We start from the raw sequence: 144,179 nt of genomic DNA, 5'->3' as shown, positions 1-144,179 counted from the left end.
GGTTTAAATACTTTTCACCCTGTATACGACTCTAACAGTCTGTCATTATTGACAAAAATTGAGACTCAAAATGCAGTATTATGGTGTTAAATTGTTCCTTTTTAAGATATTATAGAGAAATACTTATTTTTTCCAAAAATGTACTTAATTAGGAGACAAAAATTACGTAAGTTATTACTTTAGTTAAAATTCAAAGTGTAGTATCTTAAGAAACCAAAACTCAAACATAAAGGTGCATAAGATTTTATATAAATGCAGCTAGTGTCACTTCGCTTGTCATGTTTTGCACATGCAATGCACCTTCTCTGGTCGATCTTCTTCTTTTATGTTGCTAGGTTAGCGAGATATAGTGGCGTTCTGTTATGCGTTAAGGGGTTATCACCATCAGCCCATCTCCTTCGCCGACCGCCCTTTGTTTGAGGTCGGTGGTGGAGGATCTCCTTGATCAGTTTCTGCTGAAAATCAGATGTTGAAATATTTCTTCCCGTTTGAGTTATATATAACGCATTCGTGTACAGCAGAGGCAGATACACCAAATGACAAAATACTTATTTATACCATTTTACAGTTTCTCGAATACTTTCTACTGAACTTAGCATCATGTCGCCCCCGTCGACGGCCCCAGTATTTTCAGGGTAGCTTGCGCTGTCAGGAGGTTCTCTTTTCGCTTCATTTGTGTTTTATCTGTTGACATAAACTCGATACCAACTGTTTTAAGCCTTTTTGAAACAGATGGGATCTAGTGACAGGTGGGATCGAGTGCCTTTACGGTTTATCCTTACAGTTCTACACGCATCAGTCACTGCCATGCAGATAAGAGAATAAGGCTGGGCTAGCGTTAACAGGTTTCAACATACAGTGCGTGACCTTCACCAAGGTAGCGTTCCAATAAAGTTCGAACAATGCTTCCAGGTATTCCAACATTTACACCAAAATCACTTTCTGTTTCTACGTTCATTGCTGCACGCACATGAACAATAAAGTCAAGAATATATCCAATTTCACACTCGTACAACACAAAAAAACTTTACGCAAAATCTATGGCGTTTGGGTGGAATGTACTGTTTGAGGCGGCCACGACATTTATAGAGAACTACACTTTCGTCAGTAAGCAAAAAAGGATGGAAATGATTTTCTCAGGTGATCCACAATTCACCTACTATTCCACGTTTTGTCATCTCCGCGGCCCTCAATGTTATCAACACAAAGCGTAACATTCTTAAATACTACCGTTGCCACATCTCGCTAGGACCTCGTGGGGACGCTGAGATGAGGGTGTAGAAATAAAGCAAAAAATTTATCTAAAGTAATTAGTTTTTTAGAACACAATTACATGGATCTTGTTGCGGCAGAAGTAGTTAGTACATCATATTTTTCGGAAGATTTCACCTTTTTCAGCAAGTCGTTTACGTATTTATTAAACTCCATGGATGCTAGTTTGTAGTTAAACTGACACCGTAAGATTGATTCCACAGTCTCTGGGAGCAGTCGATTTCTTTCATCAGTTCACTGGACCAACGTCAGCGAAAATACTCTTTCCACAGAGCGTTGTGCGCGGAAATAGAAAACAAATACTCGCATAATTTTAACTGTTGGCATTTGCGATCAGGATTTTCGGTTTCCTTAAGAAAGTAAATCCACCTTAATTCCACGGAGTGTCTAGACTTCTATTTTTCCGATTCATGCCTAGTTTCTCCGGATACATATAGCTCTCAAAACCACTGCCGCCAAAAATCTTCACATCATTTCTAATCAGGTATATAACAGTGTTTTTAATCATCACCCAATCAAATGCTTGATATTTATTAAAAGAAGTAGCCCATTCTCCTATGTAATCAAATGCAGTGGTATAGAAAGCCATTGTTTCTTCCTCATATTTCGAAATAAAATCAATTATTTCGTGGTTATGGTTGTCATTCTTTAATTTGTTCAAATTCATCTTGGTTTGCAAGTCAATAAAACTGGCAGACTTCCTTTCATTCAGACATCTTTGAGTGTCAATTATTTCAGTTATTTCAGTTATCGAAACTTTATTCTTCTCCAAGTTTTTATTATTATTTTTTCAACAGAGCCAAGTTTGACTGCAGAAACACGAAGTAAATTTCCTTGACGGACTACTGAAAAAATCTGAAATTACACACATCAAAAAAGTTTGGCATCACCTCATTTCCGAGAGTTCCGAGACCTGTAGAGAAAATTGGATTAGAGATCAACATAAACATCATTTCCGCCCTTGTTATTGTTCATAAATACCACACATTGCATGTTGTACCACCACACAGCGAGACCTTCAGAGATGGTGGTCCAGATTACTTTACACATCAGTACCTCTAATACTCAGTATCACGTTCTCTTGCATTGATGCATGCCTATATTCGTCGTGACTACTATCCTCAAGTTCATCAAGGCACTGTTGGTCCAGATTGTTTCACTCCTCAACGGCGATTCGGCGTAGATCCCGCAGAGTGGTTGGCGGGTCACGTCGTCCATAAACAGCCGTTTTCAATCCGTCCCAGGCGTGTTCGATAGGGTTCATGTCTGGAGAATATGCTGGCCACTCTAGTCGACCGAAGTCGTTATCCGGAAGGAAGTCATTCACAAGACGTACACGATGGGTGTGCGAATTGTCGTCCATGAAGACGATGCCTTGCCAACATGCTGCCGATATGGTTGCACTGTCGGTCGGAGGATGGCATTCACATATCGTACAGCCGTTACGGCGCCTTCCATGACCACCAGCGGCGTATGTCGGCGCCACATAATCCCACCCCAAAACAGCATGGAACCTCTACCTTGCTGCACTCGCTGGACAGTGTGTCTAAGGCGTTCAGTCTACCCAGTTTGCCTCCAAACACGTCTCCGACGATTGTCTGGTTGCAGTCATATACGACACTCACCGGTGAAGAGAACATGATGCCAATCCTGAGCGGTCTATTCGGCATGTTGTTGGGCCCATCTGTACGGCGCTGCATGGTGTCGTGGTTGCAAAGATGGATCTCGCCATGGACGTTGGGAGTGAAGTTGTGCATCATGCGGCTTATTGCGCACAGTTTGAGTCGTAACACGACATCCTGCGGCTGCATGAAAAGCATTATTCAACATGGTGGCTTTGCTGTCAGGGTTCCTCCGAGCCATAATCCGTAGGTAGCGTTCATCCACTGCAGTAGTAGCCCTTGGGCGGCCTGAGCGAGGCATGTCATCGACAGTTCCTGTCTCTCTGTATCTCCTCCATGTCTGAACAACATCGCTTTGGTTCACTCCGAGACACCTGGACACTTCCCTTGTTGAGAGCCCTTACTGTCACAAACAATGCGGACGCGATCGAACAGCGGTATTGACCGTTTAGGCATGGATGAACTACAGACAACACGAGCAGTGTACTTCCTTCCTGGTGGAATGACTGGAACTGTTCGGCTGTCAGACCCCCTCCGTCTAATAGGCGCTGCTCATTGTATGGTTGTTTACATCTTTGGGCGGGTTTAGTGACATCTCTGAACAGTCAAAGGGACTGTGTCTGTGATACAATATCCACAGTCAACGTCTATCTTCCACAGTCCCTATTCCGAACCCTGCGACTGTTTAAATTTTGAATAAAATCATTAGCAGTGGCGGCCGAAGACTTCTGGCATAAGAAGTCGCCCCTCATCCTGCCAACGGCCGTGTCAAAGAGGACGGAGGAGCAGGCAGAGGTTCAGGGTACTCTCTTGCCCCTGGAGGTGGGAAATTGTCCCTAAAGACAGTAGGATCAGCAGTGATCAACGGGATGAGGATCCAGAAGGCTATGGAAACCACCACATTAAAGACATATAATGTGTATCTACAGAAAATTTGACCTATAATGGCCTGTAATTGCAAAGTGTCTACATCTACATTCACATCTACATCTATACTCAGCGATCCCCAATCAGGTGCAAGGCATAGGGTGCGTCCCATTGTACCAGTTTTTAGGGTTTTCTTCTGTCCATTCACATATGAAGCGCGAGAAGACTGATTGTCTGAATGTCTCCGTGCATTCTATAGTTAACCTAATCTTGTCCTAATGATACCTATGAGGGTGATTTGTAGGGGATTGTAGTACATTCCTCGAATCACTATTTAAAGTCGTTTCTTGAAACATTGTAAGTAGCCTTTCTCAGTATATTTTACGTCTGTCTTCAATAGTCCGCCAGTTCAGTTCCTCCAACATGTCTGTGACACTCTCCCACGGATTAAACAAACCTGTGACCATTCGTGCTACCCTTCTCTGTATACGATCAATATCCTCTGTTAGTACTATCTGGTATGAGTCCCACACAGTTGAGCAATATTCTAGAACCGATCGCTCAAGTGCTTTGTAAGCAGTCTCCTTTGTAGACTGATTACATTTCGCAGCATTCTACCAATAAACCAAAGTCTACCACCTGCTTCAACGAGTGAGCCTATGTAATCATTCAATTTCATATCCCCACAAAACATTACACCCAGGTATTTGTATGAGTTCACAGATTCCAACAGTGACTCTTGATGTTGTAGTCATGGGATACTACGATTTTTTTCGTTTTGTGAAATGCAAAATTTTACATTTCCGAACATTCACAGCAAGCTGCCAATCTCTGCACCGCGTTGAAATCTTGTCAAGATCTGAACAAATATACAGGGTGATTCAAAAAGAATACCACAACTTTAAAAATGTGTATTTAATGAAAGAAACATAATATAACCTTCTGTTATACATCATTACAAAGAGTATTTAAAAAGTTTTTTTTTCACTCAAAAACAAGTTCAGAGATGTTCAATATGGCCCCCTCCAGACACTCGAGCAATATCAACCCGATACTCCAACTCGTTCCACACTCTCTGTAGCATATCAGGCGTAACAGTTTGGATATCTGCTGTTATTTCTCGTTTCAAATCATCAATGGTGGCTGGGAGAGGTGGCCCAAACACCATATCCTTAACATACCCCCATAAGAAAAAATCGCAGGGGGTAAGATCAGGGCTTCTTGGAGGCCAGTGATGAAGTGCTCTGTCACGGGCTGCCTGGCGGCCGATCCATCGTCTCAGGCAGTTGACGTTCAGGTAGTTACGAACAGATAAGTGCCAATGTGGTGGCGCTCCATCCTGCTGAAATATGAATTGTTGTGCTTCTTGTTCGAGCTGAGAGAACAGCCAATTCTCTAACATCTCCAGATACTGTAGTCCAGTTACAGTAGCACCTTAGAAGAAAAAGGGACCAAAAACTTTATTGGCTGAAATGGCACAGAAAACGTTCACCTTAGGCGAGTCACGTTCATACTGAGTTGTTTCCCGCGGTTTCTCAGTGCCCCATATACAGACATTGTGACGGTTGACTTTCTCGTTAGTGTGGAAAGTTGCTTCATCACTAAACACAATCTTTGAAACGAAAGATTCATCTGTTTCCATTTGAGCAAGGATAAAATCACAGAAATCGATTCTTTTAATCTTATCAGCTGCAGACAGTGCTTGAACCAATTTCAGACGATAAAGTTTCATAACTAACCTTTTTCGTAGGACTCTCCATACAGTTGATTGTGGAATTTGTAGCTCTCTGCTAGCTCTGCGAGTCGATTTTCCTGGGCTGCGAACAAATTCTTGCTGGATGCGTGCTACATTTTCATCACTCGTTCTCGGCCGTCCAGAACTTTTCCCTTTGCACAAACACCCATTCTCTGTAAACTGTTTATACCAACGTTTAATACACCACCTATCAGGAGGTTTAACACCATACTTCGTTCGAAATGCACGCTGAACAACTGTCGTCGATTCACTTCTGCCGTACTCAATAACACAAAAAGCTTTCTGTTGAGCGGTCGCCATCTTAGCATCAACTGTCGCTGACGCCTAGTCAACAGCGCCTCAAGCAAACAAATAAATGAAATTTTATAGCTCCCTTAATTCGCCGACAGATAGTGCTTAGCTCTGCCTTTTGTCGTTGCAGAGTTTTAAATTCCTAAAGTTATGGTATTCTTTTTGAATCACCCAGTATATTCAGCTTCTTTCAGGTAGTACTTCGTTATAGATAACCGCATGATCTTCAAAAAGCTTGTTTTGCTATTAATATTGTCTGCAAGGTCATTAACGTACAACATGAACAGCAAGGCTCCCAACACACTTCCCTGGGGCACACCCGACGTTACTTCTACATCTGACAACGACTCGCCATCCACATTAACATGCTGTGTCCTCCCTACCAAAAAATCCTCGATCCAGTCATAAATTTCACTTGATGCCCCATATGATCGTACTTCTGACAGTTCTCAGTCATAAGCTTTTCGAAAATCAAGAAAGTGCATCTACCTGGGTGCCTTGATCCAAAGCTTTCAGTGTGGCACGTGAGAAAAGTGCGAGTTGGGTTTCACATGACCGAAGTTTTCTTAATCCATGCTGGTTGTCATGGAGGAGGTCATTCTGTCCAAGAGACCTCATTATGTTTGGGCTCAGAATATGTTTTAAGATTTACAACAAATCGATGTCAAGGATATGGAACGGTAGTTTTGTGAATCACTTCTACTACTTTTGTTGTAGACGGATGTGATCTGCGCCTTTTCCCGAGAACTAAGCACGGTGTTTTGTTCGAGAGATCTACTATAGATTATAGTAACAAAAGCGAATAACTCAGCCGTATTTCTGTATAGAATCCGACAGGGATTCCATCGGGGCTTAGAGCTTTGTTCTATTTTAACGACCTGAGCTGTTTCTTAACACCACTGCCACATACTTATTTCATTCATATTTTCAATGGTACGAGGATTAAATTGGGGCAGTTCTCCTGGGTTTTCCTTTCTGGAGGAGCATTTGAAAACGGAGTTCAGAATTTCAGCTTTTGCTTTGCTACCGTCTGTCGTTAGGGACTGGACACTGTCTTTGGTGCCACTAACAGTCTTTACATACAACCAGAATTTCTTTGGGTTCTGTGAAAGATCACTCGACAGTGTGCTGCTACGATAGACATTGAAGGCATCAAGCATTGTTCTCTTGACAGCCAAACGCGTTTACTTTAGCATCTATCTATCTATAGCCCTGCGCTTTGCTTTACACCTATTATCCAGTAATCTCTGTTTCTTTAAAAGTTTCTTTACAGTGACGGTATGCCAAGGAGGTTCCCTCCCATTATGAAGTGTTCTACTGGGTACTTAACTATCTGTTCTAGGTAGCTTTCAGAGAAGGCGTTTAGTAAAGTTTCACAGGATGTCCTATCACGCCCACCATTAACACAACTGTAGTTTTCCCATTTGATTGTTGGATGATTAAAGTCTCCACAGATGATTACAGTATGACTGTGGAACTTACTTACAAGTGAACTCAAGTTTTCTCTAAAGTTTTCGGTCATATCAGGAGATGAGTCTGGTGGGCGATAGAAGGATCCAGTTATCATTTTATTCCCACCTCTAACACTGAGTCTTGTCCAAACAATCTCGCATACAGTTTCTGAGCTTCTTGTCTACTGTGACAACTACACCACTGAAATTTCCCATTTGCCTATCCTTTCGATATACACTTAAATTTTCCCCAAAAATCTCACTGCTTTCAATTTCAGGCTTCATCCAGCTTTCTGTACCTCGTAGTACGTACGCTTCACTGCTTTTCATGAGCGTTTCGAACTCTGGCGCTTTGTTGCAATTGCTTCGGCAGTTTACCATTAAGATATTTATACTCTCACCCGTGGGAGGCATTTCTGCCGATCTTACACTGATAGATTTGGGTTTCCTACAGCTATCGTTATCTGGGTTGGATTGAGAGACGAATAACCTAAAAAAAAAAAAAAAAAGCTTTTGTGTGCAGCCCACAAACAGTCAGCCACATGAGCTCTGATGTGTAACGCACGCCTCACCCATTTAGGGTGACACTACAGTTCACAACCCTAATGCGCAAGTCCAGGGAGTCGCAGCATAGCTCGTCATAGAACTTTCGAAGTCTGTGGTTCCACTCGACACAGAACCATAGGGCCGCGATTAGTTTTGTGGACAATGCTGCAAACTGTGAGTTTCGTTGAAACACCAAGCGCAAGGCTGGCCTTCTCAACTTTCTCTCCCAGTCGCTGTAAAGACTGAAGAATGACCTCAGAGCCCAGACGACAGGCATCATTTGTTCTAACGTGCGCCACAATTTGCGGTTGCTCCCTGTTCCCTCAATGGCTACCGGAATATCCTCTACAACATGGTGAATGACGCCCCCAGGCATACACACTGAGTGCACCTGGTGCCCTTTCCTGTCCTTGTTGCTATTTCCCTAAGGGTACCATCATTCGCTGTGCGCCTGAACTTCCGACGATTACTAGATCCCTATCCTTTTCCATTTGCCTCCTCCTGATACTGGACAAAACAGGTTCTCCCAAAACAGGTGAAGTGAGTCCCACTGGCTCAGTTTCAGTTATGAGAAAGACAGAACTTCAGACTTGTTGGTTAGAGGGATCGATACAACATGCTGATTTCTCCCTGGTCCCCTGTACAGAGCGCCTAGATCTACCACTGACACGCCAAAGGCAGACAAGCGGACGGGTAATGATAGATCTTGTACTTTCTGCAGAGGAGACAGGATCCACAGGAGAGGATAGTACTTGAAGTACCTCTGGTATAGGTATCACAGGTACACGACTCTCAGGAGCTCTTCCAGCTCAGCGTTCCACAGCAGCTGCCAGTAGTCAGGGCGATTTCCAGCTGCTTCCGAACGTCAACTAATTCATCGCATTTTTGGGAACAGCATTCACAGTGGGGCTGCATTTTGGCTGGTGCAGTGTATTACAAGTCAGTGAACAAATAACTTTAAATTAATCCCAGTGACTATCTTTTAATGGGCTAAAAAATTGCTAATTCCCTTTAAGATTTGAAGCAAATACACAAAACGAAATTTCTGTTAAGGCAACACAAAAACCTGTGGTAAAAATTACTTGTTTTCTAAAACGTTTTGCTGTTAATTATATTCGTTATCAAACTCTAAAACAGTTAATTTACGATAAATGCAGGTAATATAGAGGGCTACTCCTCTTTAAGGGAAAACTAGATGTAACACAATATGATAGTCAAAATATTTGCTACAGTAACTAAATCACAAACGTAGATTTGCTACAAATTGCTTGTACATTATGCAAAGCAGAATGGTAGCTTTAGACAATTCTCAAAAAACGCACGTTTAATTGCACTGTTGTACAATGAAATTCAGAGGTGATGTATTCTTTGGCTGAACTGTGAACCACAATCGCTGATTTTCTACGAAATAAATTACGTATTCAAAACACTAGTACCGACAACTTATAAAAATATAGTTTTGTAAGCGTCTGAAAATTGTTAAACCAACCTACTTGTCAAGTAATTGTACATTTAAGTTAGAGAACAATTGTTTTGAACGAGGATAGGCCTACTGTTTCCAAAAATTCTAAAAAGAGTACAATTTAGTTTGAGAGTACAACTGACGATGGCAGTACTAGTTTATCGCGGCACTCGCGAATCTTCGAAATTTCACAATAAATCACAATACATACGGGTACTGATATAACTGATGAAAGATTACGCACAAGACGCGACACGAACAGGTAAATATGCGAATCTAGAACTTTAAATCGGCGTACGATCTTGTACACACTGTCTCACACAAGGGAAAATTACTAAGTCGGTTTTTATATATAAATAAACGAGCGTATTGGACAGAGTTTTCACTTAGCTGATTCTGCGCACACTTCTACACAGCTGAAGAAGAACACTGCTGCGTGAACTTATCTAGGTCAAAGTCGCTAAAATGTACAGCACCAACAAAGTACGTCTTCTTCCTATTGCAGCTAACAATCCATGATCATCTGTCCATTAGCAAAAGATTTCTGACTAGTCCACCATTCGAATCTCCGGGAGGGAACCGCCAAGGGGGAGGTGACCATGAGAAAAAGATTGAATAACCAACGAAAGGATAACGTTCTACGATTCGGGGCATGGAATGGCAGAAGTTTCAAAGTGGTAGGGAAGGTAGAAAATGTGAAAGAGGAAATGCTAAGGCTCCAACTAGATATAGTGGGGGTCAGTGAAGTGAAGTGGAAAGAGGATAAGATTTTCTGGCCAGAAGTGCAGGATAATATCAGCAGCAGCGGAAAATCGTATGACGGGAGTGGGATTCGATGAGCAGGAAGGTAGGGCAGGGAGTGAGTTATAGTGAACATAACAGTGATATGGTGGTTCTCAGAATCGACAGCAAACCAACACCGACAACGGTAGTTCAGATACATATGCCAACATCGCGAGCCGAAGGTGAAGAGACAGAGAAGGTGTTGAGGATATTGAACGGGTAATTCAATACGTAAAGGGGGATTGGAATGTGATTGTAGGCGGAAGAAAGGGTTACGTGGGAATGTGGGCTTTGCACTAGGAATGAGAGAGGAGAAAGACTAAATTGATTTCTGCAACAAATTTCAGCTAGTAATGCCGAATACTCTGTTGAAGAATCACGAGAGGAGGAGATATTCTTGGAAAAGGCCGGGAGATACGGGATTTCAGTTAGATTACCTTATTACCTCACGGTCAGGCAGAGATTCCGAAATCAGATACTGGTTGTAAGGCTTAGCCAGGTGAAGATATAGACTCAAATCACAATTTAGTAGTGATGAGAGTAAGCTGAAGTTTAACATAGTAGTCAGGAAAATCAATGCGCAAAAAAATGGGATATGGAAGTGCTAAGGAACGAAGTGGTACGCTTTTACGTCTCTGAGGCTATAGATACTATAGTAAGGAATAGCTCAGTAGGCAGTTCAGTTGAAGAGTAATGGGCATCTGTAAAAACAGCAATCACAGAAGTTTGAAAAAAACCGTCGGTACAAAGAAGATGCTGCGGGGCGGGTTAAAATATATTTGTCCCGAACATTCGTCGTACTGTTCATATTAAATGTCCATCCTAACTCAGTACGGCTTCCGCTCGACGTCCCTTCACTCTGCAATCGCAGCTACATACTAGACGGCGAAAAAGCAGCGTCGAAGAAAACGTCGCCTAACACCTACCCAACAGGGTCCGCATAACTCTAGTGGTGGAAACAGTTCCTGAAAGTTCTTATTTATCATGATTTCGGGTGGTAATATGGTGTATTTTGACTGAAATAAGCGTCCTAAATTTTCAAGACCAGTAATATTTATTGCTTAATAACACACGTTTATGTCTATCAAGTCTACATTTAGTGAGGTACTATTCATCATTCTCAGTTCCCAGTCGAACAACAAATTTCACACGCAAAGCAGCCAGAAATCAACACAAGTCCGACCAGTTCATCTCACAGTCTCTAATTCACCACTACTTGCGAGTTCTGCATTCTGTCTCAGTCAATGGTCTTACATAAAAGACGTGCTCGCCAAATTCTCCATAAATGAATACAGAATGTGCCTCGCGGAATTTTCACTAAGGTCGAAAGTTCACACGCTAGTAACATTCCAACAAAACAGTCCAGAAACTTCAAACTTTCATCAAAATGTTCGTAACTGCGACAGCTTTAGTCACGACTCGTACTAAACGCGAGAACTCAATATTTCTTCATTTTACACATAATGAGGACCGTGACATTTACCATGACCTTTCGCGTCCGATAGCTGGCGATCGACTCTCTCGATGCCTCCGCACTCTCTGCATATCTAAGTTTCTGCACATGGGAACAGCTTAATCCTGATTGGCTGATCAGTCTGACTGACCAATCAGAATGATCCTTCGAGATCATCCTCGCGCTAAAAATTGCCTTAGCCAATCACTAAACAGAAAGTCATTTGGATCATTCTAAAATGCAAATATTAATATAATGTCTAATAAAAAGACCGAAAAGAAAAATAATCTTGAAATTAATTTAGAAACCGATTACAGTTCAGACTGATATTCTGGCTTCCTTCTTACAAAAGCAATCACACCTTGATATACGTTATCAGCAATGTGGGTACAATACAGCTTTCCCACGATCCGATTGCGTAATGTTTTACAGAAAGTAATGTCAAATTTTACGTATGTCTCACATACACACTCTCATTCATTCCCATTTATTCCCACTACAACATAATAAACAAATATTAATTTTTCATGAATTTCATACCACAAAATGCGAAATAATTAAAGTTTTTGAAAATAAAAATCCTGAGATGATTCTACACATTGAGAACTTTGGATATGATTTCAATTGATAACAAAAAAACAAACGGTTATTGTTCCTAACTGAATTTTATACCCTAAGTGTCGGTTGTATGGTTTTTAAGTAATTTTCTCAGTCTCCGAAACTATAATAGTTAGAAAGCTGTAATTTTCACGAGCTCTTCTACTGAATAACAAAAAGTCGTATACCGAGTTTGAAAACAATTGGTTAATATTTGCTATGATTTATTTAGATTCGTAGCGGCCACGAATTTGCGTTCCTACTAGGCGTTACTTGCGATCGATCTCACGGACGCAAGCGTCTGCTGCGCGTGATTCATAGCTGAGGCGTCTGTCTTCCTGCAGCCTCCTCACAGCCACCGCCTCCACATCTACTTATCTTACTGCAATAAATGTTACCCAGTAATAACTTGCGACGTCACAAAGGCAACTGCGAAAAAATCATGGGTAACAGAAGAAACACTCCAGTTGATTGATGAAAGGAGGATGTACAAAAATGTTCAAGGGATACAGAAATACAAATCACTTAGGAATAAAATAAATAGGAAATGCAGGGAAGCTAAGGCGGAATGGCTGCATGAAAAAGGCGAAGAGATCGAAAAGGAAATGATTCAAATGGCTCTGAGCAATATGGGACTAAACATCTGAGGTCATCAGTCCCCTAGAACTTAGAACTACTTAAACCGAACTAACCTAAGGTCAACACACACATCCATGCCCGAGGCAGGATTCGAACCTGCGACCGTAGCGGTCGCGCGGTTCCAGACTTAAGCGCCTAGAACCACTCGGTCACACCGGCCGGCCGGAAATGATTGCTAGAAGGCCTGACTTAGCATATGGGGAAGTCAAAACAGCCTTCGCTGAAACTAAAAGCAAGGGCAGTAACGTTAAGTGCACTATGGGGACTCTATTGCTAAATGCAGAGGAGATAGCGGATAGGTGGAGAGAATACATTGATGGCCTCTATGAGGGGGAGGACTTGTCTAATGATGTGACAGAAGAAAAAACAGAACTCGATATCGAAGAGATAGGGTATTCAGTGTTAGAATCACAATTTAAAAGAGCTCTAAAAGACTTAAAATCAAATAAGACAGAAGAGACAGATAACATTCAATCATAATTTCTCAAATAATTGAGGAGAGTGACAACAAAACGACTATTCACCTTGGTTTGTAGAATGTATGAGTCTGGCGATATACCGTCCGATTTTCGGAAAAACGTCATCCACATAAAACCGAAGATTACAAGAGCCGACAAGTGCGAGAATTACCGCACAATCAGCTTAACAGCTAATGCATCCAAGTTACTGACAAGAATAATACACAGAATAATGGAAAAGTAGAGTGAGGATGTGTTAAACGACGATCAGTTTCGCCTTAGGAAAAATAATGGCACCAGAGAGCAACTCGGATTCTGCGGTTGGTAATGGCAACAAGACTAAATAAAAATCAAGACACGTTCATGCGATTTGTCGACCTGGAAAAAGCATTCGACAATGTAAAATGGTAGGTGTTCGAAATTCTGAGAAGAACAGGGGTAAGTTATAGGGAAAGGCGGGTAACATACAATATGTACAAGAAACAAGAGGGAATACTCAGTGAAAGTGAAGAAGAATTACAGGATCTGCTGAATGAAATGAACGATCTAATGAGTACACAATATGGACTGAGAATAAATGGAAGAAAGACGAACGTAATGAGAAGTAGCAGAAATGAGAACAGTGGGAACAGGATTGGTGATCAAGAAGTAGACGAAGTTAAGCAATTTTGCTACCTAGGCAGAAAAAGAGCCCATGACGGATGGAGCAAAGAGGACATCAAAAGCAGACTAGCACAGATAAAGAGGACATTCCTGGCCAAGAGATGTCAACTAGTATCAAACATAGACCTTAATTTGAGAAAGAAATTTCAGAGACTTTACGTTTGGAGCACGGCACTGTATGGCAGTGAAACAAGGACTGTGGGAAAACCGGAGCAGAAGAGAATCAAAGCATTTGAGAACAATGTTAAAAATTAGGTTTACTGATAAGATAAGGAATGAGGAGGTACTCCTAATAACAAACGCATGTTGTGTTACAAACCATTTAAACAAGTATTTTGTCTCTGTTACTGATAACATGGGGTTGTCAGGTTCAGTAGATAACGCAATGGAATATCTGAGACCAGTGCACACAAGCAATCTCAGTAAAATGGAATTGACACTTACTTCACCCAAAGAAATAGAATCCATCATAAAGTCCTTGAAATCAAAGAATTCTAGTGGTTACGATAACTTATCAACAAAGTTAATAAAAGAGTGTTATTTGTGTAAGCAATCACTTATCACACGGACATTCCCGGACTGCCTTAAATATACTGTAGTTATACCTCTCCACAAGAAAGGGGACAAAGAAATGCTGTCAGGTTTCCGACTGATCTCACTTTTGCTAGCTTTTTCAAAAATCTTTGAAAAGGTTATGTTCAATTATCTACTTAAACACCTTAGTGAAAATAACATACTGTCAAAGTCACAGTTTTGGCTTTCTTAAGGGTTCTGATATTGAGAAGGCTATTTACACTTACAGTGAAAATGTCCTTAATTCATTAGACAATAAATTAGAGGCAACTGGCATATTCTGTGACCTGTCAAAGCCTTTTGACAGAGTGAATTGCAGCATTCTTTTAAGTAAATTAAAATATTATGGCATCACTGGTAGTGCTTCAAAGTGGTTTCAGTCATATCTTACTAATAGAAAACAAAGGGTGTCATTATGTAACACTTCAGAAGTAGGCAACCAGATATCATCTGACTGGGAATAAATTAAATGTGGTGTTCCCCAAGGTTCCATACTAGGTCCACTACTTCTTGTGTATATTAATGACCTGTCATCTGTTACATTACAAGACGACAAGTTTGTCTTATTTGCAGATGATACAAACATGGCAATAAATAGTAAATCAAATATAAATTAAGAAAGGGCAGCTAATCAAATTTATACTGACATTAATAAGTGGTTCATAGCCATTCCACTGTCATTAAACTTTGAAAAGACCTACTATATACAGTTCAGAACTTCTAAGAGATTTCCTGCTAGTGTGTGTATAAAATATAATGATATGGAAATAGGAGAAGTTGAGAGTGTAAAATTCTTGGGATTACAACTTGATAATAAATGCAGTTGGGAGCAACATTCTAACGAACTGCTAAAGTGTCTAAACAAGTGTGTGTTTGCAATGGGAATGATGTTAGACATAGGAGATATAAATATAAAAAAACTGGCATATTTTGCTTATTTCTACTCCATTATGTCATATGGTATAATATTTTGGGGTAACTCCACAAACTGAGAAAAAAGTTTTAGAGTACAGAAGTGATAATAAGAGTAATGGGTAGTGTAAATCCAAGAACATCATGTCGAAACCTATTCAAGGAATTGGGCATATTAACCTCAGCTTCTCAGTATATTTACACCTTAATGAAGTTTGTTGTAAATAATGCATCTCTTTTCCCAACTAACTGCTTAGTACCCAATATCAATATTAGGAATAAGAACAATATACATAAAGATTTAAAATCACCTACTCTTGCCCAGAAAGGAGTCCAGTATTCAGCAATGCGTATTTTCAATAAGTTATCTTCAGGAGGACGACGGTTCAATCCCGCGTCCGGCCATCCTGATTTAGGTTTTCCGTGATTTCCCTAAATCACTCCAGGCAAATGCCAGGATGGTTCCTCTGAAAGGGCACGGCCGACTTCCTTCCCAATCCTTCCCTAATCTGACGAGACCGATGACCATGCTGTCTGGTCTCCTTCCCCAAACCAACCAACCAACCAATAAGTTATCAGCAACTATTAAGAGCTTAGTATCAGACAAGGCACAATTTAAACTTATTTTTTAAAAGAATTTTTGGTGACCAACTTATTCTATTCCATCCATGAATTTCTCAACAAGTGCAGTAGGTCATTTTAATGAAAATTTATTATACTTTAATTTTTTGACACTACTTGGTTGTAACAGCCAAGTAACTACATACTGTGTGAATGATGGAAGTATGGAAAACAGATGTAAGTCTTAAGTCTGTAAATAGTGGAAGTTTAATTTTAAAACTTGTACATAATTTGACTGTTCTTAACTGAGGATCATTGAAATGAATAATTTACTTTAATCTTTGACAATACTTGGTTGTAATAGCCAAGTAACTATCTACTGTGTGAATGATGAATTTAATTAAAGCAGATGTAAGTATTAAACCTGTAAATATTAGAAGTTTAATTTTAATTCATGTACATAATTGTACTGTTCATTGAATGAGGATCATTAAAATTAATGGAACTCAAGTTTTTCTAATTACATTTTTGTAATGTGTTTATCTGACATGCTCCATACCCAGGAGGATCCCCTCTTTTGTGGGTCTATGTAATGAATAATTAATCTAATCTAAGAATCGATGAAGAAAGGAATATATGGCAAACACTGACATGAAGAAGGGACAGAATGATAGGACATCAGTTAAGACATCAGGGAATAACTACCATGCTACTAGACGAAGCTGTAGATGGTAAAAACTGTAGAGGAAGACAGATATTGGAATATATCCAGTAAATAATTGAGGACATAGGCTACAAGTACTACTCCGAGTGAAGAGGTTGGCACAGGAGAGGAATTCGTGGCGGACCGCTCACACCAGTCAGAAGAGGGGAAAAAATAAAAAGAAAATTGAACAACTAAAGAAAACATGTTTTCACCCTTGTGGTTCAATGCGTCGGTGCCTAGGCCATAAAATGAAGGCTCTTGCAATTGTTTTATGCATTCGGACAAGGATTGTGTTGGAGAATATTTTCAACAATCGCAGTAGCTTTGGTCCTGGCTGTAGACTGCTTTGCGCCGACTTTGGAGTCGGGATACATTGCGGCATTCAGTGTTACGTTACAGTCATGAGAACTGAAGGAATGATGATGATTGACAACTCTATTATGCTGTTGTTAGTTCTGCAGCAACAACATCAATTCTCCTGGGAATCTTCTTTAATCATGAATGTAGAAATTAGTTTTCATGTCGATGCTGCCACGAAACTATTTTTATGATTCTTCATAGAAATGTGATCCCTCAAATCTGTCTTACCTCCGTGAATTACTGAGATGAAACAGCTTCAAATCTCATACAACATTCCCTGATCTATACGTCCTTTCCGAAAATTGACACTTTCTCTTTCAATATTTAGGAATTTTCGTAAGCTACGAAAAGTTAATTAGACGGTGAACAGTCGACAATAACACTTTAGTCATCGAAGTACACGTCACTAAACACTTCACCCCCTATGTATCCACAGCAAACACTTAAACTTAGTAATTTGTACTCATTGTTCGTATAACGTTTAGCAAGAATCGCCTTATCAGATCTATACTGAAATGGAAACTGCCCGAATCTTCCACGTTGCACTGCTTAAATGGTTCCAGCCCCATACTACTGGCAAACTTTGGTACTTTCTCGAACGATGGCGCTAGATCTAAAAGAAGCTTGCATCGTCGATATGGGATATGCAATATGAACGCCATCTGTGAGTCGACGTTGTCAACATAAACTTGTTGACATAAACAAAGTTGAGGCTGCATTTAGATGTTGGGCTAAAATATGGCGTTACTTCAGTACCTGAGCCAAGCTCGTAACAGTATTTCGTCGGGACAAAATTGGGTCATGTTGGGATGTCGGGACAAGAACGTTCACAACGGTGGTGGTCCCGATATATCGAGACGGCTGGCAACGCGATTAGCAACAGAAGATACTTGTCTCTTGGCATGATTTGCACAAACATTGGAATAGACAGTAACGGATCGTTAATCCAACAACTGTTTGTTTCGTTTTTTCTCACTTGAACTATCAGAAAATTTATGGCAAGAGACCAGTAAATTCCACCACTGTTTGTGTTTTTTTCAACTCCGCAGTCTACTTTCCACGGGCGGTGTTGCAAAGGTGCTTGTGATATTAATTTCATTGCTCAGCACCGAGCGAGGTGGCGCAGTGGCTAGCACACTGGACTCGCATTCGGGAGGACGACGGTTCAATCCCGCGGGCGGTCATAGATGAATCACCTACATTGACAATTTTCCAACCGGAATGAGTATTCTCGAAATTATATAGACTTTGTGGTTCAAATCAGAGACAGCGAATCTAAAGTCATCTCTTTTGTCTTTTGACAGATTTGTCAGCCGCATACACAGGCTCTTCTTCGGAATCGGAGGAAGAAGCGATGGTAACACCAAAATCAGGATATGTATTTACTGGTTCAGCGTTTGCTGATTCACTAATATTTTGAATATCTGCGGTGGCTGGTTCACCTACAGGCTCACTGGCATCACTATCTGCCTTACCTGACAAAGTCTTCATCGTCACGTTGATTTAGAAGATTCAACAGCTCATCTTCTGTAAACGGACATAACTTCGTTCCATTTTGTTAGATAAATGCGGGAAACGCAGCACACAATAAATCGTCCCGGTAATGCCCAGTTTTCCGACAATTAGACCGCATACATGTGCAACAATCATCGCCGACTCGCTGGGCGTGTGGGACCATTATACTAGATTGCCATCCGTCCCAGTCTTGCGTCCCAGTGTATTGGGGCCACCACCGTTATGGACCTTCTTGTCTCGACATGATCCAGATTTGTCCCGATTTTGCAAAATACTATTATGAGCTCGGCTCAGCTGCTGGTGTAACATTTTCCGTAAGCACAACACGCAAATGCAGCCTCAATTAGTTTCATTTGTGTCTCACAGGTGTGGAAATGCTACTCCGTAGAAATCAGTCCAATTTAGGTAATTAAGAACCTTCATGAACCAAAAAGTTTCGAAATTTACGCAGAAATCTAATCACATGGAAAATAAGTAAAAACATTTTGATTTTCAGTCCTAGCTTACAACATTACTATGAGTATGCCGTTGAATAAAATAATAATTCAAGACAAAACGTTCTACAGAAATAAGGACCATACCCTTGGATGCATAGTAAGGCGAGTTGTCACGATGTCGCAAACTTACATCCGATGTCCGCCGTGTTAGTTGCCCCAACACTAGCTTCTGGTGGAAGCGTTTTGACCGAAATTGCCAGCTTACGTCATTTACGGGTGTCCTAATCACTCAGTGTAAAGGAATCACATTTCAGTTGTAAGTGGAATCGTTCAAGCGATATTTTCTTTCATATAGCTGAATTATGGTTGCGCTGTCTACTTTTACTGTAGTGGTTTTATTTGTGTCATTTCGCTTTAGATTTCCCGTAAATACAACTCGAAGACCTCTCTGAGTGAACGCTGTAAGAAGCAAAGATTGGAAATCGACAAGACGTAGCAGAATCTTTCCTCAGCATTTTCGGGAGAAGGACATGACCGAACATCAGTTTCGTCAAACTGTATTAAGGAAAGTGCTGGATTATGCAAGCAGCGTTTTCACATCGTATACTTCTTTTCTTGGTTATTCGAACCGTATAACAAAAAGGAAGTTACATTAACAAGACAAAATGTGTCGTATTACTTGATCAAATACTCATTTACGACCAGAAAAACGTCTGAAAATGCCTTCCTGTTCTGTGTTATTTTCGAAAGCACTGTAACATTTTCTGTTTAAAACAACAGTTGTGTGTGAAAATGAAAACAAGAAGCAATAGTAAACAGTAGTCTGATAGTCAAGCATCGAACATGGCGGTGCAAACTTCAGAGCAACGTGCAGCTTAAAAGTCTGCAGCGGCATCTCCCCTTATTATATCTCCATGAATATGTCGCTGGTGAATCTTTGGTTATTTTTATATAGGGCAAATGTCTCGTAATAGAATATCTATGAATTGTTTATAGGAGACTTTTGACAAGGATACATAGAAAGCATGTGAACTACACACAAATTTTTGAGAGTGTATACAAGTTCTTTATTTTGTAGCATTTTTACAAGGCATTTATGCTATGATTCAGTCAGTCATAGAAAAGAGCATAGGCGAGATTTTTGGATATGATATAGCTGAAAAAGCCAAACAAGACGCAGTTTGTACGTTCAATTCTCGCCCCCTGTACACCGTGGGAAAAACTTCCTTACGGGTAAGAGACACTCATACTTTTGTTGATTGCTTGTATGTAGGTACAAGAATATTCTTGTGTTTTGTTTAAGGACGCTCCAAAGACAGCCGATGTTACCACACGGAGGGTTTCTTGTATTTCATACCGCATAATCACGTTAGTGTCTATAATGGTGTAATATAATAAATCCTTTAGCGTGTTACAAATATGTCATCTTGGTTAGAAAGATTTGCCTAATAACACTGCTTTTAGAAAAGAGCAATGATGAGTACAGTAGGCCTCAACGGTCTTGACAAACGATCAGAGTACAGTGGATCATGTAAGTGTTTACAGCTTCGCAGCAAACAAGCAGTGTAAAGCACGACTAGAGACAGTTAGTACTATTTAGGTGTTTCTAAAGCTTTCGACGTCTCCTAGAAGAAATACTTTCTTACGGGATACGTAGTCAGTTCGATCCAGAACGAATATTTCCTGAACGCAACGTTTGGCTCTGAACGAAGAGTGATAGCGTAATTATACAGAATCCATTCTAAGATGAGTGATACTATGTTAGGAAAATGTACGCCTCAGCACGTATTTCCTATCGATTACTGCCATGGATGTAGTGTATAGGAATGACATCATAGAACAGAATGTACACCTTTCTCGTAGTCTCTATGAATCTGGGTTGCAACTGATGCTTGACGCTGCCTGACTACACAGGACGAGCACGTTGAATGAGTACCTGCAGTTTGAGAGCTTCACAAATCTAGTGTGGCAGGTTCACAGCAGAGACTTGAAATCCGGTTGAACGTGCATGGATCGCTTTAAACAAGGATTGTAGACTAAGATCACAAATATACTCGTCAGATTCCGGTATATCTTGTATTAAGATCATAATGTAACCAAGTAAATTTGTCTCAGACGAGATCTCGAATCTGGAGTTCCTGTTAAACGCGGGCTGCCGCCTTAATCATCAGACTGTGTGAGTGCGTCGCTAGGCCCGATTCAAACTTTCATTTCACTAAAGTTTCCCCCTATTACACCCAAACAAGCGAAGATGGCTAACCGTTTCATAATAGGGTAATTTCAAAAATGATTGCCTATCGAAGTCGCGGGATCCAAAGGATAAATATCGAACGTGCGATCCTAAATCGATCAAGCAAGCGACTCGGATGGCGGGCGATATGAGTATGTTTACGGTCGTCACTACAGCGATGTCAAAAGAAAACCGTTACAAAAATACTTGTAATTACAAAGGAGATAACTTACCTTACTCGTCGTCGGTGTTGTCGTCATGTGAAAGTCCATGTGATATGTACGCTACGGGAACAATTCACTTTTTGCCATTAATTCGCGGAGGTATGTAACTTAGAGCAACTAAGGGAACGACGGAAAACAGATAAAAATGACAATCACAAATAACTGATCATAACGCCCGCCACCCGAGTCACGCGATCGATTTAGAATCGCACGTTCGATATTTATCGTTTGGACCCCGCGACTTCGATAGGCAATCATTCTTGGAAATTACCCAGAATAGGCTACAAGGTGAACGGATGTGATGGGGGACCGCGATTTACTCTGTCAGAAAAGATACAGGCGTATAACTATTGAATTAAATTCACTGACGATGAATGGAGGTTACGGGGATGAAGTCAATGAAGACACAGTGAAATGAAATGAAATCTGAGAAGTAGAGCACAGAAATACTAAATTCCCGTGTAGTGAACACGTTGTGACTAAAGTAATTCTGTGACTCGAATCCGGACTCCCTGCTTGTCTTGACACCTGCCTTAACTTGCATTAGGCTTTCTGAACGCGCCTGCAGGCTCCAGTCAAACTTGGGATTAGCGTACGGTCCGATTCTGCTCGTCTTGACTCTTGACGTCATATCTGGTATAAACAGTGTAGTTTACACCATTTACTAAGAAAACCACAGATAACATTTACTAAGAGGCCTCTTACACCCTTCAAGATGACCAATACAAGATAGTTCCTTTCAGCAGCAAACAAATACAAATACACGAAATATTTGAGCCACCTAGTGAAATGAAACAAACAAGGCAACCGCGGGAATTAGGTGGTTTTGGTCGAGGGCAAAATAAAAATGCAACAATAAGACTAACAAACATCATTCCAAGACAAACACACGATCGGAAAATAACGAAAAATTCCTCCTGTACAAACCGAACAGAAAAATACAAGAAACACACGACTGGAATCGAATATTGCACTAGACCTATATAGCTCCTATGAAGACAGCTAATCCACCTACTCACCTGACGCAGCCATAAAAATCGGTGTCGTAAATTTCCCTTAACCTATATAGGTGAAATGAAGACAGCTACACCAGACAACTGTCTTCTCCCCTCCCCCCCCCCCTCCCAAACACAAACACATACATAATAATCGGCGCTTCACACATTCGGTAATGAGCCCATTCAGTTACAAAAATATTTTAGTACTAGGCCTATCTTCGCACATCGCAGCATCACGTGCCCTAGAATTTCACTGTCTGGTCCATAGTTACAAACAAAACAATCATAAAATTCAGTCTAAAAAAACTAACATATCGATAACAGAAACGATTACAACAAACCATATCACAAATACAAACATCCGCCACAAGATTGCACCACCACTAAAAACAACACACCACCTACAAAAACGATCCACTTCAGATACACCACCTCTCCACCTAGCCGCACTCGAGAAAAGACAGCCAAATGTTTGCAAGAAACCAAGATAATAAATATGACCACTAGTTGTTTCACTAGCAACAATTTGAGCTGTGCTCTTCTGTTCCTGCCTAACTTCACCCTCGAAATGCATACCATATTCGAAGAACGGCCAAATATTTGTGAAAAAGAAGATTATAAATATAATCACTAATCGTTTCACCTACAGCGAGAAACAGCCAAATATTTGTGTGAAACAAATGTGGCCGCTACTTGTTTCTCTAGAGCTATTTAAGCTTTGCTCTCAGCATCCTATCTAACCACACACTCATAAATAGTGTCATATCTGCAATAAACAGCATACTTTATACCAAGATCTACCAAAACAGGCGCGACACCCGCCTCGTTTTTGTTGGTAGCGTTACCGCTTACCAAACAAGGGGGCCCTGGTTCGATTCCCGGTAGAGGACTGGGTGATGTGTGTCCTTCATCATCAATTTCATCATCATTGACACGCAAGTCGCTGAAGTGGGGTCAACTAAAAAGACTTGCAATACGGCGGCCGAACCCCGAAGGGGATATCCCGCCCTAAAAATGCCATACGATCATTTCATTTCATATCCCGTCAACGCTAGCAGCGCCCCAAGCGGCCAGCAAGCGATACTTCTGAATACGGTGTCGGATGAGTGGGAATACTTACGATTATACAGATTTGTAATGTATTTTTTACGATAGGGACCGTACGTAGTGCCACAGAAATCGACAATAACAAAAATATTACACCTCATTTGTGATTATTTAGTTTCCTAAGAATCCTGGGACATAGGAAACGGCGCATTACAAGACCGTTTATTTCCGATTATCTTGTAAAGTACCGACATTTGCTGAATAATGTCATTTTCCTTTAATAACAAAAATTTCTAGTAAACACCAGAAGACCTGACACTAAGTAAATTTGAGTAACGCAAGATATGACCATAGACTCGACCTAACCTGCCGTCAGTACATTCCTCAAGAAATTAAGCTTTGAACAAACATATAATATTAGTCGACACACGTGTTTTCTGATACCGTGGAAGCTGACAACAACACAAATTGTTTGTCTTCTTGTAGAAATAGTAAACAGCCAATCAGTCGCAAAATGGAAGGTTTTTTAAACCCCTTTGCCATGGTTACAACGTTTATAAAAAACGTCTTCTTCAGAAGGAAATATAGACAACTGGATTACATGTTATGGCAGAAGTACATTAAAATATAGCCGAAAGGCGCCAGTCAAATATAAAATTTCACCTCCATAATAATTAAAACACAGACAACATGGTTATTGTCATTTGGTATTTCCTCACCAGTGTACAGTTATTGTTATCTTGTTATATTTGACTGCCGCCTTTCGGCTATATTTCATCGTACCTCTGCCACAACATGCAATCCATTTATCAGTATTTCCTTCTGAAGAATATGTTTTTATAAACGTTGAAACCGTGGCAAAGGGGTTTAATAAAAATTCCATTTTGACACTGATTGACTGTTTACTATTTCTACAAGAATATTTTATCCTACGATTGCTGCTTTAGCCATGTACAAAATAAAAAAAAAATGTAAACAAATTCCAGAACGAGATTTTCACTCTGCAGCGTAGTGTGCGCTGATATAAAACTTCCTGGCAGATTAAAACTGTGTGCCAGACCGAGACTCGAACTCGGGACCTTTGCCTTTCGCAGGCAAGTGCTCTATCATTTTTTTTTTTTATTTTTTTGTTGATAGTTGTGAACGTCACATGACATCCGTTCAAGTTCGTTGTTGATCCTTTCACTGTTTTTTTTTATTACAGAGGCCAACCAGCTCTCTGACCGCACACGCTGAGCTACCGTGCCGGCTACCATCTGAGCTACCCATGCACGAGTCACACCCCCTCCTCACAGCTTTACTTCTGCCAGTACCTCGTCTCCTACCATCCAAACTTTACAGAAGCTCTCCTGCGAACCTTGCAGAACTAGCACTCCTGAAAGGGTGCAGTTGCACTTGCAGTTCCTGCACTTGCACTTCTCCTTGCAGTTCTGCAAGGTTCGCAGGAGAGCTTCTGTAAAGTTTGGAAGGTAGGAGAGGAGGTACTGGCAGAAGTAAAGCTGTGAGGACGAGGTGTGAGTCGTGCTTGGATAGCTCAGATAGTAGAGCACTTGCCCCCGAGAGGCAAAGGTCCTGAGTTCGAGTCACGGTCTGGCACACAGTTTTAATCTGCCAGGAAGTTTCATGTAAACAAATTGTTTGCATTTCTGAGAACGAGACGACGTGTGAATTGATAGTTTTCGGTCGGTGTCAACATATAAACTAGTGGAAAATTAATAGTAAGTCTGAGGCAGTGCCATAGGAATTAAGTTTTCTTTCACATATTGGTATTTGACTGTCCTCCCGTGTGCATTACGTGCGGGAAAGTGCTGAATACTGACTCTGTAACTTGTGTTTACATTTCTGGAGGGAATTTTATTAGTGTTCAAACAAATTTCGGACTTGCAGCGGGTCGTCGTATAATTCAGTGCACGGCATGTTTGTTTGTAAATAAAACCACATTTTCTTGCTGCACTGCAATTCATTTTTCCCAGGCGCGTTTCGCTTTTTCTTTTTTTTCTTTTTTTCTTTTTTTTCTTTTATTTTTTTTTTTATTCTAAGGATCTACGGTGGGATCTAGAACGATACAGTTTTGTTTTAATATGTGTTATTTTTAGATTATCAAACAGTTCACGTCGCGTTTTTTTATATTAACAGGTAATTACTGAGAGCTTTTTGGCATCTGCATTTCCTGTCTGGTCTGGAGGTCACACTATCACTTCATTTTCGAAACATAAGCACATTTTTATATTCCAAACTTATTATTCACACTGTTCACAATGTCTATTTTTGCGGTGCACTATTACTATAAATTACTGTACTTTACTATAAAAATGGCTAAATGCGTCTCGGAAAAATAAACTGCAGTGCAGCAAGAAAAGGCGGTTGTACTTACAATTATTTGTATGCTGTGGAAAATGACGACGCAAACAAACTTGTCATTGCACGATATTTCGATGGCTCACCTGTAGATGACTGCCAGGTGCCCAGTCGAAATATGTGTAATGAATTAAACGACGATCGGGCACGTGCAAGCCCGAAGTTTGTTTGAACATTCAGTTCGTAGGGAATATTTTAAAATTCTCAATTTTGTTAGTGTTAATCAGCTTACAAAGGAACAAATAGATTTCTGTAAATAGGTGGATTCTTGTTAGTATTCAGTTGGTGTTAAACACTGGCTTCAAATTACTTCCGACACGAAACGCATCAGTGTTGAAACACAGGGGGGAAAATGTTTTGCTTAATATGGCCGCTAGCTTTAAAATTCTTTCCTTTCAAGCCAAGGGTCCAGACTTTCCAGAGTACATCAGCAATGGGAAAACTAATCAGTCTGATACCATAAAGAGTTCGCAGCAGTAATAGAAAAAGAAAGATCATGCAGTTATTATTTCATAAATTTTTGCAAGATGTGACTAAATACGTAATATATATACACCAATAACGACTCTCAAACAGTAGGCTATTCGCATCCGATCGTTTAAGACATCACTCCTTAGCTTCAGACCAGAATTCATTCACTTTAACTCGAAAAGTGTATTTGCAAATTTTTTTAAGTATTATTATAAAACAACCTTACTTTTGGTATGAAATATTATTTCTTATTGCTTATTTTTCAGTATTATCAGACGTTGCATATGGCTTCACAATTGTCTCTGAGAAAGTCTTTATTGAATGTGTTGTAGTAAAGAAAAATAATATTTGTTCCAAAGGCCTCCAGCAAACGGAATCCCCCCCCCCCCCTCCCACTCCCAACCAGCTGCTCTCTCTCACCTTTTTTTGTCCTACATATGATTTGTTTAATCACATTCTCGTCGGCGCTTCCGCACCATACAAGATATATGTATTGTCCTACGTAATAAAAGGAACAGACACGGTCGTCTGTTGCTGCCGTCTTTTGGATGAGAAAATGGCATCTGTCGCAGTAAAGGATGTCGGCAACCAGTTTGAAACTACTCCATTAAAATGTGCTATACTACAATAATTCCTCTGGAGAAACGGTTAACCTCTTGCTCATATTTCATAACGATCATTCGTTGACTGCCATTTGTTTAGTCCACTTAATCTATAGAAAACAAAGATGGAGTCATACGTTAATGAGTTGGACATCACGCAAATTGCTCAATACATCTAGCATCCCGTGGATGCTGCTAACCATGGTGAGTGCATTACAGCCTCCTAGAGATTTTTCAACTCGTAAGAAGTATCCTTTGGTCTTTTGTTTTGAAGTCATTAATTTAAAGAAATGAGTACGACCAATCAGCCTTTTCTCTCTCGCTTTTCGCTGTCGTCAGTTGACTGATAGGATTTACAAATATGTGAAAAATCACACGGGAAATTACAGTAACGAATTACGTCGACATTTACGTCTGTACTCTGCAGACCACTATAAAGTGTGTGGCAAAAGGGAACCTTCTGTCTTCCACTATATCAAGTTTTCTTCCCGACACAGTCACGAATGACAAATGGAACATGGAAGAATGACTGCCCTTATGTCTCTATGTTTGCTGTTAGTACTCTCAGCCTATCTTCATAAACCCTGAAAGCCGATTCTTCATACTTTCTAAACTGACACCTCAGTGTATCTGATTATTCAGCATTCCTTCACAAGTCAAATAAGCCTGTGACATTTATTTTAATCTTTATTACCTTCGCTCGATAATTCCTGTTAGTCATCCTCTTTAGGCCCCCGCGCACTTGAGGAGTATTCTAGTATGTAGTATTGGCTGTTCAATGTTGTGTAAACCACCTCTATTATGTGAGAACTGTAATTTTTCTATATATCGTACTAATAAGTAGAAGCATCGTATTTGCAAAACTTTGAAACTTTTTCGAGAACGTCTTAGGAGGAATAACATTAATAATACCTTGTGCTTGCACCTGTAAGGATCAACGTCTAGGAATAATCTGCAGTTTCGTACTGTTTAATGAAGGCGGTACAGGAGCAACATCGTAGATGATTCGCTGTATCCAGATTTTACACGGTCGTGTGATTTTTAAAACAGAGATAAAAAACATTGCAGTTTCTGCACTCTCTTATGAAACATCTCTATGTGGTTTTCGTTCGTATCATCACATGACGTAACTTACGACATTAACTGAGATGTCGTGCTTCCCAGCTTACGAATCATTGCGTACGGAGTCTCAATCTTATTTTTATATCATGTTTCTTCGCCTCATTTTTCCTCATCTGTTACCTGAATGCAGCTGTAACAGACATAATTGAAATATTGTGTTTTCCGTAAATAAGGAGAAATAAAATAAACAGCAAAAATTCGGTGGAATAAATTGGCACATAAGCGGCATATGTTCTTATCACATTTATGCTATACAACACTGCCACATGAAGCTAGTGACATTTTCATTCTCTTACGTTATCTATACGTGAAAAACTGGCAAAGAGACGCATATTTAAGAGCATGACGGGTGCTATAAGTGGTATACAAATAACAGTACTAGAGAGGGATTGAGAATATTTCGCTGTATCGACAGTTTATTTTGTTTCTGTCCCACACTTAATGTTCCAGCTGTTTTCTCTCCACAGAATTAACAAAACTAGTCTTGTACGCGTGAAACACCGTCTCTCTCTCTCATATATTATGTAATATTTGTTGGGTTCGGTTTATGTCACCAATGACGAACATAGCAGTGGCAAAATAGCCGTCGCCAAATGTGCACTACGCGAAAATCAACGTTAAATGAGTAATACACGCCTTAGAATGCTAATCACAGACTAACACGCTATAAGCTTGTGCGTTTCAGCTTATGCAGTCCAGAATCATAACTGAATATAAGACCAAAATATGGTAAGAGAGGAAATATCTCATAAGTAGATTTACAGTCTATCACCTAAAATTCAGCCATCTTACCGCAAAAATGATTATTCTCAACAAACCTTAAGGACATTGGTACTTTATACTTTTTATTTGAAGCATGAACAAGAACAGTAGGAACATAAATAAGAATGCTTATTCGTACTGAATTAGGTCAACCAGGATCTCTAATTGGGGACGACCAAATTTATAATGTTATTCTTACAGCCCATGCATTTGTAATAATTTTCTTCATAGTAATGCCTATTATAATTGATGTATTTGGTAATTGACTTGTACCATTAATAATTGGTACACCAGATATAGCATTCCCACGAATAAATAATATAAGTTTTGATTATTACCGCACTTATTAACCCTTCTTCTTTCATCTTCACGGTATTAAGAGCCAGTAAGTAGATAGACTGCATTTCAACCAGAGTCTTCTTCGCTGTATCCGCCGGATGGGTGATTGCATCATAGAGTATTGTGCACCGAATGCTTCATGAAAGTGGCAAGTATGCGAGGCGATCGGCAACGTTTCTTCCACCCACAATCAAAATTCGTCAATTGGCATGCTAACATACACACTGGGCTATAGGTCCAAACAGACAGTCCTCTTTACAGATGAGTCGCAGTTTAGCTTGCAGAGAGATATTGGTCGTTTCTGACTGATTACTTAGTATTTCGCTAGAAACCTCCATCATATAGTGACCTGCACGTAACAAAGTGGGTAACTGGGCGATGCGCAATTGCAAGGACCGTGTTCCACGTGACGCTCCAGCCAATAGCGTCATCCTATCACGTCTACGTGTAGCATGCGCTAAAGGCTCTGCGAAGAGCATTTAGCGTTCAGTTTAATGTTGGTTTAGGTATAATTATAATTATAATAATTTCATGTAGCTCAATTGCCTGGTGCGAGTCTTGCAGTTAGATATCACTTCAGCGACTTGCGTCTCCAAAACCTACCCCTGTTACTAGGCAGGGGAAAAGACCTACAGTTTAACATGGAATCCGAACCATGTGTCGTTTCCAGCGGACCTCCTCATCACTGAGAGGTGAATGCTAGGTTAAAGCGCAGACTGTAAAACCCATGGTCACGTTTTTTTTTTGTTCTTTCGATGTGTTCCACCGTTGTCGTTTCTTGTCAGTGATTCAGTGCAGATGTCTACATCTACATGCATACTTCGAAAACCACCATGTGATGTGTGGCAGAACATTACAGGTTTGTTTTTCCTACTCATCCAAATTAATTTAAATTGTTGTACATTTAGATTAGAGCTAGCTGCCATTTGTCACATAGTCTAGAAATTTTGTCCAAGTTACCTTGTATCCTCCCACAGTCACTCAACTCTGACACCTTCCCGTACACCTCAGCATCATTAGCAAAGAACTGTTGATGTCGCACGACGTCTTTCAAATTCTGTCGATGACAATTTCACTCAGTCTTTTTTATTGCAGAGGGTGACCCCTTTCCTGACCGAACATGCTGAGCCACTGTGCCGACTGGATTCAATCGTACGACCTTTCAGTTTTCCAGCCATGTGCTTGTAGATAGAACAGCTGGCCCGATAGGTTGGGTACAGTGGAGGTACACAGCCGCTGTAATCTTCATTACAGATGGCAAAAAAGAAACACGACAAATTTTGTGTTAAGAAGAACCAGAAAAAAATTTCTGAACGTATAAAGTTTTTTAAGGCAGACAGAAGCAGAGACGGTGGTTTGGCGTGGTTCTTACCCCAGCATTACCCGTTTAGGCAATACGTGGGCTGTCTGATGTGGGACGGAGACTTACAACACTTTGGCGACCTCACAGAATACTCACAATCTCTGTTTGTACAGAAAGCATCATGCCCCAGCCTTCTCGAAGGTTTCACACAAAAGCAGTGAATCACTGGTAATATTGCCAGTGATACCACCTGCAATCAGCTGGTCACTTTGATACCATCATATCTGCATCTGGGGACTAATGACCTCAGCAGTTGAGTCCCATAGCGCTCAGAGCCAGCCATTTATCTGCATCTACAGCTCACCCTGCAAACGACTAGAAAGTTGTACCATTTATTAAGGTTTCTTCCCTTGCTATTCCCGTATGGTGTGTGGGAAAGATTACTGGCTGCATAGGATAGCCTTTGGGTCTGGGCACCTTGCCACAGTTCGCGAGGCTCCCCCGTAGGAGGTTCAAGTTCTCCCTTGGTCATGGGTATGTGTATGTTGTCCTTAAAGGCTGTGTGTGTGCTACAATTAATCTAATTTTATCCTCATTTTCCATATGGGAGCGATTACAGGGGTTCTTATAATATTCCTAGAATCATCATTTAAAGCTGTTTCTTGAAACTTCGTTAGTAGACTTTCTCGGGATAGTTTCCATTTGTTTTCAAGGATCTGCCAGTCCAGTTCTTTTAACATCTCTGTGACACTCTCCTGCACGTCAAACAACCATGTAAGGTTCGCAGGAGAGCATCTGTTAAGTTTGGAAGGTAGGAGACAAGGTACTGGCAGAAGTGAAGCTGTGAGGACGGGGCATGAGTCGTGCTTGGGTAGCTCAGTTGCTAGAGCACTTGCCTGCGAAAGGCAAAGGTCCCGAGTTCGAGTCTCGTCCAGCACACAGTTTTAATCTGCCAGGAAGTTTCATATCAGCGCACAATCCGCTGCAGAGTGAAAATCTCATTCTGGAACCATGTAACTGTTTGTGCTGCCATTCTCTGTATACATCCAATATCCCCTCTTAGATCTGTTTGGTATGGGTCCCACAAGCTTGAGCATTATTGTAGGATCAATCACAGGATTGATTAGTAAGCCATCTCCTTTGTACACTGATTGCATTTCCCAAGTATTCTACAAATAAACCGAAATCTGTTACTTGCTTTAGCTGCCACTGAGCCTATGTGATCATTCTATTTCATATCCCTATGAAGTGTTACACCTAGGTATTTGTATGAGCTGGCAGACTCCAATAGTGACTCATTGACACTACAGTCACATGATATTACGTTTTTTTGTTTTGTGAAGTGCAAAATTTTACATTTCATAACATTTAGAGCAAGCTGCCGATCTCTGACCACGTTGAAATCTTAACAAGATCTGACTGAATGCAGCTTCATTCACAAAGTACTTAATTGTAGATAACTGCATTATCTACGAAAAGTCTGAGGTTACTGTTAATATTATCCGCAAGATTGTTAACATACAACATGAACAGCAAGGATCCCTGGGGGACACCTGGAGATACTTCTACACCTGATAATGACTCCCCATCCAAGACATCCTGGGTCATCCCTCCCAAAAAGTCCTCAATCCAATAACAAAATTCGTTTGATAGCCAATATAATCACTCTTTTGATAGTAATCATAGCTGTGGTACTGGGTCAAATAAATCTCGGAAATTGAAAAATAGGCGCTGTGACTATCTGATTTCCTCCATCCATGACCCTCAGGATGTCATGTGAGAAAAGTGTGACTTGCGTTTCACATGATCGACGTTTTCGGAATCCGTGCTGGTTGGCATGTAGATACTTTTACGTTAAAGCCCGACAGCTACTGTTGCAAATTTCGATTACTTTCTCTGTATACTGCTTTTCTAAAAGTACCTATAAATCAGTGTAATATAACTAAAGAGGGAATTGTAAGGGATTCTCACATGTGGCTGTAGGCACCGATTTATATAATTATTACATTATAGATGATTTAGGTGATAACTGAGTCATATATTAGCCTATCCACACCATACATCCTGCTGCTACCTTGAACCATTACTGGGTCCACTCTTTTTGATATGCTTTTACTAGATTAAAACGGTGTTTCTTAACCCCATGGAAGACCTATATCAGCAAATGGTGGCACTGTGCAGGCTCTTGTTTAATAATTTAACATTTTGGCACTAAAATCATGGTTCTTTAATGTTGGCTTCTTTTTTCAGAGGAAATGTACAGATCACATTGTAATGCAGCAGTATATCCAGGACAAGATATTTAGAAATTACGATACTTGCATTGTTCATTGTGTATGTTTATTACAGCCATTTATCTGTTCTATATATCAGTGTCCCTACTTAAAATAAATACTTCACAGTATAGTTAGCTGATTTCCATTATAATTTGGATGCATACTATGTGTATGTTAAAGATCATAAGAAGAACTGAAGTGTAAAGTGACGCATACGTTTTGACTTCTCGAATTTTGAGGCACACAAGCATTTAACGTAATATTACAAAAAGATATATCATTAGTATATGACAGTTGTCGGTAGCAGCCGTTTTGATAACCCTTTGACTTTCTGGCATCATGGATCTGCCATCTTAGATTATGATATCTTAGTGTCAAGACAAACATGTCAAGCATGCAGGCTGTGCTAGCCCTCTCAACCAATGGGATAATGCCCCATCCCACACCCGTTTTAATTTCCCACCATTTATACTTCACCCAAGAACGCTAAAATGGCAGGGAAAGACGGGGGTATGGGGAGGCGGGATGGTCGTATCTGAGGTAGGTAAACAGTATGACACTGTGCCAGCTTCCACACTGAATCTCTACTTCTGCAAGCAATCCTACAGTTTTTGACGGAGGCTAACAAAGTATAGGGCTAGAGATAAGGAGATGTAATGTGTGAAGTTTTCAGCAACTGCCATAGCACAATATTATTGAAAGACCTCTGACAAAGCTTTAAGAAATTCTAGTGATATATAATGGCTGATAGTGGTATGGGTGTTAGTGGGCAGACACTCATGGATGAAACACAGACTGAAATTGAGAGCAGCATAGCAAAAACAGTAATTGTGAACTAAGTTTTAAATTGTTCCTTTACAAATGGAAGTTCAGGGGCATTACCCAACTTAGTTTTCTCACCACTACACTAATGACTGATACAGATAGTGTCAGTGGTATTGAGAAACAGTTGAAATCACTAAAATTAAACAAAGCTCTGGGGCCCAATACAATCCCTATCAGATTCTATACCGAATTTGCGAGTGTGTTAGTCCCTCTTTTAAACATAATCTACTGCAGATTCCTCAAACAAAAAACAATGTCCAGTAGTTGAAAGGAAGCACAGGTCACATCCATCAACAAGAAGGATAGCAGAAGTGATCCACAAAATTGTCTTGCAATATGCTTGGTATCCATTTCTTGTAGACTCCTAGAATATATTCTAAGTTCAAACATGATAAAGCTTGCACTTTTCTTACATGACACCATGAAAATCATGGGTCAAAGCAGTCAGGCAGATACAGTAGCTAGTTTATCGATTTCCAAAAAGTATTTGACTGAGTACAACAGATGCCCTTATTATCAGAATAATATCAGTGGATTATCAACCAAAATTTGTGACTGGATTAATGATTTTTGGTAGGGACAATGCATCATTTTATCTTGAATGAAGAGTCATCAATAAATGTATAAGTAACTACGGGTGTGCCCCAACTGAGAGTGTTGATGTCCTTGCTGTTCATGCTGCATATGAATGACCTTGCAGACTTTTTGCAGATGATGTTATCTGAAATGAAGTACGGTCTCAAAGAATCCAGTTAGTTAGTTAGTTAGTTAGTTTCGTAGTCTAAGGATAATTTGTGTGATAAAATGTAATGATGCAGAATTCACCTCACAAATTATTTTGTAACTGTGCCTACATACAGATGTGAGTTAGAAATTCCTACCCAACACCTTTTACATAGCACAATAATAGAAATTCATCTACTGAATAGAAGGAGATCTCAATGAGAAAATTTTTCAGTTTATTTTCAAATTTTTCTTTGATGCCTATCAGACATTTTACACCACTGGGTTATTATTTAATGAGATTTTCTTCTATAGAAAGGTTTCCCTCCAACACAACAAATACCCAGGTTTTTTTTACATCTTTTACATAAGATCTTAATTTATCTCCTCAGGATGCCCCTCCAGGTGTTTTGATCTTCTATATCTTCTTCCTCTACACGAAGTCTTCTCATTGCTAAGCGTACATTTTGGAGCCTGGTGGTCATAGGGCATCCTCTTCTCTTTCTTCCCTCTGGTTCCCATTCAGGATTATTTTCGGAATTCTGGCTTCCTACAATCTTCTTACATGCCCGTACCAATGTAACTTTTTCTGTCCATCATGTCATGTATTCTTTCTCTTACTTCCATTCTCTTTATTATTTCATTGTTTCTTTCTTTCTCTTTTCTAGAAATTCTTGTTGATCTTCTCCAGAAGTCCATTTATACTACTTGCAATTTTTTTAGGTGTTTCAGGTTTGTAGTCCAAGTTTCCACTCCATACATAACTATGTTCTCTAGTATCGATTAACATATGATTTTTTTGGTTTGGTTTATTACTTTCCTGCTCCACAAGATTGAGTTGAGCATCACAATGACCTTCCTTCCACTGCTAATTCTTTCCTTAATTTCTGTCTCTGATTTTCCTTGGAGCTCTAAAATGGAGCCAAAATAATAAAAAGTATTGACCTTCTTAATTTTCTTTCCCTCTATGTATAATTCATCTGGCTCATTAGTGAGATATTCTGTTTTCTGGTAGTTAATTTTCAATCCCCACTTTCTATACTCAAAAAAATTGTTCAAATGGCTCTGAGCACTATGCTGCCCAAGGCAGGATTCGAACCTGCGACCGTAGGGGTCGCTCGGCTCCAGACTGTAGCGCCTAGAACCGCACAGCCACTCCGGCTAGCTTTCTATATTCCATTGTTAATTTGGTACACATACGATTTGCATCCTCCCCATCTTGTGCTATAACTACTTGATCGTCAGCAAATAGCAGATGATGTAAATGAAGGTCATCTTTAATTTCTAGCCCCATCCTATTGCATTTACGAGACCATGTCTTAAGACTGACAGATTTTAAATAATGTTGGTGACATGGGGCAGCCTTGAAACAGACCCTTGCTTGTTCTAAATTTCTGTGAAATTTAACTACCAATTTTCACTTGACATATGTCATATTTATACATATCCTGTATTATTTTAATTAAAGGACCCTTTATGCTTGCCAAATGCAATGCTCTCCAAAGTAATTTTATTAGGACAGTATCATATGCTTTTTCTAAATGTATAAAAATTAATCCTACGTTTTTTGATTTTTCCCTATGATTCTCTAAGATCTGTCGTAATGTGAAAATAAGCTCTACGCACGATCTACCAGCTGTGAAGCAATGTTGTTCTCCCCAGGTTTTAAAATTTATTTGCAGCTTATTTTTAATTATTTTCCCAAAAATTTACATTAATGTGTTTACAACACAAATTCCTCGGTAGTTCAAGCAGCTTTTGCGATCTCTTTAATAAATATAGTATTAATATAGCCCAGCTTCATTTCCTTGGTATCTAATCTCCATGTTAACATTTTATTGAATAATCGTGTTATTAGCTTCACAATTTTGTCACCACCATATTTTAAGAGCTCCAGATTGCTATTGTCTGATCCAAGTGAGTTACCATTCTTCCCTGTTCTTATACCTTGCTCACCTTGCTTTCTAAACCTTGGATCTCCTCCCCTTCCTGCTCCTTTTCTTCTACTGTTCATTCCTCAATATACTCTTCTCTATCCTCATTTGATACTTTCTGGAAATTCTTCCCATTCTTTTGGTGTTATCAGTTGAAGATTGATTTTGGCTTTTGTCTCTTGTTGAAGTCCTTTTAATACTGACCATGCTTGTTTCGGTCGCCAAAATCCTAGTTTGCTATTGACACTGGCACATGTCGTTTCCCACTTTTCATTCTTTGTTATTCTTCTTTTTTTATCTCTTCATTCTTCTTTTCCTTATAGATTGTGCTTGTTAATTCCGATTTATCATTGAGCCACTACTCCGACCACCATTCTGCTGTATGGCTGTGGTTGTTTCCCCTTATGCCCAGCACCTCTATTGCTATACTTATAACATTGGATTTTATATAATCGTACCTATCCTCTGTAATTCCTTCAAATGATTCTTACAATGTTTTCTCCATTCTGACAGCAAAGAATGTTCATATACTTTTGTCTTGTAGGCTGTAAGTACTGAAGTATATAGTTTTAGCTTTCTCAGCAAAATTCGTTTTAATGTAGTTAGAACCATTCTTTGCATTCTTCCATGGCCAAAAACTCTTCATTTTTACTAAATAATGATCTGATCCACACTGGGTTCCTGTATGAGATCTAACAACTGCTGCCTCGAAATTGCTTGTTTGTCTAATGATAATATAATATATTATAGAATGAAGTTTTGTAGTATTCTGTTGTCAAGAATATTTATGAATATCCTTGTGTTTAAAAAATGTGCTGGTAATTTTCAGATCACACTGTTCACAAATTTCAATCAGTCGTTCTCCATTGTCATTACATTCTGTCTCTCCATGTTTTCCCACTATTGGGCAAGATTCTCTAATTCCTACTCTTCCATTCATATCCCCCATGATAACCAGTTCCTTCCTCCTTGGGATTTTTTCAATAGTTTCCCTAAGGATTGTCCAGAAAGTATCTTTCTCTTGGTCTCTTGAATCATTTGTGGGTGCATATACACCAATAATTACAACTTCTCTGGTAAATAGAGTCATTTCTACTATAATAATACGTTCATTATTAAATTTCCAATTTGTAATTCTCTTTTTCCATGCTTTCTTTATCATAATGGAGACTGCTGCTTTGGCTATCCCACTCCAAATATGTAGATAATTACCAAGTTCTTCTTCTCCTTTGCCTTTCCTCTTGGCCACAGAGAGTATGACAACACCCATTTTGAAACTGTCAAGTTCTGTTGGTCATTCATTCAGTTTTGTGGAGATACCTTGCACATTCCAGCATCCAAATGTCATTTTCCTCTTTTCTTCGCCAGTTAATCACCCAAGATTCCAGTTTTTCTGAGACATATTATTAGGTTTCTTAGCATTTTAAGTTTTTCACGTGAGTGACGAGCTGGCCCACTGCACAACCCCCAGCCTGGGGGACCAGGTAATTTATTCTCAAGGTTTTCTTCCTTTAGCCTGTGATAAGCCAATGTCACGCTTCAAGGCAGCCGCCACTACTTTTGACCACCCTGGGTATTTTATTTCCCCAATACCCATCATATCTGGCGAGAATTTCCTTATCGGCCACCTGGGGAGGCACCCGATGGGAGTCTAGCAACTCCACATGGGACATCACTGGGGAAGTAGTCAAAAACTTTTTTTGCTGCGTTGTCCACCCCTTTTTGTGCTGAAGATAACCTTAATGTGGTATAATGAATGTCATTCTTTCTTCTCGGTTGATAATTACCTACATCATAGTTTCTTTTGAACTGCAGTGGATTACTTACAACAAACCTCATGAGGGAATAAATGTACTCTGAAGCAGTCAAACTGCCTAACTGCTTACACAGATGTTTACAAGATGACCATGGTCGAGCGCCACCTATTAGTCACGTTGCTCTGTTTTGAGCAATGGAGACTTTCTTTCTTAAAAATGAGTACCCCAAAACATTACTTCATATGACGTTATTGAATGAAAATATGCAAAATATGACAACTTGCTGATTTGTTTCTTATATTTATTAAAAATATCACAGATTGTCCTTGGATCTCCTATTAATTTTCTCTCATACAATATGCTTATTTCTTCCATATTCACATTTGCTTTCCAGTACGATTAATGAGCTTCCAAGATGCTTTATTCACATTGTCAGGTTTAATGATTGAACCACTGTGAAAGTTTTTTCCTGAAATTCGAAAGCTCTGTCTTAAACATTTTAGTAAGAAGACTTTATGAACAATCTGCTTGAGTTTAATCAGATTACTGGTTAGTTTCAGCTTTGGATCCTTTCTATGTATTAGAGTCCTTTTAACATCTTTAACTGGGCAACAACGATTATAATATTTCAAAATTGTTTCATAGAATTCATCGCTGTCACATCTCCTAGCAACTCCCATGCACCAGATCGAATAGATTTCATTACTTCACTTAGCACTTTGCGGTATCCCGTTTCCAATCAATCTTTTATTTTTAAAATTATGTATAATTTATCTGCTAGCCGTAAGACAAACTGCTCCTGATTTAAAAATTATAAGCAGCTGCCTTCATCTCCGTATAGTTGTATTCGCTGCTTGTAATTTTTCACTAACTTGTATGGCTCCCATACATTTCGATGAATTCAGAAATGAACTATCTAGACGATTGATCGGTATCTTTCATTTTAAAATTCACTCTGCGTAAGCAGACGAGAAACACCTGAATGAACAACCAGCTGTCTCAAACACGCTTTAGTGTCAGATTTGCGGCGATATCCTGTCCACATGCCCCAACTTGTCTGCACAGATGTGATTTGAACCCACAGATTTGAGCAAATTCACTCAAACTTCCAACTCCAAATTCTGCGAACATCTAACATCTGCGCAGATATTCTGTTCACACGCAACGATCTGTCTGCTCAGATCACGGTTACATCGAGTGTAGCCGATATCCTAATATCGATTGTAGAATTTCGCGGCGTATGTAGTAACTTCATCGCTCACAACTTTGTATGGAGTGAGAGAACAGAGAAGTGGTCGTAGTGAAGTTGTAAACAGTGGTAGGGAATGATTCGATTTCAGGTACAAAGAGAAATTTAACATCCAAATCTTCATAATGTTTGCTGTGATTACTTTTCCTTTCCGAATCAATGCTGGGGATTCATAAAACTGGTTTATTGCATTTATACCACTCTATTGTACGACGAGAACGTTAGTTGCAGACGATATTTTGTCGTGAGAATATCATTTCGTTTGAAATTTGCGTCAACACTCATAAAGTGGAAGGAATGCGCCTGGGATGTAAATCATCCCAGCGTGGATATATTGTGTGGGTTGTTGCTAGACGAGTATCTGTAGATATTCCGTTCAAAATTAAAAATGTGGACCAAAATTCTCAAAACAAAAGTTAAATGCTACTAAGCTAATCCATAAAATGAGCTCGAGACGACTTGAACAAACACAAAATTTAAGGCATCCCAAAAGTAGCAAACATTATCTTTCAGAAAATATCTATGCCTCTGAGAATAGTCCTTTGTATGTAAACTAAAGGATGTCACCGAATTCTTCAGTTTCGTCTTTTAAAAACATTCCCTTCAGTTGCACAGGAGAGCCACTTTTTTGACATTGATCTTGCTGTGAACTTTATTTATGAAAATCGTTCCTGTGCGAAAATTAGAGAGATGAGAATTCGTGTAAATGTAATCCACACGAGAGAGTATAAAAAATTCTGTGAAGGAGGCCCGGTGTGATTTCTCTGATATTTACCCACGGCCAGAGTCATGTATTATTTTATATACTTCAACGATCTTGTTCCTTGGTATTATATTCTGAGCATAATGTTGATAAAAACATTGTACAAAAAAACTGTTCTATGAAACACACATTTGAAAACTAGAAAAAGACACGTGAAACGTCTTTGAAGTGTTCTAGTAACTTCCCATAATATTTGCTTTTTAATCATGTTTGGCTAATGACCATTTTCAGTGTAGTAGTAACTTTACACAATCGCCAAAAATGACAAATGATTGTAGATTTTGCTTTCCCCTTTGTGTTCGATGTGTTGTGCATTGTGGTGCAAAAATCTGTAAAAAGCTACCAAGAAGCATGCTATAAAACTGATGTGTAGCATAGCTCAAAGTCTAGGTTAGTTGAAAGGCGATAATTGGTTTGTGAGGTCAAACGAATGTGAATGCCAAATATAGATTGTGGCAATACCTGGACCTGTAGTGTAGCTTGATGTTAACATTCAGGGTATTTTTAAGGCACTTAGTTATAAAAACTAAAACCGCAAAGCAAATTCAGAAAATTTTGCATTAGAGTATCTTGACAGATGTTAAATACATCTATCAATAATTATATAAATTATGAAAAATACAAAAGGGGCCACTTAGTAACTTTCACTGAAAACTGAATAAATTTTTATTAATGACCTCAATAAATGATCTGACTGTCTAGATTCAAGAATGAAAACGCTATTAGCTGCATGTGACAACTTACATCCTTTATATATGAAGAAAAATTCAGTTTATGAAATTGTTAAAATCAAATTGCTGTATCTTAGAGATTTTATTTTATATCTTTGACAGTTAATAATGCACTCAGTGATATATTAAGCAAGTGGCTCATCCTTGTGAACTATATCTACTGAACACAGCTAATGAGCAGATGTTTCATCATCATTTTGCACACTTTCATGTTCCATAGATTGTTTTGTATGATAAATCATAATGATGTAGACAGTCATTTTATGTTCACATCACAAATTAATTTGTAAATATGCTGAAAGCTCTAAGTGCTTTTTATAAAAGAAACATAAATGTGAGTTTGTATAGCATAGATGTGAGCACTACCCACTACCTCTTACACATTACAATAATAGAAACTCTTCTACGGAATAAAAGTTGTCAAGGAGAAACTTTTTCAGTTTATCAGTTTTATGTTGCTGCCTGTCAGGCATTTTATTTCACTGGGTAAGTGATAAAATTTTTTGTTGCAGCATTGTGCACCCCTTTTGTGCCAAACAAACTTTAATGTGGAGTAGTGGATGCCATTTCTTGTTCTGGTATTATAATTATATAGTGTATGTCATTGTTCCTTTATACCTGCAGTGGGTTATTTACAACAAACTTCATTATAGAGTAAATAAACTGTGAAGCAGTACTCAAATTGCCTAACTGCTACACAGGTTTCTACAAGATGATCATCGTTGAGCACCACCTATTATTCGTACAGAACTGTTTTTAGCAATGAAGACATTCTTTATTGTAAATGAGTACCCCAAAACATTATTCCGTATGACATTATTGAGTGAAAATATGCAAAATATGACAGCTTGCTGATTTGCCTCTTCCCAAGATTTGCAATATTTCTAAATGCAAATGTGTCTTAACTAAGGTGCTTTAGGTATTCCAAAATACATTTTTTCCAGTTTAAATTCTCATCAGTATTAAAACCCAATAATTTTGAAGATTCCCCGCTGTTCTTTATTTCCTCACCATGTGTTACACTTATCATTGGAGGAGTACCCGTAAATGTGCAGAACTTGATGTGTCCTGTCTTTTTGCAATTGAGGGTGAGACCATTCAATGATACTTTTAAGAACATTGTTCACCATTTCCTCTGTTTTGGTATGTGTGCTGGATTGATCATAATACTTGTTATCTTCAAAAAGAACATTCTGCTTGTTGTATGTTAAATAAAAGATCATTTACATATGAGGAACAATAGTGGGCCAAAAGTTGAACCTTGGCAACCCCATATGTGAATGCCTTCCAGTCAGAATTACGTCCCTGGACTATGTTTGTTGAAGCACTGAATACAACTTTCTGCATTCCTTTGGTTACATATGACACTATCTATGGGTTGGTGATACTATCAATCTCGTAAAACTTCATTCTGTGTAGGGGAATGCTGTGATTTACCAACAATGTAGGAAAATATGGATTGCCACTTACCGTTAAGTTGCAAAACACAGTTACATAAAGGTTTCGGCCACAACCTTCATCGGAGAAAGAGAAACGCACACGATTCATATACACAAGCAAGCAGACAGCTGACCTCCTGCACATATCACTACCAACTCTGGCATCTGAGGCCAGAATGCAGCTATCATGTGGGATACAAGCAGCAGTCTGGAGGGGATGGTCAAGGAGAAGGTATGGTAATATATGGGTGGGGGAAGAGATGAACACTGTGTGGTGGAGTATTCAGGGACTAGAATGCCAACAGGCATTGCATCAAGAGGATGCGGGGCAGGGAGGTGAGGAAAAAGGCAGAGCAGCAGGGAGAGATGGGCGGGTGCATTGGCATAGGGCTGCAAACAGAGAGACTGCGAGATGAGAATGGGGAGGAGATGATAAGGGGGGTGGAAACTGTTGGGTAGTGTGTATTGGGGCAGTATGTTACAGTAGGTTGAGGCTGAGAAAATTATGGGACCAGAGAATGTGCTGTAAGGATAACTCCCATCTGAGTAGTTCAGAAAAGCTGATTGGGTGGGGGGGGGGGGGGGGGGGAGGGAATCTCCAGATGGCTCGGGTTGAGAAGCATTCATTGAAATCAAGCATGTTATGTTCAGCTGCATGTTGTGCCAGTGGATGGTCTACTTTGCTCGTATCCATAGTTTGGCAGTGGTCGTTCATCCTGGTGGACAGCTGGTTTGTAATCATAACAACATTAAAAGCTGTGTAGTGATTGTAGCAAAGCTGGTAAACGAAATGGCTGCTTCCCCAGATGGCCTGGCCCCTGATGGGGTGGGATAAACCTGTGAAAGGACTGGAAGTGCTGGTTGGTTGGATTGTACAGGTCTTGCACCTGGGTCTCCCGCAGGGATATGATCCTTGTGGCAAGGGGTGGGATTGGGAGTGGCATAGGAATGGACTAGGCTGTTGTGGAGTTTGGGAGGGTTGCAGAACACCACTTTAGCATAGATTGGAAAAATCTTGGGTGGGATCTCTCATTTCAGGGCTTATGATAGGTAACTAAAGCCCTGTGAAAGGATGTACTTCAGTTGTTCCAGTCTAGCCTGGTACTGAGTGTCGAAGAGGACACTCCTTTGTGGCTCGTTCTTGGGGTGCTGGTGGGAGGTATGGGGGTGTGTTTGCAGACTAGGCCTTGGTGAGACCCTCAGCATACCAAGCAGGTGAGTTCTTGTCACAGCAGATACGCCATCCCTGGGTGTCCAGGCTGTGTATGGGATGGATTTTTTTGTATGAAAGGGATGACAGCTGTCAAAATACAGGTAATGTTGTTGGCTGGCGGGTTTAATGTGGTCAGTAGTGTGGATGGAGCCATCAGAGAGCAGGTAGTCAACATCTAGGAAGGTGAGACACTGGGTTGAGCAGGCTCAGGTGAAGGGGATGGGAGAGAAGGTGTTGAGGTTGTGAAGGAATGAAGATAGCGTGTCTTGGCCCTGAGTCCAGGTCCTGAAGATATCAGCGAACCTGAACCAGACAAGTGGTTTGGTGTTTTTGGGGGCTAGGACAGTCTCATTTAGATGGCTTATAAACAGATTGGCATAGGAGGGAGCCATGTAGGTGCCCATGGGCATGATGTACAGTAAAATGCCTTAGACAGGTTCAGAAAATATGAACTGACACTATTTAATTATTTAATGCTTGTAAAATTTACTGAGTGAACATATAAATGGCATTCTCAGTAGAGCAACTCTCTTGAAAAACAGATTGTGACTTACTGAGGATACTGTTGTTAAGGTGAGATACTATTCTAAAATAAATCATCATCATTTCAAAAAATTTGGAAACTGAAGGAAAGCAGTCTCCTGCTTTACAGTATCATCATTTGTGAAGCTAACTTGTTCCAAATATGTACATACAGCAGAGAATTCTACATTAGGTACAACTGAATAAGGTAGCATATTTGTTGAGACGCTGACCTCGGATTTGATAGAGGGGAGCTTTGTGTTCTCTCCCACCTTCCTGATTTAGTTTTTCCTAAACCACTTCAGGTAAATGCCAAATTCGTTCCTTCAACAAGTCTATGACCTGCCATCTGTCCTCTCCTCATTAAATGTGTGTGTATATTCATACGTCTGTTGCATGGCTTTTGTTTCTGCTTGCATTAAGCTGACTGTCTGTACATCATTGTAAAATTCTCTTTGGACTACACTACTGCAACTACACTATGACAATGTCAACTGTGACTTCAGGGTACTGATTGTTGAAGTTACTGTAAATGATGTACATACTATTTTGGTTGTTGCAAATACCTGAAAACAAGTGATAGGACTTAAGATTGGTTATTTGGTTGTATTTACTTAGTGGCCCTCCTTGCTTTTTTCAAAGTTGGCGTATGATAAATGTGAGATGGTTGTGTTGGTTTAGTGGATAGAGCATTAGACTTTATCCCTGGAAGACCTGGGCTGAATCCTGCTAAGAGATGGAGACTTCTCGATTGCAGGATGGCCCCAGGTCTACTCAGCCTGCTGTCAAAATATTACTGAGAATTTTACTCGAGGATAAAAGTCTATCGTCTGAGGGGCCTGCTACCTCTCCACCTCCTAGTCCCACAGCAAGTAGAAAGGCTGCACGTGACCTGCAGTCAGGCCAGTAGTTGTTCATGGGCTTATGTCACAGTCTTAATTATCACATAACGTGTTTTCTGAATTCACCTAGCAGTTCTGATTTTTATGACAGAACTCGTGTTAAATATGAAGCAAATATAAGTTTTAGGGGTAATTTCCAAGATTACTTGCGAATGATATGTACTGAGAGTGTGACTTGTCGGAGCACAACTATCGGTTTTGTTTACAGCATTGACAACGATGATCAAGCGCGCAGCTTGTAATGGTGCCAGATATCGATTTCATTTACAGAATTAACAAGTAATGGCAAAAGATGTACCAAAATTACTGCCAGGAATTTAACTTACCTTACTTGTGATTCAGGTCTCCATCAACTACTACTCCGCATTTTGTGTAATAGGCAGGAGCACTCCTGTTTCGCCTTATCTGGGGTATGCTGTGGCTGTATCTTTCACAAAGTTTGACACATCTCTTCATGACAGTCCACACAGTTCCAAAAATTGCGATATGGCAATATATGAAGTCTAAATCCCTTTCCACAGTACACAATCTTGTGATATGGCAGTAGATGAAGTCTGAATCCCTTTCCGCAGTACACAATCTTGGAAATAACCTCCACCAGGTAACAGTAGTGCACATTGACACCAGTGACAGATACATGTGGGGAGTGCACACTCCACCCTGCCTTGCAGAGCTGCCCTAATTGCCACCCGCACCGCCAGTCAGCCCACTCGGTGTTCGTTCATGTCTTTCGTCAGTTGACTCGACTGAATAGAGTTATCGAGCAGTTGTACTTTCCTACGCAGCACGCGCAGCTTATATCTCACTATGCTACTTCGCACTCACTGTACAAAATATTTGCTTGTCTACCTGCATCTATTGCTACAGTAGAAAGAAGTTTTTTGATATTGCAGCATACAGAGACATGACTGAGGTCGACAGTGATGGAGGAATCTTCGTGGAGGATCAACTTAATGGCTTAGCTCTGTTGAACACTCACCCTGACATTGATTGTCCTATTAATGATGTAATTAATCAATTTGCCAGGAAGAATAGGCACATAGAATTCATCATTTAAGGAAGAGAACCACAATTGTAACTTTTTTATATCATATGATGGCATTGCCTTGTATATGTGTATAATCAGTTCAAATAAAACTTTCTTAAGCTTTGCATGTGACTTAATTACTTTTTTATTACGTTAAAAGTAAAGGTTGCTGGAGATAATTTTAGCGCCCTCTCGTTGAGGTTTTTCTGCATCCGCCACTGATTGACACTGCACCAGCTTCACACATCTTTAGAACATTGCTGACAGGTTCACCATTAGATGGTGTTCTGTAGTCGGCAACACTAATCAATTATCTCGCACCATGGCAGTTGTGTGCTTGATATATGTTGTTGGCAAGTGATCTCGGGAATTATTGCCTTAGCATATGATACAGTTCAATCTGTTACCACAACCTTCATTTCAATGATAAAAAATCTGCCCACCAAGTGGCGGCAGGAGAACACACACACACACACACACACACACACACACAAGGTTTATCTTTTACAACCTTTCAGAACCCGTGGCTCCTTCTGGCAGAAGAGTTGAAGGGGAAGGAAGAGGGGTAAAGGAAATGGACTGGAGAGACTTAGGGAAAGGGGTACAGTTCAGAAAAGTCAGCAAGAACCCAGATCAGGGGAGGCTTACCGGATGGGATGAGAAGGAAAGACGGATTCCATTTTTTATCTATCCGTTTGTCATATTGTCAATAACTGATTATTTTTGTTGTTACATCACCTTTATTTATTAAACATATTTGTTGGCTTCGCCATCTCGCAATCAGATTATCACCTTTTAACCTAGGCGTTGAGCTATGCTGAAGTTCAGACTGTCACCGCATCAAGAATTTCAAGGGGGTTGGGGGTTCAATTTCACAGTGTAGCAGATTATTTTACGAATTCGTGTTAAATGTAAATATTTGGTTTCTTATGATAATATTTTAATTTTCATAGAGCATGCTACCCATAAAGGGAAAGACCCAATGACTTAGCTTGTTTTCCTCTGACAGTTCTCTGAAGAAATATTATTATTAAAGAGCTGAATGAAAATGGAAGTTTGCTTTTTTTTGTGAGGCATAATTTTAGGCTTGTGTTTAATACGGATTTGCCACATTTTAAGAAAATCATAAGCTTATGGAAACATTTACTAGTAAATAATTCTCTTAATATGTAGTTCGTGAATTACAATATTTAGTTTGTATTTTGCTTGTGAAACAAGCAGTGGCTGGCTTCTGTAATGTTTGTGCCTCTATAAGTTTATCTGACAGGAATGGATGGTTATTAGTTTGCTTGAATTTTGGCTGGGGTAAAAGCTGTCACTGTCTACATTTGTATTTTAAAATTTTAATGACATAACTTCTTTTACAGATTTTGAAGAAGTTTGTCATACCCACTTCTTTAGGTGCGGCTGTAATAAAGTCTGAAAGTGGCAAAGACAGTACAGAAGCTAAACCATGTCGTCCGAGCGAACTGCCACTTTATGAGGATGACAGCTGTGGATGCAGGTGAATGCAAAATAAATAAATAAATAAAAAATAAAATAATTGTTTTATTTTGAGCAAGTTATTTCCTTTTTTTGTGCAGTATTATTATTATTTTTATTTGTTAATCAGAAACTAAACATAAAAGTAGATCCAGTTTAGTTGCAAACCGATCTTGGTTCCAAAAACGGATGTTAAAACTATGAGATGTTCATAAAACAGAAATTATAATACAAATATTGTTGCTTTCTTTTAAATCTGTACTTCTATTTTTACTCATTTACAGAATAAGGTTTTGCACTTGTTGTACAGATAACAGCATTCATTATTAGTAATTGGTTTGATGTTCAGCTACAGGCTCTGATGATTTGAAATTAGGAATTGCTTTGGTTTAGGAATTGCTTTGGTTGGTGTGCTAACTGAAGAAATCCAGTTAAGAATGGCTTTCTTTGTCATTAACGAGGCAGTGGCAATGGCTAAAGCATTGAATTAACTTCGTCCTCACAGTGTAATGGAATGCAAGAAATGAGTACTAAAGGAATGGCCCACAGCTTCTTCATTACAAATATTGACTAGTATGACACTAATCTATATTTGTAATGAACAGTAAGTATATGATGTGCGTGGCATTAAAGCAGTGCAGTAATTTTCATTTGCATCCCAACAATATTTGAAAGATTGGAAGTAGAAATAAATTATTTAGCAGAAGATGGGAAGTTTTATGCGCAATATGAACCATAGGGCAGGACATTGCCAGGAGTCTGTGTGATCTTACATGTCAGAAAAAATTCCAAGACCCACATAGAAACCAAGAAATAGCCATCAACGTGCATACGACTGAAACTTGTAATACTCAGTGTATTATTTCATTTCAAACCATAGTTCACTGCGCTGTCACACCTGTATCCATCTGAAGCACAAGCAGTGACAAGAAGGCAACCATTGAAATTGCACACAACCTTAAACCCATATATGTATTAAACTTTTTACTTTTTATTTTCTTTTGATTTTGTTAAAATACAAGACATCAGCATGAAGTCAAAAATCTGTATGTTTAAGGGGAGCCGGAACGATCCATTTCCTCCATGTTAATTTTAGCAAATAGAAGGAACATTTTTTTCTAAAACCATTAAACATATTCCTCTGAAATTTGGACTGCATGTTCAGTGAATATTTCTCCACAAAGTTACAATGCCACGTTAAGAAATATTTATTGATTTTTGTTTTACAATTTTTTTAAACAGGTGCTTATTTTTTTTCTCTAAAATTTTGCACATTTTCTATAACTCTTGAATTATAATTTTTTTTACAATTTGTTATAAAAATGAAGGTAAAGAAGTAAACAATATTGTGTATAAATTTCATTGATATACTGTTAGCAGTTTTTGAGAAAATGTTCCTCAAAGATGAAAATTTTAAACATACGGGAAATGGCTTCCAGTTTTTTATACATTCATGCCCCATATGATGGATTATCAGCGTCCTCTTCTTTTTCCAGTGTTAATTTCCTTTTCACTGGTCTTTTCTTACCTTTTGCTGCATGTTGTAGGCTTTTGTCTCTTCTTCCTGCACCTCTTAGTCTTCATCAATTAGGCTCATTGTGGAAATGGTGGTGTCCTGGTTGGAAACCTAAATGTTTCAGCACATCACATTTGATAATGTTCCTTCATTGTATGTCGCCACTGCATCATACACTCCAAAATGCAATGTTTTTATCTATACAAACACTCTTTTGGGAATCCTAATCCAGATTAAATTATTTACACTTTCATTTGGATTTTGTGTTTTCCCATGTGAACACTTTTCTAATAAACTTGGCTGTGATAATTCTATGAATATGGGCCTAATTACATCAATTACAGTATTTGGCAAACTGTTTTTATGGACATACTCCTTTCCTGATTGGAACTTACAGCATGAGTCATCACCTGTTGGGCACAGTGCATGTTATGGGTGCTCATTTGTTGATGCAGTATGAAAAAATAATTCCCACACTGCTCTCCTCATATGCTCAATGCTACTTGTATTTTGCCTAATTGCACACCCATAATACCTCTGCAATCTATCAATTGCTTCATCTGTCAATCTCCCTCTTCCTCCAAGGGTCTTACCATCACTAAGCTTCTGGGATCCCTATGTCTGCTTTAGTTTGCACAAGCGAGCCGCCATGCACTTTTGCACATGTCCAATGCACTCCTGTTTTTTAATGTGAATTGCATTGCCATAAGGTTTTAGTTCTTCTACAGCTTGATATCCCTTAGAATCACCATCTCCTAGATGGTGTATTGTACATTATACCACTCCTGTGATCTGGAAAAAATTGCTTTTACTCCCTCTACTTCCATCGCTCCACTCGTGCCGTGAAAATTTGCTTCACAACTTTCGCTATGATCATCCTTGGTATTGCCCTTACATCTTCAATGTTTTGAGAGAATAGCAACATCAATTACTTTGCAACTGTCTCCACTGGTAGCTGTCACAACTCCATTTAGAGATTTATGACCTCTACGTTGCCATGATCCATCCAGAGCAACAGTTAAATCTCTACAATTCCCATTATCTGTCACAGCTTCTCCAACTGCTTTCTTCATTGTTGCTTGAGCAATATCTTCAGCAGAAGATCCCACCAATTCATTATAAAATCCAAACTTGGTTTGTGGTTTTGGCAGGTTCATAATTCCACATAACCTTGTCCTTGCAGCACTGCCCTTGCCAATGTAACGCAAGCCATACACTAGCCTAACATTTATAGCATGCACCTTCTTTACACTATTACAACTACGAGGAATACTATTAGAATTAGAAAGCGAAACTTCTGCAGCACATTTGTTACACTTCAATAATATTTTACAGGCCCAACCAATGTGTGAAGTTATTTTCAATTCCAGTCCTCTTTCTTTGCAAACTTGGCATAACACGTTATGTTTCGAAATATTAGAGAGCAAGGAAATGTCAATTATTTCATTCACATCATTACTGTCACTTTCATTGTTTTCAAATTTTTCTTTGCTGTCACAAAGTTTCTTGCTGGAAGTAGTTCTATCACATTCATTTGGAGTAGTTGGTGAAGCAGTCTGAGCAGCATCTCCCTTCGAAACAACAAAAGATTTCTTCGTACACTCATTGCGCCTTTTCTTAAACACTCAATTGCTGAAACGGGGCATATTGATATCCACAAACCAATACATAAAACAGGCATGAGCAAAATTCATCAAATACGCAAAATTGAACAGCTAAACAACACAAAGCAAACTCTGCTAGTCAACACACACGGTATAGCGTTTATGGTTACTGATATGAACAGTCACTTGTCACAGAGATAAAGCCATACAACGTTGGAAAACAAAACACTGTCTAATTCCAGAAAGATACCCTGCTTGCAGCCAGCAAGAGGCACTGTCAGAGGTGACACACCAAGTCGCTACAACCGTTTACGCGGCGTGTCAACTTTGCAGCGATAAAGACACTTAGAAGGGTGAACTTGATTTGCTTTATTCAGAAAGCTCCAAATAATTTTATAATGAAAAAACTAAAAAAATGTTAGTTTTGTCATTTTCATTGTTCCGGCTCCCCTTAATGTGCTTATTCATCACAGTAGACAAACTCGAATGGGGCATATCATGTTCACACATGGTTTTTAGCTGAACTATTCAGCCCACTGACTGTCCAAGCATAAGCACAGAAATTGGTTAGGTCCATCATCAAGAGATAACGTACAGGACATAATCAAGCCCAAGCCAAATTGTAGCTCATTGGTCCAATAGGTTTGTGTGTGTGTGTGTGTGTGTGTGTGTGTGTGTGTGTGTGGGTGGGTGGTGTGTGGTGTGGAAAAGCCACAAGGTGTCATGTCACAAGATCAAGGTGGGTAGGTTTGGTCACCTTGTAACAGGATTAGTTTGCTCGGGAACTTGTCACACAACAGTGTGATTGTCTCTCCTGAAGAGTGGCAAGTTGCACTGTTTTGTTGGGACCATAAATTCTCATTGTTCATTTGATCAAAACATGGCCAAAGGAAAGCAGTGGGCATCACATGATAACAAACTCCATTCAGTGGGACAGCCCTTCCTTGTTCATCTTTAAAAAGGTGAGAACCAGTTAAGCTACAACTCCAAATCATACACCAGAACCCCCTGCGGGTCTGGGGGTTAGAATAGGCCCGAGGTATTGCTGCCTGTCATAAGAGGCAAGTAAAAGGAGTCTCCCACTTTTCGGCCCTATGAGTTCAGGTCCCATTCTATGGTTTGACCTGCCACTTTCAAAATTCTACTGAAGTGTGGGCCATATGGGGAAGGATGCCTTACATGGTGCATGAGTGCCCTAGATTCAATCTCCTGAATTTCTTGTCATGGCTTTGCATCTCCACCTGCGATTCAACTACTTGGGCGAGGACACTTTCCGTGGTATGTCATCTTCTTCTGTTGTCTCCTGTCCTCTTTCGTCCCTGTGACAATACTGGATTTCTCTGCGCCCAATATCCAGCACAGTAGTCAGACCGTTGTGGTGGGGCTGTCGTGTATCCATTTGGTGGGAGCCCCCTGACAACACAGGGATCACACTGCTGATGCTTGAACTGTAAACTCCCCACGTATGCCAGGGAGTAGATGTCTGTCTTCCTGGGCCATCAGGACTCCCAGCAACGGCCATCATGCCAGTTGGCCTTTGCTGTGGCTGGGTGGTGCCCATGGGGAGAGCCCCTGATTGGAGTGGGTGGCATCAGGGTGGGTGACCCGCAATGAAGTGGACTAAGTCATCTCTTGCTGGTGACCATAAGGCACCTGCAGTCTCTAAGGAGGGCAAAAAAGAATACAATGCCGTCAGGTATGACCCTAAATAGTTTCCTTCCCTCGTTACACTTTGGGAGGAACGTAGAACTACAGGGAGCCATATTAGCCTTGGTTTTTAGTCTGTAGCAGAACCGATGGGGACTCTTTTCTACCTACGAAGCCTCAGTTTTTCATTGAACACCTTGAGGATAAGTTTGGAGAAGTGACAGTGCTGTCCAAGATGTGAAACTGCACAGTCTTAATTCAAGTAGCATCCCTAGCCCAGTCCTGAGCGCTACTCGCCTGTGACAAGCTGGGTGACATTCCTGCTTCTGTCACTACTCATAAAAGCCTCATCGTGGTCAAGGGGATTATTTTCCATCATGATCTCCTCTTGCAGTCTTACAATGAGCTCCGCACCAATTTTGAAGAGTGGGGTGTTCATTTCATCCTGCGTGTTTACAGGGAACCCCAAGACAACAGGGTTGCTACCGGTGCCTTCATCTTGGCCTTTGAGGGTGATTCATTGCCTGAAAAGGTCAAGGTGATGGTTTACTGCTGTGATATTAAACCATATGTCCCTCTCTCTATGTGGTGCTGTAAGTTCAGGCACATGTCTTCCTGCTGCACTTCCAGCGCCACATGTCGAGACTGTGGACGTCCACTGCACCCAAATACTCCATGTGCACCACCTCCCACTTGTATCATCTGTGGAGAGCACCACTCCCCCTGCTCACCAGACTTCCCAGTACTCCAAAAGGAGTGAAAAATCATGGAGTACAAGACCATGGACAGGTTGACTAACACAGAGGGTAAACGTAAATTCGAAAGATTACACCCCATTTGGTTGACGTCGACATACGCTGCAGCTACATCACTATCACTGTCCCAAGTGCCAGTGATTCCTCATTCTGTGCCATGAATAGAGGGCCCTCCAGGCCACCAGAATGCATCCGCCCCCTAGGTGGTAGGGGGCAAATCTTCCTCTGTTGCTCCCAAAGCACTTACTTCAGGAACAAGGCCCCAACACAGGGGGCATCTGTCCCCTCCCCCCTGCCGGAGAAGCAACAGCCTCCTCTGGCTCTTCTCGTGTGGAAGGGGTCCCTTGGGGCCCTCTCCTCCATGGTCTCCACTAATTCCATGGTGGATAATAGAGATGGGGACCTGCCATGCCCGCACCAACGTGGTGACCGAACCAAAAGTTCTACTGTCACATCCGTCAACATGTTAGTTATCTAATAGGTGGACCACAGGATGCTGGGCTGTGATGCTATCTGTGCGTCTGGATAAGACTACGCATTAACACGGTCCATCAGGTGATAGAGAGTGGAAGAAATGCGAATGAGGGTAGCAATTTGAAGAGCAGAGGGAAAAAAGTGCCAAGGCTCGTGCCATGGGAAAAAACCTCTGCGACAGTGGGATGGGTAGTAAGAGCAGTAGTGGCTTACTAGCTGCGATAGTTCATGCAAGGTTGGGTTTCTTAGTATGGATATCATGCATCATTACCGTGGCAGGCGATGGCGATGTATCAGAGTTTGCTGCAGCCGCTGCATTCCTGGAACAATTGGGATCGTTATATATTTGTGGGAGATCGGCCATAGGTCATCTCACTGTGTGGGGGGTGTGTGGAGCTTGTCTGCATGTAGTGTACGGTACAGCTTCCCTGTGTGGTGCCAGTTATTCGGCAAGTGTCTTCCAACTGATATCCAGTAGTGGTGGCTGATTAACAGGGGCTCACATGTACCATTGTGTTTGCGTGTACTTGGCCATAGATGTTAGGTCCTTAAAAGTATGTCTTTTGGTCTTTTATGTTCCCATCTATGGTTGTGGTTGTAGTTCCCCAGATTCAGAAGAAATGGTTTCTGCGAATGTCTGGAGTTTCTGTATAGTCTTGTGGTGAGTTTGTGGATTACCTTCGTGAGAGTCTCAAGTCTGTATTCCTCGTGAAAGTCCACGATGTGTGTGTATCTTGGAGCATTGCTTATGATTTTGAGTACATTGTTTTGTATGATCTGCAGACGGCGCAGGCGTGTGGATGCAGCATATCCCAAGACAGGGGTTGCGTACGTCATCAGGGGTTGAATAAGTGTCATGTACATGGACTTCGACACCCTTCTGTTCAGTGTGCTACGCCTGTTGAGCGTAGGGTAGAGCTGTTTGAGCCTCGCGCTTGCTGGTTGGTCATGTGTTGTATGTGGTCCCCGCAGAGTAATTTCTGGTCCATCCAGACACCGAGGTATTTGACTTTCTCGCGGAAACGTATTGGGCGTGCATGTAGGGTTTTTGGCCTGCAGTATTGGTGTTTGCGCAGTTGCTTCGGTCTTGTAGTGAACAGAATGGCTTCGCGCTTGTCGACGTTTACTCTGACACACCATTTCTCTAACCAAGGCTCAGCCACTCTCGAGTGTGGTCTGTAAGCATGATGTAATGTTTGATGGTTTCCAATCTTGCGCGAGGATGGCTGTGTCATCCGTGTAGATTGCCATCATTGTGTTTTGTTTGGTTGGGAGATCGTTTATGTAGAGGTTAAACAGTAGGGGCCCTAGGATGCTTCCCTGCGGTACTTCCGCATGTTTACCGTGTCGTATTGTTTTCCCAGCACGTCAGTGTTGAAACTCCTGTCTGTGAGGTATGAGTATATGAGATGCACCAGCCCGTCGGGGAACCCTGTGTCGCTGAGTTTGCGAATGAGGCCGTTGTGCCATAGACGGTCGAAAGCCTTTTTGATGTCTAGGAACACCGCCCCTGTTGCTTTGTTTGTATTGAAGCCATGTGTTACCGTGTTTACTCGAATCTAAGCCCCAATCGAATCTAAGCCGCAACTTAAAAATGAGACTCGAAATAAAGGGGGAAAAAAAAAAAATCCCGAATCTAAGCCGCACCTGAAATTTGAGACTCGAAATTCAAGAGGAGAGAAAAGTTTTAGGCCACACCTCCAAATCGAAACAAAGTTGGTCCATTGTAATATGAGACACAATTTAGGTCGAATGAATGACGATACAGCTACAGTAGTTTGGTTCGAATCGTAATCTTAGCAGTTACGCTTTACCAGGTAGCCACTGCTATGCGTCAGGCGCTCCGTCCGTATTTATGCGGGTAGCCTTCCTTTTTCACGTGCTTCGTCTGGTTTGAATCGTTTGCTTATTTTGCTTTGATCTGATAAGTGCCGTTTTCTTTGTTATAGGTGTTTACGTCACTCTAAGCTGTACAGTGTCGTGCATTGTTTGTCGCATTCTGATAGTGCATGTTTATGGCCTGTCGCCACTCGCGGCATGTTTTGCTTTTGTGCGCGCTACCGCTGCTTACAATTTAAAAAAAGAGAGGAATCGTCTCATTAGCGAAACAATGGCAAGAGACTGCTATTTGTTGTTACTTACACTGTTGCTTTCTTTCATAATGATCAACAAGAACCAAATAATAGACTGCGTATGATAGAACATGTTCTGAACGAGAGTTAGGCGAAAATTTTTCTCCGTTTGAAAATCTTTGTGGCCGCTTCTTTAGTACATCAAATTCTGCATAGAAATTAGTCATCTTAGATTTAAAAATCTAGTCAGTTGCCGTACTTCATTTCTGACTGTATCAGTATTAGGCATAAGAATAATACGAATATAAACATGACACGATACGTATATTCTTCCGCGTTTGCTGTTGTGTCACTCTAGTTTCGTAGTTTATTAGGCAGACAGGATTTAAATGAGATAGCAGCAAACATGAAAGAATACATGGCACAATGTCTCTATTCGTATTATTCTTATGGTGAAGAGAATACTGCATGTGATTCACATTTCATCAGGTTCCTATTAGCAACCATCTCTTCTCACGGGTAGGAAAAAATTCAGAACGTAGAGTTGGCCATATTGACAAACATCCCAAACAGTCTTGCCAGTCGGATTTTCGTAGTACATTGAAATTCTCCTACATTCGAAGATGAACAATAAGGAATTTGTATTTACTTCGTTGGATAATGTATGAAAATGCAGTGGTCGAAACTCGGGGCGGAGAAAAAAAAAAAAGCTCGTCTTCCACCTTTTTTTTAAATTTATTTACTGACGCAGAGGTTTTGGCACCAGTATTTATCTTTGTGCCTACAAAGCATGCCTGTGTAGCGCTACATATATTCAATGGCAGAAGTTAGTTGTGGCGGCACCTACCAACATTTTCCAGAACTTCCGCTTGCTTTGCACTCGATTCTAAGCCGCAGGCGGTTTTTTGGATTATAAAAATCGGAAAAAAAGTGCGGCTTAGATTCGAGTAAATACGGTATATGTTCAACGACCTGTAAGAGTTGTTGTCGAGTGGTGATTCCTGAAGCTGAATTGCTCCAGTCTCAGGATGTCATTTCTAATGCAGTGCCTACTGATGCGTTTAAAAATCACCTTCTCAACAATCTTGCTGAGTGAGCTTAGAAGACTGATGGGTCGGTAATTTTGTTGGAGGCTGTGGTCTTTCCCCGGCTTCCTGAACATCAGGACCTTGGCCGTCTTCCAAAAGGTGGGGAAGTGTTGGTGTTTTAGTATGGCAATCATGGGTTCGGTGTGAATGACACTGCGAGTATGGGGGCTATTAGTTCTGCTTTCTCCTCCGCTGAGTATGCAGGTCCGTCAGGCGCTTGGAGTGTTTGGGTGTACATTTTCTCCCTGGTGAAGTGTCGGGCTAGTTGCCACATGCCAGGTCACGCGGTGTCCAGCCCTTAAAGTGTTTGGTTCCACTGTTGTGTTCTATGTGTTTGTATTTTGTCGTGTATGATGCCCTGTGCTACAGCAGTGGTAGATAGGTGACACTAGTGGGCGACAGGCAGCATGCAAGCTGTGCCAACTGTATATTGCCCCTGTGCACTTGCCCCTTCACAGGCAAACACTGGCAAGGCTGCAGAAGCATCACAGACTCATAGTATGATTTGCATGCAATGTGCTCATGAATTCAGACAACTTAACGACGACGACTGGGCAGTGTTGATGTGTGGTGACAGGATGACTCCATCCAGCACCAGGTGGCCAGCTGCAAGAGTGCTGCGGGCTGGACTTTATCTCGGCCAGTGAAAGAACGTGTGAATGTGGCGCATTCCATGCAGCCTCCACCCACAAATCGCACAGAGTAACAGTGGCGATGTTTTCTCATCAGCCATGCAGCATTGAATGTGAACCGAAGTTTTATGAACTCTCTCTTTGTATAAAACAGTGGTGTATGTCAGCTTCTTGACACCAATTTGTACAGGCACAAAAGAAGGAGACTGGCCAAGGATTTGTGAGGATGGGCATTGAAAGGAAGTGTTGAAATAAAAAGAGAGAAATACATTGAATATTTGATTATATTCTGACAGTACTGCAGATGTTGTAGACGGCCAGAGTGGCTAAGCGGTTCTAGGCGCTACAGTCTGGAACCGCGCGACCGCTATGGTCACAGGTTTGAATCCTGCCTTGGGCATGGATGTGTGTGATGTCCTTAGGTTAGTTAGGTTTAAGTAGTTCTAAGTTCTAGGGGACTGATGACCTCAGATGTTAAGTCCCATAGTGCTCAGAGCCATTTGAACCATTTGAACAGATGTTGTAGGGATAGAGAGCGACTGCTAGTGTAGGTGGCTGAATAAAACAAAGGTAGTAGGAAGAGTGAGAAGAGGCATTTCACTTACAACTGAGTGGTGGTCAGTCCAGAAGAACTGCACGAGAGAGAGAGAGAGAGAGAGAGAGAGAGAGAGAGAGAGAGAGAGAGAGAGAGAGAGAGAGAGAGATGGTGATAATTGTCGATGTTCCCCAATCCAGCCCTCTGGCCTCTCTGGGGCAGAAACTAATAATGCTGAAAGACAGCATAGTTTCGTATTCTTTTATGTGTGTCTATCAGAAGTACTAAGCATTCCATGTTCTGAGGTTATACCATCTATTTGTAATGGAAGAAATAACGAATAGCTGTGTCAATAGCGACAGCAGTTCTGGAAGCCCAACTGTTAGAAGGTTGTAGGCACTGTAATAAGTGAATACTCCACTGCACATCTGTTCAAAAATTATTGAGAAATCAGACAGTTGTATTAATGGCATCCTTTAAAAAGTTTTGTTACTGGAGTTACACTATTAAAACCGTCTGGCTTTTGTTGAATTTAACGAATTTTATTTTTCTTGTACTGTCTCCTTTTTTTTGAGTGAATTGTTTTGCCTGGGGGGAGAGGAATTATACGGCTCTATTTCAAACATGAAAACCTGTCAGTTTTAAGTAGAATTTTTTTACTTATTTCAGGCCGAAGAGAAAGGGCGGTGCACATTTAGGAGCTCTAGAACAGCAAACTTCAAGTGCTTTGGAAGAACAAATACGTGTGATCCGGAAGGAGCTGTGGGTCTGGCACGATCAGTACAAAGGATATAGAGACAAACTAGTGGAAAAAATTGAGGTTGCGAAAGCTCATAGTGAATGTAAGCTAAGTGGCTTGTCATTGTCATATGTGTAACATGTTAACAATTATTTAGAGATCCTGTTCTGTTGTTCAGCTACAAGTATTTATGCTGAAAATAGAGTAGAACAGTGTTTGTTTCGTGGCTTTGTGTTGAGACTTCCAGCATATTCTTTCTGCAGCTTTTACTAACATTAATTTTACAGTTAATAAGTATAGTATTTAACAATAAATGATGTAATTTGTGATCTCTGGGAATGTCAGTGCTAACTCAAGTGCAGATAGTTCCGCCACACCGAAGTTCTATCCCTGAAGAACTTGTCATACTCAAAGTGGTATGGGTAAATATTTGTTTCGTTTGATTATCTACTTTAGCTGTGTTTCTCTGTCATCCATAATTGACTGTGACTTTATCATTTTTATTCAACACCATGAAGTCACATTATCCTATTAAACTCTCAAAGTATTGGGGGGGAAGAGTGATATATGGTACCCAAAAATCCACTGTTGGTGAAGTTGGATGCTATAAAATTGAAAGATTTGTATAAAAATGATTATTGAATGTGTTTGAAATGGAAGAGGGATTGTTGTCTATCATTGTCCGAAATGGTATCAGGTATGCGTGAGGTATCAGATTACAAATCGAGGGCGGGAGGAGGGGGTAGGGAGATCTGAATTTCTAAAGTGGGTATTACACGATGATCTGCTGCGAATGGTACTGGTCTAGTGCAACAGCCATCTAGCGGTAGAATGGGTGAAACTATGAAAATTAGCAAGACATATTATTCATGCGCCAGTATAGAGAGCAGTTCTAAACTGCCATCCAGCCGCTCATGTACAGTGGCAGCGATAACTCGCGCATGCGCAAAAGGGTGTACCACAGTGCTTTCTGCTTGTTGTTTGGTTATTGTTAGGTGGCTAGTGGCTAATTTCAGATTTTTGTGTTGGGAATTTTTCGTGTTGGGATCTTTGGGATCTTCTGCTTCTTTTTTTTCCCAGTAAGCAGGTTTCATAAACGCAGAAAAGAGACCTTTTTTTCAGTAGACTGTTTTATACTAGCTTTTAGTGAAAGGATTTTTTTCTTTTGACAGCTTCGTATTCTAGAAATAAAATGGAGCAAAGAGGCGTTAAGCGTCTTGAATAAGGCTTACACCGAGGAAAGGTATATATATAGTCCAAACTTGGAAAAAATAACATAAGTTCACTTTTAAGTATTGGTCCTTTAAAGTGTTGCAAGTTGTAGTGCATGTATCCACAGCAACTTTTGAAATGGTGGACTGGGCTGGGCTGGGCTGTGCTGTGGCTAAAAGCCGAACTCTTACAAGATTTCCCATTTGCCAGGAAACATAATGTTACAACCAACCTGAAACATAACAGGGCATTCACCGGTATTTTATCAGTGATCTAGGCTGGTATCATTACAAAACGTATAAACATACAATTCTTACTTTTGAGTGGGTGAGATAGCCTCCCTCATTACTGTGTCACACTTTATGATCCCATCTTCTATTGTAGACAACAGCTTCTCGAAACAAGCCATGTCCATCCTAATGAAGTTCTGAAATTCTTGCAGATCTTAGGGCCTCAGTTCTTTCATTAACAGTGAATATATTCCCCTGCCTTCATCCTTTCTTTTCAGCCAGGGTCGAACCCAACAACGTGTGACTTTTCGTTTTCGTCACTGTTCTGCCCTAATCCGAAGATTTACTGTCTGCCAGGGCAATAGCTCCAAAAACCAGTGAATCCTCCATGTGCAATATGCTGCGTAAACGTAAATTTCGATATACGTATACCAAGTGTCATAATATAAAACTGTTGAGTATTTAATTCACTACAGTACTAACCTACATAAGAGAAAAACAATTAGTTAGTAAATAATGGTAAAAAACAATTTCTTATTAGCTCACAGAAATAATTTGTACGTATGACGTTCCAGTATATCATACAGTCGCCCTTGAGTTGCGCGCGGTAGAACGAACAACTTTACAAGACATCATACAGTTCTATTTTCTTTTCGCGCATATCGACTGCTGCTTGTGTTTATCGTCTGGAGTTACAGGTATGCACATTAGGGGTGCTGGTGCGCAGGTGTATGGTTTAGGCACATCGTGTAATACGGACTTAACTTTCTGAACATTGTTAAGCATTTGCTTCAGCAGAGTGAAGACACAGATGAGGAGGGGGAGGGGTGGAAATTAAGAGGATCAGGTCTTGAAGAGCTGAAAAGTAGCTCTAAATTCAGACTCAGGAGAAAAACAAGATGCAGTAATGGATTGGAAGCAAAAGTAGAATAGTAGCAAAGGTCAAAAGATTAGATGAGCTACAGGGAACTGATTGGTTAAAATTTAAGTTTAACTTGAATGAAAGTATGGTCTGCAGATGTAAATGGAAGATAAAGAGGTGAGAAATTTATTAATAAGTCGAGGACAGGAGTATTGAGAAATACTTCAGTTAAAAAGGAGGGTGCGTTTTTACGTAATGATAAGAAAAGGTGGTTGTGTATGTGAATGAGACCTGAAGACCTAGAAGAATTCAGAAAGATTATGTAAAGGCAAGACAGAGACTTACAAACTGCAGAATATTTCTGTGTGGGCTCTTACCACAATTGTCTAGGAATTGTAAATGAAAACTGAATTAATTGCAGAAGGGTACAAAATGAAGGAATGGGACTAGATAAGTTGAAATTCCTTCAGAATTATTAGGATGTTACAGAGGAAATACCATGACAAAATTATTCCACATGGTATGCAAGATATGATAGGAATAACACCCTCAGATTTTAACAAGAATGTAAGACTGAAATGAGAAAGGAAGTAAGATGTGGACAAATAGATACTTTTGAGAGATGAAATAGTGAAGGCAGCAGAGGATCAAACAGGCAGAAAGACAAGGTTCAGTATAAATCCTCAAACAATGCACAGTGTACTGAATATAATTGGTGAAATTAGAAAATATAAAAATGCAACAAATGAAGCAGGCAGAATGGAATACGAACACCTAAAAATGAGGTTGACAGGAAATGCAAAATGGCAAAGCAAAAAATAGGTAGAGAAGTGCAAGACTGTAGAAGCATGCATGACTGTGGGAAACGTCGATGTTGAGTATGAGAAAATTGAAGAAATGTTTGGAGAAAAGAGAAGCAGCTGTATGAATATCAAGAACTTAGATGTAATGCAAAGAAGGAAAGGCTGGAAGATGGAGGAAATATATAGAGGGACTATATAAAGGAAGGAAAACTGAGGACAGTATTACGGAAAGGATGAAGATGGGATGGAGGATGCAATATTGTGAGGAGATTTTGATAAAGCATTCACAGAAAGATGTAAATTGAAACAAAGCACTTGAAATAGACAATATTCCCTCAGAATTATTAGGATGTTAGAGAGGAAATACCATGACAAAATTATTCCACATTGTATGCAAGATATGATAGAAATAACACCCTCAGATTTTAACAAGAATGTAAGAATTCCAATTCCAAAGAAGGCAGGTTCTGTTCCCATTTCTGATAGGATTATAGAACCATCAGTTTAATAAGTCATTGCAGCAAAATACTGATACACTTGATTTGTAGATGAGTGACCTTGGGGAAAATCAGTTTGGATAGAAAGACATGTGGCAAATAATTAGAAGATAGATTGAAGAAAACCTAACCTACATTTTCAGCATTTTCAGATTTATAGAAAACTTTTAAGTGTTTACTGGAATACATACTCTGAATTTTAGAAGGCTACAGGGATAAAATATAGGAAGCAAGAGGCTACATAAAACTTGTACAGAAACCAGACTGTAGAACAGGAAAGCGAAACACTAGTTGAGAAGGGAATAGGGCATGTGAGTAAGATGGGTAATTTACAACATGGCCTGGATGGGATTATGAGCAGTATCTGCAGTTATAAGTGGCAAGTTAGGGAACTGTGTCTAGTCATTCAGTACTAAACTTGGGCTGACATATGTTTCTTAATTTCCATTATTTCAAGATAGTCAACCATCCTTCCTTTATGGATGTGATGTAATACTTCGTTTCACCTTGTAATCATGGCCTTCTTTAAGCAGTTGGTCTGCAAAAGTAGAATCTCCTTTTCTAAGTTTCCATCTTCTGTGGTGTTCCTTCAAGCAGGTGTGTATTTCCCTGCCAGACTGACCTATATGGAATTTGCCACAGTTAAAAGTAATTCCACTCTTTTCCAAAGCCGGAGTGCTGTCTTTACTGTTGGGCAAAAGTGTCCAACAATGTTGCACACATGAAGTGATGTTTCTATTCTTCTGGATTTAAGCTTTCTGGCTATATCCAGTGAGAATTTTCCTCATATGGAATTGTGCAACATTTATTGTGTTCTTGAGGTGACGGGTCAAAAAAATAACAAAGAAGAGTGGTCATCTGTTGTTTCTGTCTTTCGTGCATTTTGGAGTCCACCAAGTTAGAAGGGTAGCCATTGTTTGATGCTATTTGTTTGATTTGCAATTAATTCCATTTGGAAGTTGTCTTTACTCATTGGGATGACAGCCTCCCCTGCTTTGCTTACCTGCTTAATCACACTAGTATATCTTATCTGTTTGTAATGTAGGACCTGTTAAAGACAAAATTATTTTGTTCAGCCATGCCTGTGGAACATGTTACCAAAGTTCAGTGTTCAGTTTATTTTCTTCTATGGACAACCATTGTAATCTGTATATAGTCCATTAGTTAATGTGTCATGTAATTCATGTTAGTTAAATAATCTTATATCACACTAACACTGAAATAATTCCTCTTGTTTTACTCCTAAATCTAATTTTCAAATTGTTCATCTCAGGAAATGGAAATACTCTGTAGAGCTGTAGTTCAAAATCTTTGATCCAACAAAATTTCATTGCACCACAACATCCTTATCTTTGTGCCTGATGGTGGTGTAACAGCTGAAAACTGGTTTTCAAAACAAAAAATAAATATTGTAGAATATTGCACCAGTGTTGTGTGTGTTTTTGTTCATAATGTATAAAGTATTCTACAAAGAACTGATGGAATAGTCACTCATTCCAATGAGTTTTTGTACCTTTATGACAGTAGTACATTTTCTGACCACGGATACTGATAAATGACAGTCTGATGGGCAATATATTTATAGATGAGTAAAAAATCAACAGTGTCAGTGTACATCAAATTGTCAATGGGCTTTTGACCATGGTGGTCAATTGTTTACGCTCACCGACATATCTGTGCAACAGTTCTGTGCGTTCTTGAAAATCATTTTAGGACAATAAATGATAAAAACCATTAAAAATTTCAACTACAGTGTGCAAGAGATACACTGGAGTCAAGTTTTCAGCGAAACAGGTGTAAATGAAAAGTGTAATCAATTTTAAATGGATTTATCTGTCTTTGATGCTACCTTTCCCCAAAACAGTCATTAGAAACAGTTATGTAGGTGCTAACAAGAAAATGTGGCTCACTATGGGGATAAAAAAATCTTGCAGAGCAAAGAGGATTATATATAGTTGTCTCAGAACTGGCAATACCTCAAAGAAATGGCAGAAAACTTCATGAAGCACCCTAAAGAAGAAAATAAATAAACCTAAGAATGTGACAAAAAGGGGAATTGACAGAAAAATGGGCAACTTGTGATACACACAGAAATTAAACAAGATGACAGTATTGTAAAGAAACCTGAAATGGTTGCAGTGAACTTGAACAAATTTTTTTGACAGCAGCAAAGTCTAGCTGTAAAGCTTGGCTTCACAACAAATGTGTTCATGGAGCACGTTGTGAGCAGCAGGGTGTGAGCATGGAGCTTGGGGAGCACAGAGCAGAGAAGGCCAGGCCAAATGGGGGGACAGAACAGCTGCCGCCTCATGTTCGTCAGTCAGTTAAAATCCATGGCCAACGGCACTGTGTGAATTATTATTACTACAAATGAAACAATAAACAAAAATATACACATGCTACATAATTTTATTAATGCATACTTCATTTTTTTTTTTTTGTAATGTACTTTGTGAGCTGTTATACAAAGATGAAGTCATTAAGGGTAGGATACTTGGTTGTCTTGCACTTTTCTCCCTTAACAATTGCTTCTATGTTCAGAATAATTGTTCTTGTGCATTGAATATGCAGTGTGCAGTTTAGATTATGGCCAGACAGCAAGTTTTTCAGGTGTGTCTTATTACTTTTCATTGCAGAGGACAATTGTTCACAAACATTCTTGAAACTCAACACTGATATTATTGTAGCCACCAGTCTGTGGAAATAAGGAAATCTATCTGGAGGGAAGTTTCTGTAGAATTCCAAAATTTTTTTCTTGTTCTGAAATTTGTCTTTGTATTCTGTTACACTGCAGGTCAATAATTTCTAGTTGTAGTTCAGGATGAGTCTCTTCAACACTCGCTGAATGTGGCGAGGAGAACAGATCAAAATCACTTTTAGTGCCACTGGATCTTGTAAACGTTGCTCACTCTCTTTGTTAAGGGAAACTAAAATATGTGGTTAACATTGAATGACTCTGTGAACAACCGCATCTTGCACAGACGATAATTTAGGAAAATGAGCTAGATTTCCTTTTTCTGGCTGGCTCACCCAGCATGTCAATTTCATTTTAAAAGCTTGTATTCGGTCAATGAAATGAGTAATCAGCAGATCCTTATCCTGCAGTGAAATGTTGAGAGCATTCAGATGACTAATTAAATCTGCTAAGATGGCAAGATCACTTTACTATAAGGGCTCTTTCAATCCATGAACACGCGTTATTTATTTCTATGAACATATTTATCTCATGTAATAGACAAAAAAATTGATTTAATAATTCGCCACGACTAAGCCAGCAAACTCCATTGTAGTAAGGTAGGCTACCACATTGGCTCTCAAGATCCTCAAGAAAGTTTTTAAATTGCCTATGTTGTAGACTATGCTTCCTTAAATAATGGTTGTACGAACACCCCCATTCATCGTATTTTTTGGATTAACTCTCTTTGCATGTAAGATCTGTTGGTGAATCATGCAGTGAGCAACCCTGATTTCATTCAGTACAGAGAGCTTTTGCATTTTCTGATTCAGCATTGGAATGAACCCTTATTTCTTTTCTGTCATTGCTGGCACACTGTCTGTAGAAACAAACTACAGAAGTCCGCGACAGTCTTGTATTTTCCACACTTTCTTCAATACAGCTTAAAATGTCACTTTCAGTTTTTATGTTCTTTGTAGCTATCACATCAAGGATCTCCTCTTGCACCTTGCTGTGCCCATGATGCCAACACTTTTGTCCAGAGCTAGAGAATGTGCTGCAAAAATTTTATAAATATTTGCAAGCTGGCTCTAGATATTGTCTACCTTTACCTGCATCCAATGCATAATCATCATGTTAGATAATGGCATCATCCAAAAATGCTCTACTTGAGATGGGCACAATTGTTCCACAGCAATTACCACACATTCATTTAAATGGCCATCCTTCAAAGGACATCAAGGAATAGTCAATTTGGTTGTGAAGGGTAGTATGTGGGGGGTGGGGGTAAAAAATGTAAAGGGAGGGAGAACAAAACTTGACTCTGGTAAGCAGGTAGGTTGCTATATACAGATGACAGTGTAGGAAATCCACTACTTTCTTCACAAGATGAAGTTTTGTATTTTGGAAGACAGTATTCATTTTTGTCACTCAGTCATGTTGGCCATGCGTAATGAGTTAGATGTGTACTCCCTCCATCCTCTATTCCATTGCAGTGTAGACTGTATATGGTTTATATCCCCAAACAGCTACCCGTCACCCCACCCCACCTCCCTCCCCCCAAATGCTCATCCACCTCTTATCATATTTGTTGCCATTTGTCAGGACACATTTGGCTTTAACATGCCAAGTGTCCAATTTGTCATCCGGTGGACTCTTAAAAATGCTTATAGTTATTACTGTCCATCAACGAATGGTTCTGTGTTCAACAACAAGTGCTTAATTTACCGGTAGTAGTTGGATGGATATACGTGTGAATGGGAGCACTATTTGAGTTGGTGTATTTTGAGGAATGTTATTACACTATACTTCCAATCAGTAATGTGGATGGTTGTCTAGACAAAAGTGGGTAGCAAAATTAAGGCTAAGAGTTGACAAAATCGAGGTAATACGAGCCAAGTGTGTGTTTATGAGTAAGTTCTTAGGGTTTTCCTAATTGTGTTTGCTGAAAGCTATTAAGATGGCTTGATTGAAACAACCATGTGCAAAATAAATGTGTGAGCCACTAATTATCCTTGGCTCTGATTTTGTGCTTCGCTTGTTCTTCAGAAACTATGATTATTTTTACTATAATGTATGTACACTGCAAGCCACCATATGATATTTGACAGAGCATACTTGTAGTACCATCGTCATTTGCACTCCCTATAAATCTCCATATGAGCTCTAATTGTTTTAATTCCCTCATTGTTATCGTTCTGTGAGATACATTTGAGAGGAAGTAAGATGTTGCCTGACTCTTCTTGGAACGTACCCTCTCATAATTTCAACAGTGTACTTCTTTGTGATGGGCATCAACTCACTCTTGCTCCCCCCTCCCCATCCCCCTTTTTCCCTTCAAGATTTTTTGAATGAATCGGAGCTAGGCATCTGCTTTTCTTACTGTTTTATGCAGTCATTCCACTTGAGGTTGTTCTGGATGATTTCTCATAGTAAATAATGTAATCGGACAGTAAAGTGAATGTACACATGATTTTAATTTCTTAGGAAGCTTTCAAGGTTCTATAAACAGAGCATTGTGTTGTGGAATGCATGCACTTTGGTTTGAAGATAAATGAGTGCTTGCAAGACAATTTTATGTTAATTGAATTAACATGTCTTGAATCTGTTTCTGTATATTCAAAATGTGCTGAATGTCTCCGCCCCCCCCTCTCCGTCCCCCCCCCTCTCCGTCCCCCCCTCTCCGTTCCCCCCCCCCCTTTCTCTCTCTCTCTCTCTCTCTCTCTCTCTCTCTCTCTCTCTCTCTCTCTCTCTCTCTCTCACTCACTCACTCCCCCCCTCTTTCCTTCAAGATTTTTTTAATGTTTCTGAGCTAGGCTTCTGCTTTTCTTACTGTTTTACACATTTATTTCTCATGAGGTTGTTCTGGATGGTTTCTCATAGTGAATAGTGTAATCGGACAGTAGAGTGAACATACACATCATGATTTTAATTTCCTATGAAGCTTTCAAGGTTCTGTAAGCAGAGCATTGTGTTGCGAAATGCATGCACTTTGGTTGGAAGAAAAGAGTGCTTGCAAAGACAATTCTATGTTAATTGAATTAACCTGTTTTGAATCTGATTGTGTATATTCAAAATATTCAGAACTTCTTTGTCAGATTTGGTAGAGTTCCTTTAGACTTGAATAACTTTGAATAATGGGCCACTTGTCTTTCATATAAGCTACATTTTGCCAATGTTTGAATGAGCTGGAGTTAGTGCTTCCCCCAAGAATTATTTTATATTTCCTTTCAGATGACGTTGAATAGTGCAGTAAGTTTTTGATTGTTGTAGCTAAACTGATACTTACATATTGTGTTGTGTTCACATACTTTGATGTTATTGTACTGTGACACATTACTTTGTTTTCCAGCGGCATTTGGAACATAGACGGATCCCATTGCATCAGTTGGTCAGTGGATGCTTCAATGGCTAAAATGTTGTTAATATTCATGTTCAACTGTCTGCAAATTTTTTTTTGTTTTTTTTTTAGATCATCCTTAATTGCTTTTTCGTTTCCCAGATGGTTCTTTTCACTACTTACCTGCCAGCATTTAGCAGTCTGAGTGTGTGATCATTTCAATAGATAATTTGTATGTTTGTTTGTGTACAGATTAGTAAAATCAAAAAAATAGCCTTGTTTTCATTTTCCTGGAGTCAATCAGTTGTAGTTCATCGTTATTTTACTCATGTGACTTCTGTATTATCAAGCAAGGTCTACACAGATTGTTTCCTGTCACACTGTAAAGATTTACATCTTGTAGGGTGACAGCTTTGTTACACTTGCGGTACACAGTGCTTGTTTTCGGGTTTTATTATTAGTCATTTGATGAAACAAATTGCTGTATATCTGTTAAGAAACTTTATATAGGCTTTGTTCTTTGCTTGTTAGCAGTATATTATCATCTTGACATTTTGATAAATCGCATTTGAATACTATTGGCAAATATTATCCAGGTTGTCTAATCTGCTAACCTTAATCATTATGTAATCACCAGTGGGAGATATTGGTGTTATTAAATTTTTTTCTGATTTCCTCTAATTCACATTTGGGTATTATTGTCTCAGTGGATATTATTGCCTCAATAACTGAAACAACAGTTACTCAAACAAGATCTTTTGTAAATGTTTGAGATTTAATCAGCGTCACACCTCTGAGTGAATCCTGACTGTGTAGTAGTAGTCTGTCAGAATTTTTTTTTGTTGTAGTTCTGTTACCTGTGCACAGTAAGCATTGAAAGGTGTGCTGATGATCTGCCATGTCACAAAGTTGTTAATAGAGCAATGTACTGCAATAAAGCTCCTAGCCAAAGATGTTTACTGAGTACAAACAATTCCAAGATGATGATATTTACTCTGAGAATGTGGTCACAATGTTTAAATCGTAATTCGTACGTACAAGCCCAGAAACTGTGCTCATTTTGTAAGTGAACAAACATTTTTTTTTTTGTGGGGATATTGATCACATTATTTGTATATTACCAATAGAAAAATATAATTTGACATAATATTCTACACTGTTGGTAACCAAAGCATAGAAAAACCTTCTTTACTCTCACTTTGGAGTAATTCTTTTACAACCTAAAGTAAAACACCACACACACACACACACACACACACACACACACACACACACCAGCATGCGTGTTCCTGCTCGCCCGACTGCCTATGCCCCTACATAGTGCCAGCTAGACTTTAAGTGTCAGTGCTGCATTTTGGCAGATGGTCTGGTTGTGGTGGGGGTGGTGTCAAGTGTGGTGGGTAGAGTGAGAGGGAGGTGGGAAACGGGGTGCCCCCTCTGCCCAACAATTTCCACTTCATCCTGTCACCCCCTCCCATTTATTATCCCCACATCACCTTCAGCATGTGAAGCTCTCCACCAGCTCCTACAGCAGTGCATTTTATGCCAAGCTGTTACACCTGTCACCTCCATCTCCTGCATTCCTAGCTGAAAAACTGGCAGTCTCCCTCCAAACTACTAGCCAGCATCCCCCTATCTCCAATCCCTCTTCCAGCCTCTTCTTCCCCCTCCCCTTCCTTCCACTCCTCCACCATTCCCACCCGCTCCCATCCCCTCCCTTCTCCCACCCCTCCTCATCATTACCCAACACTTCCCATCCACTTCCCCTCCCCTTACCATGACCCCTCACTCTCCCACTCCCTCTACCACTCGCCTCATCCTCTCCTTCTCCCTTCCTGTACCATTCCCCCTTCCCTCTACCACCCCCTTCCCTCTACCACCCCCTTCCCTCTACCACTCCCTTCCCTCTACCACCCCCTTCCCTCTACCACTCCCTTCCCTCTACCACCCCCTTCCCTCTACCACTCCCTTCCCTCTACCACCCCCTTCCCTCTACCACCCCCTTCCCTCTACCACCCCCTTCCCTCTACCACCCCCTTCCCTCTACCACCCCCCCTTCCCTCTACCACCCCCCCTTCCCTCTACCACACCCCCTTCCCTCTACCACACCCCCTTCCCTCTACCACCCCCCCTTCCCTCTACCACCCCCCCTCCCTCTACCACCCCCCTCCCTCTACTACCCCCCCTCCCTCTACCACCCCCCCTCCTTCTACCACCCCCCCCTCCCTCTACCACCCCCCCCTCCCTCTACCACCCCCCTCCCTCTACCACCCCCCTCCCTCTACCACCCCCCCTCCCTCTACCACCCCCCCTCCATCTACCACCCCCCCTCCCTCTACCACCCCCCTCCCTCTACCACCACCCCCCCCTCCCTCTACCACCACCCCCCCTCCCTCTACCACCACCCCCCTCCCTCTACCACCCCCCCCCCTCCCTCTACCACCCCCCTCCCTCTACCTCCCCCCCTCCCTCTACCACCCCCCCTCCCTCTACCACCCCCCCTCCCTCTACCACCCCCCCTCCCTCTACCACCCCCCCTCCCTCTACCACCCCCCCCCCTCCCTCTACCACCCCCCCCTCCCTCTACCACCCCCCCTCCTCCTTCTAACACACGCCTGCCTCTCTCTACAACATCCACTCCCTCCCCCGCTCCTTCCCCCACACCCTCCTCCACCTATATTAATCTTGTAGACTTTGATATGTGGAGTCTCTTAACATTGGTAACTCTAAACTTCATAAATCTCTCGTGTGTAATTTCTGTAAACAATATTTGGGATGATCACAAAGAATTAGTTGATTAAAAGACTTTACAAAGTTAATAGAATGGTGAAAACTGGATTTTCTTTCATTGTAAATCAGCCCGTTTCAGCTCACATTGTGCACTAGCGGGCAGGGAGGCACTGACGGGCATACTTTGGCAGGGGATGGGCAAACAGCTGACATGCAGGTTGTTGGACCAACATAGTGCATGCAAGGAGGAAGGGGAGTTGGATCTCTCTCAACTTTGGATCTGGTTGGCCTGTTCCTCTGATGCAACCTTCCCCAACCAATCTACCTTCTCCTCTCTGACAAAAGAACACAAAAGTTCTGAATGCTTGAAAAGTTTTCTCTGCTGTTTTTATAGTGTTTCTGTCACTGGTATTTAACATGTCTCTTACTACTGTCCAGCCACTCTGCGTCCTTATAACTAAACAATTTTCTCAGTTAAATTTTCCTGTGATGTAACTCCGTAAGTGCTCACAAGGAAACAGACAATCTGTATTTTGGCCAGGTTAACATTGATTCATGGAACAAGTGCTAACTGTATTTAAAGGTGAGAAAACTCTCAGCGACTTCCTTTTTATGTGCCCCAACTGAGTGTGTGTCAGCAGTGCGCAAGTAGCAGCAAGTGGCTTATTTAGCGTTCATACAAGTGTTGTAGTCAAGTTGGAAATTTGTTTGATTGTTCTTAGCACACTTGTTCAGGTAAATCCGCCAAATCATTGTGTAGTTTCGTATTTAGCAGGGGCAGATTTGCATTTTAATATCTGTGATGTGTAAAGCCCCCCATGAACCATGGACCTTGCCATTGGTGGGGAGGCTTGCGTGCCACAGCGATACAGATGGCCGTACCGTAGGTGCAACCACAACGGAGGGGTATCTGTTGAGAGGCCAGACAAACATGTGGTTCCTGAAGAGGGGCAGCAGCCTTTTCAGTAGTTGCAGGGGCAACAGTCTGGATGATTGACTGATCTGGCCTTGTAACATTAACCAAAACGGCCTTGCTGTGCTGGTACTGCGAATGGCTGAAAGCAAGGGGAAGCTACAGCCGTAACTTTTCCCGAGGACATGCAGCTTTACTGTATGATTAAATGATGATGGCGTCCTCTTGGGTAAAATAGTCCCCCATTCGGATCTCCGGGAGGGGAATACTCAAGAGGACGTCGTTCTCAGGAGAAAGAAAACTGGCATTCTACAGATCGGAGCGTGGAATGTCAGATCCCTTAATCGGGCAGGTAGGTTAGAAAATTTAAAAAGGGAAATGGATAGGTTAAAGTTAGATATAGTGGGAATTAGTGAAGTTCGGTGGCAGGAGGAACAAGACTTTTGGTCAGGTGATTACAGGGTTATAAATACAAAATCAAATAGAGGTAATGCAGGAGTAGGTTTAATAATGAATAAAAAAAATAGGAGTGCGAGTAAGCTACTACAAACAGCATAGTGAACGCAGCCCATGCCGACTACAATAGTACAAGTTTATATGCCAACTAGCTCTGCAGATGATGAAGAAATTGATGAAATGTATGATGAGATAAAAGAAATTATTCAGGTAGTGAAGGGAGATGAAAATTTAATTGTCATGGGTGACTGGAATTCATCAGTAGGAAAAGGGAGAGAAGGAAACATATTAGGTGAATATGGATTGGGGGGGAAGAAATGAAAGAGGAAGCCGCCTTGTAGAATTTTGCACAGAGCATAACTTAATCATAGCTAACACTTGGTTCAAGAATCATAAAAGAAGGTTGTATACCTGGAAGAATCCTGGAGATACTAAAAGGTATCAGATAGATTATATAATGGTAAGACAGAGATTTAGGAACCAGGTTTTAAATTGTAAGACATTTCCAGGGGCAGATATGGATTCTGACCACAATCTCTTGGTTATGAACTGCAGATTGAAACTGAAGAAACTGTAAAAAGGTGGGAATTTAAGGAGATGGGACCTGGATAAACTGAAAGAACGAGAGGTTGTAGAGAGTTTCAGGGAGAGCATAAGGGAACAATTGACAGGAATGGGGGAAAGAAATACAGTAGAAGAAGAATGGGTAGCTCTGAGGGATGAAGTAGTGAAAGCAGCAGACGATCAAGTAGGTAAAGAGACGAGGGCTAATAGAAATCCTTGGGTAACAGAAGAAATATTGAATTTAATTGATGAAAGGAGAAAATATAAAAATGCAGTAAATGAAGCAGGCAAAAAGGAATACAAAGTCTCAAAAATGAGATTGACAGGAAGTGCAAAATGGCTAAGCAGGGATGGCTAGAGGACAAATGTAAGGATGTAGAGGCTTGTCTCATTAGGGGTAAGATAGATACTGCCTACAGGAAAATTAAAGAGACCTTTGGAGAGAAGAGAACCATTTGTATGAATATCAAGAGCTCAGATGGCAACCCAGTTCTAAGCAAAGAAGGGAAGGCAGAAAGATGGAAGGAGTATATAGAGCGATTATACAAGGGCGATGTACTTGAGGACAATATTATGGAAATGGAAGAGGATGTAGATGAAGATGAAATGGGAGATACGATACTGCGTGAAGAGTTTGACAGAGCACTGAAAGACCTGAGTCGAAACAAGGCCCCGGGAGTAGACAACGTTCCATTAGAACTACTGACGGCCTTGGGAGAGCCAGTCCTGACAAAACTCTACCATCTGGTGAGCAAGATGTATGAAACAGGTGAAATACCCTCAGACTTCAAGAAGAATATAATAATTCCAATCCCAAAGAAGGCAGGTGTTGACAGATGTGAAAATTACCGAACTATCAGTTTAATAAGTCAGAATACTAACGCGAATTCTTTACAGACGAATGGAAAAACTGGTAGAAGCGAACCTCGGGGAAGATCAGTTTGGATTCCGTAGAAATGTTGGAACACGTGAGGCAATACTAACCTTACGACTTATCTTAGAAGAAAGATTAAGAAAAGTCAAACCTACGTTTCTAGCATTTGTAGACTTAGAGAAAGCTTTTGACAATGTTGACTGGAATACTCTTTCACATTCTAAAGGTAGCAGGGGTAAAATACAGGGAGCAAAAGGCTATTTACAATTTGTACAGAAACCAGATGGCAGTTATAAGAGTTGAGGGGTATGAAAGGGAAGCAGTGGTTGGGAAGGGAGTGAGACATTGTTGTAGCCTACCCCAATGTTATTCAATCTGTATATTGAGCAAGCAGTAAAGGAAACAAAAAAAAAGTTTGGAGTAGGTATTGAAATCCATGGAGAAGAAATAAAAACTTCGAGGTTTGCCGATGACATTGTAATTCTGTCAGAGACAGCAAAGGACTTGGAAGAGCAGTTGAACAGAATGGACAGTGTCTTGAAAGGAGGGTATCAGATGAACATCAACAAAAGCAAAACAAGGATAATGGAATGTAGTTGTATTAAGTCAGGTGATGCTGAGGGAATTAGATTAGGAAATGAGACACTTAAAGTAGTAAAGGAGTTTTGCTATTTGGGGAGCAAAATAACTGATGATGGTCGAAGTAGAGAGGATATAAAATGTAGACTGGCAATGGCAAGGAAATCGTTTCTGAAGAAGAGAAATTTGTTAACATCGAGTATAGATTTAAGTGTCAGGAAGTGGTTTCTGAAAGTATTTGTATGGAGTGTAGCCATGTATGGAAGTGAAACATGGACGATAACTCGTATGGACAAGAAGAGAATAGAAGCTTTTGAAATGTGGTGCTACAGAAGAATGCTGAAGATAAGGTGGGTAGATCACGTAACTAATGAGGAGGTATTGAATAGGATTGGGGAGAAGAGAAGTTTGTGGCACAACTTGACTAGAAGAAGGGATCGGTTGGTAGGACATGTTTTGAGGCATCAAGGGATCACAAATTTAGCATTGGAGGGCAGCGTGGAGGGTAAAAATCGTAGAGGGAGACCAAGAGATGAATACACTAAGCAGATTCAGAAGGATGTAGATTGCAGTAGGTACTGGGAGATGAAGCAGCTTGCACAGGATAGAGTAGCATGGAGAGCTGCATCAAACCAGTCTCAGGACTGAAGACCACAACAACAACAATGATGTGTAAAGTCGCGTAGTCGTCTGTTATTTGTTTATTTCTTTCAAATAGTCTTTTTACGTTACTGACAGCACAGTTAGCCTTCTGCCGCCGAGCAGTGTGTCAGCAGTGTGCAAGTAGCAGCATTACTGCATTTACTAGGCAGTCTTGTATTTTTGTAACTATTTAAATTCTGTGTTGAATTGTTTGTGCTCTCTGTAGATTAGTTCAGACGTTCTTTGCACAACAGTATTTAGCATAGATAGGGAGTGTGATTGCTGTGTTCGGATGCGGGCTGAGGTGGCATCGCTTCGCTCCCAGCTTCAGGCAGTGTTGGCTTCAGTCACACAGTTTGAAGCTGTTGCCAATGGGCATCACTGTGGGGGTCCGGACGGGGGTTTGTTGGGGTTGGCCAGCTCGTCCCACGCATCCCCCAATCAGACTATGGCTGTGGCTGTCAGGGATACTGCCCACATTGAGGCTGACCCCTCAGCCGTGGTAGAGTGGGAGGTCGTCTCAAGATGTGGCAGGGGGCAAAAGACATTCCAGAGGGCTGAACGGAAGGCCTCTCCAGTTTGTCTGTCTCCGGCTGATACTGATCTTCGGCCAGACATGGCTGCTTGTCCTGTTCCAGAGGTTGCCCATCAGTCTGCAAGATCCGGGCGGTCGCAGAGGGTGGGCTTACTGGTAGTTGGGAGCTCCAATGTCAGGCGCATAATGGGGCCCTCTAGGGATATGGCTGCAAGGGAGGGGAAGAAAACCAATGTGCACTCTGTGTGCATACCAGGGGGGAGTCATTCCAGATGTGGAAAGGGTCCTTCCAGATGTCATGAAGGGTACAGGGTGCACCCATCTGCAGGTGGTCGCTCATGTCGGCACCAGTGATGTGGGTCGCTATGGATCGGAGGAAATCCTCTCTGGCTTCCGGCGGCTATCTGATTTGGTGAAGACTGCCAGTCTCGCTAGCGGGATGAAAGCAGAGCTCACCATCTGCAGCATCGTCGACAGGACTGACTGCAGACCTTTGGTACAGAGCCGAGTGGATGGTCTGAATCAGAGGCTGAGACGGTTCTGCAACCGTGTGGGCTGCAGATTCCTTGACTTGTGCCATAGGGTGGTGGGGTTTCGGGTTCTGCTGGATAGGTCAAGAGTCCACTACACACAACAGGCAGCTACACGGGTAGCAGGGGTTGTGTGGTGTGGACTGGGCGGTTTTTTAGGTTAGATAGCCTCGGGCAAGTACAGAAAGGGCAACAGCCTCAAAGGATGCGGGGAAAAGTCAGGACATGCGGTGACCAAACAGCAATCGGTATTGTAATTGTAAACTGTGGAAGCTGCGTTGGTAAAGTACCGGAACTTCAAGCGCTGATAGAAAGCACCGAAGCTGAAATTGTTAAAGGTACAGAAAACTGGCTGAAGCCAGAGATATATTCTGCCGGAATGTTTACAAAGGCACAGACGGTGTTTAGCAAGGATAGATTGCATGCAACCAGTGGTGGCGTGTTTGTCGCTGTTAGTAGTAGTTTATCCTGTAGTGAAATAGAAGTGGATAGTTCCTGTGCATTATTATTGGTAGAGGTTATACTCAACAACCGAGTTAGATTATTAAATGGCTCCTTTTACCGACCTCCCGACTGAGCAGCATTAGTGGAAGAACAACTGAGAGAAAATCTGGAATATATTTCATATAAATTTCCTCAGCATGTTAGTCTTAGGTGGAGATTTCAATTTACCAGATATAGACTGGGACACTCAGATGTTTAGGACAGGTGGTAGGGACAGAACATCGAGTGACATTATACTGAGTGCACTATCTGAAAATTACCTCGAGCAATTAAATAGAGAACCGACTCGTGGAGATAACACCTTGGACCTACTGATAACAAACAGACCCAAACTTTTCAACTTTGTAAGCACAGAACAGGGAGTCAGTGATCATAAGGCCGTTGCAGCATCCCTGAATATGGAAGTAAACAGGAATATAAAAATAGGGAGGAAGGTTTATCTGTTTAGCAAGAGTAATAGGAGGCAGATTTCAGACTGCCTAACAGATCAAAACGAAAATGTCTGTTCCGACACTGACGATGTTGAGTGTTTATGGAAAAAGTTCAAGGCAATCGTAAAATGCGTGTTAGACAGGTACGTGCCGAGTAAAACTGTCAGGGGCGGGAAAAACCCACTGTGGTTCAACAACAAAGTTAGGAAACTACTGCGAAAGCAGAGAGAGCTTCACTGCAAATTTAAATGCAGCAAAAACCTCTCAGACAAACAGAAGCCAAACGATGTCAAAGTTAGCATAAGGAGGGCTATGCATGAAGCGTTCAGTGAATTCGAAAGTAAAATTCTATGTACCGACTTGACAGAAAATCCTAGGAAGTTTTGGTCGTAGGTTAAACCAGTAAGTGGATCGAAACAGCATATCCAGACACTCTGGGATGATAATGGCATTGAAACAGATGACACCTGTAAAGCTGAAATACTAAACACCTTTTTCCAAAGCTGTTTCACAGAGGCAAACCGCACTGCAGTTCCTTCTCTAAACCCTTGCACGAACGAAAAAATGGCTGACATCGAAATAAGTGTCCAAGGAATAGGAAAGCAACTGAAATCACTCAACAGAGAAAAGTCCACTGGACCTGACAGGATACCAATTCGATTCTACACACAGTACGCGAAAGAACTTGCCCCCCTTCTAACAGCCGTGTACCGCAAGTCTTTAGAGGAACGGAAGGTTCCAAATGATTAGAAAAGAGCACAGGTAATTTGTTTTCAAGAAGGGTCATCGAGCAGATGCGAAAAACTATAGGCCTATATCTCTGACATCGAGCTGTTGTAGAATTTTAGAACATGTTCTTTGCTCGCGTATCATGTTATTTCTGGAAACCCAGAATCTACCCTGTAGGAATCAACATGGATTCTGGAAACAGAGATCATGTGAGACACAACTCGCTTTATTTGTTCATGAGACCCAGAAAATATTAGATACAGGCTCCCAGGTAGATGCCATTTTCCTTGACTTCCGGAAGGTGTTCGATACAGTTCCGCACTGTCGCCTGATAAACAAAGTAAGAGCATACGGAATACCAGACCGGCTGTGTGGCTGGATTGAAGAGTTTTTAGCAAACAGAACATAGCATGTTGTTCTCAATGGAGAGACGTCTACGGATGTTAAAGTAACCTCTGACGTGCCACAGGGGAGTGTTATGAGACCATTGCTTTTCACAATACACATAAATGACCTAGTAGATAGTGTCGGAAGCTCCATGTGGCTTTTCGCGGATGATGCTGTAGTATGCAGAGAAGTTCCAGCATTAGAAAATTGCAGCGAAATGCAGGAAGATCTGCAGCTGATAGGCACTTGGTGCAGGGAGTGGCAACTCCCCCTTAACAAAGACAAATGTAATGCATTGCGAATACACAGAAAGAAGGATCCTTTATTGTATGATTACATGATAGCGGCACGAACACTGGTAGCAGTTACTTCTGTAAAATATCTGGGATAATGCGTACGGAACAATTTGAAGTGGAATGATCATATAAAATTAATTGTTGGTAAGGCAGGTACCAGGTTGAGATTCATTGGGAGAGTCGTTAGAAAATGTAGTCCATCAACAAAGGAGGTGGCTTACAAAACAGTCATTCGACCTATACTTGAGTATTGCTCATCAGTGTGGGATCCGTACCAGGTCGGGTTGACAGATGAGATAGAGAAGATCCAAAGAAGAGCGGCGCGTTTCGTCACAGGGTTATTTGGTAAGTGTGATAGCGTTATGGAGATTTTTAGCAAACTCAAGTGGCAGACTCTGCAAGAGAGGCGCTCTGCATCACAGTGTAGCTTGCTGTCCAGGTTTCAAGAGGGTGCATTTTTGGATGAGGTATCAAATATGCTGCTTCCCCCTGCTTATACCTCCCGAGGAGATCACAAATGTAAAATTGGAAAGATTCGAGCCTGCATGGAGGCTTTTCGGCAGTCAAACCATACGTGACTGGAACAGGAAAGGGAGGTAATGACAGTGGCACATAAAGTGCCCTCTGCCACACACCGTTGGGTGGCTTGCGGACTATAAATGTAGATGTAGATTTAGAGAGTGAGTTGAGAGTAATAAATATAAGTATTACTGCAGTAACATACCGCCTTTGGCACATAGATATAGATGATTATCAAATACTGTAAAATGTTGTTTACAGTGATAAAGAAGTCTTCATGTGATTGCACTGGTCAAGACCAAGAGTTGAAATCAATGTTGAAGTGTAAAAGTAAACTAAAGAAACTTAAGGACATCAAAAATGAATAATACTTTGGAGTCATAAATCATCTATTTTTAAATCTGGTTCATTGGTGAAGCAGAAGGAAGTAAGATGGATTTTTTTCTGGCCATTTTTCTTTGGATAACACATTTGGTGACATAAATTAATGTGTGTATTTCCTTCATGATTTCCCACATGCCAGGTATGATAATTATAATATTTCTCAGAGTTTTGTTATATGTAAGGTATAATATTATAATGTGATGATAAAGTAGCATTCAAAAAGGCCTCTTAAAAGGATAGCATTGGATTTTCAGTAGTTGCCAAATACAAGGGGGGGGGGGGGGGGGGGTGTATTGATAATCTAGGGATCTCATACTTATTAAAATTTTTCAGAAACTATCACTTTTAGTAACATGTTCAAAGTAGTGTGTCTGAAGTATGTAGCTTAATAAATAGAATATTAGTACGAAAATATATCAATGAAAGATCTAGTGAGCAGTGGACAGGCCCATAAGATTAATTATGTAGACATGAAGTTAATAAAGTGCCATCTTCATTGCCAGTCATGAAAATTGCTACAATCCCAAAATGTCAGTCATTTGCAATAACCAGAGTGTGCCATGAAGTATCATGTCTGAATTGTAAAGAATGAAAAGAGGGACTTAAAAATGGCAATAGATAAAAAAACCTATCCCCCACTTTTTTCATGACATGTAAAGCCAAACAAACATTAAACATTGGATGATGATATTAAAAAATGTAAATGCCTGCAACTGAGATACAGACCTAATATAATGTGTTACATAAAATTAGAAACTACTAGTCAGTGTTCTATAAGAATGCATTACAGCAGGGACAAACACATAGCTATCTCCTTAAGAAAACTTGAATTTTATCTTTTTCCCACAATTTGTATTAGGTGTATGAAGATACTGGAAATTTCATGAAGGAGACATCACACAAGAAAGTGCACAGTCATTTATTTGTGCCTGTGTAGTTCTGTGAATAGAAACGTTGCAGAGGGGAATGTTTTTCTTGTCTGGCACACACTTCTAATCTGCCAAAAAGTTTCACAACATGGAACACTGCTGTACTTATTAAATATTCTAAGCTATTTTGCCATAGTAAACTGAATTTATTGAGGAAACCTTGTATGAAGGTTTAACAGATGCCCTGGTTCACTGCTGACTGAGGTGAATTTAGTTTCTGCATGCTCCTGCACAAATGCGGGACATCACATGTTTACAAAACTGGAGTGCTTTTGGCTGTTATCAATTGTTGCCATAAGCTATTTTGATTGACCCATGATGGAAGAGTGGTTCTTGTTTTCAGGTATCCAGATACCATCCAGTTTCGCACCCTCTGTCTGATTAGAATTATTGTCATTTTTAATAATTTCTTCTCGTATCTCTGTACAGCCTGTTTAATAACCCCAGCGAGGATCTGAGTCTTATCAGATTGGACTGAATCTTTGAACTGTCTTGCAACCACAGACTTAAAAAGGCATGGACAGATAGATCATGTATCCATGGTGAACCCCTTAAGCCCAGAGGCACCATATTTCTTAAGGGAGAAAAATTCGGTGAACAGGCACTGGGTACTGCTTTTTTTTTTTAAAAAAAAACTATGTTTTGGGGACTTATCAAAGAGGAACTAGGTCCTTCTACTGATGGACCATCAAGGTGGTATTGTGCAGGAGAAGCCTAAAGATTCTGCCCAGAAAACGGTCATGAATTTTTTCTTAATGGCAGTGGAGAGAATGTGATGGTCCAGAAGGATGCATAAAATTTATCAGTGCATCTTGCTACTCAGACAAGATATCACACACATTTCCAACCCACCATTTGTCATTGTAAATGCAAGCAACAGAAAAATCTTTTTGCTAGCTCAATACTGGCATCATACAGCTTCATTAAAAATAAACTTGTGTCACCTGAAAATTTACTCTTCTGAATACCATACAAATCTGCAGGATGGTTTTTCCATCGTTTGAGCAACTGTGGAAGCAGATACAAACTGATTTTTCAGCAAATGCAAACTCTGTTTATTTAACCATCATCACAAAATGAGTACAGATCATACGGTGTGAGAATTTGATCCATGAAAAATCTGAAATGTTATTAAAGCTCTTGTGCTGGACAGCAGAGCCATCACTGAATAAAGGAAAAAAAATCAGTTTGGGAGGAAAAAGACTAAGCTCTGAACAGAGCCATGCACTGCAATAGTTCCATGTGTTTAGGTTTTTGCACTGGTACTGATCAATACAACAGAATATGTCACAGTGGGATTAAATATTGTCTGGCTGTTCTTCCAGTGACAACCCTGAAAAGCATTCTAAACAGCAAAAAATAGTTTTCTGTAAGATGCATCAGTGCCACTACTTCATTGAGTTTCAGGTTTTCTGTTACAACCTCCAGGTATTCAGTGTAGTACTTTAACACAAAATGGTGGATTGAAAGATTTGCAGCTCTGTCTGACAATTTTTCAACAAAATATTCAGTTGCTAGTTGCTGTTCAATTAGTGTAGCTTGATCGGTTTGAATGCACTGTTTAAACTGAGTGATATCCTCAGGATATTCACCCTTTGTGCACTGAAGAAAGTTTGTTTTACTCCTGCTTTTTATTTGCCTGTGTCACAATGGTGAAGCAAGTAGTCTTTTGATTTTATACTGCAAATGTAGAAACCCACTAAAAATTTGCAGGCAGATGATACCAGTTTTATATTTTGATCAATAGTGAACACACAGATTGAATCCATTGCAGCAGAGCCAACAATGACACAACATTCTCTTTTTTGTCATTTAAATACTATTCACAGATAGCTCACATGAAACAAATGCCCGTTAGAGCTGAAAAAGTATAGATGTGTTTTTTGAGGTACAGGACTTTAAACTGGCTTAAGATTTACTCTTGAAACCCACTTTACCTTAGAAAATTCTGGAAGTAAGTAATTAACCTCTAAGACAAAAAGACGTGCCATGAAGGAATTGTCTGAATGGGATGAAAATCGGTAAATGTGATGTATATGTACAGGCAAAAAAATTATTACAATTTCAGAAAATCTGATGATTTATTCCAGAGAAAGAGCTTCAAAAATTGAGCAAGTAAGTAATGTGTTGGTTCACATCTGGGCCTTACGCAAGCAGTCATTTTCCTTGGTGTGGATTGATAGAGTTGTTGGTTGTCCTCCTGAGGGATAATTTGCCAAATTCCATCCAATTGGTGTGTTAGACTGGTAAAATCATGACTTGGTCGGAGGGCCCTGCCCAAAATGCTCCAGACGTCCTCAGTTGGGGAGAGATCTAGCAACTTTGCTGGCCAAGGTAGGGTTTGGCAATCACAAAGACAGGCAGTAAGAACTGTCATATTGTGTGTGTGTGTGTGTACGCACGCACGCATTATCTTGCTGAAATGTATGAGCCCAGGATGGCTCGTCATGAAGGGCACCCAAACGGGGTGTAGAATATCAATGATGTACCGCTATGCTTTAAGGGTACTGTGGATAACAAACCAAAGGAGTCCTGTTGTGAAATGAAATTGCAGCCTCACAACATGTCTCCTTGTTATCGGTCCGTATGGCAGGTGACAGCCAGGTTGGCATCCCACCACTGTCCGGTGCGTCTCCAGACGTGTCTTTGGCCTGGAGGATAGACAAGTTGGCCTGGAGTGACCTAACAAATGAAGGAGAACCTTCTATCTATAGGTTCATTACATTATCTTGATAATGCAAAGCAGGAACTCTTTGTAGACGTCTGCTACCATAATGCACTTATACAAAATTGTCTGTGTGCATTACACTTTATTTTGTCATACAGATAATGCATTTTGGCAGACTGTCATCAGGTCAAAAACACAAGTGAAGAAGCCGTACATTGTGTCACATCAAATAGCACATAATAATACCAACAATTACACTGTCTCTTTCAACCGTCTTTGTCCATTTGAAGAATTCCTGAGAAAGACCAATGTTGTGTGATGCAGTCAATAAGCCCAAAGGAAGAAATAAAATATGGCCTGTCAACTTAGAAAGTTTTATTTCAATCAGTTTAGAAGTCTTTACTTTAAGAATTCATATCCACTGATAGTAAGAGAAACTGCTCCATTACATAGTTTAAATTACTTGTGAACTTATAGTAACTACGAAAGAAATTATGTAGATTGAACATACACTATGTGCTCAAAAGTATCCAGACACCCCCAAAAACAAACATTTTTCATATTAGGTGGATTGTGCTGCCACCTGCTGCCAGGTACTCCATATCAGCGACCTCAGTGGTCATTAGACATCATGAGAGAGCAGAATGGGACACTCTGCGGAACTCGCAGACTTTGAACGTGGTCAGGTGATGGGGTGTAACTTGTGTCATACGTCTGTATGCGAGATTTCCACACTCCTATATATCCATAGGTCCACTGTTTCTGATGTGATAGTGAAGTGGAAACATGAAGGGACACATACAGCACAAAAGCACACAGGCTGACCTCGTCTGTTGATTCACAGAGACTGCCAAAAGTTGAAGAGGGTCATAATGTGTAATAGGCAGACATCTATCCAGACCACCACACAGGAATTCCAAACTGCATCAGCATCCACTGCAAGTACTATGACAGGTGGGAGGTGAGTAACCTTGGATTTTGTGGTCAAGCGGCTGATTGTAAACCACACATCATGCTGGTAAATGCCAAATGATTCCTTGCTAGGTGTAAAAAGCATAAACATTGGATGATTGAACAGTGGGAAAACATTGTCTGGAGTGACTAATCACAGTGCACAACGTGGCGATCCAGTGGCAGGGTGTGGGTATGTTAAATGACCGGTGAATATCATTTGCCAGCGTGTGTAGTGCCTACAGTAAAATTCAAAGGCAGTGGTGTTATGGAGTGGTTGTGTTTTTTCATGGAGGGGGCGTGCACCCTTTGTTGTTGTTGTGACACTATCACAACACAGGCCTACATTGATGTTTTAAGCACCTTCTTGCTTCCCAGTGTTGAAGAACAATTCAGGGATGGCAATTGCATCTTTTAACACAATCAAGCACCTGTTCATAATGTACGGTCTGTGGCAGAGTGGTTACATGACAATAACATCCCTGTAATGGACTGGCCTGCACACAGTCCTGACGTGAATCCTATAGAACACCTTTTGGATGTTTTGGAACACGACTTCGCGGCAGGCCTCACTGACCGACATCGATACCTCTCCTCAGTGCAGCACTCTGTGAAGAATGGGCTGCCATTCTCCAAGAAACCTTTCAGCACCTGATTGAATGAATGCCTGTGAGAGTGGAAGCTGTCATCAAGGCTAAGGGTGGACCAACACCATATTGAATTCCAGCATTATTGATGGAGGGTGCCACAAACTTGTAAGTCATTTTCAGCCAGGTGTCCAGATACTTTTGATCACATAATGTACCTCTGCCATTCGTGTATTTTGTAGTAGAACCTATTACAGAAACTGTTTGTGGTGTACTTATCACATTAATTCACTAAGAAAATAAGAGCTTTCAGCAACCATCACCATCACTGTATTTGTCAGGATAGCATAGTGTGTTAATGTGGCAAACACACTAAGAACAGTACATACAACAAATTCATCAAGAACAACTCTGTGGCTGTAGTATTACTTATTGTGTTCCTTAACATTGTTGTGCTACTGACTGAAGAGGCACAGTGATGAAAGAATTGGATTTGCCCCTAGAAGAATGAGGCTAAAATTGTCTTCCTGTCCAATTTAGGTTTTCCATAGTTACTGAAAGCTGGAGTCAAATACTAAAGTGGTTTTCTTTGTAGCCGATTGCCTATTCCTTCCATACCCCCACCAAGATTGAATTCCATCTGTAATGATATCATGGACAACATGATGTTAACCCTTAATATTCGTTTTCCACATTCTATTAATCTTTTGTCTTTGTTATTGGATTATGTTTGACATTTTTTTTAAATGTCTGCAATGCTGCCAAACAATTGGAGATGCCTGAGCTAAAGATTCTGTAAACAGCATACAGTAACCCATCTTCTTAATTTGGCTTGTGTGTCTTCATTTTCTGGAATCATGTTTCTGTATTTTTACTGCTAGTTTTGGCTGATTTAACTCCTGTTTCAACATTATCTGTTGAAGTTCCCCATGCTGTAGATTGTCACTGGATATTTGACTTTGTTCATTGTTGCACTAATTGGGATATCTGCTATAGAGTTATTTGCTTTATTGTTGTACCTGATTACGATCGTGATATTGTCACTGGAAGCACAAGCAAGGCCACCATAAAGCTCTTCATAGCATGTCAGAAGGATATGTGCTTTAAATGCAGGCTACTTTATTGGGAAAGTTAAATGTCCATTGTAGGACTGTAGTTAAATTTATTGTATATTTTGCGTTGCATACATATCACCACTTCCAGGTCTAGCAATGACTTACCAATATGAAAAATGCCTGACTTGCATCATGACTTGAATTCATGTTACACTGTGGGTGGTGCCCCTGTTAACTTGGACGGGTATGTCTGTTCAAATGTCAGATTATCATATCCAACTTAAATTTGACTGACAGAAGAAATCTTTCCTTTGCCTTGTTGGATAATGCTTTCTGCTGTGCATATAACAACATAAATATAAATTTTTTTAACTGTATAGATAAAAAAAATCTACTCACCAAACGGCAGCAGAACACACATATAAAAGACTGTTGTGATTGGCAAGCTTTCGGAGTCATGGCTTCTCCTTCAGGCAGAAGGGTTGTAGGGGAAGGAAGAAGGGTGAAGGAAAAGGACTTGAAGAGGTTTTGGAAAAGGGGTAGATTTTGTGAAAGTCACCCAGAACTGTGGGTCAGGGGTGCTAGTCCTTTTCCTTCACCCTTCACCCTTCACCCTTCCCCTTAAACAATTCTGCCTGAAGGAGAAGCCACTGGCTCCGAAAGCTTGCCAGTCACATCAGTCTTTTATGTGTGTGTTCTTCCACCGCTTGGTGAGTGGATTTTTTTATCCATCCAGTTAAATAATTTCACCCATAAGTGATTGTTTTCAATGTCATAAATATAAAATAATTGATAAGATTGATAATTAATGTAGTCCACACCAAGGTAACTTAACACTCACTTTGGCATCCAGCAAGAGAAGAAGAAAAGCATCTGCTTCTTTGTTTTTTCACTTATTTCAAGAAAACAGAAAATGAGACAGTAGCAGGTATAAAACTGCTAAATTGAGCACCTGATCAAGTGAAATAAATAAGATGTAAACATTATTTGAAATTAAATGGAAAGACTCCTGTCCCAGCCAGCAGAGGTGTGATGTATAACAAGGTAAAGACAATGGCATGCCACCTTCAATACGACCAGACCTAGTAAAGCACTGTGGTGTTCAGTCCAGCATTTGAGTTGACGACAGAATTCTTTTTTATTTATATCAAAAGGAAAATTCGCTTGAGAAAACTATAAATTCATGAGACAGAATCGGTAGCCAGTACTTAAGTAGGTAATATATTTAGTACTGCCAATGGGCATAAAGGGACAAATACATGACACTATTCTGACTTCCACAATTATTAGTTCCTTGCAAAGGGATGACAGAGAGATAGGTTAGCAAAGGTTAAAAAGGAAAGTCAGGTCACTTTGACCTGAGAGAGAGAGAGAGAGAGAGAGAGAGAGAGAGAGAGAGAGAGAGAGAGAGAGACCTGGCCACCTGTCATTATGCACGAGGGGAGAAAGAGGTAGTGTCTTGTACCTTTATAAGTGCCTGTTGGTAATACTGAACATTTTGTCTCCTTAAAATAAATGCTGGCTGGGAACTCTCTCATGTAATTTTATTACTTATATATTTGTATTTTCGTGTAAAATTTCTGCTGTATTATATTTATTAAGTGTGTTAATTGTGAAAATTCATTGTGCATTTGTGCTTTTTAAACATCATTTTACTTAATGCTGATCATCATGTTGAAATTGAAAGTTGCAGCCAGGCACTTCACAGTGGTTTGCAGAGTATAAATGTAGATGTAAATGTGAAAACATGTCCTGTCCATTAATTTGATAAATATTGTGATTTGAAAATTAATAGTTTTTTCAAACTTGCATTTCTATTAACAGCGACTTTGGCATTTCTGAAGGAGGAGGGGAACTATTTGCCACGCATTGGTGCCATCAGTTTAGGAGGCCTTACGGGTGTCATATTTGGCCTGCGAGGTGGTTGGTTCCGGAGGCTGACATATGGTGCTGCTGGGTCGTTGGCAATGTCTGCTTTGTGCTACCCTCGGCAAGCGTCAGAAGTGTCGCAAGAAGCCCTAACCTATGCAAAGAAATATGTTGCCGTTACGTATAATTTTATTTATGGAGGTAAGATGGTATGATGATAAATTTGATGCCTTTTAAGTACCAATAGAACAAAAGGGTACTCTAAAAGCTTTTTAGAAAATAATGAGAATTATTTTTCCATGGGATTCTTTCAACTACACCTCTGAAAATATTGGCTTTCAAATTCTATTCATTGGGCTTCCTTTAAAACTATGCAGTCACCAGAAAGGTTGTAGAAATGTTAAAAGCTGACTCCTGAAGATCAACAAAAGACCCGAAGACCAAAGTGATTTCTCATTACTTAGCTTTCTGGGTGCTTCGTTTTAATTGCATTGCGTTACACCCAAACAGGTTACGAAAGATGTTTCTGAATTCTGAAACTCCAGTAGAGAGGATTATTGTTGCCTCTCAGCTACATTTTTTAAAAATCAATTTCATCTTATTTGTAAACCACTCTATACCACATTTACTAAAATGGAATTTATAGTATATCTGAGATATTAAAGTTTTGTAAAGTAATGTTATTCTTTTGAAAAATAGCGTAAACAGTCCCACCAAAACTAACCAGCCTGTTAAAATTTTTCTAATATTTTTCAATTTGTATGTGTGTGTTGTACCACTAGCAAGATGTATTCTGAAGTTTTGATATCCTGTTATCAATAATCTTGAAATAGTTAATGAAATGCAGTCTGCATTTAGAAAGATGGTATGGTATCTTTAGTATTATATCATCTAAGTATAGCTTTGAAAGCTTTAGCATTGAATTTTATACAACACTCAAGTCATCTTTTGATTAAATAACATTTACTAAAATACCAAAAAAGTTCAAAGTATCTCTTGTTGAAGGAAATTAAGACGATCATGCTGTATGGTTTGTCTTTAGTTTAATCTGTTGTGGGATTGTAGTTAATGATTTATGAAGTTAAATACCATTCATGTATCAGAATGTGGATCATAGAAAGCTACTAGATAACACATATACATTAGAGAGTTGCATCTTTAACTACAGTAATAATTGATTCAGCAATAAATCAGTTCTTGTAATAATAACAATGATAATAATAAAAATCTCCCTGTACAGTTCTTGTGGGAACTTTAGCCAGAAATGAAAAAACGAACTAATATTGATCCAGGATTAGCTGCTATGAATTTACTAGCCATTTCTACATGATATTGACAGTATTACCTTACCTAGCCCAATTGGGACATAGAACACTTAAGAACAATATATGTTCAAATGCTGAACTACACTACAGAACCTCGTGTTTATGTGGCTATGCATCACTCAACACTTCTGCCACACAATGAGTGGTTGTCATTATTCATTACACTATTTATCTTCCACTGCAGATTTATGCTCATACAAAATTACATAGTGTTAAACTTTTGTTGGATTTTATGTGGAAAAATTTGCTTGATCTCTTGAGGGTGGTGAATGTGGTAGAGTTTCTTGTTACAGCTTACAGGATATTACTCTTGCGACACTTGTTCTTTAGTACTACTCCAGAATAGATGAACTATGTGTTGGTGGGAGGACAATACAAGGGATAAAAGTCCCATGCTCTTGAGATGGCCTTGATCAGTTTTTGGCCTGCATCCTTTTGCTAGCCACTATTGCATACTTCCTTTCTAGTGTTGAATAATTTATTTTTAAAGTGTGTCATACTTGACTCCAGCATTACATTGTAGTAGATGTGAGTGAAATATACCACAATTACTGACAAAAATGGCTGTGACAACAAATTATTTTTTGCTGTTGGACCATATTGCATCTGAAGGACCTCAGAAGGTATTGGGACATTCAAAACAAATTTTTCTTTCACTGCATCTCACACTTGTCATTTGAGTTCATTAAAATATTATTTAAATTGTGAAAGCCACTACAATTGTGGGGAAAAACTGGTGATCTGAGATGATTTCTGTGTATTTATGAAGAAGGAATTTTCATTTCAGTTTCCTCAGCAATGGACTAACACAGTGACCAATTCTTCAGTGAAAACTTCTCGCCCTCAGATCATGTTTGACTCCCTGAGACATCAAACTTTTTAATATTTCCAGGTCACGTGCCATCACTGATTGCCTCTTGACAGGATTTCTGTGAATGAGTGATGGATGTCCAAGCCTCTGATGATCTTCAGCAGGCCCAGTTTTACTGTACCTCTTGATCGTCAGGTAAACATAACATCTTGGATGACCTTTTTTCCCTAAGGGTTCCAAAAAATCTGTTGATTTTCCCATTTCATGAACGGCTGTAACTTTATTGATATGTAGAAATGGTGTGTATTCTCAGCAACTACGCAGAATATTCTACTGCCTCATTGTGGAAATCAGACTGTCATGCATGACACAATTTCATTTCATGTTAATGGTCTTATACACTGCTGAATCAGTTTTCAGTAAGTATACTAACCATAACACTGTGCTTCCCATTAGCCTTGAAAAATTATAAATTCCTTTATTGATAATCATTTGACATAACCATTCATTTTGTAAAGCAGTTACTGTTAATCTCATAGTTCAGGAATCAAAGGAGAATGCATAGAAAATATCTTCTAGTTAACATGGTATGAGAAAAGACAACCATTCATTGTATTACCAGTGGTGTTGAGTAGCCAGGCTTGTAAAAAAGTATATGGCTCCATTATTTAACTTAAGGTCTCCATATTCTAACCACGATAAGGATGCTTTCAATTTGAAATGATTCAGAAAATGTAATATTTGAAGTGCTTGTGAATATTTCATCCATAACGGATGGCATTATGAGGGCTGCAACCTTTTTTGCCCCCTACTGTGTGTCTCAATGGTTCACACAGTCATTGTCATGTGGAGAATTGTTTATTTAGGTGGCTGGTGTTGGTGAAGAGTACAGACATCTTTTCAAAGTCACAGAGCAAGGATTGTCTAGGATATTTTGTGTCTTTTGCTAATGATAAAAATTGTTGATTTAAAAAAGACACTGTAGAGGTTAAAAAAGGGTCATTCCATGCCAAGTGGTCTAAACCTTCCCACCATCATGTCTCCAATTTTCTTCAAATTTTATCTGTAGCACTAGTCAAGTGCTAAATTAAGTTTCTCAAGATTTCAAGCCTCTAGCTGCAATACTTGCTGATCTACACCCCCTTGTCTGAAGGGTAGTAAGTTCGCATGCGCGCGACATCAGACAAAATGCCATTTTTGGGGTCTCATAAAATTGAAACCAATTCATAAGAATGGTTAGTAAGATGAGACCCTGTACAGTTTTTTGTGCTGATTCAAACGAAATTAATTATAAGATTACTGATGCAAAATCCGGTCAAACAAGTCGACTCAAAGTGTACCCCTAATTCTGTCGTGACTTAATGCGACAAATTTTGACCAATATTCAGACTGCAATAATTTCCTTGCAGATAAAGATATGGACTTGAACTTTTTACCAAGTCTTATCTTTGTGCTGGACATAATACAGCTGGATTTCCAACTACCCAGGCTTTATAGTCGCCTTGCAAAATCTCTTCAAATTTGGCAGTGTCAGCGCAAATGGCTTTATTTACCAAAGTTCAAAGCCCATTACTACAAAATAGTCAGCCTGGATTTAATTGTGAATAGTATCATCTGAAAGAGAAACTCTTGCTCTACGAGATGGATATATTTTTCTTTTGCAACGCTTCCATTAAGTGCTTATTTACTCAGGTCAAAGTATCTTATATTTTGTGTGCGCAGTGCCCTGCGTTGGTCCATGATGGCTGAGCCATTACTGGTTATCACAATAAAACCAGCATCCCCATCGCCATAGGGGCCACGCCCGATAGCCATGCAGTAACAGCCACGGGTGGGTATCTTTACTGCAGGTTCCCAAGCCTGATTACAGGGTGTCTTTACCACAGGATCCCAAGCCTGATTGTGGGTTTCTTTATGCAGGTTCCCAAGCCTGTCTTCCTCAGTTACTTCATCATTCTGGAAGCATCGTTGATTTGCAAGAGAATGCTTTCAGGAAAACTGTATTGCCGACCAGATGATGTCACTGATGGAGCTGGAATAACACCAATGATAAGTTGTTCTGGAATCCAGCAAGTATCACGTCTTAAGGGCCAATAAAATGAACTTGCAGGACCATGAGGATGCATAAAGCTTATGAAAGCATCTTTCTGTTCGACTGAGATTTCAACGATGTTTCCAATCCACCATTTCTTTTCATAAATGCAAGCAACATACTGCCCAGGCTGAAGATCCATGACTTGAACTACTACTTCAGCAGCACTAATTTTGGCCAAAAAAGATGTCGCATCATTAGAAACTCTACTGACCTTAATTGTCGTCATATCAATGGGCAAAAAATGGTGGTTTTCTCTTGTGCCAGCTAGAGTGTGCCCTTGCAGGAATCTTTCTTCTTGAGAAGCTTTTTCTTCTTCAACTTCCTCTTTGCTGATGAAAAAGAATTTGATTCCATTGATATTATCATTGCAGAAGTTGAAAAGATCTTTGGGTGTTAGAATCTGGTTTTCATATGGACGTTGCAAACTTGCTCTTGCTGCCAACCGTTTTGTTGTGCCTCCAATGCCATCACAAGGCGACTTTCCATGGCTTGTTCCAAAGAAATTCCATTCTGCTGTTATTTCAAAATCTTCTTTGTGATAGCATAAGTTGAGAAAATTCTTGAAATTCTTATATTGTGCAGCTGAACCATCACTGAAGTAGTGGATGTGGCTTATTTTGGAAAATTGCATCTTCAGGTAATTGATTACTTTTCCAATGTAAACATGGACAGTAATCGTATCGTGTCGAAGGCAGTCACTAATAACACAAAGATTCACACATTGCACCTCTTCGTTTTCACAGTAGTAGACTACAAATGGATGAACTGTTGCTTGACTGTTTTCCCAGTGAAAGCCTTGCACTGCATCTTGAACAATAAATGAATAGTTTTCAGCAAAATCCATTAGTATTATGAATTCGCCTTCTTTCAAATCAGTTTTGAGAGCTTTCAGGTGCTGGCTTTGATGCTTGGCAATGTAGTGATGACAAGACAGGTTCCAAATTTTTGCTGCAATATCTTCAACATACTCTTCTGTTGAAAGCTGCTTTGTTTCTAAAGTATCCCTGTCGGTATGAATCCATTGTTTGTACTCAATCAGTTCTTCAGGGTCATTATCTTCAAAATATGTTGCAATAACTGCTTCTACACCTTCTGGACCAGGGCAGTTTTCACAACGATGAAGCATACAATCCTTGTTTTCCAAGCTGCAAACAGCTTTGCTAAGAATTTCCTTGTAGTCTTCATTGATTGATGCACCAGTGAGCATAAGCTTGACATTTTGGTGTATTGTACAGACACAAACTGAGTGCATTCCAGCAGAGCCAACTGTAACACACCATTTTGGTCTAAGCTCGCAAAACTTTGAGAAGCCAATTTCTGGTCCATTTTGCTTCTGATAAGACACGTACATTTCCTTCAAATTGCAAAGCAACAACCGCTTTTGCTTGTACACCTTTGTTCCTGAAATTCTCACAGGCACACAGTCTTTCTTCCCTGGACAAAGTCTGCTGAATTCGTCATCTTGAAAAAAGTCATGTACTTTCTGAACAACTTCATCTGAAAGCTTCCTTCCTTGCCGATTTGCTGGAAAAGCTAGAACACCTTGCTCATTCTTCAGTTTTCTCGCTTGCTTTACCATTCTTTCTGATACATTAAATGCTGTTGTCGTATCTTTAATTGTCCAGCTTCTTGGAACCAAGGTCAATATTTGAACTTTTGTCCTACGATTTGACACTTTACATTTTTCTTTCAACTCTTCTATAAGATTATCAAGATCTGCACAATTATTGCATGGGCGACTTTTACTTGAACTTGGCTGTTCATCGTAATTGATTCCTACAGCAGCAGCAATTTGATTCCCAATTAAACTTTGTGCATCCAAGATCTTTCTTTTTGCATAGCTTTGCTTATCTCTTTTACTTAGTTGTCTTCTTTTCAATGGTGAAGCACCAATAAATGATAAACTTTTGTTGATGGCTGGTTCAGTTTCATCCGTTGTGAAATCTTGTTCAGATTGGGTTGATAGTGATGATGAATCTTCTAGCTTTTGGTTCAGTGCCGACATGCAGCGAGGGCAAAGCTTCTGACCAGGTTTTATATCAATCACTTCTTTTTTCTTTAACAGGCAAAGTTTGGCAGCTGTTTCATTATCAAGCAGTCTAAGTCCAGCTTTTACATTGTGATTCCTCTTCTTGAATGGATTGCAACATTTCTTTTGCATCGCTTGATATTCGTGTAGGAAGAGGGCTTCATGGTGGAAGCAAATGATGGAATTTTCGTCAAGTTTGGCTTCTGAACGCGAAACAAGCAATTTCTGGTCACATTCTGTGAAATCACTAAACGCTTTGAATCCAGTCTTCTTAGCATAGAAGATAACATGGCACTTCGATGCAGCAGCATCTTTTCCAATTGAACAGGGGGCCAACGATTCTTCTTCTTCATTAACTTCTGACATCTCTCACTGGCCAATCACTGAATAAAACACGAATGAAATATCCAATTATATCAGTAATTCTAAGCGACTATTAAGATTCAAATTCCTAGAAATGAAGAAAAATTAGTGCATCGCGCATACAAAATATAACAACTTTGATGTGAGTTAATGAGTACTTAATGGTCGCGTTGCAAAAAAAACAAATGTCAGTCTTGTAGAGCAAGAGTTTCTCTTTTAGGTGATACTATTCACAAGCAGATTCAGGCCAACTATTTTTTAGTAATTGGCTTGAAACTTTGGTAAATTTTACCGTTTGTGCTGACACTGCCTAATTTGAAGAGATACTGCAGGGCGACCATATGGCCTGGATCATTGCAAATCCGGCTGCATTATGTCTAGCACAAGCATGAAGCTTGGCCAAAAGTTCAAGTCCATATCTTCAACTGCAAGGAAATCATTGCAGTCTTAATATTGGTCAAAATTTGTCGCGTTGTGTCACGACAAATTTTGAAGTATACTTTGAGTCGAGTTATTTGACCGGGGTTTGCATGAGTAATGTTATACATAATTTCGTTGGAATCAGCAAAAAAAACTGTACAGGGTCGCATCTTACTAACCATTCTTATGAATTAGTTTCGATTTTATTAGACTCCAAATATGACATTTTTTTTATGTTGCATGCACACGGACTAAGTACACTTCAGACAAGGGGGTCTAGATCAGCAGCTATTGCAGCTAGAGGCCTGAAATCTTGGGAAACTTACTTCAACACTTGACTAAAGCTACAGTTAAAATTTGACGAAAATTGGAGACCATGATGGTGGGAACTTTTTTCAGTTTTAGACCACTTGGTGTGGAATGACCCAAAACATTAATTTCTGACTGTGAATTATACTTACAGGGACAGTAGAGTTGTAAAACGTCTGCATACCTTTTCCTGATGTATGTCCTCTCCACTGCACGTTACATTTACACTGTCACCGTAGGATTACAACAGATCATACATATACATTGTATGTTGAACTTATTGAGGGATGAATGTGAGTGATTGCATTAATTGCTGTACATTGAAACTGTAAATTATGAGAATGTGTTAAGTACTTTGTCAAAGCTTTTGGAAAAATTGGTTGAGCCTGTTCCACTGTCATCATGGAGTAGATGTTCCCCAAGTTTTTTCTGCGTACATAGATTTCTAGCTCATCATATAGACACATTCTGTGTCCTTCGTTCAGTGTCTGCAGTATTTCAAGGTTGTTTACTACATTGTCAAATGGATGTCCTGTATCTTTTATATTTGAGGCTGTTACAGATTTATGTGGTGTGTTGTATCTGAAGGCATTGATGTGTTCCTTGAATCTGGTGCGGAAGTCATGGCCTGTTTGATCTATGCACTGAGCCGGGCATTTAAAGTTCTTATTCTGTGTCGTTTGAGGATATTGTCAATTTTTTGGGAGGTGTTACCGAGGGAGGGTGTGCAGGCTTTTACTGTATTCTTTTGGTTCTTAGTGGTTATTTTGTTAATTTTATTCTTAAACTAAACTTTCTGTTAGTGTGGGTTTGTACCCATTAGCGACAGCTATTTGATTTGATTTATGATTTTTATTTCATTCTGGAGGCTCCCATCACTCTGGGTTTTCGTAACTCTGTGGATCATTGAGTGGTAAGCTGCTGGTTTGTGCAGGAGGAAGCACGTGTGTTTGTCTGTGGTGGTTGTTTTCCTATAAATTTGGAAGACATATTTGTTGTCTTGTTTGCAGATGGTTAAATCAAGGAATTTGATGGTATCATTTATTTCCTGTTCATAGGTGATTTAATATTCTTGTGCATTTTGTTGAATGTTTGGAGGATGTCTTGGACATGATCTTTGTTTCCCCTCCCCCCCCCCTTTTTTTTAAAAAAAAAATACTTATTTTTGTAGAAATCATTTAATCTTGTATCTCTTTAACCGCTGTAAATGAACATATCTGTAACATGTATAACTTTGAAACAACAAACGACAGTGTAAATGCAATGTGCAGTGGAGAGGACGTACATCAGGCAACAGTTTTCAGACCTTTTACAACTTTGCCGTCTCTGTAAGTACAATTCACTGTCATAAATTCATGTTTTTTAATCTCTAAAGTGCCTTTTTGAAATCAACAATTTATATATTAGGAAAAGACACAAAAGACCTTGTAGCTACAAATAGGCTGGACCTTATTGACAATGTCAGTATAGAAATGCAATCATGATGTCTTTATAGCAACTGTGATGACAGAAGTTAATAAATCAGTCAAAAAAGATAGGAGAGTTGTTTCTGCTAGATAGAGCAGACAAGCAGTTATTAAGATCTCACTTAGACAGTGAATTGGCATCACTTAGTTCCACTAAAGTGGATGTAGAGGAATTGCAAGCAAAGTTTAAGCAGATTGTAAATCATGGTCTGGAGAGTTATATGCCTAGTAAGTAGATAAAGGATGGGAAAGACCCACCATGGTTTAATAACAAAATTCGGCAGATGCTGAGGAAGCAGAGGTTGTTGTACTCTTGGTTTCAAAAGGGAATGCGTAAATGACAACAAGCAAAGGTTAGTAGAGGTTCGTGCATCTGTGAAGAGATCTATGTGCAAAGCATACAGCAACTACCACTGTCACATCTTAGCAAAGGATGTAGCTGAAAACCCGAGAAAATTCTGATCATATGTAAAATCACTAAGCGGGTCTAATGCTTCCGTTCAGTCCCTTGTTGAGCAGCGTGGTGACAGTTGAAGATAGTAAAACAAAAGCTGAAGTTTTAAATTTCACATTCAAGAAATTGTTCACACAGGAGAATCGTACAAATGTACCATCAGACTGGCTCCCATATGGTCACCTTAGTAATAAGCATACCTGGTGTAGAGAAACAACCAAGAGATTTGAAAGCAAATAAATCACCAGGTCTGGATGGAATCCCAGTTCGATTTTACAAAGAGTACTCTACGGCATTGGCCCTTTACCTAGCTTGCATTTATTATGAATCTCTCATCCAGCACAAAGTCGCAAGTGAATGGAGAAAAGTGCAGATAACTCCAGCATGCAAAGAAAGGGTACAGATTGGACCCACAGAATTACAGACCAGTATCCATAACTTCTGTTTGCTGCAGAACCCTTGAACATATTTTCAGTTTGAATATGAAGGTTGGAACTTAAATAATGGCAACTATTTATTCACAACCGATACAAAAGAGTTACATGTTTGCACTTGTTACAGCCCTTCAATGTAGTCACCAGCGTTCTGTAGAAGCCTTTGCCAGCGATGTGGAAGGCATAGTAAACCGTTAGCAGAGTCTGTTCTGTTGGTGGTGCGAATGGAACGGTGTACTGCCTGTCGAATCTCTGGAACAGTTCTGAAGCTGAACAGAGCTGCCACAGCTTTCGCTGTATGCGCCCACGCAGTTTTGTGCAAAATGATGGACGGGTTGTGCAGAAAGTGTCGCTGCTTCTTTTACAAAGCTGGTTGCAGGTGATGCTCCAAAAACGAACAGTAAAAAATTTTAAGTCCTTGTGACTCTGATTTGATTCCAAAGATGAAGGAACCACTTCGTGGCATTCACTTCATAACTGTTCCAGAGATTCGAGAGACAGTTAACCGCTCCATTTGCACCGTCCACTGGACAGGCTTTACTTTTGGTATACTATGCCTTCCACGTCGCTGGCAATGGGTTCTACACAACGCTGGTGACTACTTTGAAGGACAGTAACAGATGGAAACATTCAACTCTTTTGTATCGGTTGTGAATAAATAGTTGCCACTATTTAAGTCCCAACCCTTGTATAATAAACTTTCTTGAGACTGAAAAGCTTACGTGCACGAATCGGCGTTGTTTTAGAAAGCATCACTCGTGTGAAACTCATCTTGCCCTTTTCTCACATGTTGTACTGAGAACTATGGATGAAGGGCAACAAGCAGATTGCTTATTTCTAGATTCGTGGAAAGAATTTGACACGGTGCCCCATTGCAGGCTGTTAACGAAGGTATGAGCATATGGAATAAGTCCACAGATATGCGAGTGGCTCAAAGACTTCTTCAGTAATAGAACCCAGTATGTTCTTCTTGATGGTGAGTGTTTATCAGAGACAAGGGTATCTTCAGGAGTGTCTGAGGCAAGTGTGGCAGGACTGCTGCTGTTCTCTATATTTGGCTGATAGGGTGGGCAGCAATTTGCAGTTGTTTGCTGATAATGCCGTGTGTACGGTAAGTAGTTGGAGTTGAGTGACTGTAGGAAGATACAAGATGTCTTAGAAAAAATTTCCAGTTGGTGTGATGAGTGGCAGCTAGAAAAATGTAAGTTAATGCTGGTGAAGAGGAAGATCAAACCAGTAATGTCTGGATACAGTATTAGTAGTGTCCTGCTTGACACACTCAGGTCATTTAAATATCCAGGCATAAAGTTGCAGTGCGATATGAGGTGGAACGAGCATGTGAGAACTGTGGTAGGGAAAGCGAATGGTCATCTTCGGTTTGTTGGAGGAATTTTAGGATGGAGTGGCACATCTGTAAAGGAGACAGCATATAGGATGCTGGTGCGACCTATTCTTGAAAACTGCTTGAGTGATTGGGATCTGTACCAGGTTGGATTGAAAGAAGGCATCGAAGCAATTCAGAGGCGGGCTGCTTGATTTGTTACCAGTAGGTTCAAACAACACATAAGTGTTATGGAGATGCTTGGGGCACTCAAATGAGAATCCCTGGAGGAAAGGCAATCTTCTTTTCAAGAAACATTAGTGAAAAAATTTAGAGAACAGTCATTTGAAGCGGACTGCCAAACGATTCTACTGACCAACTTACATCACACGTAAGGACCATGAAAATAAGATTCGAGAAATTAGGGCTCATAAGGAGGCATATAGACAGTCGTTTTTCCCTTGCTCTGTTTGTGAGTGGAACAGGAAAGAAAATGACTGGTAGTAGTAGTACAGAGTATCCTCTACAATGAACCGTACAGTGGCTTGCGGAGTATCTGTGTAGATGTAGATGTTGATGTTGAACTTACACTGTCCTTGGTCTGCGACTTTGAAAAGATGTCTGTACTCTTCAACACCAGCCCTGTTAATAAACAATCCTCCACCTGAATATGGTGATGTGAACCATTGCAATGTGTAGTGGCAAAATAAACAAGTGACTAACACACACTGTTTTATTTGTAGTTGAAGTTCATGTTACCAATCACCATTGCTCTGGTGGCCAGCCAACCTGTGATGCTTTTGCTGTCAAGGAATCATTCTGTTTTTTGCTTCATAGGTGTATGCACATTAAAAGACTAAAACTATATTATCTGATTGTTAAACAGACTAACAGTGCTGCTGCCAGCCAAATGTATTGAGTAACAATACATGTGCAATCTAAATTGCCACTTTCATTGTCCACAACTTTTAAGCATCGTTATTAACTTCGTTATTTAGTTAGCTTTTTCCATAAAAGACAATATTCCTTTGGACAAGATGAAAATAATAATGTTACACAGTCAATCAGTTTAATGTTTTATAAACGAAACATACTGAAACTTTACAGCATTACTTTGTGTAGTTACTAATTTCAATTTCTTCATGTAATTTTTTCAGTTAAACCAGAAAATACACAATCATCAAATCCCATGGCCGGTGACTTGAAGCATTCTTCAGATGCCCCACCAGTAACAGCTCAGAAAGATACTCAGGTATTAACACAAACACAAAGTAAAACAACAGAAACAGAGCGAGTTGATTTAAACCCTTTGTCCTCTCCAATCCCTGGCGGCAAATCCAATGATGCTGGGGTTTCAAGTCCATACAATAACTTAGTTGCGCTTGCTGAACAGAGTAGTGATGTTATGTATTGGGGTTTTAGACTTGTTTGATGTGACAAGGCTATACAGTTTTCCTGAAGTGGTATGCTAGATAAAAGTTTGTTATTCCCTTGTACATGTAATGACTTGAAACAGGGTGTATAAGAGGTAACATTCTGGTTCTTGAAAACTGAAGAAAAGAATATAGGCATTTAACGGTTCACAGTTATCACTAGCAAATTCAGTGCTGCAGACAGTGACAATTTATATGCAGTATATAACACTGTCCCTGAATTGACAGGTTTGTCTAAAAGACAAGTTATAAAATTAATTTTAGAAAATAAAAGTGTTGACAGTTTATGAAGTGTGTAACCATCTGAAGTTTACATGCACTTACATTAAAGTTAAAAGAACATAAAAAATACATAAATACGGTAAAAATTGCAATAGCACTACCAAGAATATCTAAAATGGAACAATGAATCTTGTGTTGTAAAAATCTAAATGAAATTATGTAAATGACAGAATTTGAAATTTTAAGACTGTAAAGAGAAGGAAAAAAGCTTCAAAAAGCAAGAACCACCAAAAGGGTAATTTATTCTAAGCATTTCATAACTTTTCATTGCATGGACACACAAAATTTAATCACTGTCTCCCTCTTCAAGATTGTTAGGTTTTTTTAACACAGTGTAGTGTAGAGTGATCAGTACCCAGAAATTACTACACTGTGAGCAAAAGAAGGGGGAACAATACTGTCTCAGTGATTTCTCTATTGACAAACAGAAGCTTGCTGCCCATATTTATTGCTGTGTGTGCATACACTGTTCAGTAGCCTGTCTGTTGAGAGGATATTAGTTGTTCTGAACCATGCTCATAGGCAATAAGTACTACATATAATGGTATAAGATGATTAAGTTTACAGGCTGTTTTAACACACTTTTCTGCAGGAGCACTTGCTACTCTCATTACACAGGTCATTACTTTTTTCCTTTGTGCAAACTTTACTTTCAGTCACCAACTGATTTTGTTAGTGCATAATTATTTTTAGTTGTTGCTTACATTGTATTTTGGTTATTTTTGCTAATTTTATGAAAATATCCTTAAATTACATTTTTTCACATAAATTTAAAATATATTTCATATTTGAACATGTATCTGGAAGAACGCATACTGTAAAAAGACATAGCTACATTTTTGTAATGATTTTCTCCACATTATGCTGAAATTGCGTGTTCATTTTCCACCATCAACAAAAGAACATGTACACTATTGTAGGCCATTGCAAAGATTTTCTCCCAGAGCTGATTCCACAGGTCACATGTTTGTAATAAACTGACAGTGTGGTTTCATTTTGTAGATTTATTTTAATCCTTTTTCTGATATTCCAAAATATATGTAAAATTGCTAAACAGTTGTGAAGTACCTCATGGTGTGATTTTATAAAGTATAAGTAAATTTCCAGTCCTTCCTCTGTGTAAAGTGCCAAGGTTCTATTTTATGCGATTTACTCCGTACCCAGAGGTGTACTTCTGGTTAAATTGCTGGTTTATCAAAATGGTTCAGAGGAAATGCACCAATGTGCTCTTGGAAAGTTTTGAACTTTAATAAAATTTCATAATGTATTTCATGGACAGTTTTTATACTGTACAACTAAAACAGGATCTTTTTTGGTTCCAGTTAGTATACAATCTCATTTGCATTCACAATGTACTTAATCCCTGATAAAACCTGAATTTGGGTTATTTGTAGCACTATTTTGACAGGAGATGCAGTAGAGATCAGTAACAACACTTTCAAAAGCATAAATTGCTACTCATCACTTAGAGAAGGCATTGTGTTGCAAAGAGTCACAACAAAAAGACTGCTAAACATTTCAGCTGTATGACAAATATTGTGTGTGTGTTTTCTGTTGTGAAATTTTGTCCAAAAACTTAAATGTTTAGCAATCTTTCTTCATTGCGCCTGTCTGCAATCCAACACCTTCTTTATATGGGGGGTAGCAAACTCTCCTTTTCATGGTGGTGTTGTTCCACCCAGGATTTTCCAGTGCTAAATAGAGATCAATATGTATTCTAGTTCTATTTATTTGTCTCAGAATTTTATTGAAATTACAACCAATTACATGCACTCACTGTTTTCATGAGATAAACCTGTTACAGGCAACCAAATTTTTGCTGAAATTCTGTACTGCAAAATCTAACTTTGTTGGCTTTAGGATGATCACTGAGCTATGATTAATAGACTATATTCAGACCAAATTTCAGTCACATCAAATTCAATTTCAGACTGGTCCCTTTCTACTATTAAACATGACAGCGGCTCTATGATTATGTAGATGAGGTGTTCATGTGGTATATCATTTGTCCTGGAATGAATTCTGTAAGAAACAGAGGATTCTACAGTGCAGAGGATGTTCCCTTTCAAGAATACTGTTTCCCTCCATGTTTGTCCAAGCTACATTTAACAAACAAAAGCATGAATGCCAACAACTTTATTGTTCAATCCACGAGTGTATCTTGGTTGTTTTAGAGTAAAAAACCATATGCATATTACTTCCCTTTACTCATGGTTCAGTCACATGTACCTTCTCTTTATACACAGCTCAGTTGCATTAATGTGACCATCACCTGTGTTCAACATGCAATAACCACTCATAGATGGCAGGTGGCAGCAATAGCAGTGGAGGGTATATAAAGCATGTTGGGCGATGCGGAAAACAGTGCAGTCTTTGAAACTTCCTGGCAGATTAAAACTGTGTGCCCGACCGAGACTCGAACTCGGGACCTTTGCCTTTCGCGGGCAAGTGCTTCACCATCTGAGCTACCAAAGCACGACTCACGCCCGGCCCTCACGGCTTCACTTCTGCCAGTATCTCGTCTCCTACCTTCCAAACTTTACAGAAGCTCTCCTGTCAACCTTGCAGAACTAGCACTCCTTTCTTTCAGGAGTGCTAGTTCTGCAAGGTTGGCAGGAGAGCTTCTGTAAAGTTTGGAAGGTAGGAGACGAGATACTGGCAGAAGTGAAGCCGTGAGGGCCGGGCGTGAGTCGTGCTTTGGTAGCTCAGATGGTAGAGCACTTGCCCGCGAAAGGCAAAGGTCCCGAGTTCGAGCCTCAGTCGGGCACACAGTTTTAATCTGCCAGGAAGTTCCATATCAGCGCACACACCATTTCTGAAATGGCTAAGTGGGAGGGGGGTTGGGTTGTTTCGGGAAGAAACCAAACAGCTAGGTCATGAGGTCATCAGATTAGGGAAGGACAGGGAAGGAAGTCAGCCATGCCCTTTCAAAGGAACCTTCCCAGCATTTGCCTGGAGCGATTTAGGGAAATAACGGAAAACCTAAATCAGGATGGCTGGACACGGGATTGAACCATTGTCGTCCTGAATGCGAGTCCACTGTGTGCCTAAGTGTGTATTCTGTTTGTGTGCCTCTATGGTTTAAGTATACCATGCATTACAAAATGGCACTATCCAAAACGAGTGCCGAAGCAACTGTAGTGCACCACAGGGCATAAATAACTGGTGAATACATCTATGGAGACATGTACGGGTGAACAGACATGCACTTTTGTGCAACTGACCAACCAGGTGGATCGAGGGGATACCAACAGTGTCTCCTCAATGACCATTCAGTAAACTTCGCTGTGTATGAGCCTCTGTAGCAGGCACCTGTTTCATATGCTCATGCTGGCTGCTGTTCATCAGCAATGAAGGCTTTAATTTGCACACGAGTACCACAACTGGATGTCCATCATGTAGTGACAGGTGGCCTTTTCAGATGAATCACATTTTATGCTCTATCAAACAGATGGCCAGCAACAATCTTCGTAAGGGTCCTTGCCAGAGAAGGGAGCCTTGTGGTCCAGGAAGTGCTTTTGTGGCATAACCCTTGGATGATCCTGTCATTAAGGTAGGCACAGTGGATCAACACAAGTAGGTGCCTATCCTCGGGGATCATGTCCACCTCTGTATGCAGTTTGGTTTTTTCTTGAGACTCCTCCACCAGCAGAACAATATGTTACACAGCTAACAGTGTACACGTGTCAGTTGAAGAGTTCCAGGATGAGTTCACCATACTCTCCTGTCCATCAAACTCACAGGATTAAAACCCAATCAAGAATAAATGCAACCACCTCGATTGGGCTGTTAGTGCCATCTATCCTCAAATAAGTAAAGCAGCGCAGCTGGCCACAGCTCTGGAGTTGGCATAGCTCCACATCCCTGTTGGTACTTTTAGAACCTCAATGACACTCTTCCTGCATATCTCATGCTTTGACAGGTTCTCACAGTTATGTGACTGGACAGTGTAATTGCTGTCAAATCTAAATGCTGCTTGGTGTGAATAACCGTACAAAATTCTACAAAGTTGTATCCTTGCAGTCTGTTACAGACTGCAACCCCCCGTCGGCTTAAGGTGATCCCATTCACATCTCATTGTTTTGATTTCTTTTCATTGTCATCCCTTAGTCTTATATTTTTCCCCTGATTTTATATTTAACTTTTCTGTATTGCAACACTAAATATTATTGTTAAGCCTTGTTTTATCATCTGAGACATGAGAACTTTGTACCTCATTGCGCAATGTTTTTTTTTTCCTACTCATTAGAATAAGCAATTTTTCCATTCCTTGTTTCTGCACTCCTTGCTCTATTCTTGATGCTTGTAATCTCTTTAAAGTAAGTAATATTAGCTTTGAAAACCACATATATTTATTTTAGTGTGTACTGTTTCGAGATTCTGCACCATACTTGTGTCCAGGAAAGGTTTTCTTTTACATATTCTTGCATACATGTAATGTGATATTTTGTCATTGGAATTGATTTCGTATTATACTTGCAATCATGACTGTTTAGACAGGTTTTGATAATGAATTATCTTATGCTAATGGTATGCTGTTTGTTCCACAGAAAAAAAATCTTCAGAGTCAGTAAATCCCCACACACAGTGATCTAAATGTGGAGCAGTGTAGAAAGTGATGGTAATTGTCCAATAGTGTCAGTGTAGCTGTGTGTGTATATATTTTTTGTGAATGTGAACATCCTCTGAAATTGTGCCACTGTTTGGAACTTCACATAACTGACAGTTGTGAAAAACTTCAATAAAGTTGTATAAAAATACTTTCTTTCATGTGTTGCTTCCTTGGATCTGATTATCTGTTGGATATATTGTGTACTACAGGTATTATTTGAAATAACCACTTTATTAAATGCTGAGAAAAGTAATAAAATAACCTGTTTGGTTTGGGGCATGCAGCTGTGGCTAGTTGTCTGCAACTAAATGGATTATTTCTTGCATCCTAGAAATCTGAAAATTCACATAAAATAATAATATTTTATAAATATATTAGATGGAAAAATTCCTCGTGGGAAAAATATGTATAAAAATCAAGATGCTGTAACTTACCAAACGAGAAAGCGTTGGCATGTTGATAGAGACAATAAAAAACACACAAACACACACACAAATTTCAAGCTTCCGCAACCCAAGGTTGCTTCATCAGGAAAGAGGGAAGGAGGGGGAAAGACGAAAGGATGTGGGTTTTAAGGGAGAGGGTGAGGAGTCATTCCAATCCTGGGAGCGGAAAGACTTACCTTAGGGGGAAAAAGGACATGTATACACTCGCGCACGCATGCACGCACGCGCACGCACACACATCCATCTGCACATATACAGATACAGGCAGACATGTGTAAATGCAAAGAAGTTGGGCAGAGATATCAGTTGAGGCGGAAATACAGAGGCAAAGATGTTGCATGACTGGTGAGGTACTAGTGGTGGCAACTTGAAATTAGCGGAGGTTGAGGCCTGGTGGGTAACGGGAAGGGCAAGTTCCCATCTCTGGAGAGTTCTGATACGTTGGTGTCAGGGGGAAGTATCCAGATAACCCGGACGGTGTAACACTGTGCTAAGATGTGCTGGCCGTGCACCAAGGCATGTTTAGCTACCTCGTTACCAACAAACACTGTCTGCCTGTGTCCGTTCATGCGAATGGACAGTTTGTTGCTGGTCATTCCTACATAGAAGACTTCACAGTGTAGGCATGTCAATTGGTGAATCACCGTGGGTGCTTTTACATGTGGCTCTGCCTTTGATCGTGTACACCTTCCGGGTTACAGAACTGGAGTAGGTGGTGGTGGGAGGGTGCATGGGATAGGTCTTACACCAAGGGCAGTTACAAGGGTAGGAGCCAGAGGGTAGGGAAGATGGTTTAGGGATTTCATAGGGATGAACCAAGAGGTTACGAGACTCTCCAGCAAGGATACGACTTCCTCAAATCCTGCCCTGAAATGAGATTCATCCTTCATGAAATCCTCCCCACTCCACCAAGAGTGTCTTTCCGCCGTCCACCTAACCTTCGTAACCAGCACATCTTGGCAGTGTTATACCGTCTGGGTTATCTGGATACTTCCCACTGACACCAACCTATCAGAACTCCAGAGATGGGAACTTGCCCTTCAATATATTCTCTCTTCCTGTTACCCACCAGGCCTCAACCTCCGCTAATTTCAAGTTGCGGCCGCTCGTACCTCACCTGTCATTCAACAACATCTTTGTCTCTGTACTTCCGCCTCGACTGACATATCTACCCAACCTCTTTGCATTTACACATGTCTGCCTGTATCTGTATTTGTGCAGATGGATATGTGTGCATGCGTGCGCGAGTGTATACAAGTTCTTTTTTCCCCATAAGGTAAGTCTTTCCACTCCGAGAATTGGAATGACTCCTTACCCTCTCCCTTAAAACCCACATCCTTCCCTCTTTCCTGATGAAGCAACCTTGGGTTGCGAGAGCTTGAAATTTTGTGTGTGTTTGTGTGTTTTTTATTGTCTCTATCAACATACCAACACTTTCTCGTTTGGTAAGTTACAGCGTCTTTATTTTTACATATAATATTTTATAAAAATACATACATTTCCTAGCTTCTGGAAATAAGTTTCTCCATTAGGGAGGGGAGAGGTAGAATGGAAGAGTACATCACTCGGGTCCCAAAATGGGAGGGACCCACCGTATATCCTCCCTGATGGGAGGAACTGGGTGTTCAAAAAGCTAGAATAATGTATGTCCTTTGACATGTGTCTGTTGGCAGTACTGACATTTCTCCTGAAGATAAGTAACCCCTATTGGCCAGCTATTCTCTCATATTTTATAGTTTTTTCAAGAGGATTCTCTGATTGATACAAGATGCTTTATAATTTGTCAGACTGTGCAGAATGAATGGAAAATATTTGCAATACCGTTTAGTGTGTTGAACTTCATCTTGGGTGGATTAGTATTGGCAGCAAGAATGAAGATCATGCATGGAAGACAGGCAAAAAGTGTTCCACAAGTTCTCAAGAGTCATTTTCAGTTAATATTGCACTACATAGTTTGAAAAGAAACAATACTGTAATTTTGTTGCATTCAACCTGTCAGAAAAATTAAAATCATAGTATGCAATTCATTCCTGAATTGTAGCCAGTAATGATGACCAATATAATGGTAGTTGCAAGGGAAGTAATTCGGCTATTTAACAGAATTAGATGGTGCAGGGGTTAAGTCAGTGGACTTGAATTCTGGAGAACCATGGTCCAAATTCTCATCTGGCCTTCGAGATTTAAGTTTTTTGTGTTCCATAATTTGCTTAAATAAAATGCTAGGATGATTCCTTTGGACAGGGCACATCACATTTGCTTCCCCACTCAGAGTTTGTGTTCCACATGTAATGACAAAGTCATTGCTGGGATGGTCAACCCTAATTCCTTTCCCTTTTTCAGTATTTAGTCACAATATATAAACAAAGATGATGTGACTTACCAAACGAAAGCGCTGGCAGGTCGATAGACACACAAACAAACACAAACATACACACAAAATTCAAGCTTTCGCAACCAACGGTTGCTTCATCAGGAAAGAGGGAAGGATGTGGGTTTTAAGGGAGAGGGTGAGGAGTCATTCCAATCCCGGGAGCGGAAAGACTTACCTTAGGGGAAAAAAGGACAGGTATACACTCGCACACACACCCATATCCAACCGCACATACACAGACAGAAGCAGACATTTTCTGCTTGTGTCTATGTGCGGTTGGATATGGGTGTGTGTACGAGTGTATACCTGTCCTTTTTCCCCCCTAAGGTAAGTCTTTCCGCTCCCGGGATTGGAATGACTCCTTACCCTCTCCCTTAAAACCTACATCCTGTCGTCTTTCCCTCTCTTTCCTGATGAAGCAATCGTTGGTTGCGAAAGATTGAATTTTGTGTATATGTTTGTGTGTCTATCGACCTGCCAGCGCTTTCGTTTGGTAAGTCGCATCATCTTTGTTTTTTTATATATATATATATATATATATATATATATATATATATATATATATATATATATATATATATATATAATGTAGTATATTAAAAGGAGTGGTATTGTGGTGGCAGATTATGAAAATGAGGCTAACAATTGTCTGACGAAGAAATAATGGCGTTAAAACCTGTGGGAAGCGGCTAAAAATGATCGGTGATGTGGGAAAAACGGAAATGGAAATAAAGCGAAAGTTATTAGAACTGGCCGAAATGGTTGTTTAAAAGGTGAAAGGAGCTGTTTGTGAACTAGAAACGGTGGATATTATAGCGGCGGTAGTGCTGAAAGCGGCAAAAAAATTTTTTGGTTATGGTTTGGAAGTGGGTTACGTATTGTTGAGTATATATATAGGCGGGATAAAATAGTATAGCAGATTACGGTAAAAAGGAGAAGGTGAATACAAAGTGAAACTACTGGCAAAAACAGAAAGAGGAAAATAAGACGACAGAAAAGATTTCGAAATGGAACAGTGACAATAACAAACGTAATTGTTGGATTCAAATTAATGATATCAATATAATGGAAGGAAACATTCCACGTGGGAAAAATTATATATAATTATATATAATTTTTCCCACGTGGAATGTTTCCTTCCATTATATATATATATATATTCACCTTTCTTTCTTGCATGGTACCTTCAGTAACATGGTCATTTCTTATTGAGATTCTGACCATACATGCTCTGTCTTCCTCATATTATTATTTTACATGTATATTCTCTGATCTCTCCTTTGTGTTGCATTTGTTTGCTATCTTGCATTCTATTTGCTCACTGTGCTTGTCCACAGTTCGATCTGTTAATCTTCTACCATCTTTCACAGTACTGTAGTACTCTATTGCTGTGGTTAATACATTAAGGTATGTAGCCATCACCATAAGATCAAACATTTCAGTGTCTTGCATTAAAAGTTTTCTGTTTATGTGCCGCATCAATAAAATTCCAAGCTTTCAGTGATTGCATCCATCATTGTCCGCTGGAATTAAGACTGACTGTTGTAAATTGGTGACGCCCCCACTTTTATATCCAAAGGACAGCATCCGAGTGGATGGACTGCATGATGATGACAACAAGGAAATAGCATTTACTGAGGTTGTGCCATCTGTGTCAAAAGATTTTTGTTTGCAATCTCTATCCAGCACCATCCCTCACATTAGGCAGTAAACTGCAAGAAATCTTTCTCTGTGTCTTTTTCTTTATCAAGTGCTTAGCTGGTGTGTCCACTGAAGTTATATTCACAGTCTAATTTCAACTGTTTCCATGGTCACAGAGCCCCAATAGGTTGACACATGAGGAAGTATTCTCCTTTGTTCAAACAAAACCTTGTGTTCTGCAGCAGCTGATTCATCCAAATGCTAATATTTAAGGTGATGCTTATGTTCAACGCAGCGATCTTCAACATCCCTTATAGGCTGGCCCACATAACTTTGCCACACTCATAAGGAATGTCAAAAATTCCCAGCACTTTCAGGCCGAAATTATCTGTAGCTGTTCGCAACATTTCTACAATTCTTGTATGTGCCTCGAAGACAGTTCTGATTCCTTGCCTGTTTAGAACTCTACCTATTGTTGTGGTCTTCGGTCCAGAGACTAGTTTGATACAGCTCACTATCCTGTGGAAGCTTCTTCATCTCATAGTACCTGTTGCAACAACATCCTTCTGAATCTGCTGAGTGTATTCATCTCTCTCCCTCTGTGATTTTTACCCTCCACACTTCCCTCCAATACTAAATTGGTGATCCCTTGATGCCTCAGAACATGACCTACCAACCAATCCCTTCTTCTAGTCAAGTTGTGCCACAAATTTCTCTTCTCCCCAGTTCTGTTCAGTACCTCCTCATTAGTTATGTGATCTACCCATCTAATTTTGAGCATTCTTCTGTACTTTATTTCAAAAGCTTCTATTCTCTTCTTGTCTAAACTGTTCATTGTTCATGTTCCAATTCCATACATGGCTACACTCCATACAAATACTTTCAGAAAAGCCTTCCTGGCACTTGAATCTATACTCAATGTTAACAAATTTCTCTTCTTCATATTATATCCTCTCTACTTCGGCCGTCATCAGTTATTTTTGCTCCCCAAATAGCAAAACTCGTCTACTACTTTAAGTGTCTCATTTCCTAATCTAATTCCCTCAGCATCACCTGACTTAATTCCAACTACATTCCATTATACTCGTTTTGCTTTTGTTGTTGTTCATCTTATATCCTCCTTTCAAGGCACTGTCCATTCGATTCAACTGCTCTTCCAGGCCCTTTGCTGTCTCTGACAGAATTACAATGTCATTGGCAAACCTCAAAGTTTTTATTTCTTCTCCATGGGTTTTAATTCCTACTCCAAATTTTTCTTTTGTTTCCTTTACTTCTTGCTTCTGAAGAAGAGAAATTTGTTAACATCGAGTATAGATTTAAGTGTCAGGAAGTCTTTTCTGAAAGTATTTGTATGGAGTGTAGCCATGTATGGAAGTGAAACATGGATGATAAATAGATTAGACAATAAGAGGATAGAAGCTTTCGAAATGTGGTGCTACAGAAGAATGCTGAAGATTAGATGGGTAGATCACATAACTAATGAGGAAGTATTGAATAGGATTGGGGAGAAGAGAAATTTGTGGCACAACTTGACCAGAAGAAGGGATTGGTTGGTAGGACATGTTCTGAGGCATCAAGGGATCACCAATTTAGTATTGGAGGGCAGCGTGGAGGGTAAAAATCGTAGAGGGAGACCAAGAGATGAATACACTAAGCAGATTCAGAAGGATGTAGGTTGCAGTAGGTACTGGGAGATGATGAAGCTTGCACAGGATAGAGTAGCATGGAGAGCTGCATCAAACCAGTCTCAGGACTGAAGACCACAACAACAAACTTCTTGCTTAATATATAGATTGAGTAACATTGGAGATAGACTACAACCCTGTCTCACTCTCTTCCCAACTACTGCTTCCCTTTTATGCCCCTCGACTCTTATAAATGCCGTCTGGTATCTGTACAAATTGTAAATAGCCTTTTGCCCTCTGTATTTGATCCCTGCCACCTTCAGAATTTGAAAGAGAGTATTCCAGTCAACATTGTCAAAAGCTATCTCTAAGTCTACAAATGCTAGAAATGTAGGTTTGCCTTTCCTTAATCTATCTTCTAAGATAAGTCGTAGGGTCAGTACTGCCACATGTGTTCGAGCATTTCTAAAGAATCAAAACTGATCTTCCCTGAGGTCAGCTTCTACCAGGTTTTCCATTTGTCTGTAAAGAATTTGTGTTAATATTTCGCAGCCGTGATTTATTAAACTGATATTTCGGTAATTTTCGCACCTGTCAACACCTGCTTTCTTTGGGATTGGAATTATTATATTCTTTTTGAAGTGTGAGGGTATTTCACCTGTCTCATACATGTTGCTCAGAAGATGGTACACTTTTGTCATGGCTGGCTATCCCAAGGCTATCAGTAGTTCTAATGGAATGTTGTCTACTCCCAGGGCCTGTTTTGACTTAGGTCTTTCAGTGCTCTATCAAACACTTTACGCAGTATCGTATCTCTCACTTCTACATCCTCTTCAGTTTCCATAATATTGCCCTCAAGTACATCTCCCTCGTATAGACCCTCTATATACTCCCATCTTTCTGCCTTTCCTTTTTTGCTTAGAACTGGTTTTCCATCTGAGCTCTTCGTATTCATACAAGAGGTTCTCTTTTGTCCAAAGGTCTCTTTAATTTTCCTGTAGGCAGCATCTATCTTACCCCTAGTGATATATGCCTCTACATCACTATGTTTGTCCTCTGGTCATCCCTGCTTAGCCATTTTGCACTTCTGTCGATTATTTCCTTTTTGCCTGCCTCATTTACTGCATTTTTATGTTTACTCCTTTCATCAATTAAATTCAATATCTCTTCTGCTACCCAAGGATTTCTACTAGCCCTCGTCTTTTTACCTACTTGATCCTCTGCTGCCTTCACTATTTTCTCTCTCAAAGCTACCCATTGTTTTTCTACTGTATTTCTTTCCCCCATTCTTGTCAATTGTTTCCTAATATTGAAACTCTCCACAACCCCTGGTTCTTTCAGTTTATCCAGGTTCCATCTTCTTAAATACCCAGTTTTTTTGCAGTTCCTTCGGTATGAATCTACGGTTCATGACCAATAGATTGTGGTCATTCCACATCTGCCGCTGGAGATGCCTTACAATTTAAAACCTGGTTCCTAAATCTCTGCCCTACCATTATATAATCTATTTGAAACCTTCCAGTGCCTCCAGGCCTCTTCCACTCAAACAACCTTCTTTTATGATTCTTAAACTAAATGTTAGCTATGATTAAGTGATGCTCTGAGCAAAACCCTAACAGGCGGCTTCCTCTTTCATTCCTTACTCCCATTTCATATTCACCTACTACTTTTCCTTCTCTTCCTTTTCTTACTATCAAATTCCAGTCCCCCATGACCATTAAATTTTCGTCTTCCTTCACTATTTGAATAATCTCTTTCCTCTCATCATACATCTCTTCATCATCTGCGGAGCTAGTTGGCATATAAACTTGTACTAATGAGGTAGGCGTGGGCTTCGTGTCTATCTTCGCTATAATAATGCATTCACTATGCTGTTCGTCATAGCTTACCCACACTCCTTATTTTTTTATTCATTACTAAACCCACTCCTGCACAACCCCTATTTGATTTTTTTTGTGTTTATAATGATGAATTCACCTGACCAGAAGTCTTGTTCCTCCTGCCACCAAACTGCACTTTTTCCCACCATATCTAACTTTAACCTTTCCCTTTTTAAATTTTCTAACCTACCTACACACTTAAGGGATCTGACATTCCACGCTTCGATCCATATAACACCAGTTTTCTTTCTCCTGATAACAATGTCCTCCTGAGTAGTCTCTGCTCGGAGATCCAAATGGGAGACTATTTTACCTCTGGAATATTTTACCCAAGAGGATGCCATCATCATTTAACCATACAGTAAAGCTGCATGCCCTCACGGAAAATTATGGCTGTAGTTTCCCCTTGCTTTCAGCCGTTCACAGTACCAGCATAGCAAGGCAGTTTTAATTAATGTTACAAGGCCAGATCAGTCAAGCATCCAGACTGTTGCCTCTGCAATTACACTTCAGGAACCACACGTTTATCTGGCGTCTCAATAGATACCCCTCCATACGGCTATCTGTATCCCTGAGGCACGCAAGCCTCCCCACCAATGGTAAGGCCCATGCCTTGGTTTGGGGTGGGGAGAGGGGGGGGGGGGGGGGGGGGGGGGAAGTTAACCTATCTTGCACCACAGAATGGAAGCCACACAATGTGTTGGTCCTCTTAGCTTGTTTGAACGGCATTATGTTTTCGTTTCCTTGAAAGTGTTGATCTAATATCATGGATAGATACATTCTGGTGACCACTTTCTTTTGGTGTGGTGGAAATTATTGTGAAATGACTGATGGAGCAGCCATGGGTTCCAGTGCCACCTTCCGACCATCATGCTTCTTCATATATATTTACGATGCAGTGAGACGATGCAGCAATTCGTTGATCATTTTAGCAGTGTTCATTCAACTTAAGATTTGCAGTGGACGTGGAGGGGAATGGGAAATTACTTTTCTTAGATGTGTACAGAAATGGATGTATACAGGTCTCTGTCTCAAGAGACGTAGCTTTCACCATACAGACCAGAAGAGACCTACGCTGAACACCTCAGTACACAGAGCCAGGACTATTTTGAACAAGGACCACCTCGGTTCCAAGATTAAACATCTGACAACAATATTCAGAAGTAATGGGTATTCCGTCCATGATACTAGAGCATTGCTGTCAAGGAAACTAAAGATGTAACTCCATTCAAACAAGCCAATACAACCAGCACACAGTGTGGCTTCCATTCTGCAGTGCAACTACTAGCAAGATAGGGAGAGTTGTAAAAACAGGCAAAGAATCAGACCAGTTTTCTGGCCACCTTGAAAAATTAAAGAAATTTTGTGACCAGTTAAAGATAATTTTGGCCTGAGAGTTCTGGGAATTTTTAACATTCCTTGCGAGTGTGACAAAAGTTTTGTGTGCTAGTCTATACAGACTGTCGCCGATTGCTGCATCGAGCATCAGCATCACCTTAAATGCAGGTACGTAATAAATCAACAGTTGCAGAACACAGACTGTTATATAAGAATAAGATTTTTTTAGGACAAATGAGAATGCTTGGTCATGCATCAACCTGTTGGGACCTGTCATTACAGGAAACAGCTGAAATTGGATTTCATGAATATTGCTTCAATAAAGACACTGGCTACACACTAATCAATACATGGAAGTATGCACTTGATGCAGGAAAAGCAAAGAGGAAGACATTTTGCAGTTTACTGCCTGATACGATGAATGGTGCTGCAAGCAACATTGGATAGAGACCACAAACAAAATCTGTGGACGTAAGGAGTGCCATTCAGTGAATGCCATTTCCTTGATATCATCATGACATGTTCAGTCAGTCGGATGCCATCGTGAGGCTTAAACGTGGGAGCCTTGCCATAAACAGAATTTTCAAGGATTCTGTCACAAAAAACTTTGTAATCATTTAAGTATCTTTCTTCACAGTTGAAATAACAATATGAACAATGCAGGAAAGATATATTGCTACTTAACTGTAAACATGACCTGTTATGTTCCAGACAGGCACAATTAAAAAACACTTACACATAAGCTTTCAGCCACAGCCTTCATCAGAGAAAGAAAGAGAACACACACCAATCAGTCAAACAGGCCAAGCACACCCTACGCACACATGACCGCCACCTCTGGCAGCTCAGACCAGAATGCAACTGTCACATGGAATGGAAGCAGCAGTCTGGAGGGAGTGGTGAATGGGAAGGGATAGCAGTGTATGGGTTGGGAGAAAGAGGAGTGCTGTCTGGAGGAGTGTGCAGGGACTAGACTGCCAGCAGGTGCAGCATTGGGGGGTCATTGGACAAGGAGGTGGGGAAAACAGAGCAGAAAAGGACCATAGCGGAGAACCGTGGGTGGGTGCACTGGTAGAGTGTAGCACACAAAGTGGGGTGCAAAACAGAATGCAGAGAAAGTGATAGGACAAAGGGGTTGGAAATTGCTGGTTGGAGGATGTAGGGGCAATATGTTACGATAGGTTGTGGCCATGATAATTATTGAAGCGGAGAACGTGTTTTAAGGATAACTCCCATCTGCACAGTTCAGAAAAGCATGTTGTGGAGAAGAGAATCCTGACAGCTGGGGAATGAAACCATATAAATCAAGCAAATTATGTTCAGCTGCATGTTGTGACAGATAGTGGTCTATTTTGCTGTTGGCCACAGTTTGGTGGACAGCTGGTTGGTAGTCATACCAATATAAAAAGATGTGCAATGACTTCAGCAGAGCTGCTATATGACATGGCTGCTTTCACTGTTGGCCTGGCCTCTGATGGGGTAGGATAAGCCTGAAACAGGATTGGAACAAGAAGAGCTGAGTGGATGGATTGAGAAGGTCTTGCACCTGGGTCTTCTACAAGGATATGATCCTCGTGGTAAGAGGTTGGTATTGGAAGTGGTGTAGGGATGGACTAGGAGGTTGGGTGGTCCACAGAACACCAATTTAGGAGATATAAGAAGGATCTCTGGTAGAGAGCCCCTCATTTCAGGGCATGATGATAGGTAATCAAAGCCCTAGGAAAGGATGTGGTTCAGTTGTTATAGTGTGGAGTGGTACTGAGTGATGAAGGGGTACTCCTTTGTGGGTGGTTTTTGGGTGTGGTGGGAGGATTGGGGGTGTGAGGTGAAATGGTGCAGGAGATCCTGTTGCGCACTAGGTCTGGGGGATAGTGCCTATCTGTGACGGCCTTGATGAGGCCCTCAGCATACTGGGCAAAGGAGTTCTTGTCACTGCAGATACACTGTCCCTGGGTGGCCAGGCTGTATGGGAGGGATTTTTTGGTGAGGAAGGGATGACAGCTATCGAAATACAGGTTCTGTTGGTGGGTATAATGTGGATAGAGCCATCAGAGAGCAGGTGGTCAACATCTAGGAAGGTGGCACATTGGGTTTAGGACGACCAAATGGAGTGGATGGGAGAGAAGCTATTCAGGTTGTGAAGAAATGAAAATAGGGAGTCTTGCCATGAGTCCAGATCATGAAGATATAATCAGTGATCCTGAGCCAGACTAGAGTTTTGGAATTTTGGGAGGCTAGGAAGATCTCCTCTAGATAGCCGATGAACAGGTTGGCAGAGGAGGGAGCCCATGACTGTGACATGGATTTGTTTGTATACTGTCCCTTAAGTGGAGAAAAGTTAGTAAGGTGTATGAGGAATGAGTCTGGAAGTTGGGAAATGTAGTTTCAATAGTGATAAGACAATGGCCATGACAAATGTTGGTGTACAGGGAGGTGTTGCCAACAGTGATGAATAGGGATCCAGGAGGTAAAGGCATGTGTGTGATGGAGAGTCAGTGAAGGAAGTGGTTGGTATCTTTGATGTGGGAGGCTAGACTATGGTCAATAGGTTGAAAGTGTTGGTCAATGAGGTTTAGAATTATTTTAATGGGGGCATGATAACCAGCCACAATGGGGCACCCAGGATTGTTGGGTTTCTGGATTTTGGGGAGCATATAGAATGGGGGTGTCATAGGGGTGAGGAGAGAAATTGATTCAAGGGGGAGGTTCTGGGAAAGTTGTTATGAATCACAATGGCTGCCTGGTGCAAGGCCTGTGCCAGTTAAGATTCCTCCACCTGTAAACTCTTCCAGTGTGATGCCACCTCAGAAGTCCAACCTTACAATCATGGACACCCCATTGTGGCTTTTTATTGTGCCCACACTGAAAGAATTTTAGCCCTCACACACCAACACCACCAACCTATTGCCAATAATCCAGCCTCTCACGTCATTTACTCCACTGACACTCCACCACCCCCACCCTTTCACCACCTGGATCTCTAGTCATCACTGTTGATGATACCTTCCTGGACAACAACATACATCATTCCCATTGTCTTACCGCTATTGTACACTACCATTCCCAACATCCTTCATACACCAAACCCACTACCCCATTCCTCATACACCTTACGGACTTTATCCTAACTCGCAACTACTTCTCCATTGCAGAGAAGGTATACAAACAAATCCATGGCATAGCCATGGGCAACCTCCTGTGCCAACATGTTTATAGGCCATCCAGAGGAGACCTTCCAGCCTCCCAAAATACCCTAGTCTGGTTCAGCTTCATTGGTGATATCTTTATCATCTGGATCAAGAGCAAAGACACTCGATCTTCATTTCTTCACAACCACAACACTTGCTCTCCGCTTAACCTTGTCCTCATCAACCCAGTGTGCCACTACCTAGATGTTGAGTTTCTCCTCTCTGATGACACCATCCAAACCTCTGTCCACATTAAATCCAACAACCATCAACATACTTGCGTTTTGACAGCTGTCAGCCTTTCACACCAAAGTCCCTCCCATACAGCCTGGGTACAGCTATCTGCATTGACGAAAACTCCCTCACTGAGGGTCTCACCAAGGCCTTCGCGGACAGGCACTAGCCCCCAGACCTAGTCTGCAAACAGATCTCCCATGCCATTTCCCCTCACACCCCCAATTTCCCCACCATCTTCAAGAACCAACCTCAAAGGAATGCCCACTTCATCTTGTAACACCCCAGACTGGAACTGAACCACATCCTTCGCCAGGGCTTTGATTACTTATCATCATAGCCTGAAATGAGGGACATCCTACCTGAGATACTTTCCACCTCTCCTAAAGTGGTGTTCTGTTGTCCACCCAACCTCCACAACATCCTAGTCCATCCCTATGCCACTCCCAATCCCAACCTCTTGCCACAAGGATCATATCCCAGGCGAAGACCCTGATGCAAGACCTGCTCAATCCATCCACTCAGCTGTTCTTACTCAAGTCCTCTTACAGGCTTATGCAGCCATGTCATATACCAGGCTGCAGTCATTGCACAGCTTTATATATTCGATTGACTACCAACCAGCTGTCCACCAGGATGAATGGCCACTGCCCAACTGTGACCAAGAGCAAAGTAGACCACAATTTGTCACAACATGCAGCTGAATATAACGGGCTTGATTTCTATGGTTTCACCACCTGACCCATCTGGATCCACCACCTGCTTTTTTGAACTGTGCAGATGAGATTTATCCTTCGCTCCTGCAATTATCCCTGTCTCAACCTATGGTAACATACTGTTCCCATATCCTCCACCCAACAGTTTCCGACCCCTCTGTTCTGTCACCTTCTCCCCATTCTTGTCTCCTACCTTCTTTGTGTGCCACCCTCTCCCAACATACCCTCCCAACTTTCCCCGCTTCTCTTTTTGTGTTCAATTTTTCCTATCTCCCTGTCCACAACCTCCTCACACTGGGACTGCTGACAGTCTAGTTCCTGCACAATGTTGCTCTGTCCCCCCACCCATACACTGCTATCTCTTGTCCTTCTCTACTTCCTCAAGATTGCTGCTTTGATTCCATGTAACAGTTGCATTGTGGTGTGAACTGCCGGAGTGGGCAGTCGTGTGTGAGAGGAGTGCTTGCTTGTGTGAATGAATGATGTGTGTTTCTTTTTCTGACAAAGGCTGTGGCCAAAGCTTATGTGTAAGTGCCTTAATTGTGCCTGTTTGCAACTTACATTTACAGTAAGTAGCAAACTATGTTTTCCTACATTGTTGATATTCCAATCTGAAGTTTCCATTGTTTTGAACAATAATATGAGTTGGATAGATTGCTATTCACTGCATAAAAGAAGTGTTGAGCAGCAGACACACATTTAAAAGTAAACTGTGAAAATATCAGCTTCTGGGCAAAGTCGTTCATCAGATGAGAGACAAAAACGTGTGGCCACTGTCACCTCCAGGTGCTTTGGCACCACTGGGGTGGGTAGTGAGGGTCCAGAAGAGGCATGGAGCAGGGAGGAAGAGGAGGGATAACAGTGTAGGCATGGGTGAAGATGCTGTAGTGCTGCTTGTAGGAGTGTGCAGAGGCATGGGGTGTAAGGATGACGGGCTGCTAGCTGCAGCATCGAGAGAGTAGTGTGTTTGTGTATGTGGGGGGGGGGGGGGGGGGGGGGGGTAGGAGAGAGAGGAAAATGACTGTGCAGGGTATAATGTGGGGGTACAGAAGGCATGTGCAAGGCTGCAGTAGGATTAGGAACGAGGACAAAGGCAGGCAGGTGAGTGGGGGAGGGGACAAGTAGCAGAGGTTGAGGCCTGGTGGTCACAAGAACTAAAAATATATGAAAAGGTGAGGTCCCACCTGCACAATAGAGAAAAGCTGGTGTTGGTGCAAAGAATCCAGCTGTCGTGGACTGTGAAGCAGTCGTGGAACTTGAGCACATTGTGTTGCTTGGCATACTCAGGAACAGGGTGGTCCTGCTTTGCAGTTCAGTACTCAAAGTACTTGGCACCTTGTGGAGTGATTTAACATTCATTGAAACAGTTTCAGTAGCATCTAGTTCTATTCACAGCCTTATGATACAGCTCCATCAAGAACAAATTCCATAATAACAAAAAGTCAAGCTGAAGTAATCCTACTAGTTTCATACATGTACAGAAACTAGCGACCATCTGCATTGTGAATCTCAGTACTATGTTGACACTTGGGGAAAACTGAGTTGTCCTGATAGTTTTGATGATGTGTGTCAAAATACCAGTACTCCACAAGCTTCCAGGCACTTGAATATTCAAAAGAGAAGAAACATTCTCAAATATTTTATCTTACACTGATAGTTACATGTCTAAATGTGTGACACACACGTAAACTTGCACACACCTGGTTACTGTTGTCTGCAGGGGATAGCAGTGTAGGGTTGGGAGAAGATGCTTTAGTGCTGTCTGTCCCATACTGCAAGTCACCTAAACGTGTTTGGTGAAAGCAACCGTAGTGGAATTTAAATGATTCCTAAACAGTGCCTGAGGTGTGTGTTGATTTAAATAGACTAAAGTACGGACAGCTTTGGCAGCACAATTACGGAGAACATGTATGAAATTATTCTATGATTTTTTTTAATGGAAATCTGTGTGTATTATATTTGTGCAGGGTTGCTTACAATACTAACTTTCTCCATGCAGTTTGTTGGAAAGAATGAATAATATTAAATTGAGGTTTCTCTCATGTTCTTGTATTTCAGATACATTTGTATATTATCATGGAATGAACTATGAATGGAGGTACAGTTTGATGTGCATCTTTTGTAGAGGGATACTGCTTGCTGCATCTGTAGCATTTGCTAAGCCACTATAGTTGAATTCTTTTATCTTGGCGGCTCGCGCATGCCCGCCCAGACGCGGGAGATTGCTGCGTTGCCAGTTGCACACGACGCACGCGCCAAGAGAAGCAGCGCCATAGTATAGTAGAGTTCGCAAGCTTACGTTTAGGGGGGAGCGTGCAGTTTATGAAGTAAAGCCACCACGGCCGCATTAACCCTTTCGCTGCTACAGATACGTGCTCCCCGCATTCCGCGCTGTGCGCGATTTTGTCACTGCACTGCTCGCCTGTGCTGACACATGGTGTTTCCGAGTGCTTTGACACACTCATCATTCGATTCCACAAAAACTATTTGCCCCAAAAATTAGATTTTTTCACATCTTCTTGACTGATACCTTCCCCCCCCCCCCCACCTCCTTTGACTGATTGAAGTGCTTTAAAATAAAGCCAAACGCGCCCGGTGTAAATAAAACTTTTATTACAGTCGCGAAAGACGGAATATTTCTCAATATTTCATACGACACCTATGTGGTACTTAAATTAAATGAGATTGTTATACAGTAAATTTTTTATGAAATTTAGGTACCTTGTCCACATTTCATTCTCAACATTATGGCAACTAAAATCGACCATACGGAAAGTATACGCTATGGACTTTTACTTCTGCAAACTCTTCAAAATTTCGTGCAATGGTTTACTGCATTTAATGCTGCACAATAACTGGGTTGAACATCGAAACAAAATTAAGTCATTTATGGGGGGAAGGTATCAGTCAAGATGATGTGTAAAAATCTAATTTTTGGGCAAAATAGTTTTTGTGAAATTGAGTGATGAGGGTGCAAAGCATTCAGAAACACCATGTGTCAGCACAGGCGAGCAGTGCAGTGATGACAAAATCGCGCACAGCGCGGAGCATGTGACTGCAGCAGCGAAAGGGTTAATGAAGAGACAAAGCACAAGAAATTTCAAAAAATTGCATTCAAACGAATAAAATTTGTGAAGTAAGACTTCAATATTGTTTTTAAATAAATAAAAGATTTAGCATCGCACAAGGTTTGAACTCGTTACCTTTCGCTTTCTAACCCAACGCCTTAACCGTTACGCTAGCGCAACTCGTACTGCAGTGTATCTTCATAAGGACTATAACAAGTCACGCAAAATGCTGACAAACACTGTTGGTATGCCTATGAATTACTCGCACTTCGTCGAAGCACAATAGGAAATAAACAATTACCGCTGTTCTTTATTGCGAAAAAGCGGTTCGTGAAATTGATACAAACACCTTTCCTTGCTATCGCCTGAATTAAGAGTCTTATTGCTTGTTTGGTTTAATTAATTAATAGAAGCAATTGGTATAAATAATGGTTTTTCCAAACTTTCAAAAAACTAAGTCTGCTATCAAGACATTGCTTTTGTTATATTACTTTATTTATGACTGAACGTTTCTAAAACTGAAGACACTCGTCCGTGCTCTGCTCTGCAGTCGAGATCTGGCAACGTCGTTCTCTGTTCATTGGCTGACTGTATTTTTTGACGGCAGATGCACAGAACGAACCTAAACTCGGTCGCCAACATAAATGACGCGCACTTTAGTGGCTCATTGTTTGTGCTAAATTCTATGTGCTTCTTGGAACTCTTAGTATTAGCTGGGTACAGGCTTGCTGAACTGATGGCTGCTATGTGTCTCAGTCCCATATAATGGCACACTCCTTTGACGTCATGCTGTACCGATGGCAGAATAGTTTTTGTGATAAGGATTGAAGGATCACAGCTTAACTGTCCAAAGGGAATATTTTAATATCTAAATAGCTTATGAGATATAATCTCTGAGAACAAGTATGAATGCTAAACCAACACCACAAACAGAAACCTAGAAGATTGCTCAGGATGAGACTTGAGTAAGTTACAAGAAAGCCTGAACAACGTGTCAGAATTGAAGGTACAGACAAGTGCCAGTGCCGGTACCACCACCAACAATGTTGTATCAGTTTTGAGCTCACCTGCAAACATCAGTCATTTGTTACATCTCTCTCCCCCCCTCTGGTTCAGAGGCCTTCAGCATCATTATTACTATTTCAGTAATTTAAAGTTCTCGTGTATATATCATCCTGGCTGTCAGTTTTTAGGACTAACAGAACAGTGGTTTTATATATGTTGATGTTTGTCCAGTGTAACAGGACTTGAGATATGCTTGTATTTTCTTCGTAGCAGGCTTGCAGGTACTTGAATCTCTCCAATGATTTGGGCCTTAAAGTACCTTACCTCACCTTGTGTCAAACAATGGTGGTGCCTCAGATCTCTTAACTTCTGGGACTCAATCATAAAAGAACTGTTGCAATAGAATTGGAAGAAAGCTTTTGAAGCCTTCGAGGGACTGCACTGGGTGACCACCTCATCTTAGTGAGACAGAATCCATTTCCCCATGGGTATGAATGACATGCCATCATTTTTCAGGTTCCTCACTTGAAAACCCCATCTTCACATTTCTAATTCCATACTTTTCACCAGAATATGTTGTACAAGGCTGATTGAAACTTCCTGGTCGATTAAAACTTTGTGCAGGACCAAGACTCGAATTTGAGACCAATGCAGCACAGTTTTAATTTGCCAGGAAGTCTCATATCAGCACACGTTCTGTTTCAGAGTCTGATTGAAGTTGTTCTACAAGTCTGAAATCTTCGCAAAATCATCTGTGTTCATGCTGTACACAACCATAGGTATCCTCTTCTGACACTTTTTCAGACCTCTTTCCATTCCTTGGGTGAGAATACATACTGACAATGATTCTGAACATACTTCCCGGCACCAAAATCGTGAGCAGAAGGCAACATTGTACACCCTACTTGCAGAAATGTGCGTGAGATAGATTCGAATCTGTCATCTGCTACAAGCTTCAACAATGGTCCACTTGTTTTGGCCTCCGCTATTGCCAGATGTGGCTATCAACTTCTCTCCCTGAGTGGCATGTCACTCTAAGTGCTTCAGTAAACAACTGCCAATTTCATCTGCTCCTGTGCCACACACATAAATACCCTTGTTTTTCTGAACAAAAGCAGCAGTGGTACGTTTGTACAAAGGAAGCAAGATCCTGAAAGTGTAGTTAGTAGAGTTTGCTGGAACCACAGAAGTTTTGGTGCACAGGCCACGAGATGCACATTGCCTTGTTCATTCCCAAATGGCTACAGCAGTCTGCAGTAGGCACGGCACTAGAATGCCAGAGTAGTGACAAAGATACAGGCATTACAGCAACAGAGATGGTGATGTGATCTAAGGCAACCAGGATACAACACTCAAGATTGGCACAGTCATTCAGGGGTATTCTTTGTACATATACAGATGTCTAAGATAGCTTGCCCACTTGCATTGTCACATTGGACAACTGACCAAATGGCGCCGAGTGAGGATCGCGAGTGTGTAAAGTCCGGAAAAAAGTGTAAAAATAGCGAGGAAAAGTGTTTATCGTGCAATATAGTCAGTGTGTATTGAGAAAACTTGTGCATGCGATGCTACATAATAAAAAAAAGTCACAGAAATAAAACTGTGGAACCACAAGAAGTAATAAGGAGAATTACACATGTGGAGCATCTACATCGTCTTTCGGGGAAACAAGTGTAACATTAGGTTCAGATCCCTGCCACTGCAAAAAACCAGAGACGAACCTGTGCAAAAACTTAATAAGATGGATTGCACAAACAATATCATTGCAGAGTTAGTGGAAGAGAGACGCATTTTACAACACGAGTGCAACAAATCCCCACAGCTGAACACAACGGTCGTAAATAAATCGTTCAGTGAACCTCACTCAGGAATCATACACTATAGTAGCAAAAATACAAGACATAACGTGTGTAAAAAGTACGGGAGAGTAGGCGGTAATGGTGTATGCGAAACAGTTCCGTTCTTTGTGTGCTAAAGTTGATCCATTGCTGAAAACACACGAAAAATCAGCGTCAGAATGGAAATATGATACCAATGTCTACAGGGTCAGACTAAACCCACCTATTCAGCTACTAAACAGGTACGAAGTGCTAAGCGAAGTAAGTGATGATAGTGCTTCAGAAAATATTTTTGAAAATACGCATGTACATGTTTCAGCTGTTGCTGCTCCCCCTGCAATCCATGTCAACATAAGCCTAGGTCACAGCAAAAAATACATAATCACATGGGAAAACTGCACATTTTAGCTGATAGCCACGGATGCGCAATAGCCTCTCTTGATAATGAGGCATCAGTTGTGATATCCACGAGTTATGTCAAGCCTGGGGCTGCCCTTTCGGAGGTAATTAAGAATGTTTACACTGATGAAATTATCAAGTTGACTTCAAAAGACTTTGTAGCATTGTTTGGTGGCTCTAACAATGTGTATAAAAATGAAACCTCTACAGCCTGCTCAGAATTGAAAAAATTCTCTTTGTCAACATTCCACATCGCTATGATCTGCCACCCTGGTCTTGTGTGAACAAAGAGATTAGTATTGCTAATGAGAGTTTTTCCAGTATATGCAGTCAATTCGAAAATGTTTGTATTGTTGATAGTAGTGGCATTGGTTGGAGATTCCACACTTCTCATGTTCTTTACTTGGATGGCCTAGGGAAGAAAATTGTAGCACAAAAAGTAGTGGATGAAATAAAAAGGCACCAGCAAACATCTGCAGCACCATTGACAACAGTAACATCACAAAAATCAATAATAGCAGGTTCATCCCAGGTAGCAACAACAAAAGCAATAGCATAATCAAAATCATCACCAGTAGCAGCAGTAAAATGATCACAAATGGTCAAACCACTGTCAGCAACAGCAACAAAACCATCGGCAGAAACATCAGCAAAACCAACAGATACTACAACAACAAATCCACCACCAACAGAAATAGTGCCAATAAAAAAAAAAACAAAGGCAGCAACTGGATGAAGAATCCTGTCAGCACCACTACCACTACCACTACCACCTCTGGCTGCAACAACAACAACAACAATAGCAGCTACACAGCACTGCTAGCACTGCTTAAGGAGGAGTCAAAGACAAGGTACATCTACATAATTAAATAAGGATTTTTTTATGGCTTCAAACAAAGAAAAGGAAAAGATTGTGACAAACCAGCAATAAAATTTGCAGATAAGTCACAACTACTATGGAAAAAGCAGCACATTACCAGGTAATGACAAAAGAAAAAAATACTTGCAAACCAGTTAGGATAATGTGTCAGAATATTCAGTGCCTCAAAAACAAAGTGCTAGATCTAGAAATGGCTTTAAACAATCTTGCTGATGTCTCTTGCATTTGTTTATCTGAACACTGGTGCAAGGCTAGTGAATTAAGTCTCATAAATATAAGCAACTTTAATTTAGCATCGCATTATTGCCGAAGTGTTTTTAAAGATGGTGGGGTATACATTTACTCTAGAGTAGGACTGCAGTTCAAAGTGAAAACAGAATTGGACCATCTAAATACAGAAAAACATTTTTAATCATGTGCCATAGAGTTAAAAACTGAGGAGAAGAGTGAAAAACTAGTTGTCATAACAATATATAGATCACCAGTGGGTGACAAAAACATATTCTTAAAAAAATAAATAAATAAATAAATATATAGAAGCAGCACTAAACACTTTTTGTAGTAATGAAGTGAAATTATTGTTATGTGGGGATTTTAATATTAACCTGTTAATTGAAAGTGATGAAAAAGACAGCTTTTGAGTATACTAAGCAGCTTTCACATGAAACCAGAATAACAGAACTGTCATCTTCTCTCTTAGACAATATTTTCACAAATATGGATAATGGTATCACAGGCATTAAATGTAAACTTAGGTCTTTTGGATCACAATACACTAATAGCATACATAAATTCCTCTGTACCCAAGGCAGTAAAATATAAGTGGAAGTACAAAAGGCACTTCTATACGGAAAAAGTGAATACTTTCATCCAGTTGTTAGCTAATGAAACCTGGGAAGATGTCTTTGCACAAACAACAACTGAAGAATCTTTCAATACTTTTTCTAGTACATTCATGTCCCTATTTGAGATGTGTTTTCCACAAAAGCTCACAAAGTTCAATTTCATGCCTAAGAACACAAGCCAGTGGATAACACCTGCTATTAGAGTATCTAGTCAAACACTAAAACGTATCAGTCAACTCAAAAAAGACAACAAAGATGAACACTTCACAGATTTTGTTAAGACATATAAGAAAATTTACAGGAAGGCCATCAAAAAAGCCAAGACAGTGCACAAAGACAGTGTAATTGCTGGGTCAGCAAACAAATCGAAAGCTATATGGAATGTAATTAAAAAAGAAATAGGCCCAAGCAAAAATGTTAGAAATCTAGATGACTTTGTTTTAAAAGATGATCAAGGTGTGCTAGTCAGAAATCTTACTTTAGCAAATTACGTTAATGACTACTTCATGAATAGTCCAATCAATCTGAGTAAAAATTGTTGTAGGATTAGTAGAACATCAATGCTAGGAGAACAAAGTGTTAATTCAATATTGCTACCTCCCATGAACAAATAGGAAGTTAATTGAATAATAAAAACAATGAAGAATAAAATGTCCTCAGGGATTGACGAGGTACATTGTTCAGCCATGATGAGATGTGCTACAGTCATATCAGATCCACTCTCACACATCATAAACATATCATTGTCAGAATGAGTCTTTCCGCAACGTCTAAAAATTGCAAAAATAAAACCATTGTATAAAAAGGGCAATATACATGAAGTGGGAAACTATAGACCATTAGCATTATTATAAGTATTTTCAAAAGTAATAGAGACAGTCATGAAAAACAGAACGACAAATTACCTCGAGAAATTCAATCTATTGTCTGTAAACCTACACGGCTCTCGCAAATGAATGAGTGCAGAGTCAGCCATCACCCAATTCATTGAAAATATTGTAACAGGGCTAGATAGGAACAACAATGCAACAGGAATAAACTTGGACTTATGAAAGGCATTTGATACTGTCCAACATGACATCCTGCTAGACAAATTACAATATGTCGCTATACGAGGAGTGGCAAAAAAGTGGTTTCATATCTCCCTAATAGGAAACAGGTAGTAGAAATTGCAACAATAAACAGTAAAAACCATAGTATTGTTTACAGACCAGATAGTCAGACTGTGCCAATTGGGGTACCACAGGGGAGTGTTCTAGGACCTCTCCTATTTCTTCTTTACATAAATGATATCAAGATTCCAGTAAATGGTACTCACATAACCCTGTTTGTGGATGACACAAAAATTGTAGTAACTGACATAAACCGGGTATTGCCAACATCTGCAACCAGAGTTATAGAATATTTGCAGAATTGGTTTGAAATGAACAAATTAACCATAAATATCTCTAAAACTAATTATAGCCATTACAGGAAAACAAATTCACACTCTGATCTGGATCTCAGAATACAAAATAAAGAAATTGTGAGAGTTGCTACCACAAAATTCGTAGGTATACATATAGACGAAAATTTAGACTGGAAATCCCACATCCTGTATCTCTCTCATAAGTTAAGCTCTACTTGCTTTGCATTACGTGTTATTAGCTTTGTATGTAGTAGGGAATGTAGCAGAACTGTTTACTTTGCTTATATACATTCTGCTATTACCTATGCCCTCACCTTCTGGGGTCATAGTAGGAAAAATCTCAAAACCATCTTCACTCTACAAAAACGAGCTGTTAGAATAATTACCAACAGTTCAAGGCTAACTCCTTCAAAGCAACTATTTCAACAGCTAAATATTCTACCCCTACTGTGCCTCTATATACAAAGAAGCGTAGTTAATGTAAAAAGAAATATTGACAATTTCCAGTCCAGCTTGGATCTACATACTTACAACACAAGAAAGTGCAATGACATTCATATTAAATGAGTTAATAAGGCTTTGGTTCAGAAACAAACAAACATACAAGGAAGTAGATTGTATAACAAACTACCAGTAAATATAAAAGAAATAAAAAAAAATTGTGTTCATTTAAAGAAGCAATATTCTAATTTTTAATGATCAACTGCTATTATAGTGTAAACGAATACCTAGAATAGCTTCATACAAAACAATTAGATCTATGTACTCTGTGCCAATAGAAATTGTCATCCTACTGTTGCTAAGACCTAAATAAATAATATGTACAAAATTGTTAGAATTATTATGTGTTACATCTAAATATCAACTATGTATTCCATGTGAAAAGTCTTTCTCATACATTAATGTAATTAATCAAAATTGCACATGCTATTTCAATGTGGTCTGATGTGTAGTCTACTATGCACATTTGTATTGTGTAGAGTATTGTTCATCTTTTATGTGTGTATATATACACTTACTGTGTATTTTTTGACAAAATCCATGCAATGTACATTGTCTCTGGATGAATGAACTACTACTACTACTACTACTACTACTACTACTACTACGACGACGACTACGACTACGACTACGACTACGACGACGACTACTACGACTACTACTACGACGACGACTACGACTACGACGACTACTACGACTACGACTACGACTACGACGACGACGACGACGACTACTACTACTACTACTACTACTACTACTACTACTACTACTACTACTACTACTACTACTTATATGTGACACACAAGGGCACAAATCAGTTCTACATGATCGATTTTGGCTCAGACATTAGTGTACTTCTGTTGGAGCAGAAACAGTAAGAGGCAGTAGTTACAACACTCAATGTAAACGCCCCTAACAACTCACCCCATGGGGATGTGTGGGGAGCAGAGGCCATGGATATCACATCGAAGAAGAATTTTAAATGGAGATTCATGCATGAACCAATTCTTGAAGGAGTTTTCATATTCCGCCAAAAGCTGGGATTACAGCTAAGCCCAGCACAAGTTTGGTGGAGAATTGAAGTTGTGTTGGGCATGATACGTAGGCGCTGCATTACCAGAAGAAGCAGTCTCACATGAGATAAAACAGAAGGCAGTATGTAAAACTGTGCATCATATTGAAACTGCTGTGGGCCAACCAGTCCTCCAATGGTTTGCTGAGGTGAAGGTGGAGTTTCACAAAATGTTGCAGGTAGGAATTGTATGAAGGTTAGATAACCCGAGTACATCACCACTGCATCTTGTTAGAAAGAGATGGCACATGGAGACATGATAGAGATTACTAGGTGCTTAATGCAAGAACAATACCTGACAGCTATCTAGTGCCAAACTTGTGGGATTTTACAATAAACTGCAAAAAATAGTATACTCAGATTCTGGTCACAGAAGAAGACATTCCCAAGATGGTCATGATAATACCTTTTGGACTGTCTGAACTCCACCATATGCCATTTGGATTGAAAAATGCAGGTGAGACCTGGCAGAGATTTGGAGATGAGACTTGAGGATATGGTTTCTGCTGTGTTTATTTTGATGACATATTAATATTCTCTAGGACATCTGAGTTGCATGAAGAACACCTTAAAGCAGACTTGACAAAATAAGGAAATTCTGCCTAGTGGTACATGAAACAAATGACATTTCTCAGGCTCAACGTATCAGCTGTGGGTATCCGCACTATCAAGGAAAAGTTGGAGGTGCTACATGATATTCTGTGACTGACAGATTTGCAATTGCAATGATTCCTAGAGATCAGCAGTTTTATAGGTGTCATCTACCTGGGGAGCAGACATGCAGGCAGTGCTGCTGGATGATATGGCAGGGAGCAGCGCAACAGGCAAGCAACCCTTGGTTTGGACTCCGATCATGCAGCAAGCCTTCAAAAAGGTAAGAGCATGTTGCAAAAAGTGATAATGCTGTCTCACATAGTTCATAATGCACCGTTGGCAATTGTCATAGATGCCACCCAGTTGAATATTGTTGCAGCACTTTAGCAAAGTGTGGAAGCGAGTTGGTGGAAACCATTAGGTTTTTTTTTTCTGTGTAGGTATCAGAAGCTCAAAGGGGAGATTCCGGCCTCAGAAATTCAGTTCAGTATGAGACTTCACAGGTTAGTACTATATCTCAAGGGTGTCCACTCATAGAAATCTTAACAATATTATGAAAAGGAAAGTTGCCACTCACCATATAGTGGAGATGCTGAATCTCAGGTAAGTACAACAATACATGATGGAAGTAGTGACTGAATGGGGGTAAGGAGGAGGAGGGATAGTAGGGTAGGGGTGGTGTACAGTACAGGCTGCTGGGGAGTGTGCAGGGAAGAGAGAGAGAGAGAGAGAGAGAGAGAGAGAGAGAGAGAGAGAGAGAGAGAGAGAGAGAGAGAGAGAATAGGTCAGCTATGTGTAGTCGGGAGGTTAGACATAGGGCAGAGGAAAGATGGTGAGGGGGGGAGGGTGTCGGAAAAGAAGAGAAGTAAAAAGACCATGCGTGATGGTGGAATGAGGGCTGTACAGTTGTGGAATGGGAACAGGGAGGCTGGATGGGTGAGGACAATGACTAACGAAGGTTGAGACCAGGAGGGTTACGGGAATGTAGGATATATTACAGGGAAAGTTCCCACCCACGCATTTTGGAAAAGCTGGTGTTGGTGGGAAGGATCCATGTGGCAAAGGCTGTGAAGCAGTCATTGAAATGAAGGATGTCATGTTTGGCAGCATGCTCAGCAACTGGGTGGTCCACTTGTTTCTGGGTGACAGTTTGTCGGTGGCCATTCATGAGGACACACAGTTTATTGGTTGTCATGTTCACATAGAAAGCAGCACAATGGTTGTACCTTAGCTTGTAGATCACGTGACTGGTTTCACAGGTAACTCTGTATTTGATTGGATAGGTGATGTTTGTGACCAGACTGGAGTAGGTGGTGATGGGAGGATGTATGGGACAGGTTTTCCATATAGATCTATTACAGGGGTTTGAGCCATGAGGTAAGGGGTTGGGAGTGAGGGTTGTCTAGGGATGGACGAGTATATTGTGTAGGTTCAGTGGATGCTAGAATACCACTGTCGGAGGGTTGGGAAGGATAGTGGGCAGGACATTTCTCATTTCAGGGCAAGATGAGAGGTAGTTGAAATCCTGGCAGAGAATGTAATTCAGTTGCTACAGTCCTGGGTAGTACTGACTTACAAGGGGAGTGCTCCTTTGTGGCTGGACAGTGGAATTGTCTGCCACCCCACCGTGCTATCCCTCCCCCTCCCACCCCCGCTCACAGTGTGAAGTTAATGGCCTAAAGTATTATCAGTTAAATCATAAATAATTGTATATTGTTTTTAAAATCGCTGTCACCGGTACTTAAATTGTGAATTATGCTCATCAATATTTTCTTTCTAAAAAGTTGAACAATTTCAATAACATTTTTAATGGAGTTAAATAAATTACCATTGTCACAAAAATCTGGGTGGAGTTTAAATTTTATAAAATATTTTTACAACATCATGTTCATTTGTCAATTTTGTATTTTATGTGGAAGCACCAGGATAATTGTCATAAAAGCATTGAAAAAAAAAATATTTTGGCATCTTGCACAATTTATGAGGGGCGATTGTTTACAGAAAGAACGTTTTTTATTTTAAAAAATGATCTGTTGAAAAGTATTCTTGGTTGGCATTCCTGAAAACTTCTCTTTCATCAGAAGGTCTGGGAGCATACCAGGCATATTGGATCATTTCCTAAAAAAATGATTGCATTTTATACAGTCTTCACGAGAATTTATTTCCCTATTACTTTCAATAAGACAAGCCCAATTCAATTTCGTTTATGCTTTATCAGATTTTTTTACTTGTGTGTAAAAGTAGATGTCACATGACTGAACAAGTGGAGTACATTTCAGAGGAATCACTTTATTTGTGCAGGCTTGTGATTTCCTGTAATGCTGAAAGATTTTGTCGTATAATTCAGGCTTTGCTTGTCCATCCCAAGAGTCAATAATTGACAGAAACTGTTCTTGACTCGCATAAGACTTCAAACACCGGTTGAGAAAATCAGTATACAGTTCTGTAATTAGCTTCACACATTTGGAAGATGTTATTACAACGTTTTTATAATTCTGCTCATATTCTTTTGCTCTTTTTTGAACTCGGGGACCAAAGTTACCAGTTGCCTCTTGCAAACAAAAGCTTGAAGTAGGTGGTTTCCAGACAGCGTAAGAGCATACTGAGCGATGTGTGTATGCGTCACTTTATTGCTGTGGTGTCTTTTGACGAAAATAGTGTTGCCTTTTTTTGGCAGCCAGAGTCCTGTTGTACAGTAACTCATACTGACATCCTGGAAATAAAAACAACCGAAATTTCAATATTTTGTTAGAGAATCTCAAAAATAGAGAGCAAAATGGATTTTTGGATGCCCTTCAATAAATATCTGTCTGGTCAGTGTTGATAACAAAATCTTTGTTGAAATTCAGTATCAGTTTTAACGTTTGGGTTCAAAAAGTGTCTGCAGCAGTCAAGATTTCTTCGATCGTCATTATTTCTCTTCTTGAAACAAATCTCGTCACTTTTTGCTGCCGAAGTCCGTGTATTTCTCTCTCAATCTATGAACCCAGCTGTCGGAAGCTTTAAATTCAAAAATATGTAAACTCTTGTGCTGCTGCTAATTGTAAATTCCGCATAGTCACTTGCTGATAATTCTCCCGACCTTAAACAAAACGATCATACGTACAGAAACTGATTGCTGCATACCAAATCGATTACCTCCTTTTTTATTTCTCCTTCCCGTTGGGATTAATATTCCTTCTTTCTTAATCGGCTTCACCCTCTTTTTTGTAGTTCCACGTGAGGTGAGCCATTGCGATATGAACAACATCAATTTTGTAATCCAAAGAAAGATGCCCTACTTCTCTTGCTTTCTTTTCTTCAGTTTCATACACTCCTGGAAATTGAAATAAGAACACCGTGAATTCATTGTCCCAGGAAGGGGAAACTTTATTGACACATTCCTGGGGTCAGATACATCACATGATCACACTGACAGAACCACAGGCACATAGACACAGGCAACAGAGCATGCACAATGTCGGCACTAGTACAGTGTATATCCACCTTTCGCAGCAATGCAGGCTGCTATTCTCCCATGGAGATGATCGTAGAGATGCTGGATGTAGTCCTGTGGAACGGCTTGCCATGCCATTTCCACCTGGCGCCTCAGTTGGACCAGCGTTCGTGCTGGACGTGCAGACCGCGTGAGACGACGCTTCATCCAGTCCCAAACATGCTCAATGGGGGACAGATCCGGAGATCTTGCTGGCCAGGGTAGTTGACTTACACCTTCTAGAGCACGTTGGGTGGCACGGGATACATGCGGACGTGCATTGTCCTGTTGGAACAGCAAGTTCCCTTGCCGGTCTAGGAATGGTAGAACGATGGGTTCGATGACGGTTTGGATGTACCGTGCACTATTCAGTGTCCCCTCGACGATCACCAGTGGTGTACGGCCAGTGTAGGAGATCGCTCCCCACACCATGATGCCGGGTGTTGGCCCTGTGTGCCTCGGTCGTATGCAGTCCTGATTGTGGTGCTCACCTGCACGGCGCCAAACATGCATACGACCATCATTGGCACCAAGGCAGAAGCGACTCTCATCGCTGAAGACGACACGTCTCCATTCGTCCCTCCATTCACGCCTGTCGCGACACCACTGGAGGCGGGCTGCACGATGTTGGGGCGTGAGCGGAAGACGGCCTAACGGTGTGCGGGACCGTAGCCCAGCTTCATGGAGACGGTTGCGAATGGTCCTCGCCGATACCCCAGGAGCAACAGTGTCCCTAATTTGCTGGGAAGTGGCGGTGCAGTCCCCTACGGCACTGCGTAGGATCCTACGGTCTTGGCGTGCATCCGTGCGTCGCTGTGGTCCGGTCCCAGGTCTCATGCCCCACGTGTTGAGCAATTCGGCGGTACGTCCATCCGGCCTCCCGCATGCCACTATACGCCCTCGCTCAAAGTCCGTCAACTGCACATACGGTTCACGTCCACGCTGTCGCGGCATGCTACCAGTGTTAAAGACTGCGATGGAGCTCCGTATGCCACGGCAAACTGGCTGACACTGATGGCGGCGGTGCACAAATGCTGCGCAGCTAGCGCCATTCGACGGCCAACACCGCGGTTCCTGGTGTGTCCGCTGTGCCGTGCGTGTGATCATTGCTTGTACAGCCCTCTCGCAGTGTCCGGAGCAAGTATGGTGGGTCTGACACAGCGGTGTCAATGTGTTCTTTTTTCCATTTCCAGGAGTGTATTTATCCGATTATCTCTGGTCTTCTTACTTTTCGATAGGTTCACCTTCCCAGTTTTCATTTTTTCGTGAGCAAGTTCATCCTCAGTCAAAAGTATTTTTCAGACAACATGTCCGTAGTACGTCTGCAGATATCTTCAACCATCAACTGTCCTTCACGAGAAATTGTCGTTGAAGATTCCGATGCAATCAAATAATTTGCAGCAAGCAAGCTTTCGTAATAAAAAACAGCATCTTTTAACATTGCTTCCGACTCTTCACTGTATACTGAATCTGATGCGTCTCATACTTGCGCGATGTCTTCAGTGACAGATATTTTTAATCCACAATATTGTAAAAATTCTGATAATGTTTCACAGTACACAGCGCTCCAGTCTCTGCGAAAATCAGGAATGAAGTGGCACTATAGCAGGTAAGGCCCATTCTACAATTAATTCTGTGCGGTCCTTAACACTTCCTGACCGTCTGCCTGTTTGTATACACATAGGGGAACAGCTATATTTTGCTCTTCCACAAAGACACCGGTCCCTCGAATTTACAACTAATATTTACATTTCCACGTCTTATAATATAGCCCAATTTTGTAACAACATTGTAATGACAATGATTAACGCTTTAATCCACCTCCATTAAAATGCATTCCAAATTGTTCAACTTTTTAAGAAAAAAGTATTGACGAGTGTAATGCATATTTTAAGTAGTGTGTGACAGTCATTTCATAAACAATATAAAATTATTTATGATTTAAGTGGTGATATTTTAGATAATTAACTTTATCTAAAAGTTGTTACAATAAAACAGTTAAGAAAACAAGATAAAATCGATTCGCTGTATGACATTCTGGCATGTAACTGACTGAGTCATTTGACCTGCATGATGCAGTGCTACTTCTGACCGTATATGAGGTCCTTACTGAGCTGCACTTAAAACTTTATAGCCCTTTTTCTCGGAATTTTCTGGACAGTGCGCTTTAAGACTTCAATGAGTGGCTATTGGAGGGATACTGTTAATTGTTAATGGCTGTGAGCAGGTATATATGCTGGCCAGAAGTGATTCTGGATGGGGATATATCAACAGAGACGACAGCAAGGACATTCTTGACTACATGGATTTCGAAATTCAGTTGTCTCACAGATTTCACAACAGCCTGGGGGTGACATTTTGAATCAACATTATTTCTGGGGCCATCTAGATTATGTGAATACCAACATCACCATACCACAGGCAGCGAATGGTGGAGAGATGGCGTAGAACTCTGAAGGTTGCACTTCTGTACCATGATAATTGTTGGACAGCAGCACTGCCACTAGTTTTGTCAGGGCGATACACAGCAGTTAAACTGAACTTGGGGCTTCAACTGATGAAATGATGTACAGAGATAAGTTACGTTTGCCATCAAAGTTCTTTCCAGATAAAACAGGTGTCTATAGAACCAGAGCTGCTGTACGTGTTTCAGCAAGTGAAGCTCCAAATAGTCAAGCTACACCCGACCCCACGTTGTGCAATTCAGAAGGAGCCTGTTCACAGGAACATTGCGACGTGCTCACGTGCAAAGCTGCGAATCAGTGCTGCAAGTGCACCGCTGCAACCTCCATACTCATGACTATTCTGGGTGTTACGATACAGTGAGCATACAGTTCAAGTAGAGTGCAATGACTAGCCATTGGCAGTGTCCTGGGAATGGGTTAAGTCTTCAAATGTTCTCTCTACCGACGTGCCTACGCAATATAGTGGCCGGCACGAAAATACGGCCTCAAGGTCATCTCGCCTATCTTACAGCATTGCCAGTTTTTCTTTTATAGGAATAATTTAAAATGTACGTAAAAAATAAGGAAAATATTGGGCAACTATATTTTTACTCCAGAATATGATGGAGTACTTCCTAAAAGAAAATTCTCACTAGCTGCTAGGAAAAAAAAAAATGAAATCTAATGTTAGAAGAAATTTAGGAGGAAAATAATTTTTTACTTCAACCTGTGGTAGTAACAGAATCACTAATGTAAATAGACTGAAAAATATAAGAACATCCTCAAAGTTAACAGATGCATATGCTGGTCTTTTATTTCGTAAACATAAAAGTATTCTGAGAGAAAAAATAAAATATTACGTAAGGTGTGAAACTGTGCCGACTGCATAGCGAAAAATGTTGTCGCTGATGAATTTTCGCGCTGTAGGACTGCGAAGAAATTTCGCGAGAGAAAATTGTTAGGAAAACTACAAAATTATTTTTGATGACATTTCAGATATCATTATTGTATCATATCACGTACAGAGGCAAATTACTTCCGCGATATTCCGTACGCAGCAGCACGCCAGTCGTTGTAGGCTGTCACCAAGAGTACGGCTCGCTTCAATATGATCGAGAATATTCTCTACTTCCCGAAAATGTTTTACTGGCAGTTAATACATAATCTACGTCATTGCATCATCACTCAAAACGCCAATATAGGCTAAGAAAAAGTTGTTGCTATTGTGGTCTTCAGTCCAGAGACTGGTTTGATGCAGCTCTCCATGCTACTCTGTCCTGTGCAAGCTTCTTCATCTCAAAGCACCTACTGCAACCTACATCCTTCTGAATCTGCTTAGTGTATTCATCTCTTCGTCTCCCTCTACAATTTTTACCCTCCACGCTGCCCTCCAATACTAAATTGGTGATCCCTTGATGCCTCAGAATAAGCCCTACCAACTGATCCCTTCTTCTTATCCAGTTGTGCCATAAATTTCTTTTCTCCCCAATCCTGTCCAATACCTCCCCATTAGTTATGTGATCTACCCATCTAATCTTCAGCATTCTTCTGTAGCACCACATTTCGAAAGCTTCTATTCTCTTCTTGACTAAAATATTTATCGCCAATGTTTCACTTCCATACATGGCTACACTCCATACAAATACTTCCAGAAATGACTTCCTGACACTTAAATCTCTACCCGATGTTAACAAATTTCTCTTCTTCAGAGACGCTTTCCTTGCCATTGCCAGTCTACATTAAATATCCTCTCTACTTCGACCATCATCAGTTATTTTGCTCCCCAAATAGCAAAACTCATTTACAACTTTAAGTGTCTCTTTTCCGAATCTAATTCCCTCAACATCGCCCGACTTAATTCGACTACATTCCATTACTCTCGTTTTGCTTTTGTTGATGTTCATCTTATACCCTCCTTTCAAGACACTGTCGATTCCGTTCAGCTGCTCTTCCAGTTCCTTTGCTGTCTCTGACAGAAATACAATGTCATCAGCAAACCTCAAAGTTTTTACTTCTTCTCCATGAATTTTAATACCTACTCCGTATTTTTCTTTTGTTTCCTTTACTGCTTGCTCAATATACAGATTGACTAACATTGGGGGCCGGCCGAAGTGGCCGTGCGGTTAAAGGCGCTGCAGTCTGGAACCGCGAGACCGCTACGGTCGCAGGTTCGAATCCTGCCTCGGGCATGGATGTTTGTGATGTCCTTAGGTTAGTTAGGTTTAACTAGTTCTAAGTTCTAGGGGACTAATGACCTCAGCAGTTGAGTCCCATAGTGCTCAGACCCATTTGAACCATTTTTTGACTAACATTGGGGATAGGCTTCAACCCTGTCTCACTTCCTTCCCAACTACTGCTTCCCTTTCATGTCCCTCGACTCTTATAACTGCCATTTGGTTTCTGTACAAATTGTAAATAGCCTTTCACTCCTTGTATTTTACCCCTTCCACCTCCAGAATTTGAAATAGAGTATTCCAGTCACCATTGTCAAAAGCTTTCTCTAAATCTACAAATGCTAGAAATGTAGGTTTGCCTTTCCTTAATCTATTTTCGAAGAGAAGTCATAGGGTTAGTATTGCCTCACATGTTCCAACATTTCTATGGAATCCAAACTGATCTTCCCCAAGGTCGGCTTCTACCAGTTTTTCCATTCGTCTGTAAATAATTCGTGTTAGTATTTTGCAGCTGTGGTTTATTAAACTGATAGTTCAGTAATTTTCACATCTGTCAACACCTGCTTTCTTTGGGATTGAGGCCGTAGTTTCGTTCCGGCCACTATATTGCGTAGGCACGTCGGTAGAGAGCGCATTTGAAGACTTAACCCATTCCCAGGACACTGCCAATGGCTGGTCATTGCACTCTACTTGAACTGTATGCTCACTGTATTGTAACACCCAGAATAGTCATGAGTATGGAGGTTGCAGCGGTGCACTTGCAGCACTGGTTCGCAGCTTTGCACGTGAGCACGTCGCAATGTTCCTGTGTACAGGCTCCTCCTGAATTGCACAACACGGAGTCAGGTGTAGCTTGACTATTTGGAGCTTCACTTGCTGAAACATGTACAGCAGCTCTGGTTCTATAGACACCTGTTTTATCTGGAAAGAACTTTGATGGCAGGCGTAACTTATCTCTGTACATGATTTCATCAGTTGAAGCCCCAAGTTCAGTTTGACTGCTGTGTATCGTCCTGACAAAACTAGTGGCAGTGCTGCTGTCCAACAATTATCATGGTACAGAAGTGCAACCTTCAGAGTTCTACGCCATCTCTCCACTATTCGCTGCCTGTGGTATGGTGATGTTGGTATTCATATAATCTAGATGGCCCCAGAAATAATATTGATTCAAATTGTCACCCCCAGGCTGTTGCGAAATGTGAGAGACAACTGAATTTCAAAATCCATGTAGTCAAGAATGTCCTTGCTGTCGTCTCTGTTGATATATCCCCATCCAGAATCACTTCTGGCCAACATATATACCTGCTCACAGCCATTAACAATTAACAGTATCCCTCCAATAGCCACTCATTGAAGTCTTAAAGCGCACTGTCCAGAAAATTCCGAGAAAAAGGGCTATAAAGTTTTAAGTGCAGGTCAATAAGGACCTCATATACGGTCAGAAGTAGCATTGCATCATGCAGGTCAAATGACTCAGTCAGTTACATGCCAGAATGTCATACAGCGAATCGATTTTATCTTGTTTTCTTAACTGTTTTATTGTAACAACTTTTAGATAAAGTTAATGAAGTCTGAGGGTATTTCGCCTGTCTCGTACATCTTGCTCACTAGATGGTAGAGAGTTGTTAGACCTGGTTCTCCGAAGGCTATCAGCAGTTCTAATGGAATGTTGTCTACTCCCGGGCTCTTGTTTTGTCTTAGGTCTTTCAGTGCTCTGACAAACTCTTCTCGTATCATCATATCTCCCATTTCATCTTCATCTACATTCTCTTCCATTTCCATAATATTGTCCTCAAGAACATCGCCCTTGTATAGACCCTCTATATACTCCATCCACCCTTCTGCTTTCCCTTCTTTGCTTAGAACTGGGTTTCCACCTGAGCTCTTGATATTCGTGGAAGTGGTACTCTTTTCTCCAAACGTCTCTTTAATTGTAGGTATTAAAATTCATGGAGAAGAAGTAAAAACTTTGAGGTTCACCGATGACATTGTAATTCTGTCAGAGACAGCAAAGGACTTGGAAGAGCAGTTGAACGGAATGGACAGTGTCTTGAAAGGAGGATATAAGATGAACACCAACAAAAGCAAAACGAGGATAATGGAATGTAGTCAAATTAAATCGAGTAATGCTGAGGGAATTAGATTAGGAAATGAGACACTTAAAGTAGTAAAGGAGTTTTGCTATTTAGGGAGCAAAATAACTGAGGATGGTCGAAGTAGAGAGGATATAAAATGTAGACTGGCAATGGCAAGGAAATCGTTTCTGCAGAAGAGAAATTTGTTAACATCGAGTATAGATTCAAGTGTCAGGAAGTCGTTTCTGAAAGTATTTGTATGGAGTGTAGCCATGTATGGAAGTGAAATATGGACAATAACCAGTTTGGACAAGAAGAGAATAGAAGCTTTCGAAATGTGGTGCTACAGAAGAATGCTGAAGATAAGGTGGGTAGATCACGTAACTAATGAGGAGGTATTGAATAGGATTGGGGAGAAGAGAAGTTTGTGGCACAACTTGACTAGAAGAAGGGATCGGTTGGTAGGACATGTTTTGAGGCATCAAGGGATCACAAATTTAGCAGTGGAGGGCAGCGTGGAGGGTAAAAATCGTAGAGGGAGACCAAGAGATGAATACACTAAGCAGATTCAGAAGGATGTAGGTTGCAGTAGGTACTGGGAGATGAAGCAGCTTGCACAGGATAGAGTAGCATGGAGAGCTGCATCAAACCAGTCTCAGGACTGAAGACCACAACAACAACATGCTGTATGTAGTAGCTTACCCCCATTCCTATTTTCCTATTCATTATTAAACCTACTACTGCATTACCCCTATCTGATTTTGTATTTATAACCCTGTATTCACCTGACCAGAAGTCTTGTTCCTCCTGCCACTGAACTGCACTAATTCCCACTATATCCAACTTGAACCTATCCATTTCCCTTTTTAAATTTTCTATCCTACCTGCCCGATTAAGTGATCTGACATTCCAGGCTCTGATCCGTAGGACGTCAGTTTTCTTTTTCCTGATAAGAACGTCCTCCTGAGTAGTCCCCACCTGGAGATCCAAATGGGGGGACTATTTTACCTGTGGAATATTTTACCTGTGGAATATTTTACCCAAGAGGACGCCATCGTCATTTAACCATGCAGTGAAGCTGCATTCCCTCGGGAAAAATTATGGCTGTAGCTTTCCCTTGCTTTCAGCCGTTTGCAGTACCAGCACAGCATGGCTGTTTTGGTTAGTGATACAAAGCCAGATCAGTCAATCATCCAGACTATTGCCCCTGAAACTACTGAAAAGGTTGCTGCCCCTCTTCAGGAACCATACGTTTGTCTGACCACTCAACAGATACCCCTCCATTGTGGTAAAACCTATGGTACGGCTATCTGTATCGCTGAGGCACGCAAGCCTCCCCACCAATGGTAAGGTCCATGGTTCATGGCGGGTGGATGCGAAAGTAATTGTAGTTATTTTGAAGCCAATATTTTCACTGAAGTCGAGCAAAATATTTGTTCAAAAGGTTTTGTGAAACCCAAGTTTTATCTAAATTTACTGTAAGCCTATTATTCTCAGCACGCAATATGTGCTTGGTACACAAAACCTAGTTCTTGCTACTGCAATGTCCCTGTCGTGTGTTACAGATTTCGTCCATCATTACAGTTTCTTAATTAAAAACCAGCAAGATGGTGGCGAGTGTAAAAGTAAATCGTGCTTCTCCACGGAAAAAAGTAAATTTCAGTGGTAAAAAGAAGACGTGTGTAAATTGCAAGGACGACATTTCAACGTTTAATGAACGTATTTCCAGTTTACAATTTATAATCGGTGCTTTAAAACCGGACATGAAGAAACTTCAATGCCGAATATGTGAGACGCTGATGAACAAAGAGGATTCGTCATCAGGAAACAAGTGGAAAACGGAAGAAAACTGTTCCCAGGAAGTGCAATCTTCACACTGAAACTTCCATGTGTAAAAACAGTGAAACCTTAATGCTTAAAAACAGCCTATCACAAGTGCATAAAAACCTTACTGTGTACACTGCTGAAGAATCATTGAAGACGTCAGTCGGAGCCGAAAAGTTTGGAAATGAATCGCATAAAGTAAACGTACCTTTGCTAATGGATCCCCTGAGTGCGAAAATTGGAAAACGCGAGATTAGGGGATAGTCACACCCGGGGAATTTCCGCAGTGTTAACGGAAAAATACAACTTCAGGGCATCTGGATTCGCGAAGACTGGGGCCCCATTACGAGAAGTAACAAACCTAACAAATTCTAATGAAGTAACTAGCTTGACTAAGGAGGATTTTGTTGTTTTGATCGGAGGAGCTAATGAAGTTTGTAGAAATGAATCATACAAGGTTATCACACAACTGAGAAATTGTCTAAATAATTGAACTCATACAAATGTTCTCTTTGTGAATGTCCCCACAGCGTCATGACTTACAGAGTTGGTCATGCGTAAACCGCGAAATTTAGTGTTGCTAACAAGAGTTTCGCGGAAATATGTACTCATTTCCAGTATGTTGATGTTATACACACAAACATTTTAGAGCGGATGTTCTATAGAGCTCACGGTCTTCATTTAAACGCATCAGGAAAAGAGGTTCTTGCAGATAAAATATTTACTAGTATCTCGACTGACAATAAAGAAACCAGGACAAGTAGCAATATAAGGCAAATTACAAACAGTTTTTGGTGAGCAGCAAACAGTAAAGCCACCAACGACATCATCAACAAAAACAGTGACAACAACAGAAGAAAGAGCAATAACAACTAAACCTAAACTAACAGCAGAAGAATCATCAGTAGCTGAGGAAAACCAACACCAGTTACAGCAGCAGCCCCACCTCCAGCAGAAACAGTGTGAGTAAAAAAAGCAAACACAGTCACCATAAGAGAAAGCATGTCACCGACAGCACCAACAGCAGTGGCCACTGAATTTCCAACAACAGTAGCAGCTGATCAACACTGCCTGATGAGGAGCCAAAGGCTAGGTACAGCTGCTTCACTTAGTGATGATTTTTTATGACACCAAACGAAGAAAAGGAAGAGATTGTGACAAATCAGCCTGAAAAATTGCAGGTAAGTGGCAAAAATCAGCGACAAAGCAGCACTTCACCAGGTATTGACAAAATAACAAATACTTGCAAAACTTTCAAGATAATGAGTCAAAACATTCAGTGTCTCAAGAATAAAGTGTTAGAATTAGAAGTCACCATAAACAACTTTATAGATGTATCTTGTATTTGTCTATCAAAACAGTGGTGCAGGGTCAGTGAATTAAGTCTTATAAATATAAGCAGTTTTGAATTAACATTGCCTCAGTGTTTGTAAAAATGATGGAGTATGCATAAATACTAGAGCTGGGCTGCAGCATAAAATAAGATCTGAAACATACCATCTAAATATTGAGAAACATTTTGAATTATGTGCCGTAGAGCTAAAATCTGAGAGAAGCGTAAAAATCTAATTGTCATATCAATATACAGGTCACCACTAGATGACAAAAACAATTTTTTTTAAAATTTGGAAGCAGTGCTAAACATTTTGTATAACAATGAAGTGAACTTATTACTATGTGGGGATTTTAACATCAACCTGGGATTTGAAAATGAAGAAAAGAAGACAGCTTTTGAGTATCCTAAACAGCTTTCACATGAAACCACTCTTCACAGATCCCACAGAATAACAGAGTCATCTTTGTCCCTATTAGATAATATCTGTACAAATAACGAAAATAATGTTACTAAGACACAAAACGTAAACTCAGGTCTTTCAGACCACAACACACTACTAACATGCATAAATTCTTCTGTACCTGAGGTGGTTAAGTACAAGTGGGAATATAAAAGGCACTTCTACCCAGTAAAGGTTAATGTTTTTACCCAATCTTTAGCAAAACAAACCTGGGAAGATGTGTACTCAAAATCATCAACTGATGAATCATTCACTGCATTTTGTAATACTTTCATGTCAATATTTGAGATGCGTTTTCCAAAAAAACTGACAAGAATTAATGTCATGGCAAGAAACAGCACCCAGTGGATAACATCTGCTATCAGAGCATCCAGTCAAAAGATAAAACTTCCCAATCAACTGAGAAAAGACAATCAAGAAGATCACTTTGCAGAATATGTTAAGACATATAAGAAAATTTATAAGAAATTAATTAAAACAGGCAAGACAATGCACAATGGCAAAGTAATCATAGGGACAGCAAACATATATTAATGATATCAAGATCTCAATCAGTGGTATGCACATAACTTTGTTTGCTGATAACACAAATATTGTTGTAACAGACATAAATATGGTTTTGCCAACATCTACAACCAGGGTTTTGGAATACATATAAAACTGGTTTGAACAGAACAGGCTAACCTTAAATATTTCAAAAACTAATTATATATATTACTGGAAAACAAAGTCTCATCATGATGTGAACCTCAAAATCCAAAATAAACAAATTGAAAGGGTAGCTGCCACATAATTCTTAGGTGTGCAAATTGATGAAAATTTAGACTGGAAAGCCCACATTCTCTACCTCACTAACAAGTTAAGCTCTGCTTGTTTTGCATTACGCATTATTAGTACTGTGTGTAGTAGAGACTGTAGCACAACTTTCTACTTTGCTTACATCCATTCTGCTA

At 40.3% G+C, this 144,179-nt stretch overlaps 1 protein-coding gene across 2 annotated transcripts; it reads left to right on the top strand.

The window, feature by feature from the left end:
- The first annotated feature begins 39,139 nt into the window (after nt 1-39,139).
- Nucleotides 39,140-104,537, top strand: LOC126458214 (MICOS complex subunit MIC27). Of its 2 annotated transcripts, none has more exons than XR_007585594.1 (6): nt 39,140-39,235; nt 47,109-47,245; nt 58,216-58,388; nt 86,991-87,236; nt 89,253-89,366; nt 99,220-99,314. XR_007585594.1 is itself a non-coding variant. In XM_050095111.1 (6 exons), exons 1-6 carry the CDS (start codon nt 39,221-39,223, stop codon nt 104,349-104,351), a joined length of 690 nt encoding a protein of 229 aa, XP_049951068.1. In that variant the 5' UTR covers nt 39,140-39,220; the 3' UTR covers nt 104,352-104,537. The 2 variants fall into 2 exon arrangements, 1 of the variants encoding a protein (XP_049951068.1); XM_050095111.1 differs by lacking the exon at nt 89,253-89,366 and adding an exon at nt 104,328-104,537.
- Nucleotides 104,538-144,179: the final 39,642 nt, after the last annotated feature.

This window comes from Schistocerca serialis, chromosome 2, assembly GCF_023864345.2.
Source record: "Schistocerca serialis cubense isolate TAMUIC-IGC-003099 chromosome 2, iqSchSeri2.2, whole genome shotgun sequence".
Classification (NCBI taxonomy): Eukaryota; Metazoa; Arthropoda; class Insecta; order Orthoptera; family Acrididae; genus Schistocerca; species Schistocerca serialis.
The sequence above is the reverse complement of the archived record's forward strand: the minus strand, read 5'-3'. Positions and strand labels throughout refer to the sequence as shown.

What these genes read in the sequence shown, in the direction of transcription:
- LOC126458214 (XM_050095111.1), top strand. An exon ending in GATGACAGCTGTGGATGCAG is followed by an intron (nt 47,246 to 58,215) that starts GTGAATGCAAAA and finishes TACTTATTTCAG; the next exon opens with GCCGAAGAGAAAGGGCGGTG. An exon ending in GTATAATTTTATTTATGGAG is followed by an intron (nt 87,237 to 99,219) that starts GTAAGATGGTAT and finishes TAATTTTTTCAG; the next exon opens with TTAAACCAGAAAATACACAA.